The sequence below is a fragment of the Trachinotus anak genome, unplaced genomic scaffold (assembly GCF_046630095.1).
Source record: "Trachinotus anak isolate AG129_WGS33_773 ecotype Australia unplaced genomic scaffold, CSIRO_AGI_Tana_v1 ptg000013l, whole genome shotgun sequence".
Lineage (NCBI taxonomy): Eukaryota > Metazoa > Chordata > Actinopteri > Carangiformes > Carangidae > Trachinotus > Trachinotus anak.
The window spans coordinates 21,159,610-21,283,054 of NW_027273864.1; the positions used below are offsets into that span (position 1 = coordinate 21,159,610).

The window sequence follows — 123,445 nt, forward strand, 5'->3', positions numbered from 1 at the left end:
TGAGCCCTGGGGTAAGTATGAACCATATTGACCTAAGCAAATGAGAGAAATATTGTATGAACACACTTTTGAACAGACACACTCAGACAACCTCTGCTATGATATGATATCAATTTTAACACATAATAAGATTATCAAACACCAACACATACACACACCAGTCAATATTGTAGGAGAATATTGTTGCTGTCTAAGGTGTAGTCAGGAAGTTAAAAGACAAAATAACAGAGTCGGAGCCCCTGTGCCTAAAGCACAGTGCCTAAAGCGGAAGTAAATTATTGTGTCTTAAAGGTACATACACTGTCTAACAAATTTGTAATTATTCACATTACATTCACCCGGGCCTTTGATAATATGCTGTGTGAAAGCTAAAAAAAGGAAAAGACTCACACTGAATAAATTCAAATGGGTGGTACTGAAAAAGTAGCCAGCTCCATAATGTAAATGCCTCAAAACAATGTTTTTGATGAAGTGTTCCTTAAACAAACAGCAAAACATTGTACACACAGTACCCTCTCAGGCCACAGAAAATGTTTAAATGTGATGAATTTTAAATGAGCTTGCATCAGTATGTCCTTCAGTTTGACCTCAGTAGCTATTAGAAGAAGAAATGTTTCCTGTTTTTATGTTTGCAGAAAAGGACAGGGAGTTAGTATAGTCTTAATCCTGGTTCCAAGGAAAAGTGTTGTTGTTCTGCCATTTACACAGTGCTGCAAACCACTGCTCCCCGCTGCCATTTGCATCATGCGGTGAGCTGTGCTGCCTTGGGGTCAAAATTGTTCTTTTTGTAATTGCAACAATAAATGATTCTTGTTAATAGTGTCTTACTTCCCTCGCCATCCCTTAAAGTGGCTTTAAATACTCACAAAATTTCTGAAAGCAGTTTTACAGCTTAATGTTAAAATTTGAGCAATTGCCCACACTGGTAGCACCCTGAAGTCCAATGTAAGAACCTAGAAATGTATAAAAATCAAAGGGGGGCACTTGTAAAATCCAGTGTGCAACTTCGTCTGTAAGATGATCATCTTCTCCAAAACAGCCCATAATTTAGTGCTGCGGTTCAGCAAATTCATAATGGGGTGTTCAAATTCAGATGGGTCTTTTCACTGTTCAGAAAACAGCAGCTGTAGGAGGCAGCACTGACAGAAAGTGGAGGAAAGGGGAATAAAGAAGAGGAGAGAGTCTGGGGAGGGGCGGGGGGTGGGGGGTTCTATTAATCTCTCCCCTTCATTCATGACTCTACAATGAATTGCAGCTGTGGCTGTAGATAAAAACTGAGCGTTTTTTTTTTCTTCTTCTTCTTCTTCTTCTCTGGTGATTATCTGCAGTCAGGTGCCTGGGTGGAGGTATGATCACTACATAGAAGGGGGAGAGAGGACACAGCAAGGGAGGGTAGAGGAAGATGAGGACATAGGAAGAGGAGGAGAGAGGGAACGCAGGGGGGGAAAGAAGCACAGAGAAGAGAAGAAATAGAAGGAAGTAATGGTGGGAGGTAAGAGGAGATAGCAAGTAGACAATGAGAACATGTGGAAAGGAGGATGACACAAGTGGCAGAAATGTTAATGACTGAAGATGAGAATGAGGACACCTGAGTGAGAAAAATTAAACTACTGAAGAGGAGGTCGCTACACTAAATAGGGCAGCAACTAACCATTACTTTCATTGTTGATTAATCTGTTGATTGTGTTCCTGATGAACTGACTAATCACTTTGGTCCATAAAACAGTGAAAAAATGCCCATTATAATTTCGTTGCACCAGCACTCCTGGAGATATTCAGTTTACTACAATGTAGATAACTGATCTATTATAAAACATTTGCCATTTATTTTCTGTCAATCATTCTCCAAAAGTGATACAATAAAAGAGCTGATTATCGTAGCTATTTCATCCAGGTGCACATAAACATAATAGGAGTCATGCACTGAACACAAAGTACATCTGAGGCTGGTGGGAGTCGGTCGTTTTGCAGGATTTTGGTCATAAACCAAAGTAATAGACAACTTGGTGGTTTTGACCCGATGCACCAAGAAAAGTCAGTATATCACCAGACTCGTGAGGATTCATCCCCTGGGGACCATAAATGTGGAATGGGAATCCATCCAATAGTTGTTAAAATATTTCAGTCTGCACCAAAGTGGTGGACTGACCAACCATCTGATCAAAATTTCCATCCCTAGACCATGGTGCTAACAAGGCTAAAAACAAAGAAGAAGAAGCTGGAGAAGCCAGAAACATACACTGACTGACTTAGGGCACAAACTACACCAACACCAGTGGGAGACTCCACCACACATTACAGGAGAGTACAGAAAGCTGCAACACGAAAATGCAATAAGGCAGCAGTGAGAGTGAGGAGCAGACTGTGTGAGGAGAGAGGAGGGGTGAGGTGCTGATACAGAGGTGTTTAATATTGTTTGCTGTTGCTGTTTGTTTGCTATCTCAACTAAACAGAAGCGCACAATAGAGATGCAATCTCACCCACCTAAGGGTGAGAAACATTTCAGATCACGGTGGAAACGTGATAAGCTACATTCAAGATTGAATTAGGGGGAGGTGTGATCTGATAGCTTCACTTGTGTTACTGCAGATATGACCAGAGGAATATTTACTTGTTTTCATGGGAATGCCCGAGAAGAATGAACTGAGTGGGTGATGGGCAATAATTTGAACAGCATATTTAAATGTATAGTGCCAAACAAATAATGATGATTCAACCTTTGAAATCGGTTTCTCAGACATGGACACAATCTTAAAGACCTATTTCTATTTTTAAGACTGAAAAGCTGTGTAATACCCTCAATCAGAACATAAACACATAAGTGACACTGAAAAGCCAAACTTTGCCTGACAGAATGGTCCAAATCACACGGACCCACAACTCTTATTTATGACGGCATCTTCATTACACTGTGTGTGGAAGTGAAATAAGATCATTTTATTGCTGAGGCTGTTTTGGGTAAATGTGAGGAATCATTTAGGAAGATAAGAAATAAACTGAAAGAGGTTGTTGCGCACATTATTTACCACTCATCAGTTTCTGCTTTGTGTTTAGTTTTGCTTCTAAAGAACCATTTCAGATGTCCTTAAAACACAATCAGCTGATTTAACCACAATTGGTGTACACTTTGAATTACTAGCTACCATTTTCTGAAGTACACCATCAGATGTCAGATTTGATTTGCTAATTTATTATGCTAAGTGAAAGTACCTTTAATTATGCTATCAATCACAGTAAACATTGACAGCGTTGAGAACTGCTTGATAAACACAACTGCTTTAATCATATTGTTGGTGCATTCAGGTGTTTGCGGGAGACTCAGACAAAATTCACTTGAAAGTGATTTTCAAACCAACAACTTTTTAATAGAATTAATTTTCTCTTCTAGGACTGATGTCCTAATAGCTCATGAACGTAGTGCTCCTTGGTAGCCAGGACAGTCTGTCCTTGAACACAACAGCAAGGAACTTTGATAACAGTCCCCACTTGTACTATATTGTATATAATAGACCTAAAGAATTACAAATAAAGGTCATGACATGGACGCTGTGATGATCCTTGGTGCCTATATTTAGGGGTCCAAGCCCGCGGTGGGCCTAGGGACACGTATGCAAGGCAACACATCTCCCAGTACCAGCAGTGCTGGGAACCCTGTTGTAATTGTACAGATTTTTATTTTCTTCTTCTTTCTTCTGTTTTTTTTATTTTTCTGACACCAAAAGTGGTTGCACAACCTAAACCGTTCAAGGTTGGGCAGTTTATTTTCGCATGCTTTTTCCCATGCTGTGGGGCTGACTGGCCAACTGGCCCCACAGCATGGGACGACCTGCGTGGGGGGCTTGGACCCCGTTCACAACTGCCTGCAGGTCTGGTTCAAGTTTATAGTCATTAACTCCACTTTGCATATGGAGCCCCTGAAATACAAAATACTGGATCTAAGGATCCAGACAGAGAAAAAAAAAACTTTTTAAAAATTAAAAATTTGTTGTTTTGTTTGTCTTTGGCCCACAACACTCACATGGTAAATAAACCTAACCCCTGTTTTAATATTTCCCCATTTGTCATTTTACCATTAATTTCATCTTGGAGTAGCTGCAATGTAACATGTTGGCAACCAAAGGTGAACACAAAAGTTGTTGCTGTAAAAAGAAAGAGCAATTTCTGAAGAAACTGCGGTGATAAGTTATTTGTTGGCATTCTGCCACATACACACTAATGTAAAAATCTGGAAAGGTCCACAAACGTTTATGTAACTTGAACTGTCATTGTGTAAAAACTATGAATTGGATTTGAATGGAGTTTCTACCTGAAAGTACGAATGAGTAGAAAGGATTGAAAAATGTATTAAAAATTATGGAAAACTGGAGATTTTGAACATTTTGTCCATTCATCTTAATAGGAAAAATGTCAGACAAACACTGAATATTTTGGAAAGTATGAAATATATCAATAAACTGAACACATTCAATAATGTCCGAATTAAGTTGAACATTTTAAAGTTTGAATGGAGTTTCTATGTTGAACGGTCTAGAAGGGGATACAATTGTACCTTTGGTATTGCATGGTGAAGCTAGGAAATCAAGGATTATTCAGTGACAATGATACAAAATAATGACAAATTATTTTACTCATTAAATTTAACATGTAGGCTTAATTATGTCTATGTCTGATCTACATATAAATACACATCAAAACTCCCAAAGCAAAAAAAGTGATCCTTCAGCTCCACCTCCATCACTACTGTTTAATTAGTTTACATCTTACATTTATAAAAAAGCCTCACTTGACCTTTAAAGGACTCTTCTGAGATGTAGAAAAGCCCTGCATATCTGAAAACACGTGACTGTGTGTGTGTGTGTGTGTGTGTGTGTGTGTGTGTGTGTGTTTTCTGCTTGGTCAGCGTGCCCTCTGCAGCTGTGCATGTGTTCCTCAATGTTCTGCTTAAACAGTACAAGAGGGAGATCAGAAAGCAATCAGGGGTGAACTGTAGACACACTGGGAAAGTGCCTGAGGGCCAGTGTTGAGAGGAGTGAGAGAAGTTGAGTATATTGACAGGTTTGTATGAGATGTGTCGCTGCCCTCGGGGACACTGCTCACTACAGCACAAGTCAGGCAGAAACCAATAGGCAACATTAACCTCCGGTCTGTCAATGAAAGTGTATGAAAGATACGTTCAAGAGGAAAACTGAAAAACAAGAGTGTGGGACATTGATCAGGACTTTGGAAGGCTGGAACTGCAGGGGACCTAGACCTTCAGGGGCCCCAAAAGCCCTAGGTTTACTCCATAGGCTTATCAATTAGGTCTACATAATATTATTAATCTCAATTAATTGCAATTTCTGTTCAGTGAATAAAATAACAGAAAACAGCAAATGTAAAGTTTTCTGCCATAATATTTTCACTACTGATGTGCAATGAATCTTGGCATAGGTTGGGCCATGAAGGATACACCCATTGGAGCCTTTGTTGCCCGGGAAAAGAAGGACACATTTCTGGCTGCATTTGAAGGAGCCTTCAGATATGACAGCCTAGTCACACCGCTGTGACACAATCCATCTTCAAATGCAGCCTCTGAACGATGCAGCCCCTGAATTGGGGCACAGGTAAAGTCAGCATTGGGAGGAGCTTGGGTCGGATCATAACCATGTTGATAAAGGTCCTCTAACCTTAACAATGTAGTTACAAAATACCATGATCTTTCACTAAACCTATCACATAGTTTTTGACAAACATCTAACCATGACTGTTCAATAAGCCTAATTGCTGTTTGGTATTGTAACCGTGATGGCCAAGGTGCAGCACACCTGTTGCAGTAGGAACACTATTTCAGGAGACGCTCCTCTGGGTCGTTGCAGAGGGTGGGGACAAACGGCCTGCATGGTTGTTTAGGTTTGAGGATTTGTTGCATTTCAAAACATTGTCCTCATATCACTTCATTGCATATTGTTCGCCTATATCTCTTCTCAAAACGTAAGACAATGGGCTCTATAAGAAGTCTGAGAAGTGGCTCAGATCAAACTGAAGATTGCAGGATTTCTGTTCAATGGCTGTATTGACCTTCTGTCTAAAGATAGAGCCAGTTATTGGCCTGTTCTTGCAGAATGATTATAGCTCTGGAAAGACAAAAAACACCTTTTGTACCCAGGCTTCTGTATTTGTGCAACGTCTCGCACATCAGCTCAGAAATCAATAGCAACATCCATTCTCTTGTGTGTGAGTGTGTTGTGCATTTTTGCGTGTCCCTTCTTGTGGCTGAGCTCATGATAAGTGCTGGAGTATTTTTTCCCCCCCCGCTCTTGATTGTGATGCTGACAATAGCAGTTAATGACAGCCCAGAGTGGCTGCACGGTTCAACTGTGGGGGATGGGACGATGTGGAAGGAAAAACCCATTTTCAAACGCATACATGGTTTTTATTCATAAACCTGTATGCAACATGGCCAGCAGTTGCCTTTATTAAGCTCCGAGCACTCTCCATGAGAGCCGTGAGTTTCAATTAAATCAAAGCTGTTTGAAGGCGTGCCGACATCACAGGGACAGAACAAAAAGCTTTCAGCAGGTTGTGAATGTAGTCAATTGCAAACAAGATGTGCAATTCAATGAATCATTCAGATTGGATAGGGAGAGGAAATGGAAGGGGTGTACTAATAAAAACAGGATGGATGCATTAGAATAAACAAAGCATCAATGCTAATTTTAAAGAGGGATTCCCTGTGTTGCCTGGCTATATTTGTTTCATCTCGTCTTTTGATTCAGCGTCTTGTTAAAAGAAACATAACAAATTTATGCCAGTAGAAGAAACACTTGTTAAGCAAATCGAATGTATTTTTAGAAACATGAAAGCTACTGAATGCGAGCAAGTCAAGGAGATTACATTGAGGCTTTTGAAAGATATGAGGAGCTATCCTCAAAGATGTTTTGGCTGATATATGGCTGGAATTAATATACTGCCTTTGTCTCACTACTGCAGCTTTAATTGATTTCAAGACATTTTGATAATGGACTAAACACACTAATGAAAGCAGGATTTATGCACCGGAACATGACCATAACCTGTGAGGAAGCTGAGAAATTCAGACCCCAACCTGAGCTCATCTCTTTTCACCGCCATAAGGTTCAGACATTAGCGACTAGTTTTATCCCTACACTGTGTGTTTTTACAGTTTAGTTTTTTTTTTATTACTACTGTCAATGAGAGGTAAACGATGGTTTCTAGGATGGAAAGTGTGGATTCATAACCATGACTTTTGCTTGTCTTGAGTATGTTTTTTTATTTTTATTTTTGTTTGCTTGCTTTTGTTTTGCCTGTTTGTAATGTAAGCCCGGGTGGTTGCATATGGTCATCAAGATTTAGATTTAAAGTTCACTCTTTACCTCAGAAACAGAGATTACCAGACGGAGGTGATGGAAGAAGCTCTGAGATCTTTCAGTTGAGTAAAAGTAACAAAACCACAGCACAAAAATAGGCTACTCATCTACTAGCAAATCTACTTAAAGTAGCAAAAGTATGAAAAATGTACCATTAAGAGAGTTGTATCTATCACCTGCATTGGATTTTTGTTACTGATGCATTATGTGTGGGCAACATTTTAATATTTTGAGCTGAATTTTAATAATTTTACTTTTCAAATAGTGTAATATCAGGATGTATAATATTTATAAGATGATCAGATGATAAGATTTATGTGTTCTGTGTGAAAAATCTGAAAAGATGACGATGACTGTCATATAGAGGTGGTGGAGTAAAAAGGACAATATTTCCCTCTGAAATATAGTGGAGTACAAGTATAAAATAGCATAAAATGTAAATACTCAAGTAAAGTACAAGTACCTCCAAACTGTACCTAGCTTTACAGTACTTGTAGGGGAAATTCTTTAATTCTATAATCTGTTTACAAGGAGAGTCATAACAGACATAATCTAAATCCATGTAACATATGGGTTGAAAGCATGATAGGCTACAACAACGTGATACTGCAACAAAGCTACACACTGAGTTTATCAGACAGGTTGTCCTGGTGACAAACCCCCAGTCACCGTGTGTGTTGTGACTGTGGCAAGTGCTCCAGGATGAAACAGTGTGAACCCTTCAGCTCCCTCAGTCAAAGTGCAGCGTGATTCAAACGTGGGAATCCCTGCGAGAGCCGACAAGACGTTTGCTGCTCTCATGACATAAAACTTTAATGAGAACAAAACTATTACACATCAGTTAACCAGCCACTGAGGTCTGCTCCTCTATTGACTTTGCTCTGAATGACAAGACCACACACACACACACACACACACACACACACACACACACACACACACACAGTCACACACTTAACAGTTACACATTTTCACATTATGCAAACACAGGCACATACACTGTAGGACTGTTGGTGAGACAACCACAACCGCACACATACACTACTAAAAATGTGTTTTTAATACACACACACACATCAATAAAAGGAGTTCTTACTACAGTAGATTAGGTGTGATAGATAGTAATGATTTTCTATCACCTTAGGATTGATCAATACAGGAGACATGCTCCCTGCTTACTCACTTATGTTATGCCTGATAATACAATAACAACAACTAATATAGGCTAATAATGTTTTAAGTCATTAATAGACCATTTAAAATTATAATTAGCTGTTAGCCCACAATTTATTTTATTCTACATGGCCTGAAGCAAGTGTCAGATGGACACCAGATACCCTACATCATCTGCAGAAATTCAACATAACAGAAAAACATGCATGCTGTTGATGGCTGAGATATTTTTTTTTTTTTTTTTTTGTGACAGAGAGTGAAAAATCGATGGCATAGCTTTGTGCCAGCCCCGGGCCGTGCAGGTCCCCACGGAGTGGCTCAGTTTATTGTGCTCAAAAAAAGGCAATTACAATGTTAATGTGTCGCAGCAGGAGAGTGAACCCGGGAGAGGACGTCAAAGGTTGATGGAGAGAGCCGACTCACCGTGGGTTAACAGCAAAACAGCGTCTGGGGAGCGTTTTATATGAAACACACGGGGAGGTAGACAGGAATGAAACAACCTATGGATCCAGATTGGACCCTATTTTTTGGCTAAAACAAATAATTTGGGGTATAAAATCTGCCTAGATTACATAGGTAGATTATATAGGAAGACAGACAGACAGTGAGATAGATAGATAGATAGATAGATAGATAGATAGATAGATAGATAGATAGATAGATAGATAGATAGATAGATAGATAGATAGATAGATAGATAGAGTAGAAGAATTTCTCATGCTATTTATCACTGTTCTCAGACAGAAGCCATCGTGCAGGACTAATACAAACCCCTCTCTGAGGAAGTCTCTCGGGAGCCCATAATAAGCCATTAAACAGGCGCATTAGGAGTAATGAAAAGGCTCTTAGTGGTTTAGCACTGTGGGCCACCTGGATTTCTCTGTGTGGAAGTGGGCGGCGGCTGTGATCGGGCTGCAGGCTGAGGGCAGGAAAAACAGCGGAGATAAATATGATGATGTTTGCATGTAGGCTGTCAAAGGCTATTTTCAGTTCAAACTGACGATAACTGATTGCGTGTTTTTTTCACATGGAGATCTGAGTGGAAGTTTTGGGACGGGGCTGGGCAGAATAGAAAGAAAAATGCTCGATTGTTGGAATTGTTCTTATTTGGTGGGATGATAATGTCATTTGAAGACGGTAAAAAGTAGAAAATCTTCCATTTCTTGAAATTAAACTGAATTGATTTCACCACTTTGATAAAAATGTCTCACCGTTTTTAAACATCTCAACTAATATCTCTAACTACATGAGCCCAAAGCGTCAGTCACTCTGTGCCAAAGACGTGGCATCTCATTCTATCCAAAGCTCAAGCCTTGCCTTTTCGATTTCCTGCTTCAGGAGACAGTTGTCTGTAGGTATTACCTGTACTGCACAAAACCACTGAAACTGAAACAACAGAGTCAGATCATTTAAAGGGCAACTGAGCGACTCTAACCGCCGACGAGGGCCATGTGATTTAAGGAACACCAAGTTAATGAAGATTTTTGGCCAAACTGTTATTTCCAATGGCAAGAAAGAACAGATCAATGTCGTTTTGATAATAACAGAAATGTTAGGGCGGATTGTCCCTTCAAACGCCCACACGCTGTCCATGGTGCTGAAATCATGAACAGGCTCTGAAATCACAGACGTGTCGAGTGTAGACATGACCTGGTCCATGGCGCAGACAGCGTGCTACCTGTGATTGTGATGCAAATGTTAATGGACTCTGAGGTCCTCTGATTACCCTGATGTGGGCTAATTTCCCTCCTCTGCAGTCCCCAGAGAGCCCGGAGTGCCTTTTCACTGTCCCTTATTAATCGAGGAGCGTTGGGTGGGATTTTCTGCCTCGCTGGGTTGGCAGATAGACACAGCAGACAGACAATCGGGGCTTAAAAGGCAGAGTGAATCTCTCTGTTTTCTGAACTCAGAGATATGAGATCCGTTTGGCCGCGAGATCTGCTCAGCATACAGTGATGATGTTAGTTTGGCGAGTTTGCACCTCTTCTCTCCCTCACGCACTCCCTTATCTCGGCTCAATCTGGGTCGTGCGTCAAACGATTCATGTAGCCTCACACACTCCCTCTCTCCCTCACACACACACACACACACACACACAGACACACACATTATCATTACCATCTCTCACTGAAAACATTTAATGGATGAGGTAATGACAGCCTACAATGAAAGGCATTGTAGACCTACATAATCGCGGTCAACGATGCCATGGAAACATAAACCCTAGTTTATCCTGCTTGGTATTGTGTAATAGCCATAAATGTTGGGCTCACATTGCAGCGGCTGTAAAAGTATCACACGCTCTCTTCTAAACATTATTATCATGGGATACACCCTCTATGTTCACCGAAAGAAAGATGTAGTCGCAGTTGTTTCCAGTTGTGAGGATCTGTTCTGAAATTGCTCTTTCCAGGAGAAACTACCCCCCCCCCCTCCCATAATCACGAAAATTAGGCTTTTATTTTTGTGATTCGTGGAAAAAAATTGGGGGTTGGGTTGGCGTCGGCATTGGGGAGGTGGGGTGGCGGTGGTGGTGGTGGTGGTGGTGGTGGAGGGGCCTTACATTGGGCGGAGAACCTTGTGCCAGCTCACCCATGTGTGTAATGTGAAAAAGGAGAGCCGGGGGTGAAATACTGTGGGGGGGGGGGGGGGGGGGGGGAGCGGAGGGGGAGAGGGTGGGGGGCACAGGAGGAAATGAATTTGAGGACGCAGTGAGATCAGAAAAGCCATTTTGGATTTCGATGATCGTCTCTGCCTTTTGTTGGTTGGTCTAACAAGGAGTGTGTAAAGCCAGACACAGATAAGGAGCTTTGATTGGTCATATCTGTATCGACACACATGAGGATCCTCCTGGGACCTGGTAAGACCCCCCCCCCCCTCCCAGTGACTCAGGATGGGCGATAACCTGCGAAAATCACTTTCCCTCTCCTTGTAGATAAAGGAGAACCATGCAGCTCCCACTGTGATCAAACGCACTAAATACTTAATATTTATTTATAAATAGGCCTAAACATCGTGTACGGGTATGGAAAGTTGAGTTTATTGCCACTGAAACCTCCACAATGTGTGGTTTCCACCAGAAGCAATACCTCCACATTTATGAAAAACATTTGTTCCGTTACTCTTATTGTTGTTGTTGTTGTTATTATCTGTACAGCAGGTCGCGAGAGGGTCTGCAGCCTGTGTAACCCGCTGGCTGCTGGTGTCAGGGCTGCTCTTTTCATCCTGCTGCAGACTCCATCAGACAGCGCAGAGCGCAGATCAGAGGAGGGCTGCAGCCCGCTGATAACAGCCTCTCTCATTAACTCTTTCATTCAGGGAAGGAGAAAGCAGCCATTTTCGTCCCCATAAACCGCACATTAAAACAAACACACACCCCCAAGACGCACGAAGCGGGAGCGCGTCACAGTCTGCGATTTATTTGCCGCGTATTTTCTTATTGAAATGCTGCGGTTTAAATCCGGCTTGAGATCTAACAGAGGCGCTCAGGCCCGGCACAGCTCGGCCTGTGCGCTCCCTCTGAACCTGTCTGTGGAACCACCGCATCATGGAGCAGCTCGGTTTCATCCTGAACTTAGCTTCAGATCAAATTCTGCTAAATAAAGAGAGAGAGGGAGAGGGAGAGAGAGAGAGAGAGAACGAACAGTGAGGCCAATAATGAATATTTTCTTGTCTTTTTTTTTCTTGTCTGCACTGAAGGGTTTGAAGGATTTGCTCATTTCCCACAGCCTACACCAGATTTTACTCGGGACCACAGGGGTTAATTATTCCACTTTTAAAAAGTCAGGATTTTAAAGAATAATATGAAAGTGCAGACAGGTCTGTTGGTGGCGTTACTGCCGCTTTCTCCGCCTTTAAATCTGTGGCACTCGCCTGTGCCAGCAGGCCTCTCATTCTGAGTGATACACCGAGGAAAAAAATAACACCATGGTTGTGATCAGCAGATGGAGATGACAGTTCACTCTTTTATTATTCCGCTGCGTCACTGCTCTTATCAGGTTACAGTCTGTTCTATTAAAGAAACCAGGTTAAGAGCTTTGAATAGGAATATATATTTTTTTGAATCAACTGCAAAGCAAATAGCCTCGGTTACAGTAGCCTATACTGTATGTTGGCTCAGGCGGTTTTATTGTAGAGAGTTAGGCCGCGGCTTTGTATCACGGGGATGAACTGATGCTGCAGCCTGAGGAAACACGGAAACACGGTGGACACAAAGTGCTACTGACAAGGCAGTGTCAACAAACTGTTCACAGCACTGTGGGCCTCGGTTCCTAAAATCACATCATGAAAAAAATGTTTCACTGCAATTTTGAAGCTTATTATGATTTTTTGTTTTTAAACTGAGTCAACAAGGCAAATAAAATGTGAAGGTATAGTCTCCGTGTTAGACTGTGCTTCAGTTGTTGTTTTTAGTTGTTTAGTTTTCATGAGGCAGGGAATTCTACTCACTGTATATTTAGTCTTCTAGTCTATTTGATTGGTTAGAAAAAGAAAAAAAAGATGATATATTCATCCAAAGAATGAAAATAAATGCGTTAGTCATTCTCACTCCAGGCCAAATGAGGATGTAATTTCACATCAGTTAACACATATTCTCTGTCAACATTTCTATTCAAGCTGGTCGGCTTGGATCTTTAATGTACAAATCTCGCAGCATAAATATGGGCTGCACTACATTTCTCTCAACGGAGACACCGTCATGGCTCAGGCTGTCACATCATCTTCACAGACAGTCACTGAATGAATGATTGAGTGAATGAATGAGCATCCTGAATGAAGACTTCAGCCTGAAAACAGACCGGATGGAATAAGAGTAAATCAAAACTACGTTTCAAATAATACAAAATAATATAATTCGCCTATTTTGTGCAAAAGTAAATAAAAATAGCCCAGCTCTACCATAATTCTTCTTTTATGGTTCTTCTTACCATAATTTAGCAAAGACAAAATGCACGATTTTTTTTTCTTCATCACCAACAAACCCAACTCGTTTTTTTTTTTTAAATCCATGTAATTCCAAACAATTTGGATTACTATTTTGCTGCTCCATGTCCTCTTCTCCTTAAAAAGAAATTAAAATGGCGCAAAATTTGATTAAAAAAAGAAAAAAAAAATCCTAGTTTTGTTTGTTATATAATCTGGTCCAAAGAGTTAGGATTTTTTTTTTTTTTGCGAGTTCCAGCCTCCTTTTATACGCGTAAAGTTATGCAAGATTTGAGGCCCCCGGAATGTCATTGGATGTTCGGATGAGATATTATAGATTATGGGTTTGGAAAGGGATGGTGGGGGTACTGCAAGCACCTCCCCTAGAAATGCAGCAAATCTCTCCCGTTTTCTCCTGGTGGGGCACTGGGAGGGCTGGAGACGTGCTTTGCATTGGCAGACTGATGAGGACACGTGTCTCCTCCTTGCCTCCCCCCCACCCCCCGGGCTCCACGGTACCGCATTGGCATCAGTAAAGGCACCTGAAAACCGACAACCAACTCCTGGAAACGCTGCCTGCCACCTTGTAACCCAAAAGGAAAAACGATATTGCAGGCCTCACAGAAACCTGTGGCTGGTCCTGTCGTCGTGCGTAAAGCTTTTGCGCACACCGCTGAACTGCCTCAGAGACTGGATAGGTGCGCTACTCGTCGAGCATCAGAGCGCAGTGCCAAGATGCAGAAACGGAGCAGCGACGTCTGAAGGTGACATGAACCTGTGGATGATCAAGAGCAGCAGGCGCACACTGAACCAGGAGTGGAGATAGCAACTGAAAACCATCGGTGTCTTCAAAACAAAACTTGCGCTTCCCCCCACCCCCCCCCCGGCTTTATCTGATGCAGAGAATCAAGAGCTGCAACCCAAAGTAGCCTCAATATTTTTTTGTGACTGAAGGAGGAAAAAACACTTATTACGCTGCAGACAGTTAAGAGTCGGGAGAGGAGCAAAAAATGGCGACGTTAATCAGAAGCAAGCTTTCTAATAAACTGTCAAATGCAGCCACGGCTGTGTCCAACAAATCCCAGGCGAAGGTGAGCGGGATGTTCGCCAGGATGGGGTTCCAGGCCGCCACCGACGATGAGGCTCTGGGCTTCGCCGCCTGCGATGACCTGGACTACGACCACCGGCAAGGCATGCAAATGGACATTTTGTCATCCGATGAGATAGGGGGAGAGGGGAGCGGAGACGGAGGTGCGACGGAGGGGGACAGCCACTACCAGAGGGACGGCACCGGTCCACCGCACTCAGCCTCAAAGGATGGAGGTTCGACGAGCCAGCTGTCTGAGGACAGACCCAGAATCACTGCTTGGGAGGCGGGCTGGAACGTCACGAATGCGATCCAGGTAAAAGCGCACTTCGTGGATTATGAACGGGCGGTTCTGGTGCTCGGGTCTAATTGGCTGAGCCGCCTCCGGGAGCTACCCGCACACCTGCGACAGCACAAAGGCTTCATTAAAATACCCATACGCGAAAGCAACTTTGTCCAGTTAGTTTCAATAACAGTGAAATAAATATATCTGGTAAACTATGCAGACAAATTTGGCTGCTTCTGGTGGGGACATTGCAGCTTTGTTGAACCAACTCAGTCTTTATGAAGTCACATTTTCCTTCATTTGAACAGGAGCAGTGCAGAGATTTTAGAACAGCGAAGACATTAAGATGCGCCTGTAGTCAGTGCCCCCCTCCCCAACACTTACACGGTCTTTGTCTGTATTGGCTGGTGATGCACTGTGTCACCGATGCACGTCCCTCATAACTGTTCACCTCACAGGCATTGTATTGTATAAATGGATAACTGGGTTTACAAAAGCCAAAGCTTATTTCTTTTAACAGTCTTGTTGGATTATTTTTGGGGGGGCTATTTAAAGAAAAAATGCAGCTAAATTTATTGCATTTATCCGTTTATTTATGTAAATGGGTAAAGATGTGTGGAGATAAATATTTGGCTATCGAATAGCCCTATATTATGAAGTGCAGTAAGTCGTTAAATACACTCCAAAGGACAGAGATGATATAAGTAGCAGAAAACAAGCATTTTTATATGTAGCCTACACCTACACCTCCACCTGCAGCCCAAAGAGCCATGAGAGGGTGCAGCTATTTTGCACAGTGTTTCGCGTCGTTAAAAAGTGCGAGGATTCACTCCAGAGTGAGATCCGTGTGTGTGTGTGTGTGTGTAGACTATGCGACAAAAAAAAAAATCATTAGACACAGTCATCCTGCCTGAGCCTTATGACGTCAGAGTGTGTCTCCTCCGGCTCGCAGTGACGTCAGAGGCGGGCGGATGCGCTCAAAGCGAAGTGGAAAACCCACAACATGAAAACATCCATTGTAGAGTCAGGCCGACTAAAGCCACAGCCCGCATTACAATAATGAATCAGAATAAATCAACTACAGGCCTATATATTACGACAGCATTCATGTTTGACACTTAATGACCAAACCTAAACAATTTCACTCATTGACAATGTGTTTTTTCCCTATTTTCTTTCACGTTTGCAGGGGATGTTTGTTCTTGGGTTGCCCTACGCCATCCTGCACGGAGGATACCTCGGACTCTTTCTCATTATTTTCGCCGCCGTAGTTTGCTGTTACACGGGGAAAATCCTCATTGCCTGTCTGTACGAGGAGGACGAAGACGGGCAGCTCGTCCGTGTGAGGGACTCCTATGTGGACATTGCCAACGCCTGCTGCGCGCCCAGATTCCCGTCTTTAGGTGGCCACGTCGTGAATGTAGCCCAGATCATAGAGCTAGTGATGACTTGCATCCTGTATGTGGTGGTCAGTGGCAATCTCATGTACAACAGCTTCCCCAACATGCCAATTTCCCAGAAGTCGTGGGCCATCATCGCCACCGCCGCTCTCCTCCCCTGCGCCTTCCTCAAGAACCTGAAAGCCGTCTCCAAGTTCAGCCTGCTGTGCACGATGGCCCACTTTGTCATCAACATCCTGGTAATAGCTTACTGCCTATCCAGGGCGAGGGACTGGGCCTGGGAGAAGGTCAAGTTTTACATCGACGTCAAGAAGTTCCCCATCTCCATTGGGATTATCGTGTTCAGCTACACCTCGCAGATCTTCCTGCCGTCTCTGGAGGGGAACATGCAGAAACCGAGCGAGTTCCACTGCATGATGAACTGGACTCACATCGCTGCCTGCATCCTCAAGGGCCTGTTCGCCCTGGTGGCCTACTTGACCTGGGCTGACGAAACCAAGGAGGTCATCACAGACAACCTCCCCCCAACTATCCGAGCTGTCGTCAACCTCTTTCTCGTGGCCAAAGCTTTGCTGTCGTATCCGCTGCCGTTTTTCGCTGCCGTCGAGGTGTTAGAGAAAACGTTTTTCCAGGACAGTGGACGTGCGTACTTTCCAGATTGCTACGGAGGCGACGGACGCCTAAAATCCTGGGGACTCACTCTCCGATGTGTCCTTGTTGTGTTCACATTGCTCATGGCGATCTATGTGCCACATTTCGCCCTCCTCATGGGTCTCACTGGCAGCCTGACAGGTGCAGGCCTTTGCTTCCTGCTTCCCAGCCTCTTCCACCTCAAGCTTTTATGGAGAAAGCTGCTATGGCACCAGGTCTTCTTTGATGTCGCCATCTTTGTAATAGGAGGTATATGCAGCGTATCTGGTTTCATCCACTCAATGGAGGGGCTCATAGAGGCTTTCAAATATAACATAGAAGAATAGATGCAAGCCATTGCTGGAACTAGATGTTAACTGCAAACCCCCATTTAGTGAAGAAGAAAAAAAAAGTAAATAAATAAAACACACGACTTCCCTGCAAACGCAGCCCCTCTGCTTAATCCATGCGTAAAAAGCGCGCAAAGAACACGCAGACATTTTCGCACCCATACTGTCTTGCATCAATACAAAACAAAATGCGCGCAGACACAGATACACACACCACACACACACACACACACACACACACACACACACACACACACACACTCAGAGAGAGAGAGAGAGAGAGAGGAATAGTCAGTGGCAGTGAGGGAATCCAATGTAACGCATCAACAACACACTATATGGACAATACATGTTGTATAAATATGCGAACAGAAGTACATGATACGTATTTTCCAGTGGAGTGAACGTTTACAATATTGACCTTAAACAAAATTGCAAAAAGGGCAGTTTGTCTTTTCGTCGCTCTTGTGGTGCTTCCCCACATGAGACTTCACTTCATGTAACGCTCGAGTTTGTGATTGACTGACATTCGACAGCATAATGTGATTTACTGATGATTAAGATACGTTTATTTAAAGAGAAGTGCCACTTTCTTCAAGGTAATTTGCAATATGATTATTGGGCAGTGAATCCAGAAAAAAAAAAGAAAAGCGGAAAAAGCAACACAAGGGCAATAACCAGCAGTAAAAACACATGAATGCGTATAGAAACATTTAAAAGAATAGAGAAGTTTCGTTAATAAATGAGGAAACTGGACCTTCCCCGAGCAGTTGAAAACACTGGAAATGCAAAATGTCAGATGATCCACAGCAGCTATACAAACTATGCATTGAATGTATGATATTTCAGACACACAAAAGATAATAAAACTGGGAAGTGGAAATTAAAAAAAAAAAAAAAATCCTCAAAATTTCGATTCTTCTGCGTGAAAGTGTTTGGTTAATGCTTTGATATTTTGACATTAATTTTATCGACCTTTCAATCGGCAATAACAAAATTGACTTCATCTGAAACACACATTGTGGTCATACACCCAAGCCCCCACATCCTGGCCCAAATTTCAGCTATAGATGGGGACCCCAAAATGAAATCCTGCACACTCAATTTTAACATAATTCTTTCCATTACGTTGAAAAATACATGGCCCGTTCTGAAATTAATTTTAAGACTTCTGTCTCGACAATTCGGTGTCTGAAAATCTAAAAGAAAAAAAAAAGAGATCATTAAAGAGGAAAATGTGCATACAGACATTTTTCATTCTGTGCAATCCAATGGGTCCTGTGGAAATGTTATAAAACCGTATGTGTAGTGTGTTATTGTGGTTTCAAAAAGATGGAATGTATATCTCAAAGTCGTTATCATATATCGTGAAATTAATATTAAAGAATAAAGAAATAAGTGAAATTATATTGTAAAAATGTGTGTGGTTTTATGTAAAACGAAAAATGGTCAGAACATGTATTTTTTTTTTCTCAATAATAAAAGACAGAAAATGGTGGAGAAAATACTTGCATATTTATTATTTTATAATCAAAATTGAGGTTAATTCACACCGTGTAAAGGCTGCAGAGGCCTATGGCTTTAAAAAAAAAAAAAATTACAATGAATGTGCCTCGGTATTTGTATGAGATGGGGGTGGGGGTCGATACAGGTTTATCTGTCAAATCAGGGGTCCATCACAATTTTCACCGCGCTTTTTCTAGCCCTTTGTACGCCTGTTATCAGGTTATGTCGGTGGAGGAATTCAAAGCACGCGTGTTTTCCCCCCACCATCACATTCCTGCATGCTCACATGAAGAGCACTTGGCCAGATTGTCTGCTGCAGGCGTGCATCAGGCCTCACGGTCGACCTGGTCGTCCACCGTGTTGATTTCTCTGCTCAGGCAACATCTGGACGAAGCGTTTGTTTTCTGACAGGGCTGATCTCCAGCTGCTGAAGCATCAAGTTACCTGGTGCATATGAATGCACGGATTTACCTTAAAGCCTGGAGTCCAGGGCGCACAGTTCAAATGCAGCGCAAAATGCGGGAAAATTGTGTGCTGAGATATTTTTGAGGTGATCACGGTGTCAAGAGCAGAGATGCGCAAGCAGAGGCCTCTTGAACGAAAATGCGGTATACTGTAAGTTAGGTCGGCATCTTTAACAAAAAAATATAACAGAATTTATCGTATTCGATATTGAAAGTACAGTAGGTACAGCCCACATCCCAAATCCCGCAGCCATTTCCCTGAGGGAATGCATCGCTCTTCAGTCATTTTCTATCAGCCATTAAAAGACAGGCAACTATGTAGGCTACTGGCAAAAAACAATAAATCTTAAGCAAAAACATAACTTTACTACTTAGAAAATAATAAGCTACAGATAAGCAAAAACACGGAATTTCAGCATAAACGAACAAATCATGAGATTAATTTTATTTCCTCCCGTCATCATCCTCAAGGTAGTTTTACCCATAGACTGTATATAAAAAGGATTATAATGCCTGGGGAGCCACCTAGCGGGCAGGAGAGAAATTGCGTCATAACAGAGAAACATAACACCAATAGGCCTATGGGCTGGACAATATACCATACAGGTAACTAGGGATTAAAACATTTCATTCACATCTGGCAATATACATTTCACCAGTAATTCCTCATTTGCCATTGGTCTTTTAGCTTTATGCAGACATGTTATGGAATATATTTTGCAAATTGTTCCTTCTTCAAGCACTTTATGTGCTTCAGAAAGGCTTAGAAAAAGAACTTTTTCAAATCCAATAGCATTTTAAACTGATGTGCATGAAAAATATAAGAGACATCTCACACAGGGCAGTACTTGAGCAGGGAAAATGCTAACAGACATATCAAATATTTAAGACACTGAAGACAAAGACCTATGATTTGAGCTGTATTTACACATCAGAAAGTTGTAAGAGAAGGAATATCTTATTTTGTCTCTTGCACAGCACAGGCTCCTTCTGGGATCCACAACAATATAACTACTGTATTTCTTTAAAAAGTGATCAGGGCCTTTATTTACCCTCAGCAGAAGGTGATGGGCCTTTAAGGCAGCCTTGTATTAGAAGCAGGCCTTTCTTTTTTTTTTTCCTCATCATCTTCATTTTCAGTCTGACCATTTGCCATGCTACTGCACTACGCCTTAATACAAACTCAACACTTGGTGTAACCAATTCAAATTAATTTACATGCTATTCTGATCTGCTAGTTACTTAAGCTTAGCAGTTACCAGTGGCTTCTCTCTGTGTCTTATGTGTAGTCATTCCTCTGCCCCCTTTCGTAATAATGTTACATGGAAGGAGGTTAGTTTATTTTCCATAATGAAGGTAAGGCTCAGTGATTTGGAAACATGGTGGCTTTCCATAACAAGAGGCATAGCCCTAAGACTTCAAAGTTGGCTCCCATGCACATCCAGCCATGTACTAGGCTAATCTTGTTTGAAGAAATATAAAAAAAAAAAAAACGCCCTAAATATTGCAACAAATGCATTAAGTTGGCAAAACAACAGGCTGTAAATGCCCCTGTAATTAACCTGTTAGCACCAATTCATTTTGAAAGAACAACGGCCAATGGGGAAACTAACTCAGTCACGTGGCAGTCAGCTCAGGTTTAGCAAACAAGCCCTAACTGAGCTAATCGAGAAGCTCCCCCCTTAACTACAGCATGCATCACACATTGGTAGAAGTTAAGAGTGAAATGTGTTGTTTAGCAACACTCATCGCTTCGCAAGGTGAATCCGTCTGTCAGGTTTGGTGCACGACCAGCGTAACAGTTAAAACTGACTTTTTTCCCCACCCCACTGCTGCACTCCGTTCCAGGACCACATTTTGCCATGATGACACACAGTGAACAGCCTTATTGTGCTGAACTTATTTATTAATTAACATTTATTAACATTGACATTAATACTCCCAAATCTGTAACATTCTAAATTCAGTGACGGTATATTGGTGCCTTCTGCTGGCCGCATTTCACTGAAGGAGCCTCATAAAACACAGTACTTTGGAGATGATGCGAGTATCGATGACAGTCAGATATCTCACACCAGACATTCAGTGCAAAGTCTTTTTAACCATGTACTTAACAATTAACAGAGCTTGAAATGCACAGAAGACACACTAAAACCATCTTGCAATGGTATCACACCCATCAATATGTTGACGTACAGATCCATGAGTACTCAGTAGTCATTACTACATTATTACATGAGTACTCAGTACTCATGGGTCGGAACACACCCATCTTTGAACTCTGCTTTCTTTGATCTCAACTATACACCTGTGGAGTTTCCTCCATCTTGTGAGCCTGTGTGTAAGATCATGGCCATATGTGGTCCTGGAGGCACCTACTGTAGCAGAAGTGGTAGTGAATACTTCGGTAGGTGTTCATATGTCTGATTTTGTCACCACGATAGCATTAAACATGAAAGACACAGTCAGGAAATTTAACAGGTGTGTAGTTGAGACGAAAATGAAGGATGAGTTCAAAGATGGGTGTGTCGGACCAAGTAATGGCATTTTAAAAAAAAACGTCAATAAAATTTTCATAATTACACAAAAACAGTGAAATATTCACAGGCAATCGAATGCCATTGGTAAGACAAAAGGAACAAAGGGATAGGAAGAGAAAAAATATCAAGTGGCTCAAAATACCTGCAAACAAGAAAATCCATATGACGTTATTTTGTGGTCAATAAAGTAGTACAAGCCGATTCAAATAATCGGCTGCACACTGGCGTTTAGATTCCACATCAGCCAGTCACTGTGACCCAATACTCAAATACAAAGAGGCTCATTGGCTGGTCTCATCATTGTTCAGAGTTGTGGGCTTCTTAGTCGAGTATTCAGCCACCCAAGGGTGGGTCAGGACTCCTTCAATGGGCAGTCTGTGCATGGGGTTGTGCTTCAACAGACGGGCAACCAAGTCTTTGGCTCCAGCACTGATACTGGACTGTGCAGGGTAAGTGTACTCCACCTGGACAACAAAGACAACGAGGTTAAGTAAGGTAAGGTTAGGTACCATGGGTTCTGGGAAATAATGGAGCACATTTTTCATTGTGTTTCAGTATTTTATAGACTTATTCAATTCATCAAAAAAAAAGAATTAATGTGTAGCATTGCATTGTTTACAGATGCCTGCAGCACACGTTGGACACCCCATAAGGACAAAAGTAGCAGTCAAGGCAGAGAAGTGGATGTATAAGAATCCTTGGGCAAATATATATATTTAAAAAAAAAAAAAAAAAAAAAGGTGATATTCTGGGGACTGTGTCAAGACAGCACCACTGTATAACACTTTTAAAAGGGTGTTTTGGCAAGGGTGATTTGATGCGCTGTTGGCTATAATGCATAGGTACAAGGTTTAAAAAAAATAATGCTAGTGTCTCTGACTATGACTATGTATTTTTTAAACTGTTGTAAATAACCATTAATGTTGTATTTAAAAGTTAGTAATATATATGACAGTTGTTGGAGTCTCAGCTTCCCTTGCCTTACCCTTGATATCCTGCGGTAAGTGTCCTCATGACTTTTTGCTTCAAAGGGGGGTTTTCCAACCAGGAACTCATAGCAGAGGACACCCAGGCTCCACAGGTCCACTTTTTCATCATGAGTTTTACCCTCAATCATCTCTGGAGGCAAGTAGTCCAGTGTTCCACACAGGGTGGACCTCCTGAAAAAGGAAAGAGTGATTGATAAAGTAAGGCACTTTGTGATTAGTTTGTCAGATGTCTGGCAAAAGAGTCGTCTACATTTAAAAGTAAAAAAACACCAATTCAATTCCTGACCTGAGCACTGAGAATGAAGCCACAACTGTACAGATGCAATACTTCACTTAAAGGGGGGGGGGACCCCCACACACACAAAAACCAAAAAGGTGCCATATGTAAAAAGGCATGTGGATACCTGGAGGAGGGTGTGTGAACAGACCAGCCAAAATCTGCAATCTTCAGCTCCCCATTAGCCCCAAGCAACAGGTTCTCTGGTTTGATGTCCCTGTGGATCACCTTCTTGGAGTGGCAATAGTTGAGGGCATCTGCCAGCTCCATGATGTACTAGTACAGCACACAAGGAACAGAGCATTGTGAATCACACGCATCACATTATCTTTGACAGCATCCTCTAAATTTTGAAACTTTCTATAAACCCCAGGAAAGGACACTAAATATCGTCATGTTTGTGTAATCACGATAAACCATACATAAACCTTATTACTTTAATTTAATAAACTTTGACATTTCTGCATTTAAGTTAACGTAAACTGCTTATTTGATGGCAGAGTATACATTTCACAAAAAGGTCTTAAATTGGCAGACTTACTGTGGCACTTCTTTCCTCATTAAAACTTCCACACCGCTGCAGCTCACTGTATAGTTCTCCCTTGGGTGCAAACTCAAGGATGAGATACACACGAGATGCATCATGGAAGTAGCCGTAGAGACGCAAGATATTGGGGTGCCTGCAGGATGTCGATGCAGAAGAGTGTTCTGAGAAATTTTGTTGAAATATCCAGCCAAGGTGTCAAAAGAGCAAACATTGGTAGAACCAAATAAACAGTTGCAATAGCTAATGCCTCAGCGGTTGCTTTACAGATGAGGTCCACATTCTGAGTTCACTCTATGGATTTCAATATCTATGCAAAATGTAATCACTCTGGGCCAAACTTTCAAACTTGACTGATCTCTAGTGCTGATAATTGGATACATGAGAATTAATTGTGCAGAGACCAGCATGAGCCAAACAGATTTGAACTCAAGACAGACAAAACAGAAACATGAACCAAGCATGATGTGTTATGTGCCTGTGTGTGTGTGTGTGTGTGTGTGTGTGTGTGTGTGTGTGTGTGTGTGTGTGCGCTGGTATGTCCTCTACTCTCCCCTTTTCTCCAGCAAGTGACCGTTTTCCCAATCAGGAGAATAAAGGTGGCATGAGCGGGCCTGGCCATCGCCAGAGTAGGCTATTCGGCAGCTGATGAGCTGTGTGTTGTTGCCAAGATAGCAGTGTGGAGCTATAGTTTTCATCAATTTCAATAGCAATATGCTCCCGTTCTTGTGGTTATTGTTAATTGATCATCTTGGTTTACTGAGTGTTCCACTGTCGGTTTTTCCATTATAGTTTGTTATCGTGAATAAAATCCTTTATTTTTACTGAATCTGCCCAGTTCACTTATTGTTACTTCCCTCAACCCCAGGACTTTCACAGGGAACGCAACATGATAACATACGAATTATGCAGTTGCAACACAAATAGAAACTAGATAGAAACAATGAGTGTTTTTTCCTGGTCTTTCTGCTACACAGCATGTGGCACTACGACAGCCAAATGAAGCACAACATATATTTACAATTGATTGTAGGAGGCTTTAAAAATGAAACACCTGTTATACAAGAGACCTGTATATGACATGAGTCTACCAAAGCTGCATTAAACTGGGGGACCCGTTCATCCAAGACTGTGGCAGCTTAAATTCCTTGACAACCATACTGCATATACACCAAACCAACATGTTCACACAATTACCCAAAAAAGTAAATTTCAGTTTGGCCAACACATTCTTTTTAAACACTTTTTTGAAAAGTGAGTTAGACTATTGTTTATATTGCCAAGCTCTCTCTTTAAAACAGCATTTTAAAATTAAAACAATCTCTGTGCAGATAACTGTTTTAACTCTGTATCAGAAATGATCTGCATTCACATTATCACACCTGAAAACACATACATACTTGACCATTCCCATACACTGGGCATGTGGAAGTCTGCGTAAACAGGAAGCGGATTTTCTACCCTCAGCTGATTAGCTGCAGAAAATACTACCAACGATGAAAGCAAAGGTAGTTGTAGTGTTAACATGCAGAATTTCACTGCACAAGAGCTGCTAGCAAACACAACAAGGTCAGTAAGACTTGTAATTCCTTACTCGTTTGACTTTTACCATTGCACTCATTCAAAGTATGCAACATCAACTTATCATGAAGTCGAAACTGCTTAATTTGGTTTGACTTGATAACACAGAAGTCAGCAGACAGCCAGCAGCAAACAAAGTCACAAGCCCTTTAAAATGACATAATTTTGAATGACCACACTATAAAACCACCTCTGATTGGCCCATCTACTTTCAAAGTTCAAATTTGTCACAACCTGAAAGACACTTTACCTGAGGTGAGACTGGATCTCCACTTCTCTCCTCAGCTGGTGTTCAACCCCGGCTTTCTCCAGCTGCTTCTTGAAGAGCACCTTCAGGGCCAAGATGAACTTACTTTGTCGCTCTCTGGCCAGGTAGACATTGCCAAATTTACCTTTTCCTAAGGGTCGGCCAATGTCAAAGTTTTCCAGGCTCCATCGCTTCCTGTGTGAGTGGAAATGTGTATTGTTACAAACAACAGCAACAGCAACAGCAACAGAGAGACAGAGAGACAGAGAGAGAGAATAAATGTAAGTACATTAAATCACACATACTTGGATGCAGAGGTGTCTGCAGAATCATTCTTGGCAGGTTTGTCTAACAAATAGGGAGAAAAAAAAAAAAAAAAAGATATTTTGAACCAAAACCAAACATAGACAACAAGACACACACCTACAAAGAACATTGATTAGTTTGTCCAGAATTATAATGTGCTTACTCTGTGGATTCTCCGGCTTTGCTGATTCTGATAGTGGTTTGGCTACCTCAGAGTTCGCCTTGGCCACCTGTGTCTTTGGCTGGTTTTGCTGGGAACTAGGTTTGGGCTGTGGGGCAGGGTTTGAATTCTGAGTAGCAGGGTTCACATTCTGATCAGAGGGTTGTGTAGACTTGACCGCGAAAGAGGCATGAGATACTGGCTTCTGATGGCTCACGGGTCGTTGAATGCGCTGAGGTCCATTCGACACACCCAGGACCCGCTGATGCTGAGTTGGTGTAACAACAGCCATCTGAGTCATCTGTGACTGTTGTGACACAGGAATCCGCTTTGGTCCTTCACCACTCAACTGTAATTTAAGGAAATCATTAAATACTTAAACTGGCTTTTAAAGTTTTTTTGTTTTTTTTGTCTGAAAGCAACAGTTTTGCTCCATTTGCTCTGGTCCTTGATCATTTATCTGAGTGACATTCTGATTTCTATTGTGACAACTAGTTACTGTAATTCTGTTTTTGTTGTTGTACTGACTTTCTTAATTTCTTCATACGACATGATAGTAATAATAATATTAATCTTTATGGTAACATTGTGCATTACCTTCACTTCAGGCCTTTGAAGTTTCATGTCCTTTGTCAGCTTGAGTCTGGCAGAAGAGTCCATATTCTGGGGAAAAGGAAACTGGAGTTTAATTTTGAATCAATCAAATCAGACAGTTTATGTTAAGGAAAGCCTAGAATAGGTCTGAGGCCATAATATTCAATTAATTGACTTATTTTAGCGCCTCTAAACTTCCTATGGCTAAAGTGCCTCAATGCCAAAACAGGTTTGAATTACAAAAGGAGTGTTAACGCTGCCTATCACCGATGCTCCCCTGTGCTTATCCTAGAAAAATTTTAAAAAGTAACTGGACAAAAACACTAAAAACTACACACTGCCGTATTAAACAGACATGAAACGTTAGTCATCTTCTCTGCGTGGCCACCGTGCCTAACGTTTCTAGACGCGTCGGTTCACCGCTAACGTTAGCCCAGTAACCACAGCTAACCAACACACCCGACACAACAACCCTGTTCATGAGAAAACAACACTTACCTAAAGATATTATTGCACGACGACCGAGAGCAACCACCGACCGATAATCTATCCAGAATTTAAACGAGCTGAGAGCAGCTTTCAAACGAGTTACCCCAGCTAGCTAGCTAGCAGCTACGTCGGCTACGAGAGCTGTTTGTTGCTACATAAATAAGGAATTATTATCCACTGTATCCGCACAGTCGCAGGGGCAATCCCTCTAACAGCAGATCTGAAGTTGTTAAAATATAAATAAAAATGAAATGAGTAAATGCAAACTCCACGGACAGCTTTAAATGGGGCTGACTAACACTTCCCCTGAACACTGCCTGTTTAATTTCAAACGGCCCTCCGTTCAAAACCTTTAAACAAACCCCTGGCTCTGATTGGCTGAGGGAATGCCCTGTACTCGGTTCTCATTGGCTGACGATAAATACTGCCAATGGGTTTATTGAGGGGGGCACAGTGATAGATAGATAGACAGATAGATAGATAGATAGATAGATAGATAGATAGATAGATAGATAGATAGATAGATAGATAGATAGATAGTGATCACAAGGCAGGCTGAGAAAAAACATTTATTTAATCTGTTGTATTTTATAACCCTATATGTAAAAATCAAATACACAGTGAGGTAAAAAGCACAGTAATTCCCTCTGAAATATTGGACTAGAAGTCTAAAATAACATAAAATGGATGCAATCAAGAACAAGATCATTATAGAAATTGAGACGCTCCTCATTACCCAAGAACTTTACTGAAAATCATGTTTTGTAGTTTTCTTCAATATCAAGACAATCCAGCGATGGTTGTCTGCACATGGTACACTGAAAACAGGAAATCTTAATAGCTAATTCGGCTTATTTAATTTTCAAAAATTAAAATAGCCTAAATATATATTGGTATAAACGCTATGTAGTCTGTGTTTCTCTTGAAAATATCCCTGTCACTTTGTGGCCACTTGACATCAGCCGCTTTCATGCCCAGTTTATATACGGGCATGTTCTTTGGCATGTTTTTGTTTATTTTTTTTTTATTTTTATTTTATGTTTGCTGTCCCGGTATTGTCAAAGCTCCTCCCCATGGATGTATTATAAGACCTGGATGACGGATCTAAAAATGGCGCCCATTCAGTTCAATACAAGTTGCTCGCCTGGCGCATACGCATGGATGTATTATAAGGTCTTATAATACATCCTCGTTCCCGAGACACAGCGTGACCGCGGATAGAGTGCGCGTACACAGCGGTGACGTCACTCAGAGAAAAAAGACTCTACTGGGCTTTTTCTGAGCTTTGAAAAACTTTTACAAAGATTAAAAACCCATGGCTTAAAAATATACATTAGAAAGATTGATATTCGGCTATGTGCACAGCTGGAGGTGTCCTGTTAAAAGTTTTACAGGCCTCTCTTTTACTATTGCGGTCTATGGGAAAAATGCTTCTTTTTCTTCTTCTTCTTCTGGTGCATTGCTGCCATCTTCTGGAGATAGTTGACCCCTGCAGCGTCCAGTAAGCCAATGTCAGATTTTCCTCATCAATACGTAGGTGACCAAGCATCTTCTGCCTAGTCCCTTAATGCCATACTCCCATCCCATACTGCCATTAAAGGTCATTCAAAAGACACTGAACCTGCAATATTTTCATATATAACATGTATTTCAACTGTACCTGAGGTGTTTACTCAGTGGTGTTAGGGTGAATGCAAGATCATCCCATCTACATAAACACACTACACATAAAGAAAAAGTAATGGCACGGTTAATCATTTGAACAACTTTATTTTTAACTATTCCTTTCACACAGTCAGTAAGTTAAAAATAGCAACGATTACGAAAATTACTAATTTTGGCCCTTATTTTTGTCAAAGTAAGACTTGACCTTTTTTCTAGATGACATCACATTACAGATTTCTTTTTACAATACTTGTCAAGATGAAATTGGAAGTCCAGCATTTGGCCACAGTGTGGCAGCATGTGGCCCTTCCATTTCAAACATGCAACATCAATGCATCCTACCAAGTGATCAATGTTAGAAGAATGCAGTTGTACTGGTCCACACCTAGGTGTTCATACAATATGAAGAATAACCGCTTCAGTGTTTGGACTCTGATGATATAGAGAATAGAGGGGGATGATACAGAGGAAAAACAGACCTTCACACACCTTAATTAACAGTGACTTTTGGAATGCATACATTCAATGAGCATCTCTTGACTGAACCTCTCACAGTCACTCAAGCTACTATTTTAGCAGACTCATATGCACTGGAGGTTTTCACACAGGCCAAATTGCTACTTGAAAACAAAATAACTATTAATTTGAATAAATATACACTCCGTGTTAAATATTGTATAACTTATATTGAATGCAAATTCCAAAAATTCAAAAACATTTAACTCTCAGAATATATTAGATTTTTTCCATTGTAACAGCAGCCAAGCCTATTTCATTCTGAGGTGTACCTAATTTGAAGAATTACTGGCAAAGACCTTCTATTATACATGTATTTATTTCATTGCCACATTCTATAGACGGTGAGACCATTTCTTTTTCAAAGGCACCCAGACAAAATGTTTAAGTTACAATTTCTAACTAAGTATGTGATATCACATTTCTCAATGGCCAAGCTAAGCCACATCAAAACAAACTGTTTTTTGAAATATTCCTGTCATATGTAGAAAAAAATATAAATATGAAACTAAAGAGTTCACTTTCACCACACTGCTGTCTGTTATATGAAGAAAGACCTTCTCAAACACACAGTGTAAGCACATCTTATCTCTCAAACAGTAATACCAATACATTCACAAATTATCAGCTCCCTCAGCATGTGTAGCAGCTTTTCTTTGTTAAAATGTGTTATTTTGTAAGTGCAAATAAAAGTCACTGCAAAGGTCTCAGCCTTTACTCTGAAAGGACATGCTGAGGAAAAATGTCCATGTGCATCAGTAAAACTTTTTGAGTTTAGAAAACAAGTTGTAATTGTTATGCTTGTTTGCACAACAGTGTTTGAGAAGGTCTTCTACATTAAGTAATCGAAAACATAAATATGGCAAGTACCTTGATCCCTTCATTTCACTTAAATAGCTTAATAACAATATTACTTATTACATAATAACATGTGTATATTCAGGCTTGCATACAAACACTACCTGGTACAGAGTGTCTTGTTATTACTGAGGTCCCGCAAGAAAACATTGTTGGAGAGATAGCTCTTACACAACTAAACCTGACTGTGAAACATCTCATTAATGCCTCACAGTCACTGTGTTAACCCACTGTTTACTCTGACACCTGAAACCACTTCCATGTAACCTTGACACACATTGCACTTGACCCCTGTGTTGCTGTGTTGTGACACAGCATCGTTTTCTGCCCTCAAATCTCAACAGGAGTAATCCACTTCTATACTGTCTATCACACCATAACTGTTTTTCTTTATAACTCTATGGTTGTGCACCAAGAAATCATGCCACTGGCATGACTTCCTGGTCTTATGGCAGATAGAAACACAACTAGCAAAGGTTTTTTTACGAGGTTAGACAAAAAGCATTGAGTCTCCTTTGGCACTTTTCTTATGTTTTTCAGTTCACCCAGTGCCTCTGATACATCTCTGCCAATGCTACATGTTTCTAAACACACAGATAACAGTGTTGTTTAAAATATGTCCCTGAGCGCACCACCCTTGTTTCCTCCCCAAGTCTCTCATCACTGCCGTCCTGCCAAGCAGCGTCTCCTGAAAAACACTTTATGATGCAGCCTGCTGTTAAAACATTTATCTAATGTAGATAGTTAAGTTCGAGATGGAGGAGTTAAATAATACAAAAACCCAGAGCACCAAAACAGCACCAGAGTATCATAAAGGGAGGCTGGTTGCACCAGCGTGCAGTTTCTGTCAGACTCTGTTGTTAAATAGCGGCAGGTGTCATTTCTCGGTGACCGCAGCAGCCATCGGGGTGCGCATGGTCCCGCGTGCTGTGGCTGCTAGCTCCTCAATTTCTGCATTCAGTCGCCTGATTACCCACTCCATGGCTTCACGGCCCTGATCGAGAACAAACGTAAAGCATTAGACCATAAGAGGAGATATAAAGAGAATTAGATCAAGCTGTGTAGAAGGAATGACAAAAATTATAACGTATGTTGTCATTAAGAAAGGTTCAAGAACCTTCCAAGGGACCCAGAGACAAATTTTAAGGGTCACTGGATGATTTAAGGGGTAAAAAGGAGTCAGTGTGCTTCAAATTAAGTGTTTGTCAAATAGTGACCCCCACACCTTTCTTCAACAAGCAAGACCACTTCTCCTGGGATTGATCATTGATGCTGAGGAGAGCATGGAGGGAGGATTTTAACTTCTGTCACTGATTTAAAAAAAAAAAAAATTCATACAACTACTTCCATCATTTTTTTTTTTGTATACAAACAAGTGTAAACCAAAAATTGCTTCAAGTAAAGATTGTCTGACAGTGTGCAACATGATCCCTTTTAAATGAATTTAAAAACAGTAGTTTCTGCATAGCAACAAAATATTTTGCTTTTCTTGTGAGATACTGGACACTTTTCATCTTTTCAGGTTTTTCAAAATTACTTAAAATGAAACAATCTAAAAAGGAAAAGTCACACTGTGGTTGGACTGCTCAGAGCTTATGTCTACAATGAGGCTATAACTTGTGATCATCTCAAGGGGTCAAAAGCCAAAAAGGTTGGAAACCACATTTTAAAGCAAGTACAGCTTTCAGAATCAGTATCAGAATACTTAATTGATCCCAGGGGGAAATTATTACGTTAATAGGTAATAAAAAAATCACAATTGGGCAGGAATATGATAAATTATGTCCTGACACAGCAAATTACTATATATGTAAGCACAGGACCTAAAGAAAATTCTGCCTAGTTGTTTAGCTTAACAATTGTCATGTGCGGTACTACCTTAAACAGGCCGAACAAATGTTTTGGGTCCCACTCAAGATACAGTTTTAAGGGATCTCTTACCTTTCCAGCATTAGCTGAGATGGTGCTGGCCATAACTCCCTCTAAGTAACTGCTGAGACTGACTCCTTTCACAGAGATGATAGCCTCCTGTGTCAGTATTGTTCTAAAGAAGAAAGGGTTTTAGAGAAATCATGGTCAAAAGTTGCCTTTAACAACCTAACAGATCTACTTGCTTATGAAATTTAGGATTTATCGCTACGATGTTAAAATCCCTACAAAGTAAAAACTTACTTCTCTGGATCCTCAGGGTGTGGTTTGTACGTTAACTTCTCATCCACAGACACCATGTTTGTGAAAGTAATCTATGGAGGAAATATTACAAGTCATGAATTAGTAAATGTTAAGATATCACAGGCCATAGTAATAATTGTCAGGGAAGTTAAAAAGACACCATTATGAATGTTCCCTGCTGAAAAGTGAGCTATTGACTTGTGTAACAAGAAGCACTTCATTCCAGGAATGTCTCAAGGTTTCACACACTAAGTATATGACTGCATATCTTCAGTCAAATGGAAGTCACAAAAGGTGGATCTAGATGGGATATGGGTGTTTGTGGTTGACACATGCAAAAAGAACATGTTCTGTAAACACTTGAAAGGGTGTGATAAGAATATGTAGTGAAAAAAAAATGGGTCAAAACGTCCGTCTTTAATAGTTACATCACGCTGTAACTCAAGGCAGAGATTTACGACCTGTGTCTTCCTGCGAACATTATGTCCTATGGTAGTATCCTATTTCAGCTGCTAGTACATCAAGGTAAGATAGTGTCTTGCATAGTTATGTGTGTCTCATACATAGTAGGCTATCCCTAGGTATAATAAAATCCCACACCGAATTTATGCACCCATGAAAACCCAAACACGGGGGAGTTTAATGAATACTCACATTTGTGGACTGAAGTTCGAAAGTTTTCTCTTTGGGATCCACAACCGAGTGCTCCTGGACATACGTGTATGTTCGTGTGTTGCCAATGAGCTGAAGACAAAAAAAAGAAACGCACTTTACTACAAACTGAAATTAAATGGGAGAACAATTTGCAATTTGTTCTTATTTGTGCTGCCTTAATACCTTGAAAATTATACCTTTATTGATTGATTTACATTTTTATTCATTTATTTTTGCTGCCTCTGTGGCTGAACTACCCCCAAAACTAATTACATACACAAAGCTTCACCTCCTGTTCGCAATAAATACACAGATCATCTGCTGACTTTGGCCAAATTTTACCAAATCTTTGTCTTCAACCACTACTTTGCTGAATGAATTCACACACCAGTTACATTTAAATGGAAGAAACTTAAATATAAAATTCAAATAACAGCTATATTTAAATTTTAGGTTTTGTAATTCACATTCATCTTCTTCAGATAGACCAGAAGTTGTTGTTTAACCTCAGAATATTTTTTGTGAAGATGAAAAATTATATATAAAGATTGAAATCTGAATGAATTTGTTGTTCCACCCCACTTCTGGATAGGTCACTTTTCAACTAGTTTGAGCTTTAAGGTGAGGTTTTCTGTCAATATATATATATATATATATATATATATATATATATATATATATATATATATATATATATATATATATATATATATATATATATATATTTATTTAATTTTATTTTTTTTTCATTGTCTTAAGCTGAAAATACAGAGGTTAACTGATGTCACAGGAAGTCGTCTTCATGGCATATCCAGTCTAGACATACACACTGAGGCTCAGGAGAGATTTAGTTTGACGCAATCTGATTAAGGGTTATGTTAATATGCTATCAATCACTGGGACAGTCCGTGTCCTAGACTGTCCTTGGAATTAAAGGGGCTATTCATACACAGCAAAGGTCAGTGCTAAAGAACAGCAGCTGATTGGCAAATGTTTAGATACGTTAAAACAAGACAGAGTAACAGGACATTATCTTTTTCCAGCCTTATCACTACTGCATTCAGAGAGTCAAAGAAAAGGGGGGAAAGTTCAAATGACATGTTGCAGAAATCCAAGAGCCGCCGTCACTGCTCTGCATTTCAGTGACCTCTAGTTTTAACCCAGCTGACACAGAGATGGAAAGTTACATCATACGCCGTCATGGGTAACACCTTGGCAATGACAGAAATGGCACTACCATGTCCTGTACAACACGAGCCATGGCACAAAGCCACAAACTCGCCCAGTCAGGCTCCAGTCAGCCTCCAGTCAGCAACCTGGTCTGCTGCTGCTGATACCCCTGGACAGAAATAGCCTTGCGGGTTAAGGTCACACTCACTGGCTGGAAAGCCTTAACTTACCTACCTCCGGTACTAAACTGACTGAGCCTATAACTGGATTCTCATGTGGTGTTTCATAGTTTGACTTTTAAAGTAATTTTAAGCCAGTTTATCACCACAGTATGAGAAGATTATGTGTTTTGTTATATACATTATAATACTTTTGACACAGTAAAAAGTATGATTAAATTACCTTTAAGAGAAGCACCCAGACCACGAGCACAAACTGACATGTCAGGTCATGTGTTTCTCCGTTCAGAGTCACATGTCAACTTTTTAAGCAGCTGCAGCAGGTTTTTAACTATAATGTCAGACTGCTGACCAGTTCTAATTATGGATTTTGACACTTACAGATTTCACTATAGAGGGAAGGCCCCACTCTGTGCTGAGGAGTCTTTTACTGTGGAGGCGTCCCTGTTTGTCGATGCCTCTGTCCAAGACGTCCACTCCAATCACGCTGGGGTTCATGGGGTTGGGGTACTTCTGCATAGCAGCATTGGTCACTGTCTCCCAAGGATGGCTGTTGAGGGAATGCCAAAATAAATTAAACGACTGTAACATTGCAGTAATAAATCATACAAACACACACACTCAAACTTACTACACCTAAGTGCCCCACATTCTTAGTTTTTTTAAACAAATAGTTAATGTACTGAAGTGCAAATTTTCAGTACTTGTACTTTACTGCAGTATTTCCATTGCATACTACTTTGAATTCCCTTTCCTCTGAACTAAAGAGGGAAGTGTACATTTAACTCCACGCCTTGCTGTGGATTTAACCATCCAACAGTGTATAGAATAGTTAAAATTAGCTAAACCTTCACCGACTACACAGTAATGCGCCGGTGATGTTAAACCATTAAAACCGCATATCTGATTTTTTTTTTTTTTTTTTTTTTTTTTTCAGAGATTTAAATCGACTGAACGAAACTGGAATAAATGACAATCTGTTTTATAAAAGTAAAATAAACACAGAATAAATAAACTCAGAAATGCTAGTCGAAAGTAGTGGTGAATGGTTGCCAGGGAGACGCGCCGGCGTTGCCTGGTGACGCAGACAGGCGCTGCACAATGTAGGGGAAAGGTCATCCGCTGGGGGTTGGACCTGAACGCCAGCTTACGCAAGTGTACCGCTTTTTTTCTACAACCAGACACTTACAGCCCTCCGCTCACTTTAATAACGACTGCCTTCGTCCAGTGTGGTGTTTTTTTGTTTTTTTTATTTTGTTTGTTTTTAAATGTAATAAACTATGCACACGATGATCGCTGGATTAAATGCGAAGCGAGCTAGCGTTACTTTGCTGCCTGAGCTAGACATTGAACCTCTCACAGCCGGGCCACATCGCCGGTGTAAAATAAAAAATAAGACATCTCGGCTACCGAAACAGACATACTCACTTGAATATGTGCTCTGATGTCCAGATTTTCATGGTTTTAACGAGGTGACTGGAGCTGGCGATGCCGGAGTCGAAGCGTGGATTAGCCGGTAGGTATGCGCCGACACAGTGACTGAAATCACTGAACCGCGTTCAAAGACAGCCGCAAGTCCCCTCCCACTGTACCGGCACAGTCACATGACTGTATTACGCATTTCCGATAGTCTGCAACATGCCGCAGGAGTTCACGGACACTGGACACAGCAGAGTGAAACACCCCTTAAAATAAAACCAACAAAAACCGAAGACAGGGAATCATATGATTATAGGTCTGCATCTTAACGTTATAGCATGAAGTACATTTTCTAATAGAAAATCGCCCATTTAACCTTTGATGTTACACAATTCAGCTCAGTCAAGGTTAAAAGTTGTCCTGCGCAACCTTGTAAGGGATGAACGTAAGTGTCCAGCGGTGGAAACTCGCTGCACACATTTACCTAATATTGAGTTCCCAGTTATGCAACTTACTTCTACTCCACTACATCTCAGAGGCAAATAGTGTACTTTTTACCCCACTGCATTTACATAAAGCTTTAGATACTTTCCATCTTATTATTAATAAAAAAAATACAATCAGCAATTAATGTATGATGTAGCCCATTAGAATGCATAAAACTATCCAGCAGTAACCTATATAAAGTGATAATAATCAGCTCCACCTTTAACTGCTGCAAACAAATATAGACATTGTAGCATTAATAAGACAGCACCAGCCTATAATACATGTTATTCTGAAATGGGCCATTCTGCATAATGAGTGCTTTAACTTTTGGGACTTGAAGTGTGTTTTGATTCTGATACTCAAGTAAAAAGTGGAATCCAGAACTTTTACTTGTAACAGTGTTTCCACACTGTTGTATTAGTGCTTTTATTTAATTAAAACTTCTGAGTGCTTCTTCTACCATTGTTACTGACTCTGTAACATTAATTTTGTGGTCAAAGTTTAATGCAAAACTAAGAACACATCGTCAATGTTGCATTTAAATACAGTATATACAGTTTAATGATTCCCAAGCTATAAGGGGTTGCAAAATAAGTAGACATGTGCAACCTGTGACGAGTGGTTGGAAAATGACATAGTTTAAATTTAAGAGGTGACAAATAAGAAATTGCCGTTCCTATGAATGATTTCTGTTCAGTGAGTGCTGGTTTCCTTATCTCTAGCAAAGCTGTTAACCAGGTGCCTTCTGAGCTAAGCATAACAGCTCCTATATAATAATTCATGGTTATGCATTACTCTTGATATACAATATGATTACTAAAGTCTTTCAAGATGAAGTGAAATATGGTATGCTAACATGCAAATTTTTGGGGTTTATGTGACGTGGATGCACTGCTGCAAGCTTCTAAGTCGAGTCAGCGAAAGTGGTGGCTCCATCTTTGGTAACATTTAGTTAGATATTAACCCCACCTTCTTAGCGGTAAAAGGGTTTTTTTCCCTTCTTGACCCCATCACTATCTTGTAACTTTAAGCAGATTGTTCTCTGTGATGCAATACTGTCTTCATCACCATAACCCACATTCATATGTGGGTTACATGTAGTATTATCTTCTTTAACCTTGTATATATATGAGTCTGGTCGACTTTACTGCAGTATTACCAGGACATTTCCACATCACTTGTGCTTATCTCAGAGTGCAGACACTCTGGCTAAGTAATGTGTAATCTCTATGTACCAGACTTGTCCCAGTGGGAGGAAACTGTGTGACAGCCAAGACTGGTATCACTGTCACTGCGCTGTCAGAGCAATGTCCATCATAGTAAAGTTCAGTTGGGTTCAGTTTAACTTCAAATGATAAAACTGAATATAAAAGGTACATATTTTGGTTGTATTTTAGTATTGATATGAACACGCTCTCACTTTGGTTTTACTGTTTTTATTACTATCATAACTTAGATACAAAACACTAAATGCAACATTTACTGTAGGTCTGAAAAAAAAACATTTTAAAAAATGGACGAACAGTGTTAACATCACAATTTCATTTCTATGGCTGTGGATTATATAGAGCTGGTATAACATTCCATATATACATGAAAAAAATTCTATGATTTTCAAATATTTACTATCAAAGAAAAACTTTAACCCTAAAAAACAAAAATACAAACATAAAAATCGCTTGAATCATACATAGGAGACATTTAGCTAAATCAACCATAGGCATCAATTCAACTACAAAATAAGAGTTCCTTTTAAGACAAGAAATCCCACATTCATTTTTCTCTTCCTTGCAACAAGGTGTCAATCCTACACACTACACTATATGTCTTCTACTCATCTACAGTTTCTTTGGTTGTTTCAGTCACTGTTTCCAATGTAACTCCTGTGCGAGCCTGAACCTTTGTTGTCATTGGTGATGAAGGTCCGTCCTCTTCTTCATCCTCTGCTTCCCAATCTAGATCGGCAGTGGCATCTTGATACTGCTGGTACTCTGACACCAGGTCGTTGAGGTTGCTCTCTGCCTCAGTGAACTCCATTTCATCCATACCTTCCCCTGTGTACCAGTGAAGAAAGGCTTTCCGTCTGAACATCAAGGAGAACTGCTCACCCACACGGCGGAATATCTCCTGAATGGCCGTGTTATTGCCGATGAAGGTGGATGCCATTCTGAGGCCTCGTGGTGGGATGTCACATACGGCAACCTTGACATTATGTGGGATCCAGTCCACAAAGTAGTTGCTGTTTTTCTGCTGGATTGCAAGCATTTGTTCATCTACCTCTTTGGTGGACATCCTGCCACGGAAGACACCTGCAACCGTGAGGTAGCGCCCTCGCCTTGGGTCGCACGCTGTCATCATGTTGCGGGCATCAAACATCTGCTGGGTGAGCTCAGGCACCGTGAGGGCTCTATACTGTTGGCTGCCGCGGGCCGTCAGGGGAGCAAAGCCTGGCATGAAGAAGTGGAGGCGAGGGAAGGGCACCATGTTGACAGCCAGCTTCCTCAGGTCTGCGTTGAGCTGTCCGGGGAATCTCAGGGAGGTCGTGACCCCACTCATCGTCAAGGAAACCAAGTGGTTGAGGTCCCCGTAAGTCGGTGTGGTCAGTTTCAGCGTACGGAAACAGATGTCGTAGAGGGCCTCATTGTCGATGCAGAAGGTCTCGTCTGTGTTCTCCAGGAGTTGGTGGACCGACAGGGTGGCGTTGTAGGGCTCCACCACCGTATCAGAGACTTTAGGAGAGGGCATGACACTGAAGCTATTCATGATGCGGTCGGGGTATTCCTCTCGGATCTTGTTGATGATGAGGGTTCCCATGCCGGAGCCAGTGCCACCCCCCAGTGAGTGAACCAGCTGGAAGCCCTGCAGACAATCACAGCTCTCACTCTCGTTCCTCACTCTGTCAATCACCTGCTCCACCAGCTCTGCTCCCTCTGTGTAGTGGCCCTTCGCCCAGTTATTCCCAGCTCCAGAGTTCCCTGTACCACCAAGATAAAAGTGTCTAGCTTCATCTAATTCTGTCACTTGTCAACAGAATAAATTGAGGGAAACAAACATTATCTATTGCAATAATGGACATAAAATGTAAACTTTTCTTGGTTAAATCTTTGAAACTCCAATTTAGGCAATGTTTTTGTTCTACATGTTTAAATATATTTCACTCTCAGATTTCTGAAACAAGAATTAATTCTACTTTTATAAATACTTAATTTTCACCAAACAAAGACATGATGCAATTCAAATGCAGGATTTGCCATTTAGGAGGCCTGGGTATCCAGGAGCACCAAATAAGACAGTACCACGAGTGTAATTAGTTGTATGTTTCCTTTGCCAAAACAGTCATTAAAATCATCTGATTTTACCACGTGACGGCAAAAGGGTCTCAGGAGGAATTCCCTCGAGTACAACTATTTTGTTATTTGTCTCACCATGGATGAAATTGTCCGGCCTAAAAAGGGCCCCAATGCGGCTCCCTCTTACACTGTCCATGGTGCCGGGCTCCAGGTCAACCAGCAGGGCTCTGGGCACATATTTTCCACCTGGGGAAACCATGGAAACCGTGGAGATTATTACCAATATTGCAGAAATTAGACTTTTGTTATATGTTTGTCACTGTTCAATTTCAAGAATAACAAAAAATACCATCTGAATTATGAGTTATTTGTGAACAGCTCATCAAACGAAAGTAATTAGAAATCATTAGCTACAAAATGAGCATATTGCAGTCAATATATCCTCTCCTTTACCATGTGCCTCATTGAAGTAGACATTGATCCTCTCCAGCTGGAGGTTGCTGTCTCCCTCATATTGGCCTGTTGCATTGATCCCATGTTCATCACTGATCACTTCCCAAAACTAGAAAGACAAAGTCACAGAAGAATATTATCACTGTGATGATAATAATGATGCAACTTATTGTGTTTTCTGAAACATGTTACAAATAAAAACGTTTGAAGTTTAGATGATGAAACATTCTCCTACTCTGTCTAGTGTTTCAAACAAGAACATAAATACACAGACAAAGTTGAGATCTGAGGTCTATCTTCCGCTGTTTTACACCTTTTGCCTTTTACTTTTTAATCTATGGATCTGTTGAGATTTGTATGCTGTTGTGTGAAAGTATCCTCTAACTTTAATTCTCCATTCAATGTGTGACTGGTAAATATATTCCTACACTGAGTCTTTTCCAGTTGGGTACATGTTAAAATGCATTCTATCTTATATCATCTTCTTTAATCCTTTGCAGACACACAAAATCATATATATATAATATTAAAAGTTAAATGAATGATATTTCATTGCCTTTAATTCTCAGAGTGGCACAATATCATTAGACTACTTGGTGCTTTAGCTGAATTATCTTGTAGTTCCTCTCTCTTGTTTTGTGGTAGCCATGATAAAAAAGGTCCCACCCATGACAGTCTAGCTTTGGCCCTTATCTTTACGTTTACTTGACAGGATACACCCAGTATCACTCACAACTGGCGACATGCAAAGGACCAGTGCATGTCAAAATATGCATCATATTAAAAAGAAAAATGTAATTATATGTGATTTTTTCTCTCAAGTTGGTGTCACTTAAATTGAATGTTTAACTTAAACATTTAAGTCCTCATTTTATGTCAGCCAGAGTGACAAAACAAAGTTCATTTTCTTATAAACAGCACCAATAATCATCCAGAAGATAAGATAATAGTGGTTTATATTATAATAGATGTGTCATTAACATTCTTCTTAAAATAACATTGTAAATTTTGATGTGGGCCATGGACATAGACAGAACATATCAGATTCTCAACATTTCACATTCAACAAAGTCAGGCCTAACTCATATTATAACTTTAACAGTGGAAAAGTAGTTTTATTCTGTTACCTTTGAGCCGATCTGGTTGCCACATTGTCCAATTTGCAGATGTACAATTTCACGCATGATGGTCGGGCTACAGTACAAAGAGCAGCTCGGGGTCTCTGATAGGATACAGTCTCAAAACCAGTCTTTTATACAGTGCCAGAAATGATGTCATCAGGGAGTCACCCCAGCTGTTATGAAGGACTGTCTATGAAGGACCCATAATATGCTATATCAGGTAGAATAATAGTATAATAATAAGTATAAATGATTTTTTATATGCTGGAATTTGCCTCGCTTTTATACTATAGAGGGGTGTACTTGAGGTTAATTAAGTTTGGTCCACTATATTGTATAGTGCTGTATTGTGTTCTGTTATACTTTATATGTATCATTGTATGTGTATATTATATTATGTAAAAATTCATAGAAAAAGTATTTTTACCTCTACAAAACCATAGTTTAAAATTGAAAAAGTCATCTCAAAGGTTATATTGCAATTACTCAAGTGAAAATGTTAAACTACCATGTGAAAGGAGTCATCTAAATAAAATATACAGTTTGAATTACCAACTATTTCAGAGGAAAACTGTTGGTGCAGTGATACACAATAAAAACATGTTATGTTGTCTTTATCCCTAAAACACATCTGTGAGCTGTTCGACTATACGACTGAGCAAAAACAGGAAGGAAAGGTTGCAAAATGTGTGCTTCTCTGGTGGGCACCAGGTAACACGCATTGTATTAACTACAGTGATATGATAACCGGCTTACACACTAACACACAGACATTTCAAGCAAGTTGTTCCCATGCCTGACAGGAAACAGACAAAAGACTTTAAAATGATAAAATTGCAGAACTTCAAAATAAAATCGTTCAAAAATGTGTATAATATAGGACTTAGATAGCATGGCATATTCTATTTTAGCTCTCTCAAGGCCCCACAGTAATGCAAAATAATCCCTATTTCCATTTTAGCTGCTGACTGTATGTATAAGAATAATAGCATAAAATGGACAATTGTTCAGAGATTATGTATGAGAGATACTACCATCTAGAGGACTAACACAGGCATTACAGGATAGAATTGAACTCTAGAATATCTATGTAAATGATTTCATATGTACATTTTAACAGAATGGGTTGAGAATGTGTTTCTCACCATGCAAATCCTGTTAAATTTCCCTGGCAGTTTATCTGTTGATCTGATGGCAGGTACATGAAAGTATGCAAATATGATTTGTTTTTATGACAGTGTTTTTGGGTGGACATACAGAATGGGGATAAATAAGTCCAGGGTAAATTGCCTGTATGAGTTTTTCGTCTATATTTTCCTCCTCTGTGGGTGTGAACAGCATAATGTATGTAATTATTTAAAGTTCACAAAGCCACCAGTTAAACCTGACACTGAACTACTGTACAAAGTAATCAAATACTAAGGGCACTATGATTATTATGCATGGATCATGAGACAGCAGGCTTCTGGGTAAAGGCATGTACAAGACCACCCAACCCTCTTGCAAAAGAAGCAAGACCCCTAGACTGAAAGAGACACAAAAAACTACAAACAACACTTTCATGTCATTTTGTGTCTCCTAGTTCAGCATCGCTTTTTGGTCATTTTGTATTTTTTTTTGTCTGATTATAGTTATTCTGTGTTTTTCTGTAGCCATTTTTTGCTGCTTTGTTGTAGTTTTGAATCTCTTTGTGTCATTCTCTGTCTCTTTGCAGTTTTTCTGTGTCTCTTGGTAGGAGTAGGGTCTCTTTTTGTTACTGTCATTTTTTGGTCTGTTTATGGTTATTTTCTATCATTTTGTGCCTCTTTATTATAGTTTTTTGTTAGGATTAGATCCTGTAGGCCCTGTTTTCCTTGTGTTCTCTCTCTCATGTTCCCTTCCCCCATGTGTTTGCTTGTCCCCAGTCCGTTTTCTGTGCCTGTGTTCTGTGCAGCTGGGCGTGGCCTCCTAAGTTTCCTGTTCCCACCAGTCTCTTCCACACCTGATCCTCATCTAGCCATCAACGCCACCACCTGCTGCAGTATAAAATGACCAGTCCAACTCATCATTCTTCGTCAGATCGTTCTGTCACCCACAGTGGTTTAGTAGGTCTGTCTCTGTGTTGTTTTCCACATCCAGCTCTGCCAGTCCAGTTTTGTGCTCATCCATCTGTTGAGTCTTGTGATCACTGTGCTCACCTCACCAACTTATCTGGCCTTCAGTCACCTGTGGCTCTTTGCCTGACTTCTCCGCTCCCGAAATTGCATCATCCTTCAAGGGATCCTCTCCCCTCTTCACTGCCTGCAGCCAGCCAGCCAGCCAGCCAGCCACAGCCCAATCCCTTTCCCAACAACCGATCCTGATTTCTTCCCCCCATTATTATCCCAGGCAAAGTCCCCCCACCCGCCGCAGCCGCCACCTTCAACTTCTGGTGTCTGTTCTTCTTTGGGGGTTCAGAATTACAAAAACCCTTAGATCTTCATGGTCGCGTTGTGTCTCTTTGCTTGATTGACTTTTGAACAAGAAATACTATTTCTCTTCAAACAGATGCACAGGCCCATTCAGTGATAAATGCGTGATGATATAAAAAAGGATACTGAAAGCTCTCTCTCTTACTCATACAGACAGGAATGCTGCATGTAGTCAAATGCTTGTCATATGTTGCTGTGGTTAGTAGATGTATTTTTATTTTACCAACCTCTTTAATTGTTTACAAACTGTTGCACTTCTGTTCACATATCAACAAGTGGAAATGTGTGGGAATTTATCCACAAGTCATTTCTTCTTTTACTTATTCAGTTGTCTGCTGGGGTTCATTAGAGAGCCACAGTAGCATTTAGTTGTCATTGATGACCTTTATGTGTTTTGCCCTGAGCCTCTTTCCCTTGTCTTTTGACGTATTTGTGGAGGGAGGTGTGTGTGTGTGTGTGTGTGTACAGTATGTGTGTCTACGGGTGTATGATTTGTGATGCACACAGTTTGCATGCTTGCATGTTAGAGCTAAAGGAGGAAGAGACAAAGTGCCATTACAAGTTTAGGAAAAAAACTATTCAGATCACCATTAGGTGAGTTAAACTGACAGGACATCTGGATTTTATTCTAAATGTTTCTTTAACAGCATCTATCAATTTCAATGATGCTGTCCTGAGTTCATGGAAACTCTTCAGTGAATTAAACCCAAATGTTGTTAAAATTATGTGCATTATACATAAAGCCTAAGATTTGTGACACTGAAAGAGATTAGGCTATTTCAAGGCTTCTCTCTATCCAACCAAAGATACTGTTAAGGCAACACAGTTATATGTAAGGTCTTTTTTGGTCTCATCTGATTAAAGGATTTATAAAGGGATTTTAACCATCATTAAGCTGGTTCCTGCTTCTAGTTGAGTAAAATTAATCTACATGCTATCTATATTAGGATCAATAACACCAAAAGAGGCATGTAAAAGGTCTGTTAGTAAAGTGTTGGTCCACCACAAACCTCCAGAACAGTGTCAGTGCTGCTTGGCATACTGGTAATTCCACAAGTGTCTGGATGTGTTGGAGAGATGAACACCAGTCTCCCAAAAGATATTCCCTCATTTGGTGTTTTGATGAGGGTGATGTTGAGTGCTGTCATGTCGGTTCAAAATCCACCATAGATATTCAGTCGGGTTGACACCTGTTGACAATAGTGGTGGTTGATGTTCTCAGACCCATTATTAAAGTAAAAACACAAATACCACAAGGTGGTAAGGTAAAGTGTCGTGGCTGCCAACTCAAAAACAGACGTGGCGTCGACTGGAACCAGGTGAGGCGTCAACCAGAGCAGTCGACTCAGGGGAGCTGTCAATGAGATGTCAACTGGGCTGTTGACTCAAGAGCAGATGTGATGTAGACTGGGACCCCTGACACTGCAACAGGTGAGGTGTCAGGCAGGGCAATCGACCCAGGAACAGATGAGATGACGACTGGCACCCATATGCTAGAACAAGGGAGGTGTCAGCCGGGGCAGTTGACCCAGGAATGAACTGAGGAATAGGTGAGGCATCGGCCAGGCGGTCAACTCAGAACCAGACAGAGTGTTGGTGGGAAAGGCCAACTCAGAGTCTGGCAGGGCGCCTGGCTGAGTGTGGATTGTGTTGCTTGGCAGTGAAGGCCCATGGTCACTGTGCAGCTGAGGCTCGGGATCACTGGGCAGCTTGGGAACCCGGGACTGAGGCTTGGGATGACAGTAGGAACCATGGAGCTGAGGCTTGGGCTGACTACTGGAAACCTGGTACTGTGGCTGTTAGGGGGAAATGGACGCCTCTATGACCTTTGTTTCTTTCCTGGTGCTCTGACCCAAAGATACCTCCCAGGAAAGGCTAGGTGAGTTAGGCAGAGAGGAGACAGCTGAGGGTCAGGCCTTGATGCAGTCTGGAGGCTAGAATGCCGTTGGCTAGCATGGTAGAGGCTAGCCAACTGGGATGAGGACTGGAGGCTAGCATGCTGGCTAGCCGACTGGGAGGAAGGCTTAATGCTACCAGGCCTGGATGCAAACTGGGAGGAAGGTTGGGAAACAGGCTGGGAGTTAGCAGGCCCGATGCTAACTGACTAGGAAGCTGGCTTGTGGGTAACAGGCTGAAGACTAGCTGACCATGAGGAGTGGTGAGTGAGGCAGTTTTAAAAGTGATGCCGTGACCATAGCTGTGACATTTCACCAATCAAGACCTCAGCTTATTATTAAACAGACATTCCACAATAAAAAACAACAAAAACAAAAACATTTGTTGTATTTGGCTATCAACACACACACACACACAGTAAACTATTTATACATTTAAATATCCTGAACCCACCTACATTTGTTTTAGCATTGATATTATTGCTAGTAAATGTATATGAAAGCATTTACTGTTATTGCTCTTGTGTATGAATATTTTTTTATAATTTAGTTTTTAGGTTTTCAGTGTTATTGATTGAATGTCTTTGGGGTGGATAGGTTAATAATCATTTTGCTTCAAAGAGGGCGCTTCTCCCTTTCTGTACCTCTGCTTCATGACGCTCCGGGCAATCATGTGATCCGACCCTGCGTCAAGCGACAACAAGGAGAGAACCGGAAGGACTATAATCTTAACTTCAAACTAAAAGCATCACATTTCTCTGCTTGCTCAATCGTTTTAATGATTCATGTATGTTACATTCGGCAAAAATATGAATCATAATAATTTAATGTTAACAAATCTGCAGCCTTGCTTTACAGTGTGCAACTTTGGAGTAAGTTAGTTGTAAAAATAAACAAAACATAAAGTTTCTTGAAAAATAATAATTGTATGAGTCATTTATTTGATGACTTTGTTCTCTTTATAGTGGATAGGTATTGTATTGTAACATTAAGTGGCTGTAAAGTTTTTGTTAAATTATACATGCCTAGTTGTAATTAATCTCAAACAGTAATTAATTAATATCATTTGCAACAAGAAATATTTGTGAAATTTTATAAAATTTATGGATGTCACACATCTAAATATTAGCCTATTTTGTACTTTTCAGGAGGTGTAGAGATGCTACTTTCAACTTCAGTACATTCCAGAGGGAAATATTGTACTCTCTGCTACGTTTTGCTGAAGTTACAATTTACCTTTTGTAAGATTTTCACTATTTAAGAAACTCAAACAAAAACCTCTCTCCTTATTCCCTGTCACATTTGAGATGTCTGAGTTGTCAGCAGTTCAACCGAAGAGACATTTTGCCTCATTACTTATCAGATAGTTTAATCAAAATAACTGTTCAAGGCCTAAAGAGGTCAAACACATATGGTGGGAACCACAGGACTTACCAAACTAATTATAAATAACTTAAACTAGCTTTTAATTTGATCAGCTGCAAAAATAAAATGCTGCTTACACATTGATGTAACTGTAACAATCTAAATAATGAGGTCGTATAATTATAATATTACACTCACAGGAAGCATTTTGTCTGCAGCACAAGGCCTTTTAATTCTGACATTTTACATACATTAAGCTGGTAATACTTGTGCACTTTTACTAAAATTGGATTTTGAATGCAAGGCTAGCTTGTAAGGGTTTATTCTTATATTGTTGTATTACTTTTACTTGAATAAAGGATTGGGTCATTTCTTTCACCACTCTCGTGTCATTTGTTGTGTCTCTTTATGGTCATTTTGTGACTCTGCTGTCATTTTGTAAATCATTCTAGTTTTGTGATAGTTTTGCATCTCTTTATGGTAGTTTTGCATGTATTAATGGTCATTTTGCATCTCTGTGGTCATTATGCATTTTTTGTGGTCTTTTGTATCTCTTAACTGAGCTCCGTGATTTTCAGACAAGAAATATTCCTACATATACACTCACTTCATATAGAGGCTCTGGCTCAGGGGTGCCCTGACCTCATGGGCCTCCAGGCCTGTGCCTTGTAGGCCTGTACAAAAATCCATCCATACTGATCTAACTGATCTGTAAAGCAGTAATAAATTATTTATTAACTATTATTAAAGCTGAATAGCTAATACAACATTTATTAATGGTGCATCACCAGAACGTGGTACAGACTGCATTAGCTTTAGCCAGTTGCAAGCCACGAAGCTTCGAATGTGCTTTTATTGTGAAAGTTGCAATCGGAAGATGAGTTTGTCGTCCCGGAAAACTTGACCACCGTTCTTCGTTCCCAGGGTTCCGTGAGAGCCGTTTGCCCCACCCCACCTCTTCAACGCTATCTATCTCAATGTACAATCCTCAGAGAAAAACGGGGGCAAAAATAATTCAGAGTAATTCTGCAAAGAAACGTTTCTCATCTCCCCGACTGGTTGATCGGAGCAGACGCGGCCTGTCGGCGGTAAAGATGAGCGTCTCGCCGCTGGATCAGTGACTGAAAACACCGCGGTATGTTCATGTATCATGCACATGTAACCATAATCTACCATACGGATTCAAAGGGAATACAAAAAACTGAGAGACTTGACAGCGGGCTGTACCTGCGCCAAACGGGAAAATAACGGAGGATTTCCACGAATATCGCCTGGATATTGCGTTATATTCAAGGACATCCAGCTGCCAAAAACCGCCTTTGCTCGCCCGGAGAAGCTTTCCGATGTGAGGAGAAATACAAATTAACGTTACGGAGAGAAAAAGGACGGAGAAGGGGCCTTTTTTTTGGGGGGGTCTGGTCAAACCCTCCGAAAAGGCGAGCACCAGCATCTGTTGACGGGGAGATGAAATTATTTTGACATCGTCTAAAAACAGGATATTATTGATAAGGTTGCTACCAACCCACCGCCCCCCCCCCCACACACACCACCACCCTCCAAAAAAAAAAAAAAAAAAAACTGTGTATAATGTGACGGATTTGCGATAGAGAAAGAAGCCCGGTGTAGCCTGATGATTCACATGCCGTCATTTTAAGAGGAAATATTTCTTTTTTAATTTTTTTTCACCCGCCCTCTGATGTGCTTTGGTTAGGTGGGAAACTGATTGCAAACAAGCCCTAAAAATAATAACCAAAAAAAAAAAAAAAAAAAAAAAAAAAATATATATATATATATATATATATATATATATTTAAAGGGGGGAAAAGAAGGTCGAGAAAAAGATAGGGCTTTGGTTGTGAGTGGAAATGAATTGAATGGCAGTGTGAGATATCTGCCGAAGATGGGCTCCGGAGGAGGAAATTAAACATAATAGCGTGAAAATCTATACATATATTAAAAAAAAAAACAAAAAAACTAGCGTTTCAATTTCAAACACCTTCAGGGAAACAGGACCAACGACGTCCATTCATGTGCATTGCCAGACTGGAAATTTCATATCCACTCTCATATCAATGTTGATGACTTCATTGCGGATTTACAGTGAAAAACACAGGAATCAAGCGTCTGAGAGGGCGGCATCGTTGCTCTGCTGCTTTCTGACTGATCTCTTGTCGATTAATTCCCGGTGAAGAGCCACATCCATCCATACATATTGTGCCAAAGCCTGGTGGGGCCCGCCGTCTACTACTTAACAGGTTAACATCTGTTTCATCTGCATCTGGCAACATAAATGTCACCCATTTTGAGCCAGGTGTTCCTCTGCTGGGCCAGTCTAGGAATTTAGGATCCACTGATTTTCTTCTGATCAACACCCTCCCTCCTTCCTTTCTCCCCCTGCACCCACCTGCCCACCCAACCCAAGCAACTACCCTGCCTCCCCCTGAACCTAACACTGGGTTTTTGGGAAGATGGGCTGTCTTGGCAATAGTAAGACCGAAGACCAACGAAATGAGGAGAAGGCACAGAGGGAAGCCAACAAAAAGATAGAGAAGCAGCTCCAAAAAGACAAACAGATATACCGGGCGACTCACCGGCTACTACTATTAGGTAGGTCTTGTGAGATTTATCATTAATATCTGTGTGTGTGTGTGTGTTCATTTTAGGCCTGAATGTCCATTTTGTGCTGAATAGTTGCACCCACAAAACCATACAAGTGTATTTATTTTCACCTGTTTATACACATATAATAGCCATTGTTTCAGATTGTTCTCATGGAAAAAAAAAAAAAAAAAAATGCTTTACGACAACTTCCTCAGCCTTTAACAGTGAAGCATCAACAAATGATGCAATGACATGAAGTCACTACAGCACTGGTTTGCAGCGTCTTGACACAAGACAGCTGAAAATCAGGCCCGTCTCCTGTAGTCATGGGTTACAATGGAGCATGATTACAGAACATGTGAGAGACGGTGGACGGACAGACAGACAGCCGCTCAGGAACCATGCAGAGGCTGGGAGGCCACCAACAGGCAATGTTTCTTTACTCCACGCATGTAAACTGCAAAATGCTGGATGTGTTGTGTTTGCGGGTGCAGTTTAGATGTCGGATGCCTTCACCTTGAGTTATTCAGGCCTATAGACTTCCATGTTTGATGCTGTTTTTCAGATTTACCATCGCATAATCCTCTCCACACTGACCACTCTGGAAATGTGTGTTCTCTAATCAGTTCTTGAAAACTCAGCTTTTTAAATTCAGATGCTATTTGTAGCTTCATCATCTAGGCCTCCATGTCAGGCTTCAGTGTATGAACCTAAGGCCAGGGCTAGCATCCTGCTAAGCCTACAGAGAGCAAATTAGGATTACTATTAGGATTACTAGCTTCACTTGAATGACTGTCCCGTTCGTTCTAATCTGAAATTGATCCTAGATTTGCACACTCTCGTTTCGACTCTAAATAGCAGGCCTGTAGCCTAGCTAGCGCCTAGTGTTTGGGTGAGTGGATTGTATGGCCTGGCTTCTTTCATTTTCAGTTTGCAAGGACACATTTAGGACTGGATGACATCTCATTTCTGCTCAAAACAAACAAACAAACACTAAAGACAATATTCATAGCTGATGTCATCTGCCAGCTCGTCCGATTCTCCTTCTCCTCACCACTAACGCTGACAGTTCTTCAGATCTGTCAGGATTGAAGTCAAAGTACCAATAAATTTTACCAATGTAAAAATACTCTTGTTACAAGTGTGCATTCAGATTTGTACCTTAAGTACAGAGGTTATTATCAGCAAAATGCACTTCAAAATATTACAGTGCAATAGTAGCATATCACTGTTGTGGCCAATTATAATATGTAGTACATATATACAGCATAAGATAAATCTGCATGAGATGATTCTTGGAGTTGGAGAGAAGAAAAAAAACTGTTCTGATTCGCAAATTTGTATTTTGTTTTTTGTACATTTCTTTTGTGTTTGTGTTAGATAATGGATGATTTCACCTCTTTGAATTGCAAACAGTTCTTCCAATGAAACCGTCTGAGAAGTTCAGAGGGGAAATGTCACTTTGTTGGAACTGCAGACTACTCACAGACAACTGAAACTAGACAGTGCTTTTTTTTTTTTATTAGCAATCATAAGCCAAAAAGGTTAGGCACCACGACTTTTAATCTGTAACAATGCAACTTGTAACTTATAAGTCAAATAAATGTAGTGAAGTAAAAAGAACAGTATTTCCCTTTTAAATGTAGAGGAGTAGAAGTATAAAGTAGCATAAAATGGAAGCTCTTAGGGAAAGTTTCTTAAAATCCTACTTTGATACAGTACTTAAGTAAATATACATGGTTACGTTCCACCACTGAGAAGAACAGGCAAGCCTCTTTGATTGGCTCTTTTGAGGTCTCACCGTCTTGCTCGGCCCTAGCAGTATTGTCTTTGTGTGGGGGACCGAGGGGTTTAGGCGTGGGACACTGTGGGTGCTGTGTCGGACAGGACCTCTGTATCGAGAAACAAGGCCCTGACATTCAAATCGCTTGTGGATAAAATCTTTGGCGTCAAGTTTGAAGCTCTTCCACTTCATCTTCTACTTTCCTGATCTTCCAACCAAGCCACCAAAATGCCCTTTTCCTCCAGGGATCCAGTGTTCAGTGACACGTTTTAAACCATCCTCCACCATGTTCAGATGGATCCCCATCTTGGATATTTCATTCTGTGCCTTTTTTTTTTTTTTTTTTTTTTTTTTTAAAGACGTTTTGTATGATTATAAACATCTCTGTGTCCTCTTTCTGCTTTCAGGGGCCGGTGAATCCGGGAAAAGCACGATAGTCAAACAGATGCGAATATTGCATGTTAATGGCTTCAACGCAGAGTAAGTGTTGGTTTACCTCCGTCTCGCACCCACAGCACATTCAGTTCGCTTAACAAACGCACACGGTTGTGGTGGTTTTGACAGGAGCCGGTATGAAAATATTTGTTACATCCTTGATAATGTGGTGACGGTATTTGGGGAGGACAATTGGTCCTTTCAGAAAATCCACATGATAAGAAGAGACCTGTAGCGATGCTGATGCCAAGCAGGTAGAGGCGCTCCCTCTACACTTCCCTGAGTAAAATAAGTTGATGAGGAAGTTTATTGTATTGTGGTCGTGAATGAAGTCATCAGGACATCAGTGAACAAACATGGCTTTTAGGAGACAAACACAGAAAAAAACAATCCGACTCAGATAGTATTTTAGCAGGTATAACTTGTACATTTATTCTTGAAACTACATAAATTTGCCCTTATGCCAAACCAATTAAATCATTATCGAAGCTACATCGCGTAATAGATCTGAATTTGTTGGTTAAAATAAATAGTTGCTGATAAAAGAAACTTAATCTGCGAATATTCTGATAAACGATGAATCATTTCAGTCATATTGAATGTAAAATCTCAATATTCTGTGGTTTCAGCCTCTCACATAGAAGCAGTTACTATTCAGTTGATATCTTAGTAAATTCAATTTCTTTTTGGACTGTTGAATGGACAAAACAAGGGATATGATGAACTTGTGATGAACCATTGTTTTTTGTGACAATACAAATTGCTTTTGCCAGTAAAGCACTTCTCTTAAAGCATCACATTATCTTTGATGATAAAGCAGCTTTGAAGGTGCTTTTAGTTTTTATTCGTACAACAAAGCAGAATTTGATTATTTTTTTGTTCTGAAATATGTATTCTTGTGTCTTGGGACAGTTTGGCCAGTGTAGTCAATTAACAGCTGTCCTCCTCAGTCAGGAAGAAGAGAAATGTGTCTTTGTTTTTGTAATATGACACTGATATATATATATATATATATATATATATATATAATCGTTCTGGTTATTAGTAGGAGAATAAATGAATTTAGAGACATGAGGATGTATTACTTGCTTTGTTAGTATATTTACTTTTTCCGTTTGCACGGGGGAAATGGACACTTATCATTGTTTTAAGAAACTATACGATATGGCCAAATGAAGAAAATGAAGTCAAATGTTTTGGGCAGATTTTTGTAGTGTTTTGGAGTAAATAGTCAAAGTTGCGTGACGCAAGAAGAAAGCGTTATCTGTTTCTGGTTTTCATGGAAACATTGCCCTGGGTGTTTTTAGGACATCCTGTCTTATGAATTTCCTAAAACTCAATTCCACCATGTTGGTGCGATGGAAACAAAAGTCCCATTTTTCTATTCTTAATCATCTGTTTCCTAGAAAGGGGTTTTGGAGTAGGATCAGGAGGAGGAGTGCGTTATCAGGTGCTTATTTTTGGGTCATGTTGAACAGACGCTCCTCACGGACGCAGACACTCTGGTGTAATGACAAATCCACATTCGGCTGTGACTCCACGGTCGGGTTTAGCCTTCAGGGTTTGTTGCTCTCTTTGGGCCGGGGGGTTTTTAACCTTGCTGGGTTTCCCCTCCGGGTGCAGGTCGGTGCCCGGCTGTGCAAGGTGCTGGGAGGATGAGGACGGGGGGAGATGATAAGGAGTGATGCAGTAATATATGAGATAGATAAGAGGAGGGAGTTGAGAGTTGAGGTGAGAAGAGATTTGTTCTGGCAAGTGGGTGTTCTGTTTTGTTTTATTTTTGTTTGATTTTTTTGGGGTTTTTTTTTTTTTTGAAAGAGGGGGTCCTAGTGTGAGGAATGTAGTCTTTCTGTCTTTGGTTGTACTGCGGTCGTTTGAATGATTGATCAAGTATCAAAATAGTTTTTTCTATCCCATCCATTAATTGATGATCTTTGCAGCTCCACCTGCGAGAAAATGGGGAAAAATGTCATAGTTCATCAGATATTCTTGTTTTGTCTCACCAACAGTCCAAAACCCAAAGTGATTCAATTTACTATCATAGAAGACAAAGAAAAATAGCAAATTATTCACATTTAAGAAGCTGAAACTGTAGATTATTTGGGGCATTTTTGTTTAAATGTCTCCAACATATAAATACTTATTAAGATTGTTGCCATTTAATATTCTGTTGATCAACAAATGATTATTATATATATTCTCTGACCAGACCTGTTTAAAACCGCTGAAAAGTTGGAAATGTGGGCGACAATTTGGATGTCTTGAATTGAAACAATCTACAAGACTTCCTTCCACACATTTAATGATGATTCTTTCAATGTCTGATTATCTTCTGGAAGCGCCAGTGGTCACGTCTAATATGTTGTCACATAAATGAAATTGAGGTGAAAAATATGGCGATATTTCACTTTGTCAGTATAACCAAACACAAACAGACAGTGAAAGATGTTCACTAACACAGAGAGATTTGCCCTTTTAGGTAATCTAAATAGCATTTCCAAGCTGAAACTTGTGGTGTTGCCCTCTGCAATATCCTTAGTCAGGGTTTGGTTTCGATTACAGCAGCATGCTGTGATGCTGATAGTGTCACTTTTTCAGCAAAGTCACTTTGGACAGAACACAGTCATTATCAAAAGATACTCATCTGGGCTTTTAATTTGAAATCCTGCTGCCGAACACATGACAGACTTTATTTCAGGAGTTGCGCTGCTGCTGTGACGTGAACAAAATACACATCTGTGCACACACATGGGGATTTTATGCTTTGTAGCCTGTTGCTCTGAAATAGATGTTTCAGATGAAGAAATCACACCGTCCAGGTTCCTGATTGTGTAAACAGCTCTGAGGTTGTTTAATTTGGGGGAATTTCACTATCAAATCTGAGTTTCAATAGTCAACTTGTCTCTTGTCAGGACATTTGAAAGAATTTAACACGTACACTGGCAGCCCTGGTTTCTGAAAGACCTGAGTGACGTTAGACCTTCACTCCTGGTATCAGTGGAGCCCACAGGTTGCATAATCTGAGCGCCGTGCTGTGTGGTGATGCTGAAATTCAGTTTGTCTTTACAACAATAAATGGACAAAATATGGAGCCTATCACTCTATTGGCTAACACTTTGGATTCTGCTTTGTGCTCATAGGTAAACACTGCTCTGCTGTTTTCTGTTTGATGACTATTTTTGCCAAAATTAAGACGAGTTCTGCTGCTGCTCTCATATGGTATCAGCAAGAGCACAAATTTCAGGACTTGCACCTGGTCAGCAAAATGAAGGTGTCTGTGCATCTGGAGCACAGTATAATTTACCTCCAGGCTGACGGAGAGATGCTGGGGGAGTTTGTTACACAGCACATTCCTGCTCAACCGATTGGCACAAAAACAGAAGAAACAAAACATTTCTTGATCATTATTTTAAAATCATTGGTTGTTTTTTATTTTGTATTTTAGGAAAGAAAGTCCTGCACAGCTGCATTATCCATATTTATATTCACAGCAGGTATATTTCTGCCTAGTTTAGGAGAAGTTTTTTTTTTTTTCCTGTTCCCTTTGGAGTCAGCAGAGTGATTAACTTTATTCATGGTTAACCTTCATGGTTCAGGTCCATAATGCTTAATTCTTTTAATTAATGCTTTTGTGTAAAAAAAAATAAAAAATAACACGAGCTTGTCTTTGTTCTTCACAGGGAGAAAAAACAGAAAATTCATGATATTAAAAACAACATTAAAGAAGCGATAGAGGTAAGAAATATGACCCATTGTAAATGATCATTTTACTCTGTCCAGCACTTTTCTTACCATGATAGGAGCAATAATAAATAGATTTGGTAATTTCCCCCACTGTAAGAGAATGATAAGATGGAAGATCAAGAGAAAAGAAAAAATTATTGACCACAATACAAACTGTATGCTCCTAAAGTTTGTTTGTGCCTGTAATAGTGTCCTGTGAAAATTCATTAATTATCCATAAAAATTCTGAGCATTTAAGTCAGAGCTTTTGCTTAACAACTGACAACGACTTGGAGAGTGGTTTTAAAATACCGAATAGTTAACTTTTTCCTTAACAGTGATCACATAACACTGGAATGAGGCTCCTCATGTAGTGTAGATGTGAAATGGTTGATTGTTCACCCTGTTGCATTGTATGTGTCTCAGCGTTGATGTGCTTTCAAAGTAACTGTTTTTATGAAATTTTCTGTCTTCGCTGCACAGACGATTGTGGCCGCCATGAATACACTCACACCGCCCTGCCAGTTAGCCTGTCCTGCAAACCAGTCCCGAATCGACTATGTCCTGAACCAAGTAAACCAGAAGGACTTTGAGTTTCCTTCGGTAAGTTGCACTTTGTTTCTTTGACATACATCGTCTCTCTCTGACTTCTATAGCAGTTTGTTTTAATTCTTCTATCAACTGCAACTCTGATTTTATCTTAACTGCCACTTTTAGTCGAACGTCACCCGCAGGTCGATCAAAGTGCTCTTCATCCAAAGTCTTGCAGTTTGTAATGAATGGACCAACAGCCGAAGCAAAACTTATGGCACATTTATGTCATTTTACAAACTGGTTTTTCAAAAAAGACCTAAAAAATGGTGTTTAACCCAGTGTCTCTGGGGCAGCTGCATGACATTCAGTATTTATTTATTTATTTTTTTGATTTCACTTAATCAGAGCTGAAACAATTAATTGACCAAATAATTAACCAAAAGCAATTTTGATAATCAATCAATTTATTTATTTATTTATTTTTGATAAAAAATACCCCAAATTCTCAGTTTTCAGAGCCTTAAATCTGAATATTTGCTGGTTTTTTAAGTCATTTGTCATGTTAAACTGAAAATGGTTTGGTTTTGGACTGTTGATATGTAAACCTATACTCTGGAAAATTGTTAGCCACATTTTTCACGACTATGGAGATTTTATCAACCAAAGGAATAATCTGTAGATGAAGTGATAGTGCAAACAGTTGTTTATTAGCTGCAGCCATAAACCTAATTCCATTTTTTTTTTTTAAATTAAGACCTTAAAAAGTTGCAAATTTTCATCACGGTCTGGTTTTCACTATCCAGGTGTTTTGTCTCAAGATTGGTTTTAAAATGTTATTGTAACTGCTGTAAAATGTGTCAGAGTATCGACTGTAGCCTGCTGAACCCTGCAGCTCTCCTGACTTGCCGTTGTGTAGGGGAGTGAGGCGCCTCACACAGCAGCCTTTATAAATCCGCCCGGTGTGTTTGCGCAGTGATTCAGTAATGAGCAGGTGTGCTCCCGCTTGGGAGGCTGTCAATTGAATGAGCCTCTCACCTGAGAGATCCACACCGCCTATTAACACTGATTGTCTGTAATAACCCTAAATGCGTCTAGAGGGACTTGTCCTCCAGAAACACAGAGACTCAGAGGGATTCCCCCTGAGCGCCCGTCTGCTCCCGGCGGCCTGTCAGGCAGCCACTGCAGGTCCCACTGCTGGACCATATTTATGTATTAATTTATCAGCGTCTTCTGGATCATTTTCAGTGTTTAAACCTGATGTTACAGATCAACTGATCAAAGAAATGTTACCCTGTTTGAGACTCTCAGGCTGAGAGCATAAAAGAACTCCCTCAGTTATCTATCAGTTTGATTAACATGTCCATCAACCAGCTCTCAAAGATGGTAATAAGACCATAATGGAGCCCAGTGAAACACAGTGAAGTCTGAGTGCCGTCAGTACTCTTCTATACATGGACAACACTACTTAATATTACTCATAAAAATCTGGGTGATTCACTGTTGATTCATTTATGATGAAACTTTTCGATCGAGCTGAAACAATTAATTGATCAATTGAAAAAAATAAATGGATAAATAAAATGTGAGTTTTGATAATTGATTTATTTTGATTTATCTTTGAAGTCATTTTTCAAGCAAAAATGCAAAACATTTCCTGGCTCCTGCTTGTTTCATGCGAGGATTTGCTGCTTTTCTCTGTTTTGCATCATTGTGAATGTAATATCTTTGGAAGCTGCTGGAACAAAGACATTTGAACATATCATGTCATGCTTTAGGACAGCGTGACAGGTATTTTTTTTTTTTTTTTTTTTACTATTTTCTGACATTTTGTAGACTAATGGTAAAACAATTAATCAAGGAAAATAATCAGCAAATTAATCGAAAATGAAATGAAATTGTTGCAGCTCTATTTTAAAAAAAGGAAAAGTTGTCATTTTCAGGACATAAATGAAAGATCCTGCATCTGATTTAGTGCTTGAACAAAGTAACGCAGATATTTTTAATCTCTTCAACACCAGATGTCATGTGTCCTGCCTTTATAAAGTCATAGTGTTGTTGTTTTTTTTTTCCAGCAAATTCAGTTTTAATCAGTGGAGCAGTGGAGCAAACATTTATAGAATATTTCTTAATGTAATATTGCCCAACTGTGGCAACTGGTTTATTCTACTTTGAAGCTACACAGGTAGAGATTGAAAGAATTGTAACATTGTTTTAAGTAGTTCAATAGTATTTTAATTGTTTTCTAACATGGGAACGGTTGTGCAGACGAAGAACACTGCGTCTGCCTTGTTTTTTTCCAGCATGATAGCTGTAATGTCAGTGGCTTTTTTTTTTTTTTTACAGTGTTCAGCAGCTGAATTTCCAGTGAAGAGTGTGTGTATTTGTGTGTAAGCAAAAGGAAGTCTCCTGATGTTGTCTCTGCTACGTCATGGCAAATTTATTATGCGGGCCTATCTCGAGCTGACCCTTCCCTCGGGCTCTCAGTCTGTCACTGGACTTCCACTGAAGACTTGCAGGGTCTCCATAGAGGGGGAAGACCAGCGCTCGCACTTTGATCTGATACTGAGTTTGGTCTCTTTCATGTGTGGTGCGGAGCGTCAGAGCAGGTGTGAACGTGGAGCTAATGCTGTTGAAGTTGTCGAGAGACCGCTGTTATTTGAAATAGTGGCGTTTGCACCGCAGCTGGATACTTAAAGCTGAAGTTTGAATCAAGTGTCAGAGTCAAAAAGTTAGGCTTTGTCTCCACCGATTCTTCCCGTTGACCTTAATGGTTGGTTGTTTAGCAAAGAGACTAGAGTAGAAAACTATCTGATAGGCTCAGCCTCTCCCCTAACTCCTCCACCATCTCCTCCTCCTCTTCCCGCTCCCCCTCGCCTGGCCTTAGGGCCTACTGGAAACCAGTTGGACTGGTTGACTCTGCCTTCAGCAGGGGAGGAAGAGACAGAGAGAGAGAATAAGCACAGGGCCTGGATTGAATCTCCGTAGTCTCCTCTTGATTTCCTTTTCAGCTTCGTGTCTAATCAATAATCCTCCAAGTTATTATTCACCGAAAGTATTTTTTCTCCTAATATATTTATAATAAAATGGGCCAAGTCTTTCTGCAAGTTAAAAAAAGAAAAAAAAAAAAAACTGTTGTTCAGACCGTTTTATTCCTTGCAGACTGATTGCTGCCATGCCCACCTGTCCTGGTCCCAGTGCAGTACAGTGAAGATGCCCTCTGTCCTTAAAAATCCTTGATGTTACAAGAACGTCCTTTAAGAGGAAAAAAAAAACCTCATTAAGAGCAACAGAAGAGGGATCCCTCTCCCAGGCTGTAGGTGCTGTGTATATACAGACAACACTCTCCTAACCCTCTACACACTGTAGCAAAGTTTCAGTTGGTTGAAGTACATGTGCAGGAAAGTTTGTCGTAGTTCTTTAAGACATGTCCAAAATCTCATGAAAATGCGACAGTGTTTTCAAATGTAATTAAGTGTTCAGTATCAAACTGAGATACGAGATGTACATAAGTGACTATCAAAGCCTCCTCAGGCCAAAAATACTTTGGATGTTTTCTCTCTATTACATAACTCACAAGTAACTACTGTTAAATGGAACCGGTGCTCTCTATCTTGTTCATTATGTTCTTAGGTTATGTGCAATATTAAATCTAAATTTTGCTGTTGTGTTGTAAAATAATCCGTGAAGGTGACTTGAGCTGCAGGTGGAAGGCATCAGCATGAAATAGACTGCCAGCAAAAAAAATTCCTTACTGACACAGTTCCTCTTTTACAAAGGACTCACGATGCAGTTCTTAAGACAACAACAACAAAACAACAAAAAAACTAGGAAATTATGTAGCAGGTAAGTGAAAAATAGTTCATACACTGACGTAAATCAGAACTTCCTAATTTGGATTCTTCAGACCTGCCATACATTATAGATCTGCTTGGTGATTGGTAAATATTAATTATATTGACGATTATTCTGCATAGTTTTCAGCTGCATTGGAAATTCCTTAGTTTTGTTTCAAACTGACATGATGATCAGCAAGTAAAACACAGTCCTTGCTCCACCCTGAAAAAACAAAGTGACCCCGTGTGGCATATTTTCTATTTAAGAATTAAGATTTTTTTTTTCTTGGAAAAAACAGTTCATAAACAGACGTTTATTACTTACCACCTTTATAATTTCCTTCGCCACTGTAGTAAATATACTTGGAATTAACAGTTAAATAACTTTTTTTTTTTTTTTTTTTAAGGAAATTATTTGGAAAGTTTCCAAAAATTACGAGACTAAAATAAGCTATTACCTTTCAACTTAAATTCAAAAAGCTGAGTTTTTTTATAATCCAAAATTTGTCATGGCCGATAGCTGATTTGTTTAAAAAGGCCAGCGCTGGGCTGACACCAGTTTGGCATATGGCATCAGTGTATCCCTACTTTTATTTAAATAACACAAAAATATTTATCGGATTTCTACAGCGAGTGCGAGAAATTGACAGATTTTTTTTCCAACTGCAACAAAAACCCAACAGCCCAACATACAAGAAGGGAAATCATACCACGTGTGATTTACCATGTATCACCTGATGGATTACGCAAAATACCTTTTCCTCAACCTAATTCTATAAATGGAACTTAATTTAAAATTCACACAAGTACGTCTGTGGACAGGCCAACTCTTTAAATTTAAAGAAACAAACAAACTACACAACTATTACAAGAGGCGTCATTTCGTAGCTGTTTTTCTGTCACACTCCGCTGAATTGTACACGTAGCTACGAATAGACTGTAGATAGAAAAACATTTCTTTTTAAATTGAAGTGGTGACAAAGAGAAAGAGATGGGAAAGCCTGGAGTTGACCTTGTTGACCTCAGCTCTTGATGATTCATTAGCTGCTGTGTATTTCTTTATTATTCGGTGCTGACTCTGACACTTGATGCCTGATTCTTTCTTCCGTAATAGCAAAGCCAAAATCCCTTTGGTTACACACTGAAATTTGTGTTGATTTTCTAATTAATTACAAAAGGTTTTTCACACCTTAAAGTCATGTATGAAACATTTACCTGTTTTTTAATGATAAAATCCACAGCTCATTTATATGCTTCTGTATCTCTAATTTTTCTGTTCATATAGTGTTAAATGTTTTCAAGTCTTTTTCATTTCCAAAGGGCTTGAATATTTTTTTCTGTTTTACTGCAGGTCATAACATTAGTTATGAAATGTTTCCATTTGTGATTTTAGCAGAAACTGGCTGGAAAGTCCCCAGTACAATTTCCCAGATATGGACCTTAAATGAATTTGTGATATTTTTAATTGGGTAATCTATCCATTCATCCTTATAAGTTGTGTTTAAGTATTGATTAACAATATTGCCATATTACCAGATTAATTGGCAAAAAAAAGTACCCATCTCGATTTCCTAGAACCCAAGTTAATTATATTTAATGTCTTGTTTTGTCTGACCAATGGTCCAAAAATCCCAAAATATTCAATTTACAATAATGTAAGACAAGAAAAATCCAATAATTTTCACGTTTGAGAAGCTAAATGTTTGTCATGTTTGGTTACCGAATAATCAATTATTAGAATAGTTCCTGATTCCTTTTCTGTTTATCAACTAATAGATTAATCGACTAATCATCTCAGCTGAAATTGTTATATACCACTAGGAAGTGCTGACGAAAATGTGACATAAAGGTGTTGTCACCCCAACCGGTTCTCAATGAAATCTTTTAATACTCTGGATGGTACGATCATGCAACAGGGATTTTTTTGTGCTCTATGTGGTAGCAAATTAAAAAGTGTTTAATTTAACTTAGTGAACACTGAAACCCTGTTCTTTTATGCTTCCTCCTCTGTTGAGTGTTAAAATTGACCCAGAAACTTTTTTCCTATCAGCAGTCTTTGCAGCTGCCTGCTTTGGCTGTGATAACTCATATTTTAGCTAAAAACCAGTGGGCGATAGAAATAACAAAGGGAACACACATAAAATTGAATTATTTTGCTAAAAGCCTCAACTTAAATGTTATGTTATTTTACACAAAAGCATGAAGAGAGGCAGAACTCGCGCCATCAGGCAGCCACTGTGAAGAAATGACGGCACTTAGCGGCGTATCAGCGTTCCTCATGTTTGACGACATTGCACTGTGGTTAAAGACAAACCCCATTTGTAATTTTACATGGAAGCATCACCTCGTCCCGTTCATGTATCCATATCTGTCACTGACGTGGTGGGCTTTGCTAAATCCTGCTTGCTCTCAGCTGACTGAAGTATTTTCTAAGAGTATACAGTTTAACTCTCTGACTCATAATGGCTTATTTGTGCCTGACTGCATTGAATGTGACCAAGTGAAGATCGTACTGAGGAGATAGGCCCCTGCGCAGTGACAGCCAAGCCTTGTGTCAGTACAAAGCTCTCCATTTCTTCTTGAACTCGGTGAACTGTTCTGTTTCCTGCCTCTGTCAGAGCCCGCTCATCTGCTGCTCCTCTCCGAGCTGCTCCAAACTAAACTAGGGAATATCACTGCCTCCTTCCATCTGTCCTTAAACGTTTTTACGCATCGGGATCCAGACAACAAATATGGTCATGAGCCAGGGACACTGGCTTGTCCAGAGATACCAACCAGCTTTTTCATTTATTTCCATCCAGTGTTTTAAGTGGATCATTTACCGCCAGCTGCGTGCAGTATACTCCATGTTGATTAACAACCACTTTTTCAACAGTAATTCTCTTCTCTTCACAGCTCCTCTCTTTAGGCAGCAACTGACGATTATTTTCATTATTGATTAATCTGCTGATTGTTTTCTTGATTAATTGGTTAACAGTTTTATCTATCTATCATCTACCACATGTCAGAAAATGCCTGTTAAAAGTCCCAACATCCATTCTTGATGTCCTCAAATGTCTTGCTTTGTCTAACCAACAGTCTCAAAATCAAATATATTGAGTTTGCTATCACGTTTGATAACTAAACGCATCAAATCCTCACATTTGAGAAGCCTGGACCAGCAAATGTCGCACATTCAGACTCACAGCTGCTATTTCTTTGAAAGGTTCCTGTTTTACTCACATACTCTGCACTTTTGCTCTCTCTTACTGTGATATCACATCTTTATTTCCGAGCCAGCCTTGCAGATATTTGTAGGTGTGGTGTGTTGTTCATCCAAATCCCTCTTTCTCTTTCCAGGAGTTTTATGACCATGCAAAGATCCTCTGGCAGGACGAGGGCGTGCGGGCCTGCTGGGAAAGGTCCAATGAATATCAGCTCATCGACTGTGCACAGTAGTAAGTCGGATATGTTCACCTCTATGCATATACTTGTAATCGAACATATTTCGAAGGGCTCACAAAGGCATGTTTCCCTTTCCTCTCTTTGGCTGTTGAGTTCACACATCTATATATACTCACGAGGAAATTCAGCGTGCACGCTGTGCAGGGGTTTGGGTGTTTTTGCCATGTGGTTTATGTGAGTGCACGGTGTCAAGGTTCATGTGGTGACAGTGAACACTAGACATGAAGTGGTAATGACTCGACCTCATCACAATCTTTTTCTAGTTTGGTTCATCAGATGTTCAAATGAGGAATAAAAATGATGTTACTATTTAAAAGATAAGGCTGGCGGTAGTCAGCATTTTTCTTGTTGTCAACAAATCCTTTGAAAACACCAGAACCAACAATATGTTAATCTCTCTCAATACTTTTTAACTTCCCCACTAGGGTTGTGCCGATGGTTGATGATCTCAGTGATCGACCATCACCAGAGTGATGTAACTTATGTCTTTGCCAATGTCAAGATGATGTCTTATTGTCATTATTCGTATTAAATTAACATTGAGTTTAATTTGTCCTGCCATAGTTTCACAAAGGCTTTAAAACGCATCTAACCAATGTTTGCAACACAGACAAGAACACACACACTAGGTGCCACACTGTGATTAAACAGAGTGGAGGAGATCGACAGACAGAACACGTCACTTAGTTCAGTTTCTTAGTCTACTGCTTTTTAAGGTTGTAAACAGGAATTTTGGAGAGATAGAGAGAGAGAGAGAGAGAGAATGACAGAAAGAGAGAGAGAGAGCCATAAACAGCTGTTTCGACGTGGCCCTTGCTGAGTTTGAGTAAGGTAAATAATTAATGCTTTATTTGTGATGACAATTTCGTTTTAACATAGCCATAAATGTATGACGAGGGTGACAATAGGGCAAGCTGACTATGGATGCGTTCCCCCAGACCTGTTCTCCACCCTGTGGTAATTAGGCCCGAGCTATCCGTTCGTCCTGAAGACGTACACCTATAAAACAGTCAGAAAAAATAAAGTCTAAAATTTGGACAGGAGTAAAGACTGCTAACACTCTAAACTAAGGTGGTAAACACTAAACCTGCTTAACATTGGCATGTTAGCATTGTCATTGTGAGCACATTAACATTATCACATTAGCATTTAGCTCAAAGCGCCACTTGCACTGAGTACATTCACAGAGCCTCTAGTGTGGCTGTAGACTCTTAAACAATGGAGGTCTATGGCACAGAGGAGCGAGTGTATCAGGCTGCGGTAACGAAGGGAATACTTGATACTTAGTAGTGTTATTATTAGTAGAATCAGTTTATTGCTGGTGTTTGTTTTGGTATCTTAATTGGATTTATTGATGAGAAGAAAAATGTAGATTAAGAGATTTTGTGGTGCTTCTTTGTCCTTGCTGTATATTGAGCAGTAGCAGAGGTTGTGCTTTTATGTGTTAGCCAATATATAACCACCTTCTGTTAGGGTACAGGCTAGTTAGCAGTCTTGCTAACAACGGTTGGTGTGTATGTTGGATGTTGTTGGTGACCGCAGCTCAAGTTATGTCATAGCCCCTCTGACTCCTGAACACTTTCTTTCTTTCTTTCTTGGTATTTATCTGCCTTTTTTTAATCTCAGTCAGGCCTGCCTCTGTTATAAGGCATGCAGCGATCACATGAAGTCAGGGCTCTTGGAGGGTGGAGGCTTGCCGACTCTCTTCCATGTGTACATGCGTGTTTGTGTACAGTATGTGCTGCCGCGCAGACATGCATGTGTGAGGTCGTCGGGTTCTTTGTATGTGTGACTTCATGCAGTTGTAGAAGAGGTGCTTAGTATCTCTGCTCCAGTAAAACACATACTTATAATATCAGAGTGTTAATACTGATTAATCAAATCATAAGTGACATCTTACTCTTGCAGCTGGTCAAGATGGAGACGGCCTTCACTACTTTATTATATTATTCTACTTCATATTGCAACTAACCTATGTTTTCATTATTAATCTATCTGATGATTATTTATTCGATTAATTGTTTAGAAATTGCAAGAAATAGTGAAAAAATGAAAAAATGACTTCATGGAACTCAAGTTGACACCTTTGTCCGACCAAAAGTCCAAAACCCGAAGATTTTCACTTTAGTATCATACATCTCAAAGAGATGTATCAAATCCTGCCATTTCCAAAGCTGCAACCTGAGAATATACTGTGAATGAGTCAAACAATTAATTGATTATCAGAGTAGTTACAAATTCAATGGATCAATTAATCAACTAATCACTTTTGCTCCACTTAAGTTAAAGTGAGGTAGTTTAGCGTTTCCCAAACCAGGGGTTGACCACCAACATAAGGCCCGCAAGATAAATCTGAAGGGTCATTAGATCATTAATTGGAGAGGGAAAAAACATCTACAGATTAGAAGCTTTAACCAGTTTGGAATTTCTGTTTGAAAAATAATTTAATTGATAAATTGATTATTAATTGCTCATTCATTTTTTGACGATGAAATAACTGGTTAATCAGTTAATTTTCGGTGCTCTTATGGGATAGTAATCTGAAGATTTTTCAGTTTTTAGTTGAACAGAACAGGGCTCTAGGAATGTGGAAATGTGTTTATCAATTAACCATGGAAATATATTAAATAAATAATCGACAGTGAAAATAATTGCTAGTTGCAGTGCTAGAGTTTAGCAAATGTACATAGTTACTTCACACTACTGACTTTGTGTGTCCTTGTAACTTACATTGCATGCATAGCGACAGGTGTTTGTTGCTTACCGTAGGTGGTGTGCAGTATGTTTTTAGTGGGAAGGGGGTAGGGATCCATTGAGGCTCTCTGTAAGATGATCATGAAAAACCTTATTTGTAAGAAATGTGATTGTGGACAGACAGAGTTGGGAGCTAATGGAGGCACAGAACGACTGAAGAGAAAGGACTGAAGAGACAGATTGAAATAGAGGAAGAGAGGGCTTCCCTGCATTGCGGGATCTCTCCTCTCCTCTCTTCTCCTCTCCTCTCCTCTCATCTCCTCTCTCCCACACCCAGCAGCCCCAGTGTTATGGATCAGATGCTGGGCTGGGTGGCCAGACCGGAAGTGCTCCCCTCCCCCCTCTGTGTGCTTATGTAAACGGAGAAGCAGAGAAAGAGAGAGGGGAGAGCTATTTTTAACCCAGGCAGCCTGCAGAAGGAGAAAGAATGAGAGTGTGTGTGTTAGGAGAGAGGCAACTTCAGCATTATTGATGAAAGTTGTTAGCATTAAATGAAAATGTCAACCCTCGATCAGCGCAGGAAAAGTCAAGGCCACCCCAGACGCCCCCACCTCTCCCTTTTTTAAGAAAAACGAATAACGTTGTCCGGTTCATGTCATGATAAAAATAAAAAAAAAAGGAAGGAGAAGTTGATGGGGCGGTGATGCTTTGTTGTCTCTGACGAGAGGGAAGTCACTGAAGCTTCCCTGGGTGTCTTTTTGCTCTGTCATACTCCTGTAGGATCTCTTTTTTTTTTTTGCTGTTTTTTATTTACACATTATACACTTCCGGACACCTTTATGGTTTTTGTTTGTGAGGATTTTTGTTTTCTTTCATTACATGTAGATGTGTTGAGCTCAGAAGGTGATGGTTAGGTTGCTGTAACTGCTGGAAATTCACATACTAGGTCCAAACAGTGTGACTGTGTCCCCTAACAGTGTTACAGGGCGAAGGGTTTGTTTTGTCCCAGAAGACGAGGCCTGTTTGTCAGGTTTCTATGTTTGGATATCTGTATGGATACACAGAGATCCTGAAATATTTGCGCATTCCTCTCAATTGTAAATCACGTCTGAGAGCCGGAGAAGAAATCTTTCTTTACAAGGATTCACGTTTACGCATTAAAGTCTTACAATCTTTTGTTTTTGTAAATCTAATATCCCTAATAATTTTTTATTCAGCATAAATGAAGACATGCTGTAGAGTTGTAGATGGTAATAAGGATTTCCAAAAAACACAAAAAATAATTGGTTAATGCATATTTAGCATTAAGAAATTGGATAAATAAAACTATTGAATAACTCTGTCCCAAAGATTAATCATACTATTCCTAACACATCTGTAAAGAATCAAAGAAATGAAATATAACATATATTTAAAGTTAAATCACAATTATTTTTTTATTCAATAGTAATTCTTAAAATCCCAAGACTTATCTTTGCATCAGTCTTGGGATTTTATTGTAGTTATTACTATGTGCACAAAAAAATACTTTAAGTTAAAGAGTCCCGTAGATTATAGCTGGTTATATGCGGCGCCTTGAATCACAACAATCCCCAAAAAAACAACAGAGAATTATCACCTACAGTATCGCTCAGCTCTGCAAACTGCTTTAACATCCTTAAGCCAAAAGCACTAGAGGCTTTTATGACCTGCTACTTTGTTGTTTTGGTTCACTCTCACAGCTCTCATCGGCGTCATTTTTGGAGGTTACCAGGTGGCCTCTAAATGAATGATGGTGTTGCTCTGTGTTTGCTGACATGTTAGGCATTTCATCTTAAAGACCCCCTCTGGTGAAAATCAATTTTTCAACCTTGTTGACATGTCAATGTGAAGACATATTATGAGCTAAATAAGCAGTCATTGGCGTCACTTTGTATTTCCACCGTGGAACTGCAGTGACCCAATGACAGTGTCATAAAAACTGATTCATACAGCCAGGAATTCAGGAGGTAAGGGGCAAGCAAATTAAACATGAACAGAGAGCGAGAGTTTGCATTAGCACAACGACTAACACTGTGTCAGCTACCGCCGGTTACAAGCTAACAAACAGCATAAACAGACAAAAGATGCTAACTATGCTAACCGTTTTGATATGTCTGCTATTCACCAGTTTTGGTCACAACAGGCTCCTCATCTGAGTCTGACTGAGGCTCAAACATGTAGCTGAGTCTCTCTGATGTTTCCTTTGCTAACTATCTGGATACACACTGCTCTTTCCCCGGTCACTGAAGCCTTGTCAGTACAGAGAGTGAAGGTTTGCATTAACACAGCCACTCACACTGTGTCAGCCACTGCCAGTTACAAGCTAACAAACGACATAACCAATTACCTAGCTATCCGTTCTGATACATCTGCTAGTTGCCGATTTTGGTGCACAGTAAACTCCTCAAAAACTCCTGTGTCTGGTTTGGACTGAGGGTCAAACATGTAGCTGAGTCCTCCACTAATCATCTTGATAGCTATGGGGTTTCACCTGTCAACTAGCACAAGCTAGGTGGGCGGGGCCCAAGGCTTGAGTGTAGATGTGCTTACATGTTAAAAAACTTAAAACGTGTTAAGAGAGGAACTTTAAAAAGTGACGATATATCAGTGTTGTGTTCATAGCTTGCTCCTGCTTCCCCTAGGTGGCCAAAAAATCAGTTATTGCTAAAACTTTAAGTTGCCTAACACAAAATTGACATAAAAATTTGAATGTGAAAAGAAAATTTTAATTAGTGATTTACAACACTGTAAAATATTAAAATCTTAAACTGTTTTTTTTTTTTAAAACAGGTGTGAAAAAGTCTTAAATTTTACCCGATGGAAGTCAAATTTATATAGACTTATGGTATACTGTATAGCATCTTATTGTATTGCCCAACTGTACAGTCGATTAACTTGTCGATTAACTTTCGCCTTCCTCTGTTTTGTTTGGATCGCAAACTGCTCTGTTGGTTAGACTAAGATTTAAATAGTGACCTTAGTCTCTAAACTTGTAAAGGACATTCTGTGCTATATGAAGACACTGTATAGAGTAAATAATTAAGTTATTTGAAATAATAATGGATCATTCGGTAAGAAAATAGCCATAAGTTGTCGGTTATTGGGGAATACATCTGGTAGACCTATCCCTAACCAGCTCTTTAGATAAAACTGAATTATGTATGTATGTTTTTACTGAAACAGAACATGAGAGGAGGAACGTGACAGAACGTCTCCATACGTTCTGTATGTGTGTCTGTTTGCGTTACGCGCCCGCCTGCCTGTGATATCAGCCGAGCATTACCGGTGCGTTTATTATCTGTCGATTCTTTGAAATCTTGTCCTTGCGATAATGTGCTGTCATGTGCCGTCATGTGCCGGAGTCCCCCTGATTTACTTCTCCGTCATCCTCTTCCCTCTCCTCTCCTCTCCTCTCTTTCCCTCCCTCTCATTCTCTCCCTCTGATGTGTAGCGGTGTTTCAGCAGGGACAGAAAATGGCTGGGATTGAGTCTCTGAGTCATCGCGAGGAGTGAGGGAGTGAGGGGGGTGAGGGGAAGAGAGAGAGGGGAGAGTAAGGGATGGGCAAACACAAACTGATTATTTTTGGTGGGGGGTGTAGTGTCTTATCTTATAGTGTGGTGTTATTCTGAGTATGTTCAGAGGTTTTTTTTTTTTTTTAAATGTGCAGGTGTGTGCAGGCAGCAGATGTTGAACATGCTCTGGCTGTGCTGATGTGTAGCATGAGTCAGGTACTTTCAAGTGTTTCAGTCGAGCTCATCTGTCTTTAGGAAACGTCGCTGCTGCTGCTGCTGCCGCCATCTGAGTGTATTGTGATTTTCTGAATGCTGTGTGTATTCAGTGATTGTGCCGGTCCCAGTGCTCAGCCACTGTTGTGTTCCCAGTACGAGGTTTACTTTTCTTTCTTTTTCTCTCTTTTGTTATTTCTTCCCTTCTTTCCCTTTGCTTATCTGTTCTTTCTTTATCATTTTAATCTTTCTTATTTCTTTAATATTTTTTTTCTTTCTCACCCTGATTTTCTTTGGTCTCTTTTTTGTTAATTGTTTTGATTTCTTTTTTGTTCGTTCTTAATCTGTGTGTTTATTGGTTTTATGTTTCCTTTTTTTTTTTTTTGTCTTTCTGTTTTTTTGTTTTTTTTTTTGGGATATGTTATTCAGTTTTTCTGTCTTTCTTTTTCTTTCTTTAGTTAATTCTTAGCTTATCATTATGTCATTTTTATGTTTATGTTTATATTCTTTATGTTTATATTCTTCCTTTTATGTTCTTTATTCTTTGTCTTTCTGCCTCTTTTCTTTGCTCTTATTTCTTTTCTGTATTTTCTCTTGCATTCTTTCATTAGTTCTGACGCTTATGTTTTTGCTTCTTTTCTCTTTGTGCTCTGTGTTTTTCGGTTTTCTTTCTGTTTCACTTTCAGTCTTTCTGTCTGACTTTTTTGTCATTAAGTCTTTGGTTCCTAGTTTGTTTATTTTTTTTATGCTTTTGATAATTTTAAACTTCTTTCATTTGTTCTTTGTTCCTTTATTTCTTTCCTGCTCGTCTTCCTCTGCTCTCTCTCTAACCCACTCCATTCCCTGCATTTCTCTCTCTCTCTCTCTCTGTCTCTTTGTTGCTCGCTCTGTTTCTCTCCTCCTCTTCTATCATTCTTCACTTCATTTCTTCTTTCTGTCTGTCTGTTTTTCTCCCTTTCTGTCTCTCTGCCTTTCTTTTTCTTTTCTCTCCCTGTCTGTCTCTCCCTCTTTCTGGCCTCACTCCAGTCACACAAGATTTGGAGCCGATTGTCTATTTATAGCGCCTGTGGTTCTGTCACCATGACAACCAAGCTGGAGGCCAGGGCGCCAGGGAGCTATTTTTGGAGCAGCGCTGTAATGTCAGACACAGCCTTCTCTCTCTTTTCTTTCCTCCTCTTTCTCTCTCTCCCTCTCTCTCTCTCTCTTTCTCTCTCTCTAAATGTGCAGTGTGTGTGAGTGTGTGTGTGTGTTTGATTAAGGATCGGCTGGTGAAGCATTCGGTTTGGTCGGTTCTCAATGTGAACGTGCAGAGAGGCAGTAATCGCTCTGCTCGGCGGGCCGTGCACGATCTTTTCCCCCTCTTGAGGAAGCGCCAAGACCATTTTCTGACTTTGCTTTGAATGTTCAAGTTTTGCAGTTTAGTTTAATGATACAGTTTTAATGCCATGTGAACCCAAAGAAGGATTTAGTGAAATTAACTCTTTTATGGCATCGTGTTGCATTTTTTCACATATAGTCTTTACAGTTGTCATTATAATAGAGTAAATGTATTAAACTCCATGTTAAGTATCCTTATTAAATAAATATTAGTATTAGTAACATGAATAGTAAACTAGGTTTTGATTTTTACAGTGATAATTCTCAGATATATGTAAGGTGATACTACATTTGCTCTTTCTGTTTTTTAACACTCCTACCTGTTGCTTAAGTTTATTGACATGATATGAACAATTTAACTTTCTTATGCTGTTCGGCCAGTTTTACTGAGAGTTTGACAGAAATATGAAATTCTTTTGTTTTGTTAATGGCTTTGCAAGGCTTTGTTTTATCACTTTCCTTTTGAAAGGAGATAATGTGAACATTAAGATAAATTGGTTGTTGAACTTTGGAAAGAGGCACTTTTTGGGGACATAATCCTGCTGGCTGGTTCGTGTGTGTGTGTGTGTGTGTGTGTGTGTGTGTGTGTGTGTGTGTGTGTGTGTATCACACAGTCGATCAGCAGAACTGCTCGGATGCAGGGCAAAGGTCCCTAGATTTGTGTTTGTATCACGATAAATCGTAAACCCTGATACTTACATGTCCAAAAACAAACTTAAAAAAATGTCTTTGGGTTTGTTGTCACAGTAAATTACTTGTTTAATGATAAATGCTGTCTGGCCAAGTAGTTTTAATATATTCATACAAAGTTAATATTAAATTAAAAGCACTCCTCTGGAACCTGTGTAGGGTATCATATCAAGTTTATGATGTTTTTTGTATTTCAGTAACTGAAGCTAATAATTCAGCATATTTTCCAGTCCAGCTGTAAGTGTGTAGCCTAATCCCGTGTAGATCTGAAGTTGTATACTCGCTCATAATCTGGGTGATCCTTTGTCCTAATGCTGCCACTTTAACAAGCTGAATGCATTATGGGATTATTATCAGCTTTGTTGGGCCAATACGCTGCTGTTGATGCTGTAGCCTTCCCAGCACGTGAAGACCACAGTTTAACTTACTATTATATACTTATACTATTGTTGTTGTTGGGGTGTAGACCAGTGTTTTCAGTGCAAAATTTCCTTTTTCAGTTTGGATTTTTATACTTTAAATACAAAGGGGACACATCTGAAAGCTCTAGAGATCACAACAATAAATGGGAAAATGAGGAAGAAAATTACAAAAGTAGTTTTTGTAGCTTCCTTATTTTTTAGAAATTGTTTTGAAATTTTGAGTAAAGCCCAACTTGATGTGTTTCTTGTAAATTACCAAAAAGAAAAGGAAAAGAAAAACAAACAATAAACAATTAGTCAGATCAGTTAAAAAAAATAAATAGAATGTCTTACTTTTTTTTTGTTATTCCTACATAAATACTCCTCACAGCTGTTGAACCTGCAAATCAAAGTGAAATGCAACAAAAAGTTTTAAAAAAAGCACTTTATCTTTTCTTGTAAATACAGGGTTATTTTCAATCATCAGACAAATGTCCCGTGTGTATTTCCAGAGTTTAAGTCAGGCTGTCTGCTACCCCAGAATAACCCTGACAGGTTATACATAACACTGCAGACCTCTCTGTTACTGGGGCAGCCACTATTATTTAGTTCAACTTACTAGGCACAGTTATTATTGGCACTTCTCCTATTAATAGAGAGAACTGCTAAAAATTGAGCAGTGTGCTTGTCCTGGGCGTGTCGACGCCTCAGACCAGAGCTGTAGATAAACAAGAGTTTGGCCTCGGCAGATGTCGGTGGCAGGCATGTTAACTCTGTCACCACTGGAAACTGCAGCTTTTAGACTCTGTCCAATCCAGATTATTTATGTTTTTTGGAGCTCAGCATGGGGAAGTTGTGGGAGGATGAAGTTAGACTCTCGCATGGTCTGAGCTATGGATCCGGGGCAGACACAAGCAGCGTGGCTGAACAGTTGTCCACTGAGGGCTCTGGGTGTGCTGGCACAGCAGAGGCGCTGTGGTGTGGGAACAGCTGAGCCGCTCGGCCCCTGCAGAGGGCCGATGGTACCGGACTGGTTGGCCGCTTAATTGCCTCCGTGTGTGTTTTTGTATGAATATCCGTGTCAGTGTGCATTTGTGCGGAGACATGCACACGGACGTCTCTTTGTCCCCCAAACTGTTTGTCGTCCTCTGTTTCTCTTTCAGTCTCATACTGACACACTCACACTGACTCAGTTTTTTTTTTTTTTTTTCCCCTCTGTCTGTCCGTCCAGCACTGTACCTTCTGCAGAGCCAGCCCCCTGTTCCTCTCAGTGTGTTACCTGCAGCCCTCCTGTCACATTTCACCCCTGCCTGCCACATTCCTAGTTATCTCAGAGGAGGTTACATACCTTTCCCCCGAGAGGCAGCTACTAGCGAGCGTCTTGCCTTTCTAGTTGTAAGAATGGCGGACAGGCGATCGGTCAGCTGGCCGTGCATGTATCAAACAGGGTGGGAAATTTGTACCTTCGTCTCTGTCGGCAGACACTTTAGCGGGCACCCAGACAACACTCCAAAACAGTGGCTTATTACCTTTTAAACTGGTGAAACCTTACATGGCTTTCCTTAGAAAATTAGTGGAGGTGGGAAACGCTGCTCTGATGCAACCAGTCCTATCATCGGCTGAGTTAGTAGTTGACCATGTTAGCAATCGTCTCGCTTGTTGAACATGTGGCTTTTGCTTTGCTAATTATCCCGGGCATCTGAGCTTGGTGTCCCTGAAACTTCGTATTATATTCAATAAAAATGTAAAACTTCTGGTAGTGTCAGTCTTTCATTTCTGGTGGGGTGGCACAGCTTCACCACGCTACACTGTAATACAGGAAACCTTGCCTTAAAAACAAATAGGTTTACTAATTACATCTCCTTGGTTAATGGTATATCTACCTGCTGTGACCAGTTCAACCACAGAGTGTTATTTTATTATTATAGTTTTTGGAGAGGGTAAGATTTTTTAAGGGTAAACCTATTAAAAAAAACATACTATTTTACATATCATCATGTTGCAGTCCCCACAGTGGGGGTCAGGGTTAGGGTTAGCTCTGCTGCTCTCAATCTTTCTATCCTAAAAAAATTGTCTTTTTTGGCATGTGATCTGGCACTGGTTATAATAGATGTTGATTTTTTTTTTTTTTTGTTTTAATAGGTAAGGCAAGTAAATATATACCATTCAAACTGTGTTTTCACTTCACAATCTCAGTATCTCAGGGCCTCCTATGGCAAATGTTGGGGGCCAGTGAAAATATTTGAGGTAACTGAATTGAGCTGAATTTGAATTTATTGTTTAATATATGATAATAACGCGCATGAGGAAAAAGCACAGGCTTTAACAGACTCAGCAAATCAGTGATTGGATAATTAAAATGACATTATCTCAGTGATTTGTGTAGATTCTCGTGAGTTAGTGAAGCAAAAAGTCTGTTTGTTTCTAACCAGTGTGCTTCCAGATGTAGCTGCTGTAGAAGTCCTGCTTCTGTAGATGACCCCTTCACTGCGAATGTGCTGTTGCTTTAACCGTAAGAGAAATTGTTGTGAGGGAACCTGCACTGCTTGGGCCTGATCGATTCAGGCTAGTGGCACACTTAGAATAGTTGCCGCTGTAGCTTAAAGATAATCACCAAATTCCTCCTGTTGTTCTTCCTGAGTAATGTTTCTTCTATACAATTGAAACTACTGACAGGACAGCTGGGATGTTTAAAGCTCTGTCTCTTTCTCTTTATGTGTGTGTGTGTGTGTGTGAGGCCTTTCCAGCAGCTCACATTTGTTCTGTGTTTGCATGGTTAGCGATACAGCAGCCCACATGAATGAGGAGGGGTGATACGCCATTTGGCTTTATTTTCTGTTCTCAAACTTCCTCAGCCTGAGACTCACAAGAGGAATAACAGTCTCCTCTTCCTCGACTTAAGTATCCATGGTCTTTCTCGAGGCCTGCTTTGAGCACTGACTTGTTGCAGCACACACCTCCAGCAGGTGACACTCATGCAGTCATCATGAAAAAACTCACACACCTTGAAAGGCACAATTAATGTAGGCCAGGTCATACAAATAATTAATATGCATATGGGTAGGCGCTCTGCTGATCTGAAGGCACCGTAGGCCTGCATACCCACCCACGCACATACAAACTGCCACTGCTCACAGACACACACACACGCACGCACGCACACACAGACACAGACACAGACACAGACACACACACACACACACACACACACACACACACACCTCTCCTCCTGTGCAAGTACTACTACAGCAGCTCCATTGACGAGGCTTCTCCGGTCTGACAGAGAAAACGGCTGCTGGTGACTCAGACTGGCGGCCTCAGATCTCACTGTGAATTAAAACACACGCCCCCTGGTGGCCGTTCAGGGACTGCTGTCCTCCATTTCTCCTGCTTTCACTAATGTACTGGGATGTACTGTCGAGTGTGTGTGTGTGTGTGTGTGTGTGTGTCCCGTTTTCACCATGAACACTAACACAGCGTTATGCTGTAGATTAGTCAGTGTGGCAGCCTTTTCATATTTGCTTTGATTACTAAACATGGAAAGTAGAAAAAAACAAATAGACGTGCTTTACTGTGTTATTTTGAACTTATTACATATTGCTACTTCATTGTGTTATTAAGTGTGTGTTGGACAGCAGCAGAGATCTAACCAGCCGTGTTTTTCTGTTCTTTTTGCAGCTTCTTAGACAGGATTGATGTGGTCAGGCAGAATGACTACACACCCACCGATCAGGTGAGATGTTAAACACACAAACACCTTGGCACATCTCTATATACAACTGTGCTCTGTAGTGTTGAAATGCTAGCTCGGTTATTTGTTTAGTAAGATAGACAAAAAAAAAACAAACAAAAAAACTAAACACTCAGTTTCCAGCTTCTCTGGTGCTTTGTTCTGTTTTATATCATTAATTCGGTTCTGAACTGTAGGTTGGACAAAACAAGCAGCTTTGGGCTCTTGAAAATTGTGTTGTAATTTTTCACAATTTTCTCACATTGTATTGACAAAACAATAAATCAGTTATTTGAGAAAAAAAAAAGGTTAATTGATAATGAAAACAAGGTAACACTTAACTTTAAATTCTCCTATCTTGATAAACATTTAATAGATAGGGTCTAACACACTATAGTGTATTTGTAAGCAGATATATTTGTGTGTTTGTTAATGTATCTGTCAGAGTGGGCACCCATAAGTGCAGGCTGCTGTATAAATAGATAATGAATGACTATACACTAAAACACAATTGTGAAAATATGAAACATGCATTCATAGGAGAGGTTGTAATTGTAGACAATTATACATCATATTATAATGTGCTATAACCTTATAATATATAAAAATGCTTATAAATGCTGAATCATCAGTAAAGTGTTATTAGTTTAGATCTTCAACTAATGCTAAATATTTTCACATCACATTTTATAAATGCCAAAAATGATGTCTTCCAACTGATTGTTTTGTACATTCAACCGTCCAAAATTCAAAATTATTCAGTTTATGATCAGACAAGTCAAAGGAAAGCAGCAAATCAACTCAGCTGAGGAGCTGGAACTAGACAGTGTTTGGCATCTTCACTTGAAAAATGACTTAAACGATAGTCGAATATAAGCATAACTGCCTGTGAATGTAATATAATGAGGTCTACTAACATGACCCACGTACTATTTAGTTAATGTTTCATCTTGAATTATTTTTTGCCATGACCAGAATTACAACATGCTTGGTCTATAGATGAACAATTTAAGTTTAAAGATTTAATTTGACCTTTTAATCATGTTTGATTTCTGTTGTGCTGTCTTATATTTCCTCAACTTATGATCTCCTGTCGCTCCCTCTATTTTTTCAGGACCTGTTGAGATGCAGAGTACTGACATCTGGAATCTTCGAGACAAGATTTCAAATAGACAAAGTCAATTTCCAGTGAGTTAAGATGACGTTTATTTCACTTACTTTGAGATTTAGACTGTCCACAAAAAGGACACAGATTAAAAAGAAGCAAACACTTGGTCTCCTAGCTGACAAAACTCATTTCATAGTGATTCATAATAAATCTAATATAATCATGCATGTTTCTCCAACAATGTTTAACTTTTCATTAAACTGGGACAGCCTTGTTCTTTCAGTTTACACTATCTACATCTCTGTTAACTGTTTCAGTAAATCAAGCCTTCCTCCTCCTCTTTCTCACAGTATGTTCGATGTTGGAGGTCAGAGGGATGAACGCAGAAAATGGATCCAGTGTTTTAACGGTAGGGTGGTTGTTGCTCTATTTTACTGATGATACTCTGAATTATTTAAGAATTACTGATAAATAATCAGAGGCAGGTAGTTATTCACTCAGAATTTTTCATGAGGGATTATTTTTTTCCCAGTTTTGTCGGATGCATGTTTATTTATTTATTTAAATTTCAAATTAAGACGGGGTGCATGTATCTGAGTTTTTTGGTAGTTTTCGTCCATCGTTGCTGTGTTAAACATCTTCTGTTGTGTGTGTGCGCGCGTGTGTGATACAGATGTGACAGCTATCATCTTTGTGGTGGCGAGTAGCAGCTACAACATGGTGATCAGAGAAGACAATCAGACCAACAGACTACAGGAAGCCCTCAACCTTTTCAAGAACATCTGGAACAACAGGTCAGCTTCCTGAAATTCAGATGGGTTTTTGTTTCTCGACCGCATAACAAGGGGCACTTTTTTCCTCCTTCAATCATACACACAAACATTATGCTAGCAGACTGTATATGTGACAGTTACTGAACGTCCAGGAAGATTCCTAGCGTCCAACAGTATGTGCCCTGCAGCAGAGAATATATTATTGGTCATTTACATAATTAGGTAGAAAATGGCTTGAGCTTCGAGCGGTATTAAGTAAACATTTAATGGTTTCTTCTGCTTGTGCATTAGATAGTTGTAATAATAACATCTCATTAATGTCAGCTTCCACTGAGATGCAATGTACTAACTTGTTGGAAGGTTAGTACAAGTTTTTCCTTTGCGTGACATGATCTTTGTTGATGATGTAGAAAATCATGCAGCAATAAAAATGGCATCAGGTTTGGTGTTTTTATGGCGTTAGTGGTGTTTGTTTTTTTCTTTATTTTTCCCACACTGATGATTATCTCTTCAGCATTTGGTATCATTGTTTATGAAAAAGCCATATGGATTTTCTGATGTCGGTATGACACAACATGTGATGAGCACAGCTAAGGTTGCTATACAGGCAAAGTCTATTAATAACCAACAACAGTCCTGTTTTTGGTTCCTTGAAGAAAGTACAAAGAAATATTGCGCTGAACTCGTTCTTCATTTCCCTTTGCAGGTGGCTACGGACCATTTCGGTTATCCTCTTCCTGAACAAACAGGACCTGCTCGCTGAGAAGGTTTTGGCTGGGAAATCTAAAATTGAGGAGTATTTCCCAGAGTTTGCACGCTACACTACACCTGATGATGGTAAGAGACATATAATTGATATCAGTGTGTGTCACATACAGCACATACAAGCCATAACACACATATCCATTTTTCTCTATGTAATCTTAAGGGATAGTTCTAATTTGACCTACCATTATCACTATAGTTTTCCAGTGTAATTAGGAACTATTACAACAATTTGGGCAAGCACAGTTTTGGTTTTACCTTCAAATAAAATGTTTTAGATTAAAGCACAACCTTATTTACAACCTGTCTGATTGTCCGACTGCTTATATTTGTTTCTATTATTCTGGTGATGTTTCTGTTTTCCAGTAATTAGTGATTATAAGCTGCACTGAAGAATGTTCAGGTGCACGGTGCAAAAAATGATTCAAATTTGACCGGATTTCTTCTTCTTCTTCTTCTTCTTCTCCAACAGCAATACCAGAGCCAGGTGAGGATCCCCGCGTCACAAGGGCAAAGTACTTCATTCGAGATGAGTTCCTGGTATGTACACAGCTCATATTTCACCTGTCAGATTTTTTCTCTGTTTCCTTGTATATTTCGTGTGTTTATAATTTTGCTCCTAATGTGACATTTGCTGTTTAACAGCTGATTTTCATGGCTCTCACGCCACTACATTTCTCTCCTCTATTTGACTCTTTAGAAAGGCATATTCCTCCTTTATTTTGTTATAACATCAGTTAAGATGAATTTGATGAAATAAACACAAATAAAAACTGAAGTCAGTGTTAATTTAAATATGTCAGCAGTGCACAGTAGATTAGGATGTTAACTTTGCTACCAACAGCATTTCCAGAACTATATGAAAACATAATTTACAATAAATCTATTTTAATATTTTCATCAATATTATTTCCGTTATGCCATCTTCCATCCACCATTGACCAATTATATACGATCTTTTTACAATTGTCACATTTTCAGCTAATGACATTTTGCCAACTGTATTACTGACAGTAGAACTGTGGGGCAATTCATGAGCTGAGTGTGCTTGTAAGCTCTCACACTGTCTCTGGAAAAACAGTACAGAGGAGTTGGTGTGTTTTAAGTCCAGAAGCAACAAAAGCATTTAACAGAAAATCCAAAGCGAAAGACATCCCAGTGTGATCACAGCCTGCCTGGCAAATGTTTTCTTGGATGTGCCGTGCGTCTTTGCTCAGCAACAAAGATGTCACCAAAAACCCAAACGGAAATCTCACAGATGGCAGCTTTAATGTTCCACTCAGTTACAGTGTGGAAATGATATTTGCCTGAAGGAAATTCTCAGTAGATTTCAGTAGAGAGTGTCTCGGCATTTACTATACGATTGACGTCCAGGAGTACGTACGTACGTATGTGTACCCCTGCGTGTGCTGCTGCAGTTGCCAGGGGATATGTGAAAATATGTGACTAATTGTATGAAGTAAAAATTACAATTACAGAAAAAAATATATCCATCAGCTGTAACACCTGAATGCTACATCTTGAGATTAAGAAGTCAGAAAGTGAGCAAAGAAGTCTGAATAATTAGGGAAAAGTAATGGATAATTTGTGACAGATGGCTAAATGTAACTGTCAGTCAAAGCTGTTGTTAAAATGGTTACCTAAAATTAAGGGGGGGAATGATGCTAAAAACAAAAACAGCTATAAGTCATGGATAGATTTTTGAAAATGGTTAGGTAAAGGTTATGGATGAGGTTGAAGAAGTTAGTTAGAAATACTGGATAAATGGGTGAAATGCAAAATTAGACCAAACTGACTTAAGCAATGTCCAGTTTAAAGTCCATTAAAACAACACATTTGGAACATGACAGGTGATCAGTTCATCTGACGGGGCTGTGAAGGACCATCAGACAAAAAAAGACAAAAAAAAAAAAATGCTAACTTGTCTTTTCTTCTGTGTCTCTTCCAGAGGATCAGCACAGCCAGCGGGGATGGACGACATTACTGTTACCCCCACTTCACCTGCGCGGTCGACACAGAAAACATCCGCCGCGTCTTCAATGACTGTCGCGACATCATACAGAGGATGCACCTACGGCAGTACGAGCTCTTGTGATGGGAGTCGGCGTCCGGTCTACCTATCTACCTACCGACCTACCTATCTACCCCCCCACGACCAGTTAGCCAATCACCCCCTCCACTTCCACCAACTTCACCAAACAACTGAGCGAACAAGCGAGCAACTGACCGCCTGCCCTCCCTTCCACCCTGATACAACTTCTCCCGGTAACACAATTTCAGAAAAACAGAACAGCGGAAAGACGTTTTTTTTTTTTTTCCTCTCTCTTTTTTTTTCTTTTTTTTAAAGAAACATAGTTAAGGATACACCAACAACAGTTTCATCAACTATTAGCCAGGACTGATTGCTGTACTCAGTTGCACTTCGACCCAAGAAAGAGGGTCAAGACTGGAATCCCTCAGTGCAGGCTACCCCTCCTTTTAGCTCTCTTTCTCTCTCTCAGATATATGAACACACACACTCGCAGGTACACACACACTACAGCGTAAGACATTCAGTTTTAATGTCTCGTGTCACAGTCACACACACACACACACACAAACCCTTTTAAAACCAAGTCCTCCTGCTTTTAACATGTGGCAGAGGCTGGATTAGGTCATGCATCCTGAGAGAGAGAGGTAGTTTATTCACCGCGTGCTGCAGATGAACCCCGAGGAAGAGGAGAAGAGAAAGATGGACATGGAGGGTGGCAAACTGATACAGAGGAGGCCTGTGAGCGATTTTTTTTCGTGTGTGTGTGCCCGAGGACGGACTAATTGACTAACGGCTGCCTGTGGGCGTGAGCGTGACTCGAACATAAGACCACACGGCTCACATGACCTGCTCTTCAAAAAAACCAATCGAGGAGGGATGGCAGAAAACAACAAAAGCAGAAAAAAAAAAGAAAAATACCATACAATGCATAAATTCATGCATACCAGTGAACTTCATGCAGTGCAAAAAAACCCAAGCTATATATATATATAGATATTTATATATGTGTGTATATAAATATGTATATATATAAATATAAATATTATATATTCCTGTAATAACACAATTCAACTTTTAAGTTTTTGTTAGTTTTTACCCCATGTTGTGTGTTGGTATACACTGTGTGTGTGATCTGCCTTTGTGCACCATTTAAACCCCCCCTCTCCCCCCACCTACACACATACACATATATACACACACATATACATCCTGGTCCTCCCATCCCCCCCCCGCCCCTGCTGCTATTTGACAACTACTCAACATATGGAAAATAAATGAGAGATTTTATTTAATAAGGAAAAAAAATAAGGCAAAAGGAAAGCATGAAGTAAAAGACATGACTTAACGAGACTGGATGCAACATTTTTACCTGGGAACACACACACACACACACACACACACACACACGCACGCAGGCACACGCTCCAGCCCTCACCAGCCCCCTCCCTCTCCACACAATGCCCCCCCCTGCCCCCTTTCGTCTTGTTCTCTCACCTCTCCCAGTCCCACCACCCCCAACCCGACCCACCCCCCACCCCACCCCACCCCACCCCACCCCCCCTTCCCGGCTTTAAGTATGTCTGTCTTTATTTTACTGCTGGACTATTATTCTTGTACAGACTGTAAAATGTATTATTTTGTACAACTTTATTGAAGAAAAAAAATAACTTGTAGAAGATCCCTGTGCCTTGATCACGACTGTACGTGTAAAAATGAGCTAATATGTAAGTTATGTTTCACTGCGCTGTACAGCTGGACGGGTCTGTCCCACCTCGTCCGTGCTAGCTCACCCCTCCGCTGAGGGCTGGGGGGGGGGGCCTCGGATCGGGGCGGAGGCCTTTCGTCTGTTGCTTAGTTTCCTTTTTTTTTTCCCCCCCATATTTGTTTGTTCGTTGATTCATTTGTTTTGCTTTGACTCTCCTCTGGTTTATATAATAGGATTTGAAGAAAAAAAAAAATGAAGAAAAAAAAAAAGATAATCAGACACACCACCTTAATGCTGTGTAGTGAAAGATACTGAACCCTAACACAATTTAATATATATAAAATATATTTCAGATTTTATATTTTATATATATATGTACTGTACACTTATATCTATCTCCCTTGTGAGCTGTCCCCCAGCTTTTCCTTTGCTTTCTGTCAGTAACATCTGCATACATTTTCAGAAGGTGGCGATTCTGGGTGCAGTGGGACGGGTATTCATTTCTTTTCTTTTTTTTATTTTAGCTTTAACTCTTTTGAAGGAGAGGGAAATATCCAATTGCAAAACATTGCTTGTTTCTACATAAACCAAATTCTTTTTGCTTAAACAAGTAGAAACGGTTGTATTAGTGTTTGGTTCATTCCTAGGCTCAGTATCTCACCTGAGGTCCACGTCACATAAACTCAGTTGCAAATTTATTAGATACACCTGGCTAAGACTAATGCAGTCTCATACAACAGCCCTGCAATAAACCCCACCTTTATGAGAAAGCAAGGTATATTTAATGATAATAATAATAATAATGTTTGTTCATATAGCACTTATCAAAACTGGAGATTACAAGGGAAAGGAAATTACAAACACAACTTGATAACAAATTACCTAAATTAAATAAGTTAATATAGAAGCCTTTTGATAAAAAATATGTTTTCAGAAACTATTTTAAAAGAGGACACTGATGTTGCAAATCTGAGTTTACCGGCAAACTACAGCCTCCAACGTGACCATGAGGTTAATTCAACAGCTCTCTGAAACAAAACAAAAGCTGAACAGTATAACTGTCGTGAAGGCGGGGTGTACTGCAGGACTGTAGCATTAGACAGCATTAGTTTTATGTAGATGTACCTAGTAAGCTGGCAGCTGAGTGTAAACAAATCTGTCTTTCTGACACACATCAATCTTGAGACAATATCATGTTTTTTTTCCCCTTGAAACTTTTGTCGAAGTCACAACCTGCACAGCTTACGTGTATGTACTTTACAGCGCACGTGTCAGAGCCTTGTTCCCTAAACAGACTATTTTATTCCTGAAGATCTTTGTCAAAGATACAGATATGGTCTCTGCCATGGCCTCGCTCTGAAGAAGCCTTATTTCTCAAGTGTCTCAGTTGGATTGTTCAGGATTATACACTCATAAATTATTATTCCCTGTGGCCTGAAAGACAAAACTGAGATGAGTATTGTAGGTGGTGATACACAAAATACTCCAAGCCAAAAAGAGGTGACATTATCAAAGAATTAAGGAAGGAATAAGTGTGTTTTCAGCCTTTGCCGTGTCTCTTTGGCCACAGTATAGATGAGGTTTTTGACTAGCTCATTATTCTACACACCGTCTCCTATAAAACACAGACTGGCTCCCCGAAGACCATGTTATCATCAATATATTGTAGAATATGATTGTTTGACTTCTTTTCCGAGCAGTTTGAGTCTCCAGGTTTACCTCTGGGGCTTAATCCTTTAAATCTGCAGCAGTGATAATGCGAGAGAAGAGATTTCATTCACTGTTTATTTTTATGACAAGAACACCTCACCTGTGTTCTCTTTAATGCCACACAGGCTGCAGCAGTAAGTGGGTTTCATTTTAGCTCAAAAAGAAGAAAAACCTGTTTGGCTCTTTTCTATTTTGGCATCAAGTGTTTGTTGCTTTTTCCACATCTATCATTTTTCCTGTACATTTTGTATAAAGGCTTCGAGACACAGACATAGGTGCATACATTTTCAGGTACAAAGGAGTCATGGATAAGTCCATTTGCACACTGGGCTGGCGTGTTCAAGATCTAGAGGACACAAAATTGTTATTGCAGCTAAACAGCCAAGCCTGTACATGCCCTGTTTATTGTTGATGGCACACAGTGAATTGCAAAAAGAGTAACCTGATGTAATGACTTTCAAAAGACATCCAAACTCTGCCATGACTTGTTAATAGCCTTCTGGATCAAGAAAGTTAACACTGGGGGAGATTGGAGCTCATCCTGGGAAGATGAAAAGGAATTTAACTGGTAAGCATTTGCAGCACACTGTAAAGATGGACCATGCGGAGAAGTCCTCACCATCCAGATTCAAGAGGAGTCAAAGTACATCACATGCTCATCTCACGTTCATGGAAATCTTGCTGACACCCCCTCTGTTTCCTTGTTGGAGCAACAGGATTATAAAGTGAAGTTGGTAATTCCTCCTCCAGTAACACAATCCTCGGGCTACAGTGTGTGCAGACTGACGGTCACGCCTCACAAAAAATTGCACTGTTGTTTCACTTCACAGTGGTTTAATGTTATTCCCATCTATACAAGGAATGAAGAAGTGAGAGGTGTGTAATGAAAGTTCAAGCTCCTCTGAAAGCTCAGGTGAAACTACACCTGTTATCAGAAGATGCAGAGAGGTTTCATGATCTACTGCAACTGACAAGGGGCCTGTTGCAACTTGTTCATCTGCACGATATTGCGCCAACCGCTGTGTCTAGGAGTAACTGGGCAGACACTTGCAGCTTAAGCCAAGCACTCTGAAGGGTAGAAAAATCCCTGCACCACTTTGTTGATTTAAACTTTTAAACATGGCCAAAGCCATGATGACACCTGAATATTGCATCCATATCTGATTATGTAACACCTCATTTTCCAAAAAACACAGGCATAAATACACCTACAGCCCCCTCTCATGGGAAGCCTTTCTACAAGATTTTGGAACCTGGGTGCAGGACCTTTCTCCCATTTGGCCACAAAAGCGTTAGTAAAGTCAAACATTGATGGCAGATGATAAAACCCAGCTTCTAGATTGGGTTCTGAGTCGTCCCAAAGGTGTTGATGGGGTTGAGGTCAGGACTCATCACCTTAAACCAGAGAGGGCTCTTCCCAAAACTGTTGTCATAGTTATAAGCACACTGTTTTTTGTGTGTGGTCACATTAAGATTTCCCTTAACTAAAGGCAACTAAAGGGGCTCAGACCAAAAAAAAAGAAAAGCAGCTGATAAGATAACCTGCACCTTTTCTTGCATGGATGGCAGTGCAGCAGCAGATGTTTCACTCTATTGTCTTGTTAGTGTAATGCAGCTGAATGTCTATACTAAATATTTCTTCAAAGCCCTTATAATAAGATGACAAAATAATGTTTTACCAGCCTGTCACTCATACTCAAGAATGTGGCTCATACAGCTTTTAAAGTATTTACCACAAGTTACTGCATGCATGAAATCCTCAGGAGCAATTTCATCCACATTGCTGGAATTTCACTTAGTAAATAATGGCCTTAAAGATGTGGATTATAACCAAATGAATAGCTAATTTTAGATTTAGTCACTAATGCGTACTCTATGGTCAAGTTGAACAACATTGCATCTACAGCGTTTGAGTGTTTTGCTCTGAAAGCCAGATCAGATTGTATGTGGTCTCTCTGAAATGTTCACTCCTCGATTTGAAGTCGCGTCGTTTGAAAAACGTTTATATCATTCAATTAGTAAACCTACAGCGAAAGGCACCGTTTTCCCCCGCTCCACAAGAGGGAGCCAAGGTTTTCAAAAACAAAGACAAAACAAGCCAGCAGAAACACGTGGGCCGAACCGGACGACGAACCGTGCTTCCTCCCGTCAGACCCCGCCTCCACGTTTCCATGCATTGGCGCGCTTCCCCTCTGCTCTCCGCTCCTCCCCGGCTGCTGGTGGCGGACTGACTCTGTAGCGGGCTGCGGGTGAAAACACAGCGGGCATGAGTGCGGCGGGTAGTGCGCGGTCCGGCTCGGCGGCCGGCCCGGTCCAGCAGGGACTGAAAGAGGCTCTGATCGAGACGCTGACGGCCATCCTGTCCCCGGTTCAAGAGGTGCGCGCCGCCGCGGAGGAGCAGATCAAAGTGCTGGAAGTGACAGAGGGTGAGTGGTAGCCACTTTCTGAACGCTAGTTTGAGGGAGTTAACGGCGGTTAGCCCCCCCGGTGTCCTCCGCTCATTAACGGCGAGGGCCTCTGTGGACGCAGGCGCTCAGCGGACAGCTGTCTGCCGCTTTCACCGGCGCTTACTTTGACTGTGTCGGCCAGGTTTGGGAACAGCTAACAACCAAATCGTTAACATTAGCCGGGGGACCGTCTCGCCCCTCAGTAGCTAACGTTAGGCCGTATTCGTAGAAGTTAGTGATGATTAAGTTAACCTGAAAAAACTCATGAAAACCTGCTGGTCTTACCCGGGCTCTGAGGTGGTCTCCCCTGCCTAGCTCAACCCGAAGGGACCGGGCAGGTCGCAGCTAGCCGGGTCCCAAGTGTAATCATTAGCTAGTCACCAAGTTAGATTACAGCACATGGGGACTGTGTGGACCCCGGCCTCAACAGCACAGCAACAGGGTGGACACAGGTTCAATCCTTTGCCTCGGCCAAAAAAAATAAATAAAAAATGTTAATGTAACTTTAAAGTCCACGGCGTTGAGTCCGTTATCTGTGGGAATATACGATCGTATTTCTGAAACTATAGCAACAAGCGCACCGTCCCCGTCTCGACCGCGTGAGAATCAAATAACGTCATTTGAAACTGCGGAATGACAGCAGCAGGTCCCGGCTCCGTCCACAGACACTTATTATTATTTATTTAAAGCGCCACTAAGTCAAATGTTAAAGGACTTCCAGTGAACATAGTTTTATTTATATTTATATATATATATATATATTTGTGTATATATATTATTACGCCCAAACTGATTCTTATTAAGTTCCATGGTCACTATGGCAACCACGGAATGCCCGTTGACAGATTTTCCCGCGAAGATGTCTTCCAGGGGGTTCTCCCGCGGATCCCGACCAACAGGCTGCCAGCTTCCTCCCACCATCAACAGCGCTGCAACAATTAGTCGATTCATCAACTAGGTTAATGAATCGTGAAAATAGCCATTAGTCTCAGCCCTAATCATCATCATCAGCACCGTCAAGAAACACAGGAGACATTAAAAAAAAAAAAAAAAAAAAGATTTTGAGCAGGTTTTTTTTTTTGTTGTTGTTACTTGAGGGCAAATCAAAAGTACCCTAATCAAAAGTCCTTTCACACCTACCATACATTACTGAATATAAAGTACTCTGACATTGTACAGTAGAACCATATCTGTCTATGTACATTACTGCAGTAAAGAAAAAGAGCTCTTATTTGGTCCTCCAGTTCACCAAACTGTGCCGATTGGATTTAAGTACATTTTTGAACCTGTGTACATCCATTATCTGAAATGATAATGTGTCGAAACTCAAAGGTTGGGTACTAGCTTAGTGGCACCTTGTGTCTCTGGTCTATAATTACTTAAAAACAGTGAAAGTGTTATGAAGGTTTTAAGGACAAAAAGGTCTTCCCCAGTTGAATTGAGATTTTCTGTAATGGACTTTTAAGTTAGTTCAGACCACACCATGAAAAACAGACCAGAAATACACAGAAGAATGTGGACAGAAATGCCGGTTAGTGACATTTGGTGCATGTGGACAGAGGTGTCCATATAATTTTGGCAACACTTCACTCATGTCTCCAACCTAATAACAATAAAATGAAAACAGTGAAAAATGTATGAAAGTGTCTGAAAGCCAAACAAATGTCTTGAGTCTTAAATTATGTGGTTTCCTTTGTTGAAAAATGACACAGTTTCACTGCTCTGTCCTCTGGTTGGCAAATGAACAGCTGAACATCCAGGTTTCCTCCTCTATTTTTATTTTGCACTGACAGCTGCTCGCTGTTGCAAATCTATGAATGAATAACAAAAATGATCTCAAAATACCTCATCGACTAGGATTTTGAAATTGACAGTACACCCCATGTTAACAACTGATTGATGTATGGGGGAGATAATGCCCATAACAAACCACTGCCTTTTATTTTGTGAAAGGACTAAAACAGGACAGATGGATACAGCACCTAGTGGCTGTAGCTTATACTCCACTAGACTTCCCATTGTCTGTCCCGCCATCCTCACGCCCATGGTGAAAAGCTAATTGTGCACACTGTCTGTCGACTGTACCGCAGTGTCGCCGCGAGGCTGACCCTTTCAGCTGGCCCCTCTCTAAGGCAGCCGCTCTGCAGGATTGTCAGCACTAACATTGTCTTCTGGCGCCTGATGTCACTCTTAGTAAAACCCAGTGAGAGGGACAGAGCTGGTTCGGAGCTGAGGGTTGATGCTGAATCTGAACTCTGTGTGTTATCTCTCGCTCTCTGCGTGCCTGCCAGGCCAGGTTCAAGCCGGGCCGTTGTCAGCAGCCGTACAGTAAATGGATTTTTACACCACTGCTAACCTAAATAAGCACATCCTGACACTTGTTGTGGTACCCAGGCTTGTGATAACACTTGGGCATTTGACACGTTTTGCATTGTTACATGGTTGTTTATTGACCCACATCTTTAAAAGAATTCTTCCGATTTGGTGTTGCTTTTCACTTGGCATCACACAGTGCCATGTTGTTGTCATGTCAGTATCTGTTTCCATGTAATTAAACACGGATGTCCGAATTACATGCCTGGAAAAAATGAAAAAGCATCCACATGTGCTTTTCATATTTTAACAGGAAAAAGATTCTTTAATGTCAAAGTGAAGACAAATGTTATAAATAACTAAAAAAAATATATAAAAAACCTCTTGGTTCTACTACTGATTTGATTCAAGTCAACTTTTATCAGGAACGTTTTTGGCAGCAGTTATAACCTTGAGTATGTGAGGATAGATCAGTGTTTGCTTTGCATTAGAGCTACAACAGTTAGTCAAATAACTGCTATTAATCAATTATTCTGAAATGTGTTTAAAAGACCTTTTTCCTGTAATCAATGTCTAAAAATCCTTAACTGCTCATTGTTATAAAAATAGTGAAATAGCCTAAGAAAGTTTTTTATTTATTTATTTATTTATTTTTTAACCCTCATTTCTTCATACATCCTATTGCAGCAGCCCAAGCTTTGAGCCTGCAGTTATCTTTTATCCTGTATGTTCTAAGTTGTCTTTATTTTGTTTCATTAATGAACTGATTTTTATTTATTTTTTTCCCCGTGCTGATATGTTCGTGTTTTAGAGTTTGGCGTCCACCTGGCAGAACTCACGGTTGATCCTCAGGGAGCGCTCCCCATCCGTCAGGTGAGCCAAAAAAAACTTTTTTTGCTTTGGGACAGACGACACAAACACACATGTAAAATTATGGTCTTTTTCATTGCCAGCTGCAATTACATAATTACATATCTGTGACTGTTACAGTTAGCGTCAGTCATCCTGAAACAGTATGTGGAGACTCACTGGTGTTCCCAGTCGGAGAAATTCAGGCCACCTGAAACCACAGATCAGGTAAACTATTTTGGATTTCTTTCGTCTGCTCTATATTTCCAATTTCTTCCTGCGTGAAATTTTACTTTGACACCTGAAGGTATTTTGGAATCATATTTTGTCAAACTCCTGCCGTGCTCCTCCAGGCTAAAGCTGCCATCAGGGAGCTGCTGCCAGGCGGTCTGCGGGAGTCGATCAGCAAAGTCCGCTCCAGTGTTGCGTACGCTGTATCGGCCATCGCCCACTGGGACTGGCCTGAGGCGTGGCCACAGCTCTTCACCCTGCTGATGGAGATGCTGGTCAGCGGAGATGTCAACGCTGTGCACGGGGCCATGAGGGTCCTCACAGGTGTGTAATAAGTCACACATACACTAACACACAGGTACAGGATTTTCCAAATACATTTTTTAGGATGCAGCTGTGATACCAGAGCTGTCATAACAATATCAGGTGATTCCCCCCCCCCCCCCCCCCCCCAAGAACAGAGGTAATATTTAATATTATACTTTTTTCAGCAACATTGCCAATTTATATGACGTATTTACGTATTTACATTTACATGAAAACATTCACACATGTATATCTGTACAGATCCACATTCAAACTCCAGCTCAGAATAATTTGACTTCAGTGCAATGTCCTGTACTCATTACTGATGCACTGATGTGATTTGCCAGATCTGATTTTATCTAATGCTCATCTGTTGTTTTAAAACTTTAACAACACTATTTTATTAAACTTTCTATTCCAATATAATTAAATTTTGTGCGGCCCCAAAACAATGTGGTGTATTTACAGCTCCACTTCCAGTTAAGTGACCTGTAATTTATGCCCAATTACACATAGAAGAATCCCACTCAGTTTCACACAGGGATTTGAAATTGAAATTAAAAAGGAGCTAGTGGTGTGGGAGTGGTAGCCAGTAATGACCGATGCCTGAGTCATATGAGAAAAAGTGGGATCAATGCATCCCTATTTTTAACATCGTACTTGACAAATAGACAAATAGATGTGTCACTCCAGGGTTTTCCTTTTGTTTGGGAGCCATACTGTCATTTTATCTGTTATCAATTTGCTTTTTGGTACAAACATGTTCTCTTTCTTATATTTCACTTTTTGTGCCTTTACTTGATGTAAAAATCCTCCCTTTGAATAAGGAAAATTCAAGAAGGTATTTTATTTTTATTTTTTTTTTTTTTTTAAATGTATCTAACTGTTTGCCTCACATTTCCAGAGTTTACTCGGGAGGTGACAGATACACAGATGCCGCTGGTGGCTCCAGTCATCCTACCTGAAATGTACAAGATCTTCACCATGGCAGAGGTACTACTACAGCCATAATATAATATTGTAATAATAAATTAAGCAGATAACCACAGTTTATTCTTTGTCCTGGCGAACATGAACTTTAATTTGAACGTTCTCTAACTGTCACAGATTTACAGTATTCGTACCCGCTCCAGAGCAGTGGAGATCTTCACCACCTGTGCCAACCTCATCTGTGCTATTGAAGAGCTTGAAAAGGTGAGACAGTCGCAGCAAGATGTGATGATTTTCTTGTAGAAACATTATAAATAATCACAGATAGATTTAGTCTGAATTAATTGTATAGTGTAATGTTTTTACTTTTGTTAAAATTTCTTTTACCATGGTTGATCATGTTGACTTGCAGCTGATGAATTACTGTAAAAGTGATGACAACAGATAATTTACTGTTTTGAGATGTGTTTAAATCAGTGTTGTCAGATTGTCTTCTCGTTGTACTAGTTTCAGAATCATATTTGTACTTTTGACAGAAAGGTATTGACATAGATGAGTAACTTGTCAATACTGTGCTATTAATGTAACTGTACTGTGTGTGTGTGTGTGTGTGTGCGCGTGTGTTTGTGTTTAGGGTGCAGCCAAAGCCTTGATCTTCCCTGTGGTGCAGCAGTTCACGGAGGCATTTGTGCAGGCTCTGCAGATGCCCGATGGACCCTCGTCTGACAGCGGTCTTAAAATGGAAGTCCTCAAGGTGAGAGGCTGTACAGGCCAAAGGGTCGTGAAGTTAGAGTTTAGTGTGAACTTCAGATGTGTCTAAATATCATCAGTAGAAACTTTTACATTTAGCTGCTAATGATTTACAGCAGTTTTTTTTCAGGATCAGGCAAAGTTTAGAAAAAAGGGCTGGAAAGTAAATCTTTGTTAAAATATAAATGCACAAAATATGACTTTGTAAAGTAATTTAAGAGACTGTGTGGAATATGTCTGTGCTGTAATGTGATTGTTATACAGAGTAGTTAAGGTACACAACTGGTGGTAGTAGATGTATTCTTTCAAGAAATAAGCAGCTGTAATTGGTGCGAAAAAGGAAAATGTGTTGTAGCTACAACAACACTTTAAATCTGCATTTCTTCTTCCCCTCCCAGGCAGTGACAGCGCTAGTAAAGAACTTCCCCAAACCCATGGTGTCCTCCATGCAGCAGATATTACCCATTGTGTGGAACACCCTGACTGAAAGTGCAGCTTTATATCCTTTACAAAGCCGGCTGCGTGTTAGCCAGCACCATGCTTGTATAATCATTGCTGTTGATGTGTGCTAAAAACACTGTTGTTTTCATTTTAGGGTGAAAGAACATAACTTAACTCGAGGTTTGACTTCCTTTCCAAAGAGCTGTTCCACACTCGTTGTGGTTTGTGCATGTGTTCTCGTGGTTACAGAGCATCCTCTCTCAACCACTAATCCACCTCACTGCAGCAGCTCATTCTGTTACATGGAAGTCACCTGCTTGGTCAGCAAAACCAAAACACTTTGATATGTTTAGAGACAGACAGTGTTGTGGTGGGCTGTGGACAGTATTATATTGTATGCAGAGATAAAATCTGCTTTCCAAATAACTTGTGCGTACATTTTCATCTGATAGATTGAATAAGAATAAGAAGAAAAAAACCTCAAATCGTTCAATCTCTCAAATCTCAAAGCTTTCCTAAATTAAGAGCGCTGTATATTTAGAAGAGCAACAGCACGATGAGGCTTCTGTACTAACAACACATGAAAACAGAAAGCTGCAGAGACTTATAAGGATTTTTATGCCAGTACATTTTAGATAACTTTCTTGTGAACATTATATATATTATATTTATATTTTGGAGAATATTTCTGCATACATTTCTATATTAGTGAAGGAAAATTGCAGTAACTTAACACTTTAAATTGATTGGATCAAAGTGATGAATTGATTCAAATTGATTAAAATAGCATATTAATGAGATAAAGATTCTTGTTATTCTGTTAGCATTCTTGATGACAAGCTATTAGTACTGTGATGATGGTGGGACATTAAGCAGGAGCCTAGAAGTGTTTCATTGAGATATTCCTTAACCAGATGTTCACTTATGTAAGAACAGAAGTCAACTACACAGAGGAAGTGGATGACCCAGTAGACTCAGATGGTGAGTAGAATTCACATCACCCCCCCCCCCCCCCCCCCCCCCATTGTTTTTTGTTTGCGATCATGTACCGAGTTTATTATAGGAACACTTCTCAACTATCCTCTTGTTTACTTTTTTTTCTGTTACAGGTGAGGTTCTGGGTTTTGAAAATCTTGTGTTCAGCATCTTTGAGTTTGTTCACACGCTGCTGGAGAACAACAAGTTCAAGAGCACAGTGAAGAAAGCCCTGCCTGAACTCATCTACTACATCATCCTGTACATGCAGATCACTGAGGACCAGGTGAGAAATGGCTGCAACACGTGGTTGAAATGGCTGATGGGAGCTGAAAGAAATAATTTGTAGTACAGACTGTGTATGTATGTTGAATCACTGGTGTGTGTCCTGATTGTTTTCACTGCTGTTTCTTCAGATCAAAGTGTGGACAGCTAACCCCCAGCAGTTTGTAGAGGATGAGGATGATGACACTTTCTCCTACTCTGTCAGGATCTCTGCTCAGGACCTGTTGCTGGTGAGATATTGTAAAAACCTACAACTGTTACTGTAAAACTCAAGACAATGCTGCATGAACATGGACAGATGTGACTATTTAAAGCCCAAATTAAAATAACTCCTTCACTTTAGTTTACTCTTTCATCGTTTTTCATGAAATCTGGCTTAATTTTTTGTTGTAATTGTATAACTGAGGGAGTTTACATCACAGAAATTCACCTTTAGTCTAAAGAGTATCTGAGGATGCTCTTTACATCTGACCTGTCTGGTTCAGTTCAGTTGAACTTAATACGGTTCATTTCGGCTGTTACAATAACTGTCAATCAAACTCTGGTTGCAGCCAGAGAGTCTGATGTAAAAAATAAAAATAAATTAATGCTTCTTGTTTGCATATGTCTGTTCTCTGGTGGCACAAAGAGCTCACTAGAAAATAGCTGCTTATGAGCATTATTATTAAGTCAATCACATGTTATGAATGATGATAAATGGGAAGACCAGAAGGACCAGAATGTAAGACCAAAATACATTGTACCAGATTTTGGGTTTCAAATGGACCTAGTCCAGTTTGTTGGTCTGTACCAGGGTCTAATTGCAAGCAACCTTAGTGTCCCTCAAAGTTGGAGTTTGTGTCTGTCTGTCATCACCACACCCTCACAAACTGCTTCCCAAGCAGAACCCTTTTTTTTTTCTCATAAGCTATAATTTTGTGCATTAGTTTCCAGGCAAAACACAGTTTATGTGATATGACAATGACATCAAGTAGATTCACCATTTTGGAAGAATTCTGCAAATTAAAATCTCTGGTTGGGAGGACATTGATGTCTGCTAGTGCTGGGTGACAGTTTCCACAGATAGTCCTGGAGAAGCACATTAGCTGTGGGTGTAGAAGTAAAAGGAGGATGATCCTTTTTCTTCTCATTTTACTTGCCCTAGTTCTCAGAAACCTGGAAATGGTCGTTTACAATGAACAGTGTGCTCTTCTCTACCACGTTAAAGCATGTGAGCTGAGCAGTGCAGTCACATGTAAAACCAGTGTCAGAAATGTCCAACTTTGCTAAGTTATCAGTAGTTTCATAGCAACTCTGTGCTCACTTTGCAGCCTCTGCTGCACCCTGAGAGTGTGTATAATGATGGTAACCACTGACCTGTGTTTCCAGGCTGTTGCTGCAGAGTTTCAGAATGAAAGCGCAGCAGCGCTGGCAGCAGCAGCAACCAGACACCTCCAGGAGGCAGAGCAGGCCAAAAACAGTGGCAATGAGCACTGGTGAGGAGCGGCTCTGCACTAACTCTCCTCTCTCTTACTCTCTGTCTCTATCTGAAAACATCCCAGTGTCTGTTCTTAAAACATTCATGCATGCCAAGCATGACATGTAGAGATGTACTGATGTACTGTACTGAAAAACTGAAAAAAACGTGTTGTTTCCTTTTTCTTCCCTAGGTGGAAGATCCATGAGGCCTGTATGTTGGCTCTGGGTTCAGTTAAAACCATCATCACAGAGAACGTGAAGAACGGTCGTATCCAGTTTGACATGCATGGTTTCCTCGCCAGTGTTATCCTCGCTGATCTCAACCTGGCAGGTGAGTCTTTATAGAAGTGATTAACAACATAACACGAGGACCCCTAAAATCTACCGCAAGTACTAACTTTGTGAAGTTTATGATGATCGATTTCTCTCGAAACTGTATCAAAGAAAGATTAACTTTTCATAGGTGTTTTAATGTAAGGAACACCTTACAGCCTTACAATGTACTTGAGTACACATATAAATCATATAAATATAAAGTGAGTCTACAATATGACAATATTGACTTTGAAATTCTTTACATTATAAGTGCCCCCAATTCCTCATAAAGCCCAGATTATTACAAATCACTAAAATGTAAATTTGCAAATAAAAATGACGCAGTTGTGCAAATTAAAAACTGTTTCCTTTCTCCCTTGTTTGTCTTCTGTAGTCTGGGTCTTCACTGCTGTCTCTTGTGTTTTTTTTTTTTGTTTTTTTTTTTTCTCTTGACCAGCGGCGTCTCCGTTCCTCCTCGGCCGGGCTCTGTGGGCGGCCAGTCGCTTCACAGCAGCCATGTCTCCTGAGCTCATCCAGCAGTTCCTCCAGGCCACCGTCAGTGGGCTTCACGACAGCCAGCCGCCCTCTGTCCGCATCTCTGCGGTCAGGGCCATCTGGGGGTGAGTAAGCTGTGTACTTTTTTTAAAACTCTTTTCGTTGTTTAACTATGTAGTGTTGTTATTTTTGTGATCTATCACAGTTAGTGTGAACAACTTCATCTCGCAGCAGAGCATGGAACAGGCTGCAGTCTGTGACAGCATCGAGAGGTAGACAAAATCAGGCTTCTCATTTTAGCTGGCCACTGTTGATTTTGTGCCCTGGAATAACAGCTGTTGCTCACAGATGTTTATCCGTGTTTGTATATCTTTATTACTACAGCTCCACACACACACTGCTTTAACATCTGGATCAGTCTAAAGTTTGACAGGGCTGCCGTAGACAATCACTGCTCATGGAAGGACTTTGCAAACAGTCGATGGGCATGTTGAAGAACATTTAAGGCTGAACAATCCGACACAGTTTTTGTTTTCCTTATGCAAGAGTTACATAGGAAGTGTAGATCTGGTGGCATGTTAATGTTGGTTATAGTACTGTATCTCGAGGACACAGTTGAGATTTTTGTTTGTCTAGCCTCACGTGTACCTTGCAGAAAAAGCTGTCTGTGTGTTTTAATATGTTTTGTATGTTACTAAATAGTGAATGAAGTAATGGGGCTGTGCTGGTGATTCTAAATGAACAGGATGTGTTTTTACAGAAGAACATTTTTCTTTAAATATTTAGTTTGAATCGCTCACGAAACAATCATTGAGTTAACATAAAATGTTACGCAGATACCGGATGCTCATAGACACCTGCCCTCCATGTCATTCTGTCATTCTGCAGGTACTGTGATCAGCTGAAGCTGTCAGAGAGCACCCATGTCCTTCAGCCCTTCCTCCCCAGCATCCTAGAGGGTCTCGTCCAACTGGCCGCCCAGTTCAGCTCAGAGGTGCTCACGCTCGTCATGGAGACGCTGTGCATCGTCTGCACGGTCGACCCGGCCTTCACCACCAGCGCCGAGAACAAGATCTGCCCACTCACCATTGCTATTTTCCTTAAATATAACAATGGTACTGACACAGCTCCTCTAACCACGTCCTCTGTCTGACTGTTATTGTGCTCTTTTCCTTTTCTTGTCTTTTAATGGTTTTAAATATCTTTTTAGTGGTGAAATAGAGGATAGATTGTCAAGATTTGGGACATTTCCCAGTTTATCTCTAAACTTTGACATGGACAAGGTGGATGCAGTGTCGGGGGTCGGGGGGAACTTCTTCCAGCAACAATCCTAAAGTGTTTCTCAGAGAGACACATAGATTTGATTTGTCTCTTATCTTTTCTCAGGCCCTGTCTCCCTCTCTTCTCCTCAGACCCTGTGGTAGCGTCTCTGGCTCAGGACATCTTTAAGGAACTGGCACAGATCGAAGGCTGCCAGGGGCCCATGCAGATGCGTCTCATCCCCACGCTGGTCAGCATCATGCAGGCTCCCCCCGACAAGATCCCCTCTGGACTCTGTGCTGTAAGTGGTGCAAAGAGACACACAGGTTTCTACAAGATAAGTAGGAGGCACATTAATGTGTCCGTGTTTGTTTCCCCTCTACCAGCAGGCCCTAATGATCCTAAAATCAGTTGTTATTTCATTCTGTCCTCCCTCTTTGGTCCAGAACAAGATACAACAACAACTGGCACGATTGCCATGAAATTTGTATGTCAAATAATGGCCCCGAGAGGCCCCTCTGGCCCTCTGTCTTGTGCCATTATCAGGTAAAACATTTCCCCTTAACCAACACTTTGGTGCATAACCAAGTCTCTGAAAAACAAATGGCCAGATTTCAATAAAATATGCAGGGGATATCCATTGTTACCAGACAATGAATGACAAATTGTTGTCATTCATTGTGTCTCCACCAGTTTCTCTCATCCTTTGTCCATCTTCATAGCTTTGTTGCACCCCTGACAGTGTCTTCACAAACAACCATTGATTTCCTCTGACGATGCACCAGTCGATCAGCAAATAATCGTATAATTTGTGCATTTCAAAAAGTGAAGCATAATTTGCAGCTGTTGGGAGACAGTTTGCAGTGTGGGAATGTCGTCCACCGGGCGGACACTATCAGTTTATATCTGCTGTGGTAAAAAACTAGTCGCAGGGTGTAAGCAGTCGCCTCGCTTACAAACAAGGACTAAAAGACAAATGTAAATACTGTGTAGATAAAACCTGAAATTTATTTTACACAGTGCTATATTATAATTTTATCATTTATGCTTCTATTGCGCTTGCTCATGAATAGATACAACTATACATTCTATTGTTGACAGTAATGTGACTAAATAATTTTCAGTCAGAAGTCAGATTAGCAATCAACCACGCAAAACAGGATGTAACCCATTCTTCACTGTTCACCCTTCCTTCCCTCTAATCCTCTGAAAAGATGACTCTGACAGTATTCATCTGAAACCTCAGTTTGTCGTGATGGGACATGTCTTAAAACTTTACAGGGCCGAGCCCAAATAATCTGCTCTTCATTGTCTTCCCCCTCTGTACCGCAGACGTCTATAGACATCCTTACCACTGTTGTGCGCAACACCAAAGCCCCTTTGTCAGAGATGCTGGTGTGCCAGGCCTTCCCGGTGGTGGCACAGTGCACCTTGCGGACTGACGACAACACGATTATGCAGGTAAGGTTTTTTTTTTTTTTACTCAAGCTTAACTTTATTACATTTGCACATGAGCACATTAAATACTAGAATGGGAGAATTATGATGATGTCCAGCAACTGTCATGAGCAACAATACCACAATTCATTAAAGTGACTGAGGTCTTCACTGACCCAATCTGAAATGGGGCTGTGGAAAACCCACCCAAACCTGACTTGACCTGCAGAAATTAATTTTCATAAAAGAGGCATAGCCAGACCCAACTCGCGTAGACCAGAGGAGCTGGTCTAAAACGCAATCTACCTGAACAGAGAGAGAATAATAATAATAATACCTTCTCATCTCAAAACACTTTTTCTTACAGTGATTATGACGTACTATATGATCAGAGCTGATAGCACACAGACTCAGGTCCATTTGGACATATTAACACACAGTACCAAAGTACCATGACAGTGAAAGGAGACCCAGATTACACTGATACTCATGAAGACCTTCAATTCTCATCGCAAAGACTTGTTTTGTATAAAATATAAGAGAATATTAAAATGTGTAGATTAAACATTGCACTGGTCCTGAATAACCAATATAGTATGTAATATTTTACTGTACTCAAAAACACTTGGCAAAATGTACTTATTGGAGTCCAACATCTGTAATCTGCATAACCACTGCCTTTAATGATGCACTCCTCTCACTCTCCTTTTGCTCCCACTCTTTCATCACTGTCGTCCCCTCTCCAGAACGGTGGCGAGTGCCTGCGGGCGTACGTCTCCGTTTCTCTGGAGCAGATCGCCCAGTGGAGGGACGAGCAGGGGAACAGCGGCCTCTGGTACGTCATGCAGGTGGTCAACCAGCTGCTGGACCCACGGACCTCTGAGTTCACAGCTGCCTTCGTGGGCAGGTTGGTGTCCACTCTGATCTCTCGGGCGGGAACCGAGCTTGGGGAACAGCTGGACCAGATCCTCCGAGCGATTCTGAGCAAGATGCAGCAGGCTGAGACTCTGAGTGTCATGCAGGTAGGAGGGGAGGGTGCAGACTAATACATGTCATGTGACTATGTAGATACGACTGGGTCATAAATTACTTGAGTGGCTGTTAGTTCACCAACCTGGGGCCTCATTTGTCATGCCTGTGTATGGGGGGTGGGGGGAGTCCAACAATATCTCAGAACCCAAGATCACTATGGTAATAAATGAAAATCCATTAAGCTAAACTGTGTATTATTTGACACATCCACAGGTGGATTATAGATAGATAAAGATATAGACAGTATGGGGACAGGTGACTAATTCATATTACATGATGGCAATATAATCGAATAGAGATTTGCAGAACACAAAATAGACAATGGGCGGATACTACTTACTACTTCAGTATAATTCATAGAAAGATAACCTTTTTTTTTTTACTTCCTTTTTAATTGTTGCAACATAACTGCAAAATATCCCTGTCAATTAAAATTACTGAATATACTGAATGTAGTGTAATTAGCAGATCAGATGGATCTCTTATATCAAGTCACATGTGCTCAGTGGTGCAGTACTAGAGAAACAAACAGTAATTGCTCTGAAAAAAAATAATCCAAATATGAAGCAAATCTTCAGGAACACTAGTTTGAGATATATTCATCATGACATTGATGGAGTGGTTCAAAATTCACGCACATTTTCAGGCACAAGAAGAAATTGATGAGTCATATTCTATGCATAGACATGAGCGTACCGATTGTTTAAGCACAAATAAATGATCAATGAGGTCCTCGGCCTTATTTTTTGTTATTTATTGCTGCCAACACTTTACTGTTAGAGATAATAGGTGCAGTTACCTCCACCACCTCACTTTTCTCCTCCCCTGCCCTTTTCTCTTGTGCCCTCCCTCTCTGTAGTCTCTGATCATGGTGTTTGCCCACCTGGTTCACTCCCAGCTGGAGCCTCTGTTGGAGTTTTTATGTAGTCTGCCCGGACCGACGGGGAAACCTGCCCTGGAGTTTGTCATGACAGAGTGGATGAGCAGACAGCACCTCTTCTACGGACAGTACGAGGGTAAAGTCAGGTCAGACAACATTTTCATTAACAATTTTATACATAAAAAAAAAAACCCCACTAAATAACATGGGTTTAATCTGAACTCAATCAAAGGACGTTTGTTACACTCGCTGTAATCTGCACCACCAACAGGAGCAGAAGTATTTTGCTTTTGAACACAATGTCTCCACACACATGTACAAAAACAGCATTTATATAAAGAGAAAAATGAACAGTGGTAACATTCATTGTTCACAGGTGGCAGGTGCTGCAGCCGCTATTATTTTCTGTGCCTTTAGATGGCGACATCAACATTTTTATATTTGCTGCTGGCACTTTTCCTGGTGCTGAGGCTCTGCAACTGTTCAACACTGGCTACGCCTGCTTTTTAGGTGTTTTACATTAATGACACCAAATTTCTGAGTTTTTTACCTCCTCCCACAAGAAGTAATTGATAGTGTCTGCCTCCTATATAGTTCTCGGACAGAGCTGGAACTGAAATGGCTCAAACGAGGATATGTAATTGAAGGATTCTCAAAAAATGTCTTTCTTTTCTCCACCCTCACCACATTTCTCAAAGTCCTGCCATCTTTTTCCCTGCAGCACGGTGGCGCTCTGTAAGCTGCTGCAGCACGGCCTCAACACCGACGACAAACGTCTCCAGGACATTGTGGTGAAGGGAGAGGAGATCTACAGCCCAGAAGACGGCATCCGCACACGATCTAAATCTGCCAAAAGTAAGGCACCAGACGAACTTGAGTTGTTACTTAACTTGACTTCGTTGTTCTATACTGTAACAAAAACTTAGCTTCTGAGTGGTGAGTATGTGTAAATGTATGACTGTGAATTCTTATTTTTAATGAGGTTTCAATGATCCCATCACATCCATACAGTGATGTTAGCAGGCTCACTGTGTATTTCTCCTCCACAGACCCTGAGCGATGGACCAACATTCCCTTGCTTGTGAAGATCTTTAAACTGATCATCAATGAGCTGTCGACAGTAGTGGAGGCAAACGCCAGCAGGGCGAACGCAGCGGACTGGAGCCAAGGTGAGCAGTCACAAAAAAAGCACAAAGGCCTCTGTTACGCTCATTCAGCTGATGCTCTTCCACTTACCCAAACTTGTGACCCTTCTGCAGTGGGGCAGATTCTCTGTGATACATCTGTAACTATTTCTTGTAGTAAATACTGATGTGATTAGAAGTTGCAAATGATTTGTTCACCCAAAAGCAGGATAATCAGTCAATTGCTCAGGTTGGTAGACTTTGATTTAACTGATGTTTTTTTTTTATTTGGCTCAGCCAAATGTAAAAGGGTGACAGTTTTCATACTAATATTCAATACCTTATCACCAGAGGACTCACGCACAATAGCATCAACTGTTTTTGACTGGTTTATATTAACTTTTAACACAATATACTTCATCAACATCAGTGTCGGTGCAGCAGCACTGCATTTGACACATCTTAACTATTGAGGAGCGAAGGACAAGTTTCTCATGGTATCAATAAAGTCTAACGTTCGCTCCTTCATCTGGTGACACAAGTTTTGCTAAAAAAAAGAGGACTGTGCATTTAAAAAAATATTCAGTCACATGTCTACAACCTAAAGAATAGGACACTTCAGTCACCAACTTTTCTTTGTGTCAGATTCCACCGGTATGTGGGAGGAGCAGGAGGAAGAAGAAGGGGAGGATGATGAGGAGGAGGATGAAGGCCTAGCAGGGCAGCTGCTTTCTGATCTCATCGCCTCCAACAAATACGGTACGAGTATCTCCCCTGTGCATCAGTTATTCCTGTATTTTGTCTTCATTTCAACTTTCATGACTGTATACCTGTTTTCCTGGAGTGTTTTTTTTTTATCTTATTATAATTTCAGGTTACCAGTGGAAGTTTTCCTAATATCCCTGCTGTGTGTGTTTTTTTTTTTTTTCTCTCACAGATGATGATTATTATGAGGATGATGAGGAGGATGATCCAGATGCATTGAAAGATCCCATATATCAGATTGATCTGCAGGTACAGTCTCTAAACTTTGGGTTTCACAATCCAGTACAATTGCACCGCTATGACCTCAATGCTAAAACATATACTCTAATTACCACCCCTGTGAGTGTCAACAAAAACTGAACATCATAGGCATCAGAAAAGTAGACTTTATGGCAGAGCAACTGTATTGGATTGTATTAGATTGAACAGCTGTACCTAATAAAGTTGCAGCTCAGTGCGTATAAATATTGACTGATTTTCTAGATACAGTACAATATAAACAATACAAGTAAAAGAACTTCCGAAGTGACAACCTCTGACCTGTGTAATCTGTCCTTTCCCAGGCTTACCTGACAGACTTCCTGACACAGTTCGCCCAGCAGCCGTGTTACAGTATGTTCTCAGGTCACCTCAACAGCGCCGAGAGACAAACCCTGCAGTCTATAGGTCTCTAGCCCCCCCCCCCCATATGTCTGCCACTCCAAGACATCATCTTCCATCTACAATGCCCCAAACCCCTCCTCTATTGCCCCATCACTTATGCTCTTACGATGAATTTACAACCTAGCAAAAGAAAAGAAGAAAAAATTTTGGGATTTTGGTCCTGGCAGAGGGAGAGGACGGGGTACACTTACCCATAACTCCCCTGTTTCTCCATACTTGTGATGGGATGAAGGACTTTGCTGATGTTAAAGTGAGGAGGATGAAGAGGTGAGAGACTGCACAGAAGGTCAGAGGACTCGCCTTTCTGGAGTAATTTCAGACTGGATCAGAGGATTGGAAAAAGAGCTTTGAGGCTTCACAGTCGGACAGGTGAACCATGAAATATGAATGGACTACTTTGCCACGTCCTGTTTGTAACTTAGCCCGTTATTTTTGTGTTTCTGTATAAACAAAATGAAATGCAACATGAAAAACACTTCCAAGAGACTTTACATTGATTGAAGGAAAGTCAAAAAACAAACATCTTGATCTTTGGAGAGGGAGAGAAACGTTGGCGGCCTTATAGTCCAGAAAACGTTGACTGTTTCTAACAGGAAATGAAAAGCTCTTCCACCAGCTATCATGTCCCGGGGTACGGTGGGTATTTGGGAATTCACACTGTTGCCATGGTGATTCACAGCCTTGTCATTTCCTTGTACCCATTGAAGTTTGGGATCAAGAAATTTCTAAATAAAAGTCCCAAATGGACAACATTTCCAGACTGAGTTCCGGACTCCTTTCTTGTCTACCTGACATAGGCAGGGGCAATGGACCCTGTCCTGAATCTAGATATTGATATCGTGAAAGTTATAGCAAATAAAGCTGTACTGTTAGTATTTCTTGTTTCTTCTTGTGAAAAGGCATATGGATGGAGGGGTTATTAATCACTTAGAGGAAGAATGTGAGTCAACATTAAAGGACCATTGTACTAAGGGAGGCATGATCAACACCTGAATGTATGACTTTTTGAATCAATCTTGTCTTGATTCAGCAACTGTTGTTTGCCTGATAGTACATAAAGCAGGAAACTGAGAGTCATTTCATGCTAAGGTCTTCTCTCTGTGTGTCATGAATTATAGAGATTTGATTCATCACATCAAGTCTGTAATTCTTCAGAGGACTAGCAGCTCTCAATATTCAAGCAGAATTTATTTTACAATACAGATGAGGGCTGGAAGTGAGCTGAGTAATTTGAGGTGGAAAATGGTACCATAGGGCAGTGTTATTATCCTTTCCCTTTTTAACATTTTACTCAATGGACATTGAGTAAACAATGGTCATGGTCTTTCATTATTTGCAGACGATGGTGCCATCTGGAAGCTAGGAGGAACCTCTCCCGTATTTTCAACCAAGAGCTCTGGATAAGATCATTTAGTTGGCCAGTGATTGGTGCTTCAAAATTCATGTGAATTTTGGATATAAAAAGAAATTTCCAAATTGAAATCTCTGGTAAGACTCTTGAAAAAGTCAACTTTAATTTTTTCAGAATGTGGAAAGAAAGGATGACACTGGAAGTACACATACAGGTTTTACTAAAGTGTGAAAAAATAGTTGTCTGGCAGATTCTGACTGGGGGGCTGATGGAGAGCCAATGATTAGGTCAGTATGGATGAGTGGCTTCTAGATCAGCAGCTCCTACAGGGATTAACTGGACACAGAAAAATGGAAGCAGTTTGGAAATACACCACTTTACAATAAATGAGTTCAATATTATGTAGACCCAGATAATGCGGAGTAAACCTATAAGGCTTTTGGGGCCTCTGGGCAGTAGCACATTTTGCTTTTTGGCAATCCGGCATTGATTCTTCCCCCAACCCTAATTTGTTATAAACAGTGTCAATGTCAAACACATAGACTGCATATACAGTACGGCTTTAACTATCAACTATTTTCATGATTAATTCATAAAAGAAATGTTAAAAAAGTGAAGGAAAGGCCAATCACAACTTTGCAGGATCCAAACTGATGTCTCTGAATGCCCCCTTTGTTTTTTTGGGTTTTTTTTTTTTTTTTACTAAAAATCTAAAAAAAATCCTACTATTAGTGAAGCTACAACTTTTTAATGTGTAGCTTTTTTTGCATGGTAAATGGCTGAATAGATTAATCAACTCTTAAAATAGTTGCGATTATTTTTCTGTCGATTGACTAATGAATTAATTGATTAAATGTTCCATCTCTAATATAGAGTATATATGCATACATCTTTAGATATAGAATATCCTTACAATCTGCACAATCTTGAAACAGCCACTGCTTAGGTCCGTCCCGCCCGCGCAACTAGTAATTGCAGAAATGATCGGAGACATTTCCGACGTTTCGGGGAGTCCCTGAATGCAGCATCCTGCTCATCCCGGCTGAACGGCGTCACAGCCGCGATGTGTCATTTCGTCGGATACATCGCCGACGGTGAAACCCGCTCCGTCTCCTGCGCTCTTCTTGTGCCAGGATAATGAGTGAGACCGACCGTTAGCCCGGATACCCTGGTCCGTCTACACCGATGAGAACAACCCCTCTTTGATTCGTTATCGCTCGCTTTTTAAAAATCAGGATGCGGATGGTCTTTCCGTCGGGCAACATGTCCCTCATCTCGGTGACTTTGGCGCTGCTCGCCGTCGTCCTCAGCACTTCTCAGGGTAAGATTATGGCTCTCCATCCAGGCCGCGCCGCTAGCTGACGGCGACGGTTTAACGGTAGAAACCTGCTAACGTTTTTCTTGATTTAATGTCTTTCAGCCGTCAACATCCAGCCAGGGCTGGACCCTGTTATCGTCCTACAGGCTTGCAGCGGTCTACATGGTCTTGTGCCGCTTTACTGACTGTTTACTTGTTCTCCTCGATGTTTATTTAAGGCCCAGAACAAGTGTAACTAACTGCTCCACCACGTTTAGCATCCATCCACTGGTCCTGTCCTCCGTGAACTAGTCTGACTGGTTTTTGTGTATTTGTTAAGTTAAATTATTTTTTGTTTATTCATTTACAAATATTTAACATTTAGGTTAGGTTTTCTGTTAAAGGTAGTATGCTAGAGATTAGTCGATTAATCAATCAATCAATCAATCAATCAATCAATCACAAAAACAAGAATAGGCAACTACTTTTATATGTTTTAGCAAAAAAAAAAAAAAAAAACATTTGCTAGCTATAGTTTCTCAAATGTGAAGATTCTATGCTTTTCTTTGTCAAATATAGATCGCAATGTGGATATATTTGTTTTTTGGACTATTGAGAATAATGAAAAAAAAGTCAGAAAAAAATGCTGACTAATCATTAATGAAAGTAATCATTAATTGCGGCCCTAAAAGAACTATTTCTTTTTCATTAAGATAACAATTTGAAGTGTGCAAAGGTTCCTCTCTTGCTCAATAGCTCTGTTTTCATAATGATCACTCACATTTTATTTGTGTAGGACCTTTTATACAGATAAGTGCATCAGTTCAGAGTGTGACATGTGACTGACAAGCCCATTCTGAGACTAGGGTAGCAACTAGCACTTGTTTCCATTCTCAATTCACCTGATGATTGTTTTCTGGAGTCATTGATTAATCGTTTAGTATCTAAAATGTCAGAAAATATTGCAAAAGATACGTCCTAGTTTCTCTGGGTCCAAGTTTCTTTAGGTGCATGATGTCCAAACCCCAAAGATAATCAGTTTAATGTGATATAAAATAGAGAAAAGCAGGAAATCTCCATATTTGAGAGGGTGAAAACAGCATTTTTCTTTGACATTTATCGCACAAGAAAATACTTTTGAACCATGTCTGCCAAAAATCCTCATTTCAGAGTGGAGCTGAAACCATTCGTAGATAGGAAGAAAAATAATTTTATATTGATCGTTTGATTCGATTGTAAAGTGAATATTTGTGGCTTTGGATGTTTGGTCAAACACAAAAATACATTTGAAGACATCACCTTCAGCTCAGTGAAATTTGATAGAATGAATAGAATTTTTTGATATTATAATTTAATTGAAGAAAAAAACACATCATAAGAGTAATCAACCGTGAAAATCATCATGAATTGCACCCCTATTAGAGGTCATTATGTACAGCACAACATTGAAATAATATCAGGACATTAGTTTAAGTTTACACAGCTGCCTGTTTATTTGCTAAACCCACCTAAAACTAATGCAGCTTATGGTGCTACTGTTTTGTGTTCTATTATTTAGTACCCTCATTGATTTAATGGGCTATAATGTAGAATAATATAAACATCTGTCAGTGTAAGACAATGCATTTCAACAACACCATCAAAATGAGAATGACCATGAACTGAATTAACACCTCTCTAAAACAGTTTCAGCAAAAACCTTCCTGAAGGATACATTGCAGGAGTTTTGCATGAGACTGCAGTAGTTTTAGCGAGCTGAACCTAACAAACTGCCAACTGAGTGTAGTAATTTTGCTCTTGTTTTACTGTTACTCACCAAGTTAAGAGGCTTGACCTCTTGAAGATAGCATTTTGACAAATTGGTTTTAGGACTGGCTGCATAATGTGAACAACCGAACAGTACTTACACTAAACAATAATATATTATTTGCTGTTAAAGCTTGTATCATATTGTAGAATACATTCTGTCAATACCAGCACTTTAAGGTCATTGTCTAAAGTTAACCTTAAGTGTATATCAATCTGGCTCAACACTCAACTGCGGATATCCTATTGTAGTTTCCAAGGTAGTTTAACTTTAATACTTAGTTCAATATGGAAGACCAAGTTAAGTGTGTTATTTTATTTACATAAGGGTTTTACTCAGATTGTATGGTCCAAGATACAGTATTTATGGCATGTGTTGTGCTTCAGAAAACCTGTGTTGAATGTACAAGGTCAGTGTGACTTTTAGCAGCCTGCACTAGTGGCTGTTGTGACCAAGCTGTAATTTAGTGTAATTTAGTGTTGCCTTAAATTATACATTGTGGAAAACATTGTCATGCATGCTGTTTTCAATTCAATTATGGAGTTAGTATATGTGAGCTGTTGTCTTTCAAGCCTAGAGACCACAAACTGAGATTTTAGTTCTGTTCCTCCACTTTTCTGTCATTTCTTTCCATATGTGCAGGGGTTGATTATATTTTACTGTACAGTGGCAAAAACATAAGATTAGCAAAATTACTGTTGCCAACTTTTTTGATTTTCAGTTTACAAACATTACATGAACAACATTATTATCAAACATTAACAAACATTTGATGGTTCCAGGTTCTCTAATGAGTGAAGTTGCTTGGTTTCCCTGTTTTAAGTCATAGTAAATTGACTATGTTGGAGTTGGGGACTATTGTTCAGGCAAAACAAGACATTTATTTGATGTCATTTTGGGCTGTAGGAAATTGTGAACCTTCTTACTATTTTCTGATGTTTTACAGCCCAAATGATTAGTCGATTAATATAAAAAAAATTTTTAAAAAATGGCAGATAAATTGATCATGAAAATAACTGTCAGTTGCAGTGCCATCAGTAATAAATAGTCTCCACTACCATTTCAAGAAGAGAAGTCTTAAATCTCCTGTTTACCTTACTTGATCTTACCCTGATCAGTTGTCAACCTCTGCCACAGGGAAGCCTTGAATAATGCATTATGACTGTATTTGACCTGGAATAAGAAAGATGTCAAGATAGAAGAGCCAGTGCAAGTTTAAAATTAATATTTATTTTCTCCTGAAGGCAGGACAAAACTGGATCTGTTAATGAACATTCAGGATTTTTCTCACTTTACCTGTGTGATAAAACAGAAACAACAGCATGTCACTCTGAGATAATAAGTAAGGATTATTCTTTCTCTTTCTGCTTCCTTCCATTCTTTATGCTTTCTGATACCCCCCACCCCCCACCCCCACCCTCCTCTTGTTGCTCTTGTTTTGCAGTCAGTGGGAACGAGGACTGTCTGTGGTATGTGGATAAAAATGGCACCTGGCACAACGGCTTCGATTGCCCTCTCATCACGTTCTGCTGTGGGAACTGCCACCGGCGCTACTGCTGCCTGGACGCCTTCAAGATGATCACAGAGAGGGAGCAGAAACGCTGCATGCTCTTCCAGTTCAGGTGGGGTCAGCAGCAGCAGCTGGGTTTTTATTTAATGACATATTTATAAATTTACTGGACACCAAGCGTCAGTGTTTGTGTTCACAAATCAAGGCTGTCAGAGCTGGGTCACGTGTCCTTTGTTTCTTGAAAGCAGACAGTTACTTTGTTGTTCTTCAGGAGGATATTTGTTGCCACAGTCTGTACAAAAACCTCTGCCCTGCAAGATATCTGTGAACATATATCCATGCCCACAAAGTGTTTACTATACTGACAATAATAATTTATTATAGGCACATCCGGCCCATAGAACAAACGATACAGAAGCACAGGCAAGATGAAAAGAACAATAAACATCATGTGGTGTGCAGTCGTGCATAGTGGGCCTTGAAAATAGCCGCATCTGTGTAACCTCTCATTGAGGTGGACTCCACTCAAGTTGTACAGACATCGTAAAGATAAATAAATCAAACAGGATGCACCTGCCGACAATGTGTGCAACATCAAAGGGTCTGAATACTTCTGTAAATGAGAAAATTTCAGTTTTTAATTTTTAATGAGTTTGCAAAAATTTCTAAAAACACGTTTTCCCTTTTTCATTATGGGTTATTGAGTGTGGATTGATGATCTACAGCACTAAAAAAGTGTCACCATACATACAGTAGATGGTAATACAAAGTGTATTGGGACATAATCACAAATAAAGTGAGGAGATGAGGAAGTTGTAATGAATTATTTAATACAAACGTTGCTCATGAGCAAAACAGGCGCTCAAAACAACAGTGCTGGAGAAAGTGTTAAGTATAGTAATACTGAATATGCAAACATTAAACAGTTATATTATTTCATAAGGGGCAATAATAATATGTGTGCATGGAGACTTAAGTTGGGAGAAAAATAGACAGATATTGTATGAACACATGTAGAAAATATTATCCACCATCACCATGCATTTTGCCAACTATTTCTGCTAAAAGTCTAGGCACTGAAACTGGCCTGTTCCTTGTGTCCCATTGGCTGCACTTAACTAAATGGCTCTGCTTTGGTCTCCAGAGTGTAATATCTTCTCATTAGTCTTCCTATCACATCAGCTATCTGTGCATTCAGTGGAGTTTAATGCCCCCTGTGTGGGATCGTGATAATGCTGGACTAAGCAAGCTTGTACCTGAGAGGCTGCAACATGGCAGTTTTCCTCCACAGCACTGGAAACCATCCATCACTATCCAGTAGCGAGCAGGCAACTTGCAGCTTATTAAGCCCAGTGGGGGATCAGATCAGTGGGTGGCGGAAGCTGTGATGAAATGGAGGGTTTTGTTGCTTCACAATTAGGTGATGGAATCTGCTAGAGAAGCAAAGAGATGAAGGGTCTACGTCATTAACTGAGATAGGATTTCAGTGTGTCTGAATCGCATCACGGCCTCCTCTACTTTGATTCTCTCGAAAGTGAGTTGTAATTAGCAAGATAGAGGGGGAGGAACAACGTGAGGCTAGATGATCAAAGTAACTCCTTTACTCTCTCCTTCCTCTCCTCTCAGTCCCACCACTTTAGCCGGTATTGCCTCCTCCATCCTCCTGTTTGTGGCCATCATTGCCACCATGGTGTGCTGCTTCATGTGCTCATGCTGTTACCTGTATCAGAGGAGACAGCAGCGGGGCAGGACACCTTATGATGGTAAGACCTCTATACTTTATGTCAAAGTCAAGTGATGTCAAATTTGACTTATATACAACAAAATCACAAATCTGTCCCCTAGGGGCTGAACAATCTGTCCAGCATTATGACACCCCCTGTGTTTAGACCCTCGTTTCAAGCCCACAGTTCGTATCCATGCTTTTTTTTTAGGCAGCGTTAGGTGTATAGTTTTCCTTCACCATAGTCTGTACATTTTTGAACCCACAGCCCAGCAGATCCCCATGGCCAGCTACCCACTGGAGCCCATGTACGATGCTTATGGAAAACCACTGGGCCCCTCTGAGTATCCACATGCAGGTTATCCAATGGCGCCTCAGTACCCCGGCATGCCCCCACACTACCCAGTGATGCAGCCTGGACCACCATACCCAATGGATCCTGCATACAGCCAGGGTAAGATTAGCATTACTTTCTTCAGAGGGGGATAATGACTTTAAACTGTCTCTGAAGCTGATGTCCACATTTTGTTGATCATCAATTATCATCTGCTGCTGTGCTCTAAGCTCCCTAAACACTCAAGGATGTCCCTTTTTACAGAAAAAAAAAAAGTGAATACATGGTATCAATGGTATTTTTACTTTTAATCTGGACAGAAAATAGTTGCAGAACAAATTTGTGCCATAGTTTAACGTTGCCTTATAATTACTTTTGCAGTTGATTGTATGAAGATCTGACCTTTTTCCTTTTTGTTTTGCTTACTTGTGTTTCAGCCCCTCCACCTTACTCTCCACCTCAGTATCCTGGTCATTGATGGGCTCGTCTACACACATACACACACACACACACACACACACACACACACACACACACACACACACACACACACACAACACACACACACACACACACACACACACACACACAGTGGGAAACAGCAACAGCTGAGAGACATGACTGTTTTGAAAGGAGGGGGCAGCAACACTCTCACACACTCAAAGACAAACACATACACACTCAAATAAACACTACAGCTTGACTAGCAGTGGTTTGCCTGTGAAAGAGAAGGGGAAGGAGGCACTTTAAGGTTTTTTTTTTTTTTCTCTTTTCGTTGTTTATTTGCAACGTTGTCCTACTTTTCCGGAGTATTTACGTTGATCAAATTCTGTTCTGCAACCTGACGCCTGATCGCTCCGGGCGGGTTTCACAGAGGGCGTCACGCCATCCCCGAAATTGAGGAGGTATCCGGCTGGCGTCTCGACTCTGTGCTGCCACCTCTGCTCTCTGACACGCTCACCTCAGTGGCAGGGTGTTACCTAAAGACAGGGCTCATTACATTCCAGAAGAGAGGTAAAAAAGGATTTACAACAATGATAATGCACTCCCTTGTTATTTATTAAAGGGCAAAATGCTTTACTTCCTCACTTTTGTTAAATTCGAAAGGATTGATAAACTGCGACATACCGGGTCTTCTCAGTCACTGATCCACGTTCTCCAAATATGATAACATGATGTCTTTATATCTATGTTCAGTGTTTCTTTTGTAATGTGGTAGAGGCTAATGTGAAAAACAAATTGGAAATACGGGACACATGTTTGATTAAAAAGGTGACATGTTTGGGTTAAAGGCAGTTTGATACTGCCTTAAAGTTGCTCAGATGACCTAATGAATTTTATGGTAGTCCTAATTCTGTGTAACGACGCCTTTAGTCACATGTTAGTTTCAACTTCGTCTCTTCACAACTGATTACTTCATGGTAATATATTAGCTGCGCTGTTCTAATGTGACATCTCAACATCAGCATGCTACCCAGTCAAAGTTATCGGTCCTCTCCTGCTTCTTTTCTCATTTTAAATGGATTAGAAATGAGTCTTAAGATGAATCCCATAATGCCAGGTAGGATGTTTTATAGTGGCATACTTGTTTATTTCTTGTAACATATCAGGTCAGGGGAGCTGCAGGTCATGCTGCTTGATAAAGCAAAATGTCCCGCCTTACAATAATTAACTATGAAAAAAAGAGAGATTAACTATTTAAATAAATATTTTGTAAATCTGTTCTTCAGCTGAATATTTTATGATAATGTAACGAGTTATTTTAAAACAATGTATTGTTATTGTAACATAAGATATGACATTTTGGCATTTTGGCATCTTTCCACTGGGTATTTATTATCATTGAGGTTACCTTTTACTGTGAATGGGTTCTCACCTTCTGGACTAAGCTACAAAGCCAAAAATCACTACTGTTGAAAAAGCAGATTTTGTTAACCACCTCTCTTTAAAGGTTTGATATTTTGGGAGATATGCTTATTTGCACCTTTATGTTTATGGCACAGGGGTGGAAGAAGTGTGCAGATCTTTGACTTAAGTAAAAATAGCAATTCCATAATGTAGAAATACTCAGTAACAGACCTTTATTCAAAATGTTACATGGGGAAGATGCAGCAAGACTATAAATAAGTACAAGTACTTCAAAATTGTACTATTGTGAAGTGATCCCAAGCTTGTAGTCGCAGCAGATAAACAACCTAAATTAGCTACTTGTTGTGTTACACATTTGTAGCAGAAAACCAGATACATGTATAGCGCCTTTAAAATGAGCTGAATGCAATACATTAGTGTTACTGTTAGATTTTATTTTGCATTTGCAGCCATTTTACCAACAGTTTGCTGACATGTCTGTAGTTCTTTTCACTAAGTGGAAGATTTTGTTGCTGTCAGAATTTTTTTCCCAATGAGTCCAACTTGTAATTAAAAGTTGGGGGCTGACATTACTGGTTTTTCTGACTCAACTGCTTGTAATTACGGTTTAAACAATGTGCCTGCTGCAAGGCAGTGGTTTGATTACCAGTCAAGAAATGGTCTAGCACATAAAACCATATAATGTGAGTAATTGTTATTTATGTACTTAGGTTTTCACACAGGAACAAACAGACAAGGTCTGGTCTAGTGTGCAGATTTGTGAGTTTAGGGTTGCTAGGAGGTGGATTTTGTTACCCGCAGACAGAGCCATCTGTTCCCAGTTTCATGCTGAGATCTTTAGTACAGAAAATTCATGAGATTAATTTACCATTTAAAATGTGTTTTATGTTACATGTATGATTGTTTACATTTTATTAAGTAATTACATGAGAATAGTAAAAGGACATGCCTCATGTTTGGTAATATGATGATAATTAATATAAATAATATAAAAAATATTCAGAGGTGGCCTAATAATAATGCATTCACCTCATAAATCGTGACATTTCTCTCCATTAGCTGCCTTTAACAATGAAAAGTATCGATACCTGGCCCTGATTTTGCTTGGTATTAGATCAAAACCAAATGTTGTGATATCACCCACCCTTATGGTTCAGATGTGAGGAAGCAGATAGGTGCATTTCCCAAAATATCAAACTATTCTTTCAAATTTTCTTACAGATTGGGGCTCCAGTGAGGTCAGGGTCTATAACCTGTAAATGAATTCATCTGTAATTTGGTCTCGTTTAGCATCTTGTGCAGACAAAAACAGCCCTGTGCTCTTGTAATTTGTATGAACTGTAAAACATGACGTCTCTAGCATGTGTTGTATATTTAACTGACTACTAATACGTGATGCCTGGATTATCTTTATTTAGGAGTAATGTATCTCAACCTGAAAGTCAAATGAGGCACATATTAAAAAAAAAAAAAAGTTATTTCATGCTGATCACAGAAGCCTGGGCTTTCTTAAACTTTTCTTTGAGACTAAGTGCTGTACCTTGTCTCACCTCTAAACCATGCAATGAATCAGATAACGTTATTCCTGCTGGTTTACAGCTTAAATTCAATGGCGACGTCCATATGTACAGATCTGTTAAGCGTTTGTAAAGCACAAAGAGAACCCTGGAGTTTTCTTTGTAAGATGCTTTATATGTAGTTTGACCTAACATTTGCTCAATGATGTTTCTGTTTATTTGTGCTTCTAAACCAACTCCATGAGTGTGTTTACTGAAACTGACATCAGTTGGCAAAATAACTTGTCTAGATAAGGCTTTTTGTCTGTTGTCATATGGATGGTATGACATTGTAATATAAAGTCAGTGAAAAGTTTTTATTTCTATTAACATAAAATTTAACTTTGGAATGTAAAATACAACAGTCTGCTGTGTCATTTATTATATTTTTAAAAGCATATGTTTCTAAGAAATATAATTATATAACATTTTTAAAAAGGGGTCTAGTATGTGATTACATCATTTTGACCACTAGATGTCCACGTTATCCTCCAATCGATGTTATGTGTTCAGATATTTGATTTTTTTCCCCACTTATTTCATTACAAGCAACATCTTATCCAAAAGAAAGGTGTAAAATACTGATAGTTATTAACATATTTTTTATTTGCATGTTTGCACTCAAGCATGCACAAAATGTAATTGTATAGTCTGCCTTACAACTGTGACACATACATTTTGCATTTTTAGTTATATAACATATATTTATATTACTCAATCTCAATCAGAATTTACTTTGGAACTTCCTCATAATCCCCACTACACTAATGTCAATTAATTTATTTTTTAAGCTTACAAAGTGTACTAAACATTTTCACTACTTCAGCTGTCCCATAAATTCACCTCTTTAACAAAAATAATTACATGAACCTTTTGTTTCTTAAACATGCATACTCCCCTGACTCTCATTTCAGGTAGTAATTGCTTATTTGACCTAATACATGATTTGTGCTGCACAGCCTCCAAATTCTAGAGCCAGTCATTGAATAAAAACAGTGGGATATTTTCATTTCACTGTGTGAATCAAACATAATTCATCCCCCTAAATCACTGGCTTTGATGTGTTAAATAGAGCTCTTGCAAAAACAAAATTATATTTTTTAACTTGAACTGTTTTCCCAAAAAATTAAGGAATGCTTTTTTGTTGTTTTTCTTTTCAAGAAACAAACTAGGAAAAGTTCCTTTGAGAAACAGGGATGCTTCTGATTTGGCAGACTATCAAATATGACATTTACAGCTTTTTAAAAATTATTAATTACTAGGGAAATAACCAGGAACTGGTCTCAATATAAACAAGAACTGTATAATAGAAAGTCTCTGTAACTCTGCTCTGGCATCTATGTAAACTTCAGCCCTTCCCATTACCTTTAAAGGAGTGTGTACCCTGAACTAAATATGGACATGCACTTTCACAGGATTTCGAAGAATGTCCAGCCTCACAGCCCACTTTGATGATGTGAGCCTCATGCAGTTCGTTATTGGTACCCCTCAGTGCAACACTGAGTTTAGCCTCTTTGCACCAGGATTGATGCCTCCGGTGGCTTTTTGGTGAGCGGGACGTGGAAGGACAGCAGGACAGCAGGACATCAGCTTTGGCCCATGAGAATACTTGACCTCTCCCCATAGGAGAGAAATTACATGACAGATCTGTTTTTTAATTAAAGGGATATACTGTACTAACACCATCAGCAGCTCCAAAGCAACCACATTTCTCTGTTCTCCTCCACGGGTGTAGCCTTTACCCCAGATTTTTTTGTAGGCAACCATGTCTAGGAGAAAGGTGAGAGGCCTGACCCGTACGGGCCGCCAGGTCAGCGAGGACCCAGACCTGGACAACCTGCTGTCCACACTCTCCCCTGAGGAAGTGGAGGAGCTGGAGAAGACCATGATGAAAGTGCCTGACCTCAACCCAGAGGATGGCAAGATCATCATCCAAGGGGAGAGCCAACCTGCGCAGCCACCTAAGAGCAATAACGTCCGGGATGCTAAACTGGACGGCAGACAGGAGAGTGACACTAAAGGGAGGCTCAGTCAGAGGGAACAGTCCCTTGAGGTTAGTGGATGCTTAAATTGATTCCTTATCTGCATTCGTGGCAGCTTGACTTGAGTTTTACATGAAAGAAACACCCATGACTGATTTGTGATCAAATTCATGATTTCTGTGAAGATATATTACAATCCTCAGATGTTTATATTTGAGCTCCTTCCTGTAATTTTCAGTAGAAATAACCTGAAAATGGGTGACGTTAGAAGGCTTTATAAAATCCAACAACAATGTATGACAGATGGATTACAGTATTACATAACATCCAGTGTCCCAAGGTATTCTAATGATAGCTTTCATGTGCTATTTTTCATTTTGCTTGAAGCAAAACACCAAGAGGACCTCATGCACCCTGAGTCCAGTCCATCAGCTCATAAATAGTGGTCCCCAGAGTTGGCTTCTGTGCCAGAAAAAATATTTTTTTCCCCTCTGAGGCTTGCTTACATCCATTTCACATTATGAATTCTCTCTTCACAAGAGAAACAGCCTCAGAAACACATGAAACCATTTCTTTTATTCCCATGTCATGCTATAAAAGATTTTTAACACAAAGAGCCCTCCTCGGTTGACAGTCACAAAGCCAGACTTCTAGCAGTTTCTGTGTTTAAAGGAGAAGCACTTCAGTCGATGGAGCGGCGGCCCTGCGGAGCTTCTTAATCCCGGCCTGATGGAATTCCTTGGTTGATTGCTTCTACGCTCACTGCCTTTTAAGGATACATCTGCCAGGGCTGCGGCCTCACACAGCAAAACAGATGGAGACTCACAAATCAAACACTCAGCAAACTACTTGCTGCAAAAGTATCCCTGCACTATAAAAAATGGTTCCTTGTCCTTTTGCTGGCTGTAAACACACATGCCATGTTGTGCCTGGGAGAATGTGTGTTTACATGAGCAGATGGCTGAGGAGCTGTTTTAAAGTAAAGATATACAGTATTTGCACAAGTATTTGCATGGTTAGGTGTTATCCTTTACCTGCCATACAGTACATACTGTATGTCTGTAACAACAAGCTCTGTGCTGTAGAGCTAATAAAATATTTGAAATATTGGACTTTGAGGGTGTCTTTCAAGTCTGCAGAAAGACTGCCGAGTTTTGTAATTTGATTGTTTAATTTGGTGTACTCCCACATAAGGAAGTTATTTTAAAATAACCCTATAATTGTATAATATAAAATCATTTCTCATATCACGCTCCTCATATTTGCTCTCCTACAGGGTGAGCTGAAGAAAGAGAGCAGGAAGCAGGAATACCTGAGGAAGATGGGCCTGAGCCAAGAGGGAAATGATGACATCAAAGTAGGGTTACGAAGACAAGCTAGTATCACAAGAGAAAAAGATACCAAGGTGGACGACAGAAACAGCAAAGGTCCTGAAAGTTCAAAAGACGAGCGAAGTCGGCTTTCAAGTAGGTACAGGAAGCAGGAGAGCAACGACAGTGACGTGAAAGAGGAGACTAATGAGAAGGAGAAATGTGAAGACAACAGGCTAAGAGACAGAAGAGAAAACAGAGAGAGCACAGGTAGCAAAACAAAGGATATGATCTCCAAGTTACAGGAGAAGAAGGGAGACAGCAGAGAGAAGGAGAGGAAAGAAGACTGCAGGAGAAGAGACGACAGCAAAACCAAAGACATTATCTCAAAGCTACGAGAAAAAAGTGAAAAGGAAGTGGGCAAGGAAAAGGAGAGAAAATCAGAGGGTATCAGGACACAAGGACTTGTCTCTAAAATGGTAGAGAAGCAGAGTAAGGTACAAGAAAGCCAGGAGATTAAACCAGAAGAAAAGAAGCCAAAAGCAGAGGAGAAAAAAGCTGAAGATAAAAACAAACCTGATGTCAAACTTGAGCGACAACCATCTTTGAAGGGTGAGGTGCAGGTGAAACACGACAAGGCTGAAAAAAGAACAGATAGAGAAGAGTTGGTCAACCACAGTGACCACGTGAAAGAGAAGGAGAAGACGGTTGGCACAGTGAAGAAAACAGAGGAGAAAAAGGAAAAAGATGTCAGTAAAGGAAAAGTTAAAAAAGCTGAGGAAACTGAGAAACTTGGCAACTGTGTTGCCAAAAACACCCCTAACAGCAAGGCGAAGGAGGAAGAGGAGGATGAAGAGTCAAGCATGTTTGATGAGCTGATGGAGCTGGTTCGAAGCAACGACCCCTCCCTCACTGAGCTCAATGTCAACAACTCAGAGGTCATCAAGACGAAAACACTCATCGAGTTTGCAGAGGCTTTGCAGAACAACACCCATGTTAAAACATTTGCTTTGGCTAACTGCCGTGCAGACGACCATGTGGCTTACGCCATCGCTGGCACAATACGCAGCAACAAGACTATCACCAGCATCAACCTTGACTCCAACCATCTCACCGGCAAGGGCATCCTGTCTCTGATCCAGGCGCTGCAACACAACTCCACACTGACTGAGCTTCGCTTTCAAAACCAGCGTCACATCTGCGGTGGGAAGACTGAGATGGAGATGACCAAAATTCTGAAAGAAAACACCACCCTGCTCAAACTGGGCTACCACTTCGAGTTAGCTGGGCCCAGAATGACCACAACAAACATACTGAGTCGCAACATGGACCGACAGAGACAGAGGCGCCTGCAGGAGCAGAAGCAGGCCCAGGCCAATGGGGAAAAGAAAGGGACACTGGAGGTGCCCAAGACTGGAGGTGGAGGATCTCTGAGAAGCTCACCCAAACCTTCCCCCAAACCTTCTCCCATACCCTCACCTATGCCTTCACCCAAGCTGACACCAAAAAGAGGAGCTGGAGGGCCACCACCACCTCCACCTCCTCCTGGGGGTGGACCTCCACCTCCACCGCCTCCTATGCTGGACGTAAACAACATGAGGAACTCTCTGACTCCAGGTGGTAGTAAGAACTCAAGGGACCAACTGCTTGCCTCGATCAGAGGAAGCAATATAAAACAACTCAAGAAGGTGCGTATGGTGGGTTTATGGAAAGGGTAGCTCAGTCACGGCACATCCAGAAATACTTACATTTTATTTTTCTCACAGGTGCCGGTGCCAAAGTGGTTGCAGTAACAATACCTGTTGGAATATAAAGTGAGAGAGAAGAGAGCGGGAGAACCGACACCAAGGAGGTTTTCAAGGAGACGAACTCTACATTCCCCCAGCTGCAGTTGAAGAGCTGTGGGACAGATGGAGGAAGTGAAACATGAGATGCCCATCGGTTGGATGAAATGCCCTCACAATGAGTTCTCCCCTCAAACACTGGACCAAAAGGACTCTGTGGAGAATGAGTGATGCAGGGCTCTCTATTAGCCGACTGCAGAGAGTGCCATGAGTTTGTGGTTGTTTCTCCTTAGTTCATATTGACGCTTCGCTGGTTATTTGCACTAGATAATATGAAGCCGATCATATAACGTTGGCTTGTGTATGCATCTGAATGTGAGCGTGGTGGGAGTGTGCGATGAGCTTAATAAGAGATAAAAGTTACTATAAAATTCTATTATACAAAGTTTATCAATGACATATTGGACATTAATTTTACCATTTATTTATTTGTGGAGAGGGAAACCACCTTAGACTTATGTCAGTTGTAAATCTGTTCAAACTGGGAATTCTGAAATGGCGGAAATATCAGGGAATTAACAAACATGGCGGCCTGACTTAAGAAAACCTGGTTAAAAAAAAAAAAAAAAAGTCAAGGTGGTCTTTGATTGTGTGTCTCATTGCCAAATCTCAAGACATCTCAGGCAAGGTTTAACGGATTGGAAAGCAGCCCAGTGGATTCCTGGTGCATGATGAAAGAGTTTAAGCATGGAAATAATTACATAATACATTTTTATCAGGAAGTGCAAATGGCTGTCCCTCAGTATCTGATGTTATATTTTGTACAGAATCATTCTAGCCTGGGTGTTTGAATACCTTACATAACTTTTATGTAATACATCTACATGTCTTAACCTTTAGGGATTTGGAAAACATTACTGGCTTATATCAACACTCCCGTTGATTTATGTCATACTTTTAAGTGAATGTCATTTCTAAAGGAAGTTAATGTGATAAACAAAAATCAGAGTGGCACTCATACTGTATGTGTCCTGTGTAATGAAAGATTCTCTGCCATATTTGATTACACATGCCTTTCTTACAGAGCCTGTATGTCTTCAATAAAAGATTCTGGTACGTCTGCAATGACAAATCACAAGTGTAATGTTATGCCTGGCTGATATCATTAAGATGAATATGTACAGTATATGCTAATTAAATTAACTGACTTTTGCAATATTTTTCAGTATGATAAATCAAGGTATGTATGCATTAATATCTGTTGAGCTGTCATTCATTTCAGTTGGTTTGTGGTCAACATGAAGTTGAACACTGTATTTCCATATTTCCACCGTGTACATTCAACCTCAGATCTAGGTGTTGCTAGGATATACACAAAATATACAAAACCATGTTTATATGTACGCACAGCTAACAACCAACCTACAACATAAACCATGTCTCTAACTAGATTTAAAGGGCTTGTGAATGATGACAACTGAGTTACATAAGTTAATTTTATGGACTTCTCCATCATTATAGATACATTTATATGTCAGTGTCTCAGCAGCTGGCAATGAAAAAAGTTAAGAGAAACTGCGGCTGTTTCCATAACATGCTTGAAGCTGCAGGGAAACAGTGGGAGTTGTCTAGTGTCTATTCACCAGCTGGTGAGGCAGCCATCATTCTGGCTGTTCAGAGGAAAAGAAGAAAACAGCACCAGCAGCAGTTACAGGCCAGTTTATGTCTATCACCCTGCCTCAGTCGCTGCATCCATGAAATGCCTATATTTGGTCATTTCTCAATGAAGCCTTGCTCGGCAAGTCATTCCTTTCTCGTTCCTAATAATGGGCAGCAGGCCAGTGGTCTGTGTCTCGGCTGTAGCTGCTCCCCTGACCGACGGCACTGATCTCAGATGGAAGAAAAAGAGAAGGAATGAAAATGTTGAGATAACTGGTTGTTCAGCGAAAAAGTTACGTGAGAAGAACATGGTCGTCACTTGTGTTCAGAAAATAACTCAGTTGAATTTATAATGTACTAGATTTCTTGTTTGCTACTTACAGCACGTACGTAGGATACTATAGTTTAATCTACAAGTTAACTGTAAAATAAGTTTCTTAACTGATGGGCCTCTTTTCACACCTGCTTCTCTGGAGTACTATGCAAACCCAGGTTTTCGAATTAACTAATCAATTTGCAAGTATGCAACATTTGTAAGCAGCATGTAAGCAGAGCATCAAGATCAAGCAGTAAAGTAGGTCTTTAGACCCTTATGTGACTTTATATTGTGCTTTAACGGTGCATATTCACAAATATATTTACAATTAATTATCACACAGAGAATCAAATCAAATTAAATTTGTATTCAAACAAAAAAAATGGAAGTAGTTTGGATGAATAATGATATTAATATTATTAATATTTCTTTAATGTTGATATTGTTATTAACATGAATACACAAACCCACACAGCTATTCTGCACACACCATGATGGACATGGTGCTAATTAGAAGGGCTGTGGATAAAACACCAGACCAGTTTAGTCATCAGTAAGTCACTGCAGTTTCATACCAGGACAAATAACAGATTTCACTCATTCAGATGTTTGTGACACTTGCACAGTAAACTATTAGTGAAGTACTCAAAACTGCCTGCCCCTTACAGTTTGTATGGAACTTTTCAGTGATTTAGCAAATTTCAAAAGAAGATCATTTTCATTTGGACATAAATCTGATAAATCTGATGAATAAATAGGAAGTCATAGACCAAACTAAAGTTAACTTGATTATATATTATTATGTGTTTTAAACTCACCAATAAGCACCATCTCGTCCTGGATTTCTTCTTTGCACAGTTTCTCCTCAGTGTCTCTGATGTGAAATTACAAAAGAGGAGCTGAAACAACAGAAAAGGATTATAAGTAAAACTGTTTACACACATGGCTGCACACCAACAGACACCAACATCAGGCTTGTACTGAGTCTGCACGTAGCCAGACACTGCTGGATGTTGTAGTTCTTACACCTGTGAAAAAGGTGTGCTTACAGTACATGGATTCCTGTTTGTTCATCTGCCTGTGGAATCACTTACGTACTTCGAAAAGAAAATGTTATGATGAGTATCAAATAGCCCATTCTCTTTTTACACTGTATTTGGTTTTCAATTAAAAAAAACATAACAAAAACAAATAAAGAAAACCTTAAAAAAAAAAGAAGTACATTGAAATACATTGAATGTAAGGTGTTCAATGTAAGTTAAATACATAACACTTTACATATATTTTATGTTTATGTTTGCATTTACTCATTAAATGAACATCCTAAGTTAAATTAATTGAATATTTAGCTTTCTGTCTTTGATCACAGAATGTGTTTTTCGTTGTGACATGAATTTCCCATACCACATTTAGGTCAAATCACAAGTTAAAGTGCATAAGGTTAGCAGCTCCTCCTAGCCTTCTAATGTCCAAAGGTTAGCAGCTAATGCTACCTTTGAAATCCCCCCAAAGTAGCAATTAAGTTAGCCTTATGAGGTCTAAACATTAGAAATTAATACCATTTTATTACTTAAATTAAATAGCTAATATTGCTGACATGTTTTCATTTTTTCTTACCGTTACATTTATGAAGACCAAAGTTAGCAGCTAATGGTACTGGCACTGTGTAATGTTTATTAATGCTAGCCTTTATGCAAGAGTTAATGTAAATGCCTAGTTAAAGCTAGCTGAAGCTATCTTTGTTATTGTAAGGTTAAAATGTTAGCAGCTTATGCTAGCCTAATGTCTAAAAGTTGCTAATGCTTCCTTTGAAATGTCCAAAAATAGCATCTAATGCTAGCATCATAGTGTCCAATATTGTCACTATAGCACTTGGGTAATTAGCAAGCTAGTAGACATTTTGATCCACACTCTGAGTAACTCTGAGTAATTTGTAAATTTGTAAATAAAAACAGCTAATGTTAATGTATAATTTTAATTCACCATTAGAACTGTAATAGCCAAATTTAGCAGCTAAAGTGATTGAAAATATTGTATTTTACCTAGATGTTATTTAGCAGCTAAGTTTACTGACATTTTTTCATGGTGCATTCATTTTAGAATCATGTTGTCATTTTTTTTAATTTTTTTATGTGAAGTACCTATCTAGGTAAAAACATTAAAGATTCACAAAGACATAGCTTGCCATTACCAAAGACATAAAGTTATGTGTACTTATATATTTTAACTGTTTGACTGAGGTAAAAGCAGCTGCAGACGTATGTAAACTGGGCGATACAGCGTTGAGAGGCTGTCCA

General features: G+C 40.1%; 8 protein-coding genes and 1 long non-coding RNA gene across 9 annotated transcripts; 6 read left to right on the top strand and 3 right to left on the bottom strand.

The window, feature by feature from the left end:
• Positions 1-13,900: 13,900 nt before the first annotated feature.
• Positions 13,901-17,866, top strand: slc32a1 (solute carrier family 32 member 1). The gene is made up of 2 exons (XM_071494648.1): positions 13,901-14,866; positions 16,026-17,866. Exons 1-2 carry the CDS (start codon positions 14,474-14,476, stop codon positions 17,211-17,213), a joined length of 1,581 nt encoding a protein of 526 aa, XP_071350749.1. The 5' UTR covers positions 13,901-14,473; the 3' UTR covers positions 17,214-17,866.
• A 3,219-nt stretch (positions 17,867-21,085) lies between these two features.
• On the bottom strand, positions 21,086-27,236 carry aurka (aurora kinase A). The gene is made up of 9 exons (XM_071494649.1): positions 26,923-27,236; positions 26,428-26,493; positions 25,834-26,179; positions 25,670-25,712; positions 25,368-25,559; positions 23,534-23,672; positions 23,120-23,268; positions 22,712-22,886; positions 21,086-22,190 (listed from the first exon to the last, which is right to left on the bottom strand). The coding sequence occupies exons 2-9, from the start codon at positions 26,488-26,490 to the stop codon at positions 22,008-22,010; spliced, it is 1,290 nt and encodes a 429-aa protein (XP_071350750.1). The 5' UTR covers positions 26,491-26,493; positions 26,923-27,236; the 3' UTR covers positions 21,086-22,007.
• Positions 27,237-28,663: 1,427 nt separating this feature from the next.
• On the bottom strand, positions 28,664-36,211 carry prelid3b (PRELI domain containing 3). The gene is made up of 6 exons (XM_071493891.1): positions 35,556-36,211; positions 34,509-34,677; positions 32,779-32,868; positions 32,125-32,195; positions 31,894-31,996; positions 28,664-30,946 (listed from the first exon to the last, which is right to left on the bottom strand). Exons 1-6 carry the CDS (start codon positions 35,585-35,587, stop codon positions 30,830-30,832), a joined length of 582 nt encoding a protein of 193 aa, XP_071349992.1. The 5' UTR covers positions 35,588-36,211; the 3' UTR covers positions 28,664-30,829.
• Positions 34,968-38,135, top strand: LOC139630438 (uncharacterized). Its single transcript, XR_011693157.1, has 3 exons — positions 34,968-35,282; positions 35,580-35,643; positions 37,995-38,135. It is a non-coding gene; the product is annotated as an uncharacterized lncRNA (long non-coding RNA).
• tubb1 (tubulin, beta 1 class VI) lies at positions 37,452-41,063 on the bottom strand. Its single transcript, XM_071493890.1, has 4 exons — positions 40,906-41,063; positions 39,779-39,887; positions 39,461-39,571; positions 37,452-39,010 (listed from the first exon to the last, which is right to left on the bottom strand). Exons 1-4 carry the CDS (start codon positions 40,960-40,962, stop codon positions 37,866-37,868), a joined length of 1,422 nt encoding a protein of 473 aa, XP_071349991.1. The 5' UTR covers positions 40,963-41,063; the 3' UTR covers positions 37,452-37,865.
• Positions 41,064-48,721: 7,658 nt separating this feature from the next.
• On the top strand, positions 48,722-81,194 carry LOC139630079 (guanine nucleotide-binding protein G(s) subunit alpha-like). The gene is made up of 12 exons (XM_071493177.1): positions 48,722-49,216; positions 51,401-51,473; positions 55,109-55,163; positions 55,635-55,754; positions 62,858-62,955; positions 75,550-75,604; positions 76,716-76,789; positions 77,060-77,118; positions 77,383-77,503; positions 78,189-78,319; positions 78,720-78,787; positions 80,196-81,194. Exons 1-12 carry the CDS (start codon positions 49,078-49,080, stop codon positions 80,340-80,342), a joined length of 1,140 nt encoding a protein of 379 aa, XP_071349278.1. The 5' UTR covers positions 48,722-49,077; the 3' UTR covers positions 80,343-81,194.
• A 4,640-nt stretch (positions 81,195-85,834) lies between these two features.
• Positions 85,835-103,410, top strand: ipo9 (importin 9). The gene is made up of 24 exons (XM_071493176.1): positions 85,835-86,120; positions 89,266-89,327; positions 89,445-89,531; positions 89,657-89,858; positions 90,745-90,833; positions 90,948-91,034; positions 91,405-91,524; positions 91,919-92,019; positions 92,884-92,942; positions 93,071-93,222; positions 93,353-93,451; positions 94,590-94,696; positions 94,871-95,010; positions 95,452-95,614; positions 96,378-96,604; positions 96,902-97,050; positions 98,082-98,210; positions 98,933-99,208; positions 100,078-100,244; positions 100,820-100,953; positions 101,148-101,267; positions 101,868-101,981; positions 102,160-102,236; positions 102,551-103,410. Exons 1-24 carry the CDS (start codon positions 85,961-85,963, stop codon positions 102,659-102,661), a joined length of 3,132 nt encoding a protein of 1,043 aa, XP_071349277.1. The 5' UTR covers positions 85,835-85,960; the 3' UTR covers positions 102,662-103,410.
• A 1,658-nt stretch (positions 103,411-105,068) lies between these two features.
• On the top strand, positions 105,069-111,225 carry shisa4 (shisa family member 4). Its single transcript, XM_071493599.1, has 5 exons — positions 105,069-105,322; positions 108,550-108,727; positions 110,242-110,378; positions 110,607-110,792; positions 111,110-111,225. The coding sequence occupies exons 1-5, from the start codon at positions 105,238-105,240 to the stop codon at positions 111,148-111,150; spliced, it is 627 nt and encodes a 208-aa protein (XP_071349700.1). The 5' UTR covers positions 105,069-105,237; the 3' UTR covers positions 111,151-111,225.
• A 3,592-nt stretch (positions 111,226-114,817) lies between these two features.
• On the top strand, positions 114,818-120,391 carry lmod1b (leiomodin 1b (smooth muscle)). Its single transcript, XM_071493598.1, has 3 exons — positions 114,818-116,150; positions 117,356-119,077; positions 119,156-120,391. Exons 1-3 carry the CDS (start codon positions 115,863-115,865, stop codon positions 119,180-119,182), a joined length of 2,037 nt encoding a protein of 678 aa, XP_071349699.1. The 5' UTR covers positions 114,818-115,862; the 3' UTR covers positions 119,183-120,391.
• The last annotated feature ends 3,054 nt before the right edge of the window (positions 120,392-123,445 follow it).

Coding starts and splice junctions, on each gene's coding strand:
- slc32a1 (XM_071494648.1), top strand. CDS start 14,474: ATGGCGACGTTAATCAGAAGCAAGCTTTCTAATAAACTGTCAAATGCA. Junction 14,867..16,025: donor ACGTCACGAATGCGATCCAG/GTAAAAGCGCAC, acceptor TCACGTTTGCAG/GGGATGTTTGTTCTTGGGTT.
- aurka (XM_071494649.1), bottom strand. CDS start 26,490: ATGGACTCTTCTGCCAGACTCAAGCTGACAAAGGACATGAAACTTCAA. Junction 25,713..25,833: donor AAAGCCGGAGAATCCACAGA/GTAAGCACATTA, acceptor CCTATTTGTTAG/ACAAACCTGCCAAGAATGAT. Junction 22,887..23,119: donor GTTCACACACCCTCCTCCAG/GTATCCACATGC, acceptor TTCCTTTTTCAG/GAGGTCCACCCTGTGTGGAA.
- prelid3b (XM_071493891.1), bottom strand. CDS start 35,587: ATGAAAATCTGGACATCAGAGCACATATTCAA. Junction 34,678..35,555: donor ACATCAGAGCACATATTCAA/GTGAGTATGTCT, acceptor TTCCCTCAACAG/CCATCCTTGGGAGACAGTGA. Junction 32,196..32,778: donor TCGAACTTCAGTCCACAAAT/GTGAGTATTCAT, acceptor TTTCCTCCATAG/ATTACTTTCACAAACATGGT.
- tubb1 (XM_071493890.1), bottom strand. CDS start 40,962: ATGCGTGAAATTGTACATCTGCAAATTGGACAATGTGGCAACCAGATC. Junction 39,888..40,905: donor GCAACCAGATCGGCTCAAAG/GTAACAGAATAA, acceptor TTGTCTTTCTAG/TTTTGGGAAGTGATCAGTGA. Junction 39,011..39,460: donor GCCGGACAATTTCATCCATG/GTGAGACAAATA, acceptor TTGGTGGTACAG/GGAACTCTGGAGCTGGGAAT.
- LOC139630079 (XM_071493177.1), top strand. CDS start 49,078: ATGGGCTGTCTTGGCAATAGTAAGACCGAAGACCAACGAAATGAGGAG. Junction 49,217..51,400: donor TCACCGGCTACTACTATTAG/GTAGGTCTTGTG, acceptor TTCTGCTTTCAG/GGGCCGGTGAATCCGGGAAA. Junction 78,320..78,719: donor CTACACTACACCTGATGATG/GTAAGAGACATA, acceptor CTTCTCCAACAG/CAATACCAGAGCCAGGTGAG.
- ipo9 (XM_071493176.1), top strand. CDS start 85,961: ATGAGTGCGGCGGGTAGTGCGCGGTCCGGCTCGGCGGCCGGCCCGGTC. Junction 89,532..89,656: donor CACCTGAAACCACAGATCAG/GTAAACTATTTT, acceptor GTGCTCCTCCAG/GCTAAAGCTGCCATCAGGGA. Junction 102,237..102,550: donor TATATCAGATTGATCTGCAG/GTACAGTCTCTA, acceptor GTCCTTTCCCAG/GCTTACCTGACAGACTTCCT.
- shisa4 (XM_071493599.1), top strand. CDS start 105,238: ATGCGGATGGTCTTTCCGTCGGGCAACATGTCCCTCATCTCGGTGACT. Junction 105,323..108,549: donor CGTCCTCAGCACTTCTCAGG/GTAAGATTATGG, acceptor CTTGTTTTGCAG/TCAGTGGGAACGAGGACTGT. Junction 110,793..111,109: donor GGATCCTGCATACAGCCAGG/GTAAGATTAGCA, acceptor CTTGTGTTTCAG/CCCCTCCACCTTACTCTCCA.
- lmod1b (XM_071493598.1), top strand. CDS start 115,863: ATGTCTAGGAGAAAGGTGAGAGGCCTGACCCGTACGGGCCGCCAGGTC. Junction 116,151..117,355: donor AGAGGGAACAGTCCCTTGAG/GTTAGTGGATGC, acceptor GCTCTCCTACAG/GGTGAGCTGAAGAAAGAGAG. Junction 119,078..119,155: donor ATATAAAACAACTCAAGAAG/GTGCGTATGGTG, acceptor TTTTTCTCACAG/GTGCCGGTGCCAAAGTGGTT.